The 144,179-nt window shown below is 45.6% G+C and overlaps 2 protein-coding genes across 2 annotated transcripts; both read right to left on the bottom strand.

Annotated features, from left to right (window-relative positions):
- Positions 1-41,197: 41,197 nt before the first annotated feature.
- LOC142571032 (uncharacterized) lies at positions 41,198-47,435 on the bottom strand. The gene is made up of 2 exons (XM_075679335.1): positions 47,310-47,435; positions 41,198-42,573 (listed from the first exon to the last, which is right to left on the bottom strand). The coding sequence occupies exons 1-2, from the start codon at positions 47,361-47,363 to the stop codon at positions 42,271-42,273; spliced, it is 357 nt and encodes a 118-aa protein (XP_075535450.1). The 5' UTR covers positions 47,364-47,435; the 3' UTR covers positions 41,198-42,270.
- A 10,550-nt stretch (positions 47,436-57,985) lies between these two features.
- Positions 57,986-99,845, bottom strand: LOC142572645 (nose resistant to fluoxetine protein 6-like). The gene is made up of 12 exons (XM_075681952.1): positions 99,335-99,845; positions 93,579-93,790; positions 90,924-91,035; positions 88,898-88,982; positions 79,697-79,785; positions 78,478-78,657; positions 73,824-73,917; positions 73,495-73,581; positions 70,849-70,947; positions 64,967-65,132; positions 62,951-63,033; positions 57,986-58,235 (listed from the first exon to the last, which is right to left on the bottom strand). Exons 1-12 carry the CDS (start codon positions 99,843-99,845, stop codon positions 57,986-57,988), a joined length of 1,968 nt encoding a protein of 655 aa, XP_075538067.1.
- Positions 99,846-144,179: the final 44,334 nt, after the last annotated feature.

Here is a 144,179-nt window from a genome sequence, read left to right as displayed (position 1 = left end):
AAGAACTGTTAGTGGAGTCTTTGTTAAAGGAATACGTGTGAAAAATAAAAAAAAAATTTATGTGATAGCGCATACATGTGTTGCTCGATTTCTTTGCCTCAATCTATCCAAAAGGTGAAACAGCTTATTTGCTGCGCTCACATTTCGCATTAGGAAGTAACGTAATCGTCGGTAATTTTTTTTCAATTTTCTTTAATTCCATGCAGCTAATTGCGCTAGGGAAAACAAAATAATGTACTGTAATTTTGCGTGGACAGTGTGCAGTTGGTGGAATTTAAAGTCGTAACCAATAATTACATGAGCCTTGCCTTGCCCAACGAGAAAGTGGCCTGTTAAGAAACGGCCCTCCGAATTATACCTGTATTTATACACAGGTGAATGGAATGTTTTATTTGAGTAAAAAACACAATAACAATACAACAGATCATATTTTTTGCACATCACATTATTTTTTATTGTGATAACAAAAGCTGTAGCAGTGCAGTGACAGCTCCTAGTGAACACATTGCTAGCAAGTGGTAGCAGATGTATCTCGCATATTTTTGTTGCGAACATTTCAGCTCTGTAGACGGTTCATTATGTAAGTGTTGGATCGCTGTATGTCGGTCTGGCTGCGCAAGCGCCAAACCAGCTGAATAATATTTCTTTGAAAATATAAATAAAGAGAGTATGAGCTTATTACAGTAAAACAAATCGCACTCTAGAACATGAAGGTGTCAAACGAATTTGATTAGTACGAAAAGTAAAACAAAGAAAACGAATACAGTACCTGAGCTTCTTTTCATGCGCCTTAACATCATTGTATATATATTACCAAACCCTTGTCTTATGCAGGAACCAGGCTGCGAACACAAGCACGCAGAGCAACTGCCTTTCCATGTGTGCTGTGCGTGATGCGCTTGTATTGGTGCGCAAGTGAAGAGCTCCAGTTAATGTGTCCTGCTGCACTACAATAGTTGTCGCACTGTTCCGGCAAAGACATCTATCCTACCGCATCTGACATCCCATCAGCTCAAACATCCTCATTAAAAGCAGTTTGACTGCATGCATTTGCCTTCATCGACACGTTGTAGCTGAAGTGATTGTATTTTTTATCCAGGTTCTTTTCCTTCAGTCATATTTATTAAAATAGTTTGTACCCCTTAATAATTTCTGGTCAATCCAAGTGCCATTATTTTTTCTAAAACAGCTTAACATTAGGCTCGTCTTTTTGTACTTTCATAGTAGGCAAATACAGCGTGAACTCTGATCTTGCAAACAGAAGCAGTAGTATGGCTCACAGATATATTCTCGAGTAAAACTTCACCTGTATTCTAGACAGAAACCTGTCGGGTGTAGGCACCCGACGGTGTGTAATGGTAAACCCTCGCAGAATATATGCTGTTTCTGCTCTCGTTCTAGCTTCAGCTTAAGATTCATTATGAGGGTCGCAACAATGAATTTCTTCCATTGGATAGGGATGACAGCTGGTTTCCATGGGGCTTATAGAACTTCACCAATTCACCGAGGAACAAAACGCAGGGTACTAGCGTATCTTGTAGGATCCCAAATCAGGCCAAATGATGATGTAGACTGTCACAATGACGATCCTGAAAAATACAGTATAGAGTGCACCACTGCCGTTAATTCAGACAAGCTGCGATTAACCATAACATTATGAAAATTTTTTAATGTACGCGAGCTGATGCTAAAGTATCTTCAGCATAATAAAGTGCTGGCTACAAATGCTACGAAACTTTTGCACCACAAATTGTGGGCAGTAAGAACCTCACATCACAATCGCAACGCATCATGGGCAACTGATGACTTCGCACATCACAATCATGAGCATGCGGTCTCCAAAACAAGTTTATATGATAGTTGAACAGGAATAAAATATGCATTCCATTTTATTATGGTATAGCTGTTTCCTGTTTGTGGTTCGAAATAACAGTGTCCATTTCGCCATTTTGTCAATGTAAGGAGACGTAACACCAATATTATTTCAAAGTTGATGAAAATAAGCGCCGAGTAATTACCGGGTAGGTTAGTCAAGTACTTATTCAACCTAGGTTCTTTCAGGGAAGCGGGCTAGTGCAATTCCAACGGGGCATGCAGGCACCGTATCTATCGACGCTTTCAGGTCTGCCACAAGCCTTGCGGTGCAGCACAGGCATTGATTTTAACATCAACTGGTCCTTCCAAAGTCCACATCCTGCACCAGAATGGCAAAAATTTTATGTACACTGGGCATTCGCGCTCTAAGTAAAATCAGTGTACTTAAGCGACGTAAATGAAAAGACATAGCACAACTAAAAAAAATGTGGCCACAGCGTGAACTTAAAGCACAGTTTATAGAACATGCATCAGATGCTACCACATAGCACATTGAAAAAGGTATGGAGTAAAAACACTAATGCTGGTGATGAACTACTGACAAGTGAATTTTCAAAAGATTAAAACATTACGTAGCGTGCATGTGAAGTGAGGAAGCACTGGAAATACAGGCACCAGTGCTGGTTCATTCACTATGTGTGCTACAATTTCAACAAACCGACTAACCACCATGGTTTCTAAAACAAAGTACAGGACTCAAAAACGTTTTTCTTCAGCCTGCTGGTGCTACGCACACAACCATATGCATTCTGCCTCATGTATACTACAACGGCTTTTCCTCAATGCTGAAGGATTTCTTACGCGATACTGGAATGATCGTTGGACATAGCCGCCGATCGGTACATTCTGCGTTTATCTTTAAAAAAAAAGCCGAACTAATAACAGACTGTCGTGCCAAACCTTCCGCAAGAACCGATTAGTAAAAAAAATGTTTTGCGCAAGCTTATGCTGCCTCAAATATGCTTCAGGTGCTAATGCACCTAGCATGAACAACAGTCATGCTTGAGCACATTGGAAACGTTCTATCGACAGCGCCGCAGCAACGTCGCGAAAACCGCATCAACATAAGGTTCTTCTATGCAAACATGGTTCACTCACCCGTATTTTCTGTCCTCTTTTGCTTTCAGCAACCTTTCAGCACCAATCGGTCTTGAATCTTGAAGCTAAACATAGCTGCCCATCGGCCGTTCCATCTGTGGCCTCCTTCGAAGTCAATCTGGCTCGGGCACCATACACACAAAAAAAATCACCCGTAATAACCTCGATTAGCAACCGCAACGTGAACCGCCAATGAAGCACTATGAAACAAAGAGCAGCGGACATATTCCGGCGCTAATTTTCTTAATTTTCAGCCATGCGCCATGCTCTCAGCTGTTGTGGTGCGATTGTTGCCAGGCCTCAAACACAGCTCCCGCTTGATCTATCAGTCGAATGCTCACAGTGGCAGCGTTGCCGAGCTAAAGTTGTGCATTGCGCCATGTAGTCATTTGATTAGGAAGACAAATTAACGGAAACACGTATTTGTCTTAAATATTTGTAGTTTTGATAAGCACATTTAGCACACTAAGAAAAAAAAGAGTACCTCTTACTCTTTTCGAAGAGTCTGTACTCGCCACGCATACGAGACGCTTTGTGGGAGACACCCGAACTCTCTTTCGGCGAGAGTCCCAAGGCTATCTGTGCTCGATACAAAGTGGTTACGTGACTCCACACACAATAGTCATGCACACTCTGTTGTAGTAGTCTCCTAACCCTTTCAAAAGTTTTACACGTCTAGTGCTGAGGGAGTCCGTTAACTATTCTACATGAGTCAGACGACTCAAGATGAAGGGTCACATGACCACTGCTGAAGGATTCGGGTAACTATTCTTGATGAGTCTGATGACTCCAGCAGTGTGTGTCAAGTTACCCTTAGTGCGTGGTGCAGGACTCTTGCAAATAGAGTAAAATAACTAATCCATGTAAGTTGTTTGACTCTCGGATGGCAGTGTCGAGCTGCTTTTCAAAATGTGTCACCAACTTTTGCTGTAAGTACACACAACTACGGCTAGCCCTCAAGATGACTACTATGAAACGACAACATATAAGAAAGAATCTATATCAAACTTGCCAAAAAGGACATGGCAGGTTAGCAACAAAAAGTTAATATTTCATCACCCTTCATTATTGTCTTCTGGAAAATTCAAATGTATCAGTCAGCACAGAATCACCATGAAAGCAAGACAGTTCTCATTGCTATTAAACTGTAATCAATAGACAACCAAGCAAAACAGTCTTAAATAAACATCCAATATGTAGACTGCAGGTGCATATGCATGACACTGCAATGCCACTCAGAAGCCTAATGACACCCCAAAATATGTAACTCATATAGAAGTTCAATTCACCACTGCACAAGTCTCTTATAGTATGTCAAAAGATTTATAAGTTAAACCTATTTCACTGTTCTCCGAGACGTCTTTTTATTTAGAACTTACGATTTAACATCCTAAGCAAGTAAGCTACACATAACAAATAAAAAATCCTGCACTTATGTACAAAGGAGACCCAGATAATGAAGTGCAATAAAAACAATATTCCAACTTAGATTACATAATCTATGCGTTATACTATGCTTGCTAAGAATAACTGGTTGGCAATTGATAATCCAGCTGTCTTATCTTACCTTATGGTACTCTTGTTGGCACTTTTCCCACACAACTTGTGCGTGTTAACGTCAGTTGAAAATTGATCTGAAAAATACCACATTAAAAAGTTCTGCATCAATTTTATTCTGTCATACAACATGCAACAGTGTATAAAAACTTCATAACTGACAATATTACAAAAAGAAATACAGCAACATTTATACTAATGTTTTATTTATGTTGACAAACATACTTTTCCAAGACGAAGTATAATAGCTGACACACACAATTTCACAAATTGCAATAACCACCAATACAAAGCTTGCCATAATGCAAACACGCTGACAAAATATGTAGCACAGGTAGCTGTATTTTGTTACGGCAAAGATAGCACATGAATGATGAGGACAAGGGAGGAAGCAGAACACATAAACAAACTATACCCAGCTGCATGCACGCAGCTGTAACAATACACAATGTGCACCAAGATCCAAAAGAAACAAAGAGGAAGATGTGAGGAAGGCTTCTTTTCCTCATCACAAGTCACTCTGTAAAATCAGATTATGCACTGCCTGTAATCTACCCTCAGCACATACATAAATAAGTTACATTAGGTGCCACATTTACAAATCACTCATACAATGTTCTTGTGATTGTCCTTATTCTCATTTTTAACTTGGAAAGCATGACTGATTACGTAAAGCCTCTCTACGGCTTGGCACATATACAGAAAGAAGTTGGAGTTGGAGTTTGTTTCACCACAGTGATTCAATGTTTACATATTCATACATGAGGCAAAGATACAATGTGTGGTGTGGAATGCGGGAAAAAAGTTGCGACATAAACGCAGCTTGACTGGCCCCACATCCCAGCAATACAAGGCAGAAAAGTGTTTCTATAAACACTGAAGGTCATGGAAGGATGACTGACACATACATCTTCTATCTCTTTTTTCTTTGTTTTTATGATTATCTACCACAGTAGTCTTTTGTAGAGTGAAACACATCCAGATAATACACTGTGGGCAACCAAGTGTGAATAACTGTTGTTGATTTCTACCTTTCTCTGGTGTCCCGCTAAGGTAAGGTTGGCGCAAGAAATTGTCTTCCGAATGTAACCGTTCCAACAAAACAAAACAGGAGCAGATGATAAGCCACATTAATGGCGCGTGAAATAAAACATCTGTGCTTAACTTACCACTGCCATTCCAATCTGGCGTGATTTTTTGCTTTGTTTGTAGTCTAGCACAGGTGCTACGCAGTTCACTTGGCGCCCAAAGCAAGTCTCACACCATAGCAGGATGCCAATTTTTTTTCAAATTCTAAGCGGAACTGTGATTATGGGGGACAATTGCAAACTGATAGTTTTGCTTTGTGTCTTCATTATGTTGTTGACTTTTAACTTTGGCCACTTCACTACATTTCTACAGGTGCAGACAGGCCAATGCACCAATGCTAGGTTACGAAAACACCAGAGCAGTTTAGAAAGCAAGAACAGATATTAATTAATTTGGGTTCCCACTGTGCATTGCATGGATATGTTTCAATGAACGATAAAACTACTTGGTAGATAAACATATGAAAGAGAATTAAGCTCGAAGCCTACCATATCAGTAACTGGGAATTTTATGTGTAAATGAACTTTTGTGATTCCCAGTGATGAAGAAACAGCTTTTACAGTATGTACCAAGGCAACCAAGTCACTCTTTCTCACAAAGGAAACAAAATAAAAATAAGCAAGATTACAAGAAGTTCTAACTTGCAACCTAAAGTGAGACACCTCACGTGACTGATTTATGCATTTACTGAGCATAAATTACATCTGGCGCATAATCTGCTTATACACGATGGCAAACAATGAGTTACTGTTGCTTTCTATCTGGGGCATTTGGCTCTTCTGAACACTTGCACAATGTACGGCACAGCTGCGTGGATGTAACTGGGCACAGCTGTTGGTCAGCATCAATCTGGTTTTATGGTCCTGTGCTATTATCGTTGTAATTTATAATTAGCAAATAGCCTAAGTATTGGGATGATCAGCTGCATTTTAAACAAAACATACCGACAGACTTGCTTGTTTTTCGCTAACAAAGAGATGGGTACATTATTTCATATTTCAAGAAACAGCTGTGGAACAGAACAAATGCTAAGAGAGAAAAACTACAATGACCAGTACGTTTTTATTAAATGCCATGTACTAGCTCTTTCTGCAATGAATCCCATTATTACCAATAATTGACGCGGCCTAATTGTCCTTAATTTGCTCAGTTATAACCGTGCGGCTGCTATTGATTTCTGTCGAGTGCAGGTTGCTCTGATGTAAGGTAGAACTTCAAAGCCACCCATGTTACTGAATGATCTAGTGCACCTGAAGCTGCCAGAACTCCGGTATTTCCTCCGCAAGTTTTTGCGACTGTGTGCCGCTGTCACCAAATGCGAGCGTAGTCATTTGGCGGAGATTTAGCCACACATTTTCTAGAAATATCGTTCGCCGCTCTATCACGACATGGAGAAACACCGTGGTTGGTCCTTAGTAAAATTTTCTATTTATTGCGAATTTTGGGATAGCGATTATATGGACACAACCGCCAAAATATATATGTCGGTGTTACCGTGAGCTTACGTATAAGTCAAGGGCCATAAGATCCTATCCTGCGCCGTTGCCTGTGCGCGTTAAAGGAAGTGTACGAGGGTGAGCGGAGATGTATAGTGCCTGGATAGGCGTCCCACGTATCTGTAGGTGGTCACGTGATAAAACGCGCGCAAGTCGGGGAAAGCAGGCGCTGGTTTAGCACGCTTCTCCTCTGGCCGTTGCTCTAGCCCGTTCTGGCGCCACTCTCGCTCGGTCTTGGAGATCATTTCCGATGGGTGCAAAGCTGGGGTGCGCTTAGATAGCGCCATTTCAAGTTTCGGAGAGGCTTTGAAGGACGAGGCAGCAGAAGCGTTCTGTCCGTATACTGTGCATTCCGCGCACGTTAAATAACCCGAGCTGCTTAAAATAAATCTGCAGTTTTCCATTGCCGTGCGCCTCATAACAAGATCTTGATTTTGGAACCTAAGTCCTCAAAATTTAATTTTACGTAGCGGAATTACATTTACAATCGACACTGTTGAGTGCGCCTACTGAACTTGTTATCGCGTTGCTGTGCTCTCTTTAGTAGTCAATGCTTCTTTTAGAGTTACTTATGGTCAGAATCCAGTGTGACAAATCCGGGTCTTCCTTAGCATAGGAGACCAGCTATCGCTTAAGCGTGTGAGATACTAACAGACATGGTCAAGGAAAATCGATATTTAGAGTTCGATGTAATTGCAGAACATGACAAGGACGAAAGAATGATACACCGCATTGCAACTAGGACAGGAACCCGAGGGCCTGCCTAAAACAGAAAACGTTATCTGGTATTTCTTCTCCTGCATTTTAATCTTCCTTTCGCCAGACTCATCTCGAATATAACAGGAGTCGCGATCGTCTACGATGACTCTTCGCCTGCTGTTGAGAGTCAAACGACCCTTACACAAGTGTTCACTCTTGTTTTGTGACTCTACCCGCGCAAAAAATGGGTCTTCGGAAGAAAAAAGATAGTCAAGTTGCCGTGACTTACTTTTTGCTTTCTTTCTTCTTAGAGTGAGGAATAGTCTCGATATCAGACGTTTTTCTCAGTCGGTGCACTTCACTCGAGTCAAGGGCGCATTTTCAAGGCGTTCCTTGGCGGAGGAAACGTGGAGTAGCGTTCATGAAACGCAACGGCGCCTTCAGTGACGGAAGCCCCATCGCCTCGACTTGGCTAAGTCGAGGAGAAGCGTTGAGTGAAGGCGTGTTTAAGAATACGGGGGATTGTCTCTTTTCCGTAAGTAAGAAGGAGCGGACATGGATTGCGCATAACTATGGAATGGTCTTCTCCAGTGTTGCCAAATTTTTCGCATCTATCGTCAGGATGTTCTTGCGAGCGTTGATCCTGATCTCGTTGGTTTGCCCAGGGGCTAAACTGTCAAAATATTCAATTAGAAATTGCCCGCTGAGGGACTTCATGCTGCGTGACGTCGAGAACAGCACGTATAGTTACTACTGCCGGTAATTCGAAATGATTAGTTCCTAAAATTCATAAAATTTTGTCCTCCTCCGGATGTTTCTCCAGGCTCACTAGTTCTCTCGCTCGGACACTTATTAAGCATCATAATTTGTTGTGGTGACATCCCGTATGTACTATATTCTGCTTCTCGGGACAAAGAGCACTTTGTAGCAAAATTTTATTTGGCTGCGTTTGCACCAAGCTCAGCAAGTCTTCGCTGAATGCACCAAAAGAATATGCGGAGTAGAGTAGTGTGAGCACATTCATTTTAGGTATGACGTCTGTAACTTTGCTAACGACCGTCATCTGTCAGATGTCGGCCCCGACCGACAGGGCCGACATCTTACGCGCCGACCTACTCTACACTAAAAGATTGGTCTGAATCATGTGTCAGAGAAGTGAAGTTGAAGGGCTGACGTAAATTGGGGGTGCGCAAAAACAATTCGTTGTCTTTCGTCAAATGGAGTTTACTTCTGGGCATTGTTACTTCGAAGTTCTGAAAGATAGCGATGTGTGCGTTGTAATATTGACAATCAGAAGAACGAGACGAAAATGCCCACCGCACCAGGATATAAAAAATTTAAAGAATAAATAACACATTGAATGTACAACGCGTGAAACTTGTTGTTGCTAATGAGAAACGCAACCTTGGGACGCAGCAATGAGTGCTCGCATCTCGTCGTGCAATGCCCCCGCACGGTTCAGACACTGCTGCCAGCACTTAACGCGTTGCACTGACCACAGCAATCGTGTTACTTGCATCGGCGCGAGCATTTTATGGAAACGTCGACAGAAAACAAGAAAATAAAAAGTTTGCCAATGTCCTCTGCTATATCTCATCTGAAGGTGCCTGTTCACAGCAGCTCGACGTCGCGGAAATTTACCGCGCGGGTCATCGGCTTCGGTGTAGAATGCGCTGAGTACAGGCCACTGAAGCACACAGGGAGGGGAGGGGGGGGGGGGCATACACGCATATGCTAACTGCTTTCGATAGGATCACATACATGAATATTGAGAGAAATATCTGATGCCGCTTTACGCCGGCTCGCTGTTCATCGTGAAAATACCCCAAATGGTCCTCATGTTTATTTTACGAATTGCTTAATTTGCCCTGTTTTGTTAGAAGTAACTCTAGGCTTGCCCATTTTCGACGACACATGCCATGAATACAGACTTCTTTCACTCTCAGATGCGCTTCTTCGCGTGATGTGGACTAAATTCAAAATTACGTTTGTTTGTTAAGAGTAACGTACGCCATCTGCATGTAGATCACGAAGTCAGCATCTCATGTAGAAATGGCAATGCAGAAGCAGATGGCCAGGTGTTTCCGTTTTTTGCTTCTTCCCCAGAAGGCTTATATTAAAGCATAACTACGGAAATAGGATGCATGCAGCAGTGATGCGTTTGGATGTGGCTGTCTGTAATGGCATGTTGTGTAATATACAGGGTGTTTTTTTTTAGCTGTACCAATTTTTTAATTGTTATTAAATTAAGTTAATCAACAAGCGTAAGACAGCTGACATAAGGAAGTATAATATGGATAGAATTGAACATGCTCTCAGGAACGGAGGAAGCCTAAAAGCAGTGAAGAAGAAACTAGGAATTGGCAAGAATAAGGCGTATGCGTTAACAGACAAAGCCGGCAATATCATTACTAATATGGATGAGATAGTTCAAGTGGCTGAGGAGCTTTATAGAGATTTATACAGTACCAGTGGCACCCAAGATGATAATGGAAGAGAGAATAGTGTAGAGGAACTTGAAATCCCACAAGTAACGCCGGAAGAAGTAAAGAAAGCCTTTGGAGCTATGCAAAGGGGGAAGGCACCTGTGGAGGATCAAATAACAGCAGATTTGTGTAAGGACGGTGGGCAGAAAGACGGGGGCTCGCCAAATGTCCGTCTTCCTCGCATAGGTGTGCTGGGTGACGAGTGGGTGTGCTGGCGGCGGCGGCGGTGGACGACGGAATTGCGGCGTTACAGGGCCTTGGCGCGGTCGCGGATAGGGGCTTTGACGGCGTGCGACGGCGGCGTAGGTCATCGCTTCTGGCTGGGGCTGCGGTAATTCAGGTTGCACCTCAGCAACTCCCAGCGATGGCTGAACCTCATCTTTCACGATGTCAGCGATCGAAGTTACTTGAGGCTGTGACGAAGGCAAGACCTTGTGCAGTTCTTCGAGCACAATGGCTCTGATGGTCTCTTGGAGATCAACGGAGCCCAGCGCTTGGATGGCGCACTGAGGCGTGAGCCCTTGGCGGTTATATTGCCTAGCGCGCATTTCTAAAGTTTTCTCAATTGTCGTAGCCTCTGTCAGGAACTCAGCTACGGTCTTTGGTGGGTTTCAGATTAGTCCGGCGAAAATTTCTTGCTTTACGCCGTGCGTCGAAAAACGTACTTTTTTCTCTTCAGACATGTCCGGGTCGGCGTGCCGGAAAAGACGGGTCATCTCTTCTGTGAAGATGTCGATGGTCTCATTGGGTAGTTGGCCTCGGGTTTCCAGAAGAACTTCGGCCTTTTCTTTTCGGACAACGCTCGTGAACGTGTTCAGGAAGTTACTGCGGAACAGGTCCCATGTTGCAAGGGTTGACTCCCGGTTCTCGAACCAAGTCCACGTGGCATCTTCCAAGGAGAAGTACACATGTCGTAGCTTATCCTCAGATGTCCGGTTGCTAAAGGTCGCGATCCTTTCGAAGGTTTCGTACCAGGTTTCCGGATTCTCTGACGTAGCTCCATGGAAGGTAGGGGGCTCTCTCGGTTGTTGAAGTACGACGGGTGATACTGGGGCTGCCATTGTGATTGTCTTGGCCATAATCTTTTTGGTCTTCTCAGGTAGAAGTTCGTGCTCCGGGGGCAGCTGTTGTAGACCACGGCTTGCTCGATGGTCCGGGACAACGTTGGGGCTCTCTTTGCGGTCCGGGCTTGGATCACGGCTTGTTGGGGGTGTCCGGTACATGGACGAAAAGCACCTCCACCAGATGTCACGTGGTAGTGACGTCAAAGAACACAGTAGCAATACTGTGAAAGACAAAACTAGCTTTTATTGGGCGGACCTGTGCCCACAAAGACAGGCTACACTTAAAGCACAACGATAGCGGCGAACATTGTCGGCGATCGTCGAAAATCGGATCAGCCGGTCAAGCGCGTCGGCTTTTATAGATCAGTCGTCGATTGTTCCAGATTAACCACTGGGACCCGCATGTCTTCCACAAAGTTCTACACTATTCGCGTGGCGCATGCATGCAATCAGATTACAGAAGTTGCGGTGAAAGACAGTGGACGGAACCATCGATAACATTCCAGAAACTTCTTTTACATGCAGGCGCGTCTTGCGCTGTGCGATAACATTTGTTAGGCGGCGAAACGTGGTCGCCCGATAAAGATAAGTACACGTGTCAATACGTTTTAAAACCAACACCTATCTGCGTTACATTGGCGACATAACTATAATATGGGAACATGGCACAATCGCAATAATCGACCTAATTAGCCATTTCAACCGCTGTCACCCGAGTAATATATTTGCCGATCATCACTCTCCTAGTCAAACCAACTTCCTCGGCCCGATGGTCTTCATAGAAAATATAAAACGGAGAATGACACTTTACCGAAAGCCTACGGATGGCCAGCAATATTTAGACTGCAACAGTCATCACCGCCACACTGCAAGCAAGAAATTTTCGTCGGACAACGGAAATGAATAAGGAGAATCTGCAGTGAAGACCACGATTATACCCACCGCCTAAATAACCTTAAAGAAAAGCATCCGAAAGAAAATATCCAAAAATTCCTGTCGACAGAGCTTATGATGTCGCGTCAAGATTAGAGCGGCAGTCGGAATCAGCTAACACCCCACACCAGAATGTGAGGTGGCACCAGCCTTTATAACAAAATATTCTACTTCCCTCCCAAAACAGAAAGACATCCTACCAAAATACTACCCAATATTATCAAGTAACGAGCGTCTGAGAAAAGCGTTCCCAGTAGCACCAAGGATGACCTATCGCCACAACAAATGTTAAAGACATGTCAATGCACACAAAAGTCCACTAACCTCATTCCCCCTTAATTAAAGCATGTTGCCAACCCAGGTGCAAAACCTGCAGGTACCTTCAAAGTGACATTAAATATAAAAGCTCCGCAAATAGTCATACACACGAAGTGAAAACTAGCTTTACTTGCACTAGTTCCGATTTGAATCATATGCTTGAATGTTCCTTCTGCAAGAAAGAATATATCGGTGATACGGGGCAATCAATAAACGCTAGGTTAAACGGACAACGCGCGGGCACAGCTAAAAAGCTTCCCAAAGCCGTCGCCCAGCATATGAACCAACCAGGTCATAACTTTGATTAACTTCAACTGTGCATCCTATAGTCAAATTTCCATTCTGCGCGAGGCAGAAAATACAGAGAATCATAACTCATCCAAGTTCACGACATTGCAACCAAGAGGCTTGAACGTTTCAAAGGGAGCTTCAGAATCTATTTGCTATGCTAAACTTCCAGCAATAGGTAACAGCCCTTGGTGATTTTTAATTGGATTGCTTAGCGGTTTTTCTCCTCCCTTTCTCTTTTTCTTCTATTTATATATTTATTCCATTTCAGTAATGCTTTCCTTTTCACGAGCGCCATTTTCCGCCGCTTCTTTTATTCTCTCTTTCAGAGGGACGATAGCTCACTGACGTCCAGCGGAGCATATGATAGTCCCCTTTCCCCCTCAGACGCACTCCGTCCGGGCCCCTCCCGCGGAAAAACACACGGCCGCCTGACACATGGCGCAACCTCACATTCCTCCATCGACGTTAAATCGCACACCTGTCTTTTCATTTCTACACCCTCGCCGCTAACACACCCTCGGTCGTTGCCTCGGGCACCTGCGTTACCCCATCTTCTCTTTAGAAGAACCCTATACCGAGGAAAGCGTATGTCGCCTTGAAGAAGACAACTCCACTTGTTGAAAAGTTGGCTCCCGCATTAACCTTGTTCTCATTTTGCTCATCGTCTTGAATTTCGATCTCCCATCTTCCTCGGGTTTTCCCTGGATGTTATTAAATAACACAAACAGGTCTTCCACTGAAGGCCGCGTAAAACTGTGTCTATCATGCGTTCAACTGTTGCAGGAGCATTACATAAACTGAAGGGCATTACGTTGAACTCGTGAAGTCCGTCTGGTGTTGCAAGGGTTGTCTTGTCCTTGACCGCCTCGTGCATGGGTATGTGCCAATACCTGGATTGAAGGTCTAGACTTGAGAAACTTTCAGTGCCCTGGAGCGAGTCAATGGCGTCGTCGATTTTAGGCATTGGACATATGTCTTTGCCGTGATGATATTAAGTGCTCGATAATCGGCGCTAAACCATGCAGAGCCGTCTTTCTTAAGGGCGAGCACAGGAGACGAGCAAAAACTGGACGATGGCCGAATGATGTCTCTCTTGAGTATCTCATCAACGTTGTCCGCATTGATTTTGCGTTTAGCGTAGGGCACGTGGTATGCGCGGCGTCGTACAATTGAACTGCCTTCGGTTTCGATGCGATGCACTGCGACGGAAGCGCGCCCCAGAAGATTGCAGTGAACGTCAAATAAAGCGCTTTGCTTTTGCAGTAGGGCAAATATGTACAGGAATTCTGGACATTCTCCTTCGAAACTTCATGGCATTGCGCAATTGTAACGCAATGGGAAATTTCTTTTTGAATTATATTTTAGAAAATAGGCCGAGGGTCAAAAATGTTTCAACTGACTACAACAAGAGTATAGTACCTTCTAACATATGCATTATGGCACTTAGTCGGAACATTGGTGGTGTGTTAAAGCAGGTCATAGAGGGGACGTGAAGTCACACGACAGGATGAAGTCGTTATGCACCCTTCCGGAAGAGGACACATTGACTTCAAGAAGCGCCAAAATTAAACCGTACAGTGATTTATTACAGTTGGCATTCAAACGGTAATGGTAGAGGGAGTGTTATGCAGTCTGTTTGCACCCGCAGGTTTTTGAGAGGCAGCCGAGACAGTAGAGAGTGATTATGCGTGTGCATGTCTTGAGCGTGCATGTGTATGGTTGTATGCGCGTGTGCACTCTGTGTATGTGTGTGCGTGCGTGTGCCTCCGTAGCTGCGTTTGCATGCGCGTGAGTGCGCGCATGCGTGTGCGATTGTTCGCGGAGTGTGTGCATGCCGGCGTGTGCGTGTGTGCGAGTGTACGCGTGCTTGCAGTGCATGCGTGGGCACGTGTGAACGTGTACGTGTGCCAATCTGTGCGTTCGTGATTCAGCATGCACGCGTGCGAAAAAATGTGTGTGTGTGTGTGTGTGTGTGTGTGTGTGTGTGTGTGTGTGTGTGTGTGTGTGTGTGTGTGTGTGTGTGTGTGTGTGTGTGTGTGTGTGTGTGTGTGTGTGCGAGGGAGAGAGTGCGCGCGTGTGTGCGTGCGAGGGAGAGTGTGCGTTTGTGTGGAGGGAGACAGAGAGTGTTTCTGTGCGGGCGAAAGAGCGAGAGTGTGTGCAAGGGAATGAGAGTGTGATGTGCGTACGAGCGGAGAGAGAGTGTGCGTGCGAGAGAGAGAGAGAGTCTGTGCGCGTTCGAGTGCCTCCGTGGTGAGTATTTCCATGCGCGCGAGTGCGTGTATGCGTGTGTGAGCATTCGCGGCGTCTGTGCATGCCTGCGTTTTCGCGTGCGCACACGTGTAGGCACGTGTTAGTGTATGTGTGCTTGCGGTGCATGCATGGGCGCGTGTGAATGTGTACTTGTTTGTGTGCGCATGGTTACCTGTGTGGGCGTATTGTGTGTGTATGTGAGTGTGAGGGACAGACAGACAGACAGACAGACAAAGAACTTTACTAAGGGTCCTGAGGAACAGCGTTAGGGTAGATCCCTTTTCAGGGAGTCCCCGTAGCCGTCGCGGGCCGCACCCACGAGAGAGAATTCGTCTACGTGTGTGTGCATGTGAAGTAGAGAGAGTGTGTATGTAAGAGTGATAGAGTGTGTGTGTGTGCGTGCGAGAAAGAGTGTGTGTGTGTGCGCGCGCATGCGAGGTAGAGAGTGTCTGTTCGTGCGAGCGAATGTCTGTGTGTGTGTGTTTGTGTGTGTGTGTGTGCGGGGGTGTGTGTGCTTGTGGGTGTGAATGAACATTTTTATGCTTACGCCTACTCTTGGAAATAAACGCAATATGGAGATCATTAAAACCCATATTTAAATCCACGAGACAAGAACGAATGACACTGCATTTGTAGCATTACTCTTTCGCAAAGTGAAAGGGACAAAAAAAAAAGAAAGTGCCTGTGACGTCAGTATCGCCGCCCTAGATCGGCACGGCCGCAAGAAGTTGCTCAGCGGTTCACCTTCGTTATCTTGCTTCCGTCGGCGGCAGCGCAATGTCTTCAGGACAATGACGCGCTAAATCTGCACCATCATTGAATCGCGTACCGTTCCTGTGACCAAGCAAGCTTTCGGTAGCGCACTTTCGCTGCTACATTGACATTTCAACTTTAAACGTCTTGCCTTCGGAAAAACAATGTGAATTAATATCGACAGTCGTCTGGCCGCAAGGAACATACTGACGGAGCCGTATTATCGATGACAATATCTCAAAAGGCTGGAAGCGGTCAGGCCAATGTTAGCCACGATCTTATACCGATCCTAATTCAAAATGTTACCCACGATATTAATTGCAAAATATTTGTTGTTAGCTTTTACAGGAGCATGTTGAATAAATATATATTCGCCCAGCTACACAATCTTGAAGATGGGCTCCAAACTACTCATTTGCTTTAGCCGCCCAAGATCAATTATTTAAAAGCTAATTAACATAACTTCGCGATTTACGCACACAACAGCTCAACTTGCTCCGTATCCGGAGGTTACCATCTGAACACTCGAATGATAATAATGTCAGGAAGATTCACAGCCGTCTATTTCTTAAAATTTGGTGCCGTTAAAGAATACCGCCTTTATATTAATGGTGCAGTAGGCTTCTGATAAAGCAGGTGCGTATGCTTCGACAGGTTTTCTTGACGCAATTCAAGTTGATGAACATAGAATGCATGTGCCCAACCGTGCACAATGTACTCTTTACAATGTACTCGCCTACATTATGCAAGAAACAATTCATCGCCACGCTACATCACAAGAGGTGTGCCGGAACATTTTCTGTGCTCCCGGTTATATTTCCCAGCATTCCTGGCATCAGGCTTGGTTACCTGGCGTCATTAGGATTGAAAGGAACTCATACCTAGTGGCCGAAGCAGGTAGACTACTTCGGCCACTGGGTCGGCGTAAGGTGATAGATAGATAGATAGATAGATAGATAGATAGATAGATAGATAGATAGATAGATAGATAGATAGATAGATAGATAGATAGATAGATAGATAGATAGATAGATAGATAGATAGATAGATAGATAGATAGATAGATAGATAGATAGATAGATAGATAGATAGATAGATAGGCTCGAAATGGCTGAAGTATAGGCAAATAATGCTATTCACCTTGATAACAGCTGTCGGGGGAAAGCACTGGATAATCTTCGCAGTAATTCGGAACAGATAGGGCAGTGCGGACCCGATTAGATTTTGGTTGGGACGGAAAATATCGAAATTTTAGGATGACACCTTTGCGGCAAATAGATTGATTGCATAACGTGAATTATAATAAATTATTTGGTTTTACGAGCAAAAACCACAGTAAAATTATGAAGCACATCGTAGTGGGGGGCTTCGGATTAATTTTTGCCACGTTGGGGTTCTTTCAACTTTCACACAATGCACAGCACCTCCACAAGCGTTCCTGCATTTCACCGCCACCGAAATGCGGCCACCTCAGCCGGCAATTCCACCTCACGCCCTCGGGCTTAGAAGCCCAACGCCAAAGTCACTGCGTTAGGGTGGCGACACTGGCAGGTATGAAAACCTGCCTCCCCAAGCTTGTCGGGATGCGTGATCTCTTCATAGTGCCACTTTCGTCGGGGGTGCTGGGCGACTGGAGAACAGGGACTTAGGGCTTGATTTATCCTACGTGAGTAATTGACAAATGGCGCAACAGAGTCCCCGGACTGATGTAAGATGACGACAGTGTGCCACTAGCGGACGATGAAAGAGATTTACAGACACTTGCGAATATTTGTGGCAACGCAGCGACACATCTAGACCTTAAGATTAGCACAGAGAAATCGAGAATTTGGATCTTTAATGAAAAGACGGGTAATTAGGTGGTGTTAAGTCAACAGCAAGTAATGCCCATAGTGAATGTACACGCCTGTGCGTATATACAAGGTGTCCCGCGAAACTTGAGCCAAACAAAAGAATATATGCAAATGACACGTAGCTTAACATACTCAAAGTAATGTTTGCGATCGCTTGGAGATACTAAGATTATTTGTTATTCCGGCTGATAAAAAATTATTCTTAAATATGTATAATTATTTAGTGAATTAATTAAATTTATTCATTCATTGTCAATTTTTTATTGTCCCTTCACTGCTCAATTTATTGTCTTCAAAATATTATTCATGGAGTTGTAGGGAAGGATAACAAAGGCTGTACTCCCATGGAAAATAACTTTAGCGGATTTCTGTGGTTCGAATTCGCAGAAAAAGGGTATGCTGTATATTTGCAACAACGTGCAAATAAAAAAAAATTTGAAGGTGAAATATATGCTTCGTGCGATTCATACTTAGATGTTTATTTGCACGTGACAATCATTGGTGCACCTATGATTTAGTGTGGGACAAAAAGAAGCGATTGTACTTGCTTGTACACCACCGGTGGTTCCCACACTTCGTACAGTACGTCATGCAGATTCCCGTGCAGCCAGGAAGCAATGCGGTGTTTTTGCTTTATTGTCAAAATTGAGAACATAGAAGCACAGACGTAAGGCTGTGCCCGTGGCGACGCGACACGGCAGTGTGCGGACACACCGCATCCTTCTGAAAAAAAATCGACCAGAAAACATTCTGCACACATATTGAATCGCAAGGGATTTAACTCGTGGTTGTCGTCACTCCCGGAAAGGTCGCTGCCTTCACTATCAAGACGAATTACTCGGCCACAAAAGCGTTTGGGAGCCATTTCACTTTTCGGAAGAAAATGAACCATGTGCACGTTGATGCATTTGCTCAACATAGCAACGTCCCGTCGCCAGGAACAAACTATTCCGAGATAACAATGTCTTTTTTTTTTAATCTTCAGAGTGAGGAAGACGTGGAGCTTAGCATGTAAACTTTCTTTGCGCTTTGTCTTATGGAGAAATACATCTGGGCAAAACTTATCCGTATCACTGGTCGCGGGCGCGCACAGCCTCCGCCACGTTTGTTTTGGTAGAAGATGCGAAGGATGAGCACAGATGGCAGCACAAAGCGGCTCGTTTTTTAGACGAATGTTGCGGAAATGCGACAGTGTGTCTAAGCATGTCTAAGCGGACTTTGCTTCTGTGTTTAATGCCGTTCATCGGAATGTTGCGTAAATGAAACAAGGTGTAGTGAAGGGTTAATTATTTTATTAGATTCTCAAATATTGTGATTAGATTAACTGTATTAATTAGCCAATTGCAGAGCAACATGAAAAACTCGCGATACAGCTTTCTCTTGCTCAGTACGTGCGACATAAAAGAGTTTTTGCGAGCGTTAAAGAAGCGCGCAAATACACGCAAAATTGCTGCGCGACTGGCTGCTCGAGGCACTTCGCGTGTATTCATGGGCTTCTTTTTTTATTATTTTTTTGGAGCAAATCAAGTTCATGAGATTGAACGAATGAGCCCAACCGTGCACTTCTGCTTTTGCAATGGATTTTTCTACATCATACAACAAGCACCTCAGCGCTACAGTATATTGCACAAGATGGGCGAGAAGATTGTGTGCGCTTCCTATTAGACTTGTGAGCGTTGGTGGCATCAGGCTTCCTTTCTTGGCGTCATTAAGAATAAAAACAGCTGCCTGGCGGAAAACCATGGATCATTTTTGTAGTACATTGTACGACATGGAGCAGCACGGACATGTGCGTTAGAACGAAATGTACTGAAGTTTTAGGATGAGTGCTTCGCGGCATATGTTCTGGCTGTTTAATGTTAAGATCTAAAGAAGAAAATTCCGCCATTTTATGACAATTATGGCTGAAATACGTACAGTCACGTGAAATACGAGCCCCGACACAGTGGCCGTGATGGAACTGGTCGCTGGACACAGGGATGCAATGACACATAAAATGCTGGTTGAATAAATATCAGTAATCTAAAAGTGTTTATCTCTTGAAGTTTTGATTTGCCAGCACCTTTGTGAAGCCTTGGGGGCCCCTTATATTACGCGCTATATGTTTCACCTAATGTTAGAAGTAACTGTACATATTTCTTTCTTCTTTTTGGGGGGTGAGCTTTTTTAAGCATCTAAGCACCGTGCCAAAGTTATCGCTTGGCTCAAGGCGCCCCTGCGTGTATTTCGAATATCCTGAATGTTGTTACCAATTCAATAGGAAAAACGCGTTATCTAATCAGATTGCGAGCGTGAAGCGAATACTCGCGTACATTTTCGATCAGATTAGAGCGACCGCGATTGCGCTGCAGTGTGCAAGCGTTCAAGTCTGATGAGCCAATGTTTTGATCCCTAGATAAGATTCCGAATAAGGATGACTTTGCGCGCAGCCATCCTTGTGCTTTTAGTTTTTTTTTTCTTCAACGCAAGTTCGCCTGGTGATGAGTTGGATTCGAGACACCATCTTCGAACGGCGTTGTTCTTCACATCACTACAAGGTTGTAGTATAAACGTGCTACATTTTTATTGAGTGAATACTGGTAAATAGACTGTGACTCTTGTTGCGTGTGCGTTAACGCTTTTAACGAAATAATTTACTATTCTCAATTGGCCTTTTCGTCTAGGAGGTCGCAAAAGAAACAGCCCGGACATTAACAGGAAGTCTCAAAAATAAAGAAAACTTTCATACTTATTAGTAAGATTTCACCTGATGACAAGAAAGAAAATTTCAATAAAACTATCCTTATGATAATTAGAATCCTATCTGGTTCGGGGTGGCATTTACAAAAATCTACTTGTTCCGCATTAGAATGGGGAATGAGTCTTGTAGAACTACAGAAACGATTGAACACTTCTTTTGTCTATGTCCTCAGTACGACGTCGAGCGTGAAGCTCTCCGGACAGCATTGAAGCGGCTGAACTTGAGACCATTTTCGGAAATGCAGATCCTCGGACCACGACCGTACGCGTCGCTGGCACAGAATGCCATGAAAGCGTTGTTGTAATACCTCAAGTTGATAGGTCTTGGCGACTGCTTGTACACTCGGTGCGATCCTTCAAATGTGTGCGAAACTTGCCTATCCCTATCTCCTCTGTCTCTCTGCCTTCATCGCCGTACCACTTCCCCCGTGTAGGGTAGCAAGCCGTACGTGCCTCTTGTTAACCTCCCTGCCCTCTCCTCTCTTCTAGTTCTCTCCCTCTCTCTATGAGCTGGAAAACGTTTCATCCGAGTTGCCCCAATGCAAGCTGCATGATACCGACCCGACGGTGGTTCCTATCATGAGTCCTTGACTTCTGTCCAGCCGTCGAGCAAAGGGTTATTCCAAATGTTTCATATTTCAGGAAGGCGTGTTACCCTCCTGCCTTTCACTCCGGTCCAGAACGACTCAAAAGACGTAAGGATCGTCTTTTGAGTAAGGCGTAAGAAGTAAGGATGGACGACGATATCTCAGCAACCTTCGGTTTGACGATGACATTGTTCTATTTAGCAATATTGCACATGAGTTACAACAAATGATTGAGTACCTTACCAGTTAGAGTGCAAGAGGGACGTTGAAGATTAATATGCAGAAGACAAAGATAATGGTAAATAGCCGGGCAAAGGAACATTAGTTCAGGATCGCCAGTCAGCCGCTAGACTCTGTGAAGGAGTACAATTACCTAAGTCAATTGATCACAGGGAACCAGGATCATGAGAAGGAAATCCATAGAAGAATAAAGACGGGTTGGATAGCATATGGCAGACATTGTCAGCACCTGACTCGAAGTTTGCCATTATCATTGGAAAGGAAGGTGTACAATCAGTGCATTTTACCAGTGCTGACATATGGGGCAGGGGCTTGGAGACTGACAAAGAAGCTTGAGAACAAGTTAAGGACCGCGCAAAGAGCGATGGAATGAAGATTGCTAGGCATAACGTTAAAAGACAGAAATAGAGCGGTTTGGATCAGAGAGCAAACGGGTGTAGACGATATTCAAATTGACATCAAGAGAAAAAAGTGGAGCTGGGCAGGTCATGTAAGGAGCCGTTTAGATAAGGTATGATAAGGGATAAGGTATAAGCAGTCGTATCTACGACTGCTTGGTAAGTGTAACAGCAACGAAAAAAGAACTTGGTGTTATCCCTTTACTTGAACGACAAAGCAGGTTACGACTGAAGCTGTTTTATTCGACCTTCCATAACATACGGAAGTATGCTCATGAGAAGGCCCCGCATTATGTTTGCTCGCATAAAGGCCATTCACTTCAACTTAGATCCTATATTTCCATGTCTGATCACTTTGAATGTTCTCTTTTTCAAAGAACTATTATTGCTTGGTATTTATTCACTTCCTGCGGATATAGTGTACCGCAATAATGTTGATGTTTGACGCACATAATAATGTCTTATTGGCGGTGTGGTTCATGTATGAATAAAAACATAAATTTCAAGTAATACGTGACACGTGCAGAAATCTATATTGTTTAGTCTTCATTTCCATGACCCATCCGTTACACCAATTAGATACAGCGTCAACGTCAGAGAGAACTCGATAATACATTGGCCATTCTTTTATTTCTATATGGAAAACTCAATCAGTGAAGAGCTGAACAGCTGAACGCTGAATAATTATTACCTAATCACCCTGTGGCGTCGAGCTTACAAAATTCGAGCCTAACTTACTTGAGCCGCCATTCAAACCATGAAAATTGAAAAATTCGTAAGAATTCAGAAGACTTCGGAATTTAAGGCGGTGGTTAGCACTTACCAGCTTTCGCCTTTACTGTTCTTAGAGCCATGCTCCATTTTTTGAAACAATGAGTTGATAAAAGATACTTTAAATATTGATGAATTATAAGTACAATAGCGGTACAATTGGCAGATGCTGCATGATGACACCAGGATAGCGATAGAAATTACCAGTTGTTTCACCACAGCACTAACTCAGCATTCTCTGGCTCAATTATGAGCTCTGCATATAATTAGTTAATACTGCTTTTTTCCCTATTTTCATACATAATACGACGCACATAGTAGGGATCCACATTTTCCTTGGTCAACTAAACTAGGCAACTACACCGTATTTTTTTATTTTTTTAGAAATGGCGCAGGTTACGTCAGATTTGCGTCCAAAGTTTAATTCGTTTTGGTTATTTATGGCTTTACGTAAGCGTTATAATAATATTTTAGGGCGCCTTTCCAGAACGAGACGTGACACTGCCTTTCATTCTGGGGGAAATGGGGATCAAGCATAAATAACATGTGTGCCAAGGTTTAAGTGTGTTAATATTACAGGCAATAAAATTCCTGCTGCAACTGTTCGACAGAGTCACCTTCACTGGAAATTTTGCTGGATCCTTTAAGGTCGCACACAGGCTGTGTGTTTTTGAGATTGTCATGTTATGTGTTGAAAATATTTCAGCTTAGTATTAGGAGTAATTAGATAAGAACAGGACATCTGTAAGACAACCTGTAACGTAGCGCTGTGGAAGTTTCTAGTAGACACGGCAGTAGCATCTACTAAATTATTTAATCTAACCATTATAGAATTTCAGAAGTAAGAATTTAGGGATTTTTAGCCAATCAGGCGCCCTTCTTAGTAGCACCCATGCTTTCTCCCTTTCTTTGCTCTCTTCCTTCCCAAGCTTTCTTAAAGAAACACATCCTACCAACAAATATATTGTTACACTGCTCTGCAGGACGCTGAGGAAGATGAGCGCGAGCTTGCGGCTCAAGAACATGCCTGAGTAACTAGCCTGCTCTAGACTTTGTCAGTTACTATAAGTTACTGCGCATAGTGTAAATACCATTTCGCGTCTTGCTTCTTCTCTCCACAACATATTCTCTGGAAGTGCGGGGTACTGCTGTGCACGACGACGCTCCGAAGCGGACGTAGGCTGGTCACTAACAACCCGACGACCGATGGAGCCGGTGCGAGGCTAACCACCACGTGGACAGACGCAACCACCAACACAACGCCGACAGTCATCTTGTCGCATTCCCGAGACCGAGGAACGTTTTCCGGGACCGACAATCTTGATGTCGATGAGCGGCTCCAAATGTACGAGCGCGTCAGCACCCATAACAGGTGGTACCAAACTGTTATGCTCGCTAACATAATTTTCTACCTGAAAGGAGCGCCATGGGTCTGGTTTCGAAGTGACAAGGAAGAACTCACGAGCTGTAAGCAAAAGCTCATCGAGTTGTTCGGAAAACCTCTTGGCCGGCAGCGAGCTGCGCAAAAGGAACTTGGGGTCTCGCTTCCAGGCGTCGACCGAATCATATGTGTCATACATCCAGGAGATTCTCGCCCTTTACCGCAAGGTTGGAGAGAGGATGTCAGAAGAAGACAAACTGAACCACGTACTGAAGGGCATAGCGGACGACGCTTTTAATCTTCTCATACATAACAATTTTTCCGCCATAGCCGACGTCATTAATGAATGTCAACGCTTCGAAAAAGCAAAAAGTCGTCGCATCGCACACCTTTGAAATACGGCTGCTAGGTCATCGAGCGAGGACCTACCCTCTGCGCATCAGCCGTCAACGTCCGATAACCTCGTCCGCATCGTCCGCCGGAAGATCGGAGCCGCGGCACCGGTTGGCTTTCAGACCTCTTCGAACGATTCTCGACCGACGATTTATCTTATGCAGTCTGTCGTGCGCGATGAGTTGGCGAACCTTGGAATTCAGTCTACCTATTTCGTCAACCGATCAGACACCTACATTTTCCTACAATCCCTTCTTAGACAGGGCCGTCCTTGGCATAGATGAAATAATCCGATATTTCTGCACAAGCGCTACAACTTTTTTATTGAAGATTTTTTCGCTAGAGTTACAATTTAAAAAGTTAATTATTCAATGTTTGTTAATTACCCAGCTTGGTGGATTGCAAAATATCATTACATGCTTCATATAGCTCAGAACAATACAGCGCCAATTCGACACGCGTAACGCCTATCATTTTCTTCTTTTTTTCATACTTGGCCCAAGTTAGCTGAAACACTCTGTATTTCCGAAAAAAGTTTGTGAGTTAGAACTGAGGTGTCTCTCTTGCACGCAGCACCCTTGGATTAAACTTGCGTAGAAGTTCCCTAATGCCATGAAGATTGTGTATTAGGCCTCTCACATTCCAATACGTTATCCGTGTAGCAATATTGGTATGCTTTGTGGTGTGTGGCAAGAGAAATAAATTAAGTGAGCTCATGAGGCCTTTCTAGGCCACGTAATACGCGATTTTCCTTTCTTGCCGGCGCACTCCACGGAGCGACGCCGTTCCTTCGGCATCTCGAGACGACAGAGTAGTGCTGCTTGCATACATCGCCTCTTCTGAGGCGCCGGATGATGCCCGCTCGGCGGGCACACTAGGGGGTTTTTCAGGCCTGTCTGCACGAAGAGTGGCCCTGTCGCCGGCAGGCCCGGAGGTCTGCTGGACCTTTATGGCAAAGGGCGGAACAGCACTTTCTGCTGCTGCCAAGGGGGCTGGTGGCGTAACCGCCGTCACACTCCGTGTGACTCGGGCGACCTCCGAAAGATGTGGCGCTCTGCCCCGGCGCGTCACTACCCTGTCAGGCGGATTAGACTGATTGTGAGTAGAAAAGTGCTTGCGCGCTACTGGAAAGCAAACGTTTAGTTTGACATTAAGTTCAATTATTTCGTTTTCTTTCTTCCATGAAGGACACGATCGCTAATAGGCGGGGTGGTCTCCGTCACCGTTAGCACAGTGGTCTTTAGGTGCACATTTTGCACAAGTAGCTTGCCCCCGGCATCTTTAAGGCCCCTGCCCAAAACGCTGACACTTGAAGCATCAACGCGGATTGCGAATGTACGGTCGTACGCGAAGTTTACAATATCCGTTCTCTATTGAATCGGGGAGGTCGCTTGCTCCAAACGCAATTATTACATGCTTGGCTAGAATTTCCTTTTCGTCGTGGCGTAACTTAATTCGTTGCATCTTTACCACGTTTTGGTCTTTCCATCTCTACAACTCGTTTTCACTTAGTTCAAGTAGGTGGTCATCAGGAATGGCACCGCCCACAATGCAATTGACCTGTGCATGGGGGCCGACAGAGACAGGAATGTCACCAAACGCAACAAGTTTTGACAGTTTGTTGTACTGAATATTGTCACACACTTCCAGAAGAAGGCCACCACTCCCCATCTCAGTTACTTTATAACCGGAGCGCATTACTCGTGTCATTTCGCGACAACAAATGGTGATATCGTACGAACAGTATTGCTTTCATGGTGACTATGTATTTCATGGTACTTGGGAAATGTGTCTGGGTTTCATGAAGAAGTTTAATGTTTCATCGGTGCGCCCCCTCTTAAGGGAGCGATGAGGGAGTGCGGGGAAACTTGAAGCCATATATAGCATTACTGTATTTGGTAGGAATGCCCGCCGCCCACCTTGGAGCCCAACCGAAGTGCGCGGCGGGCTGAAGAAGGGAAACCGACGGGCTCGATTTTGTTTGTCAGGACCACATAAAGCCGACAGACAATGAAGCTAAGGAAATAATCGGGGAAATTAACTGTAGTTGAAATTTTAATGCGGAAAATAACGAAGGGAAGTCGAGTCTCTCGGTTCCCTGTTTTTCTCACTTTTGTTCATTGCGGGGTCTCGAATCTGGCAGCCTTGAAGTCATTAGGTAGCATGCGAGAGCTTATTAGCCACGTGCCGACGCTCCTAAGATCACGTGTTACGTGGCACCATCCGGCAAAAAAGGATGTTCCACATCCGCCCACCATGGCTCTGATTGGCGTTGGCTAACACTCCTAGGGCTACATCTAGCAAGCATAAATACCCAAGTTAGTGGACGAATTGATAACCGTCACCATAGCACAAATGCTAGTACAACGCACGCGTAATGCGGAGGTTGTGGGTTCGGCCCCCACCAGCGACAAGTGATCTTGTCCTCCGCTTTCGTTCCCCCCCCTCTTTCTTTCTTCACTATTTCCCGCATTCCAATTTCAACCACAGTTAAATTTCCCCATGCTTTCCTTAGCTTCATTGTCTGTTGGCTTTATGTGTTGATCCTTCTAAGTATTTTAACGGCATGTGACTATATTGCATGTGCAATAAGTTTAGGGATCATACTTGTTAACGATATGGGTCGAAAGCTTAGTGTGACGATTGATCGCCGGATACAAATATAACCAGCGCGAGAGTTGACACGGACCACAAAAAGAAGCGACAACGACCCTCGCGCTGGTTATATCATAATATAATACCAACTAGCCCGGACTTGCACTTTGGCTATCCGTCAGCTATTAGGAACAAAACTAGAATATAACAATTGCATGAATATTATGATTAATGCGCCAGAAGTCCTGCTGAATGCTTAACTACTTTAGTAGCGTGGTTTCAGCTGGAATATTCTAATTCAGGCAAAGAGCTTATCTTAAAGGTTCAAATATTCAGGCGATGACAGCGAGATTTTTTATGTAGGAGACCTATCAGAAATCGACGACTCGAATTTAGCACTGTGAGCTGGTTTTGTCGAGTGTAGAGGCTTGTTGCACCGATTCCGATAATCATTTAAACCGCTCCATTGACAAACGATACCGAACACTGTCTCAACACGAGTATTTTTATATCTTGTTTTACTTGAGTATAAGTAATGTAGAAACTGCAACTTATGGTCCCGCATATATTACACTAGATGCCATTATACATATCCGCATCCAAAGGCCTCACTGCTGCATGCTATTTCCGTAGTTACGCTTTAAAATCGGCCTTGTGGGCAAGAACAAAAACAGAAACATCTGGCAATCTGCTCCTGCATTACTACTGCAACACGAGATGCCGACTTCGCGATCTACATGCCGACAGCGTATGTCACTCTCAACGGACAAATATAATTTTGCATTTATTCCACATCACACGAAGGAACGTATCTGGGCTTGAAAAAAAGTCGGTATTGATGGCAAGTGTCGTCGAGAATGGGCAAGCCCAGAGTTACTTCTGATAAAACTGGCAAAATAAGAAATTCATAAAAATATAAATAACTGCGCTTTCGCTAGTTTCACAACCAACATCGAGCCCCCCCGGCGTACAGCGGCATCAAATAGTTATCCGCATATTCAAGTGTGTGATCGCATTGAAAGCAGTTAGCATATTCGTGTCTGCCTGTGTGCTTCAGTAGCCTGCACTCAACACATTCTACACCGAAGCCGATGACCCGCGCGGTAAATTCCCGTGACGTCAGGCTCCTGTGAAACGGCACGTTCAGATGCGATATACCCGAGGACGTTGGCCAACTGTTTATTTTCTTGTTTTCTGTCGACGTCTCCATGAAATGCTCGCGCCGATGCAAGTAAAACGATTGCTCTGGTCAGTGAAACGTGCTAAGTGCTGGCAGCAGTGTCTGAACCGTGCGGGGGCATTCGACGGCGAGAAGCGAACACTCATTGCTGCGTCCCAAGGCTGCGTTTCTCATTAGCAACAACAAGTTTCACGCGTTGTACATTCAAGGAGTTATTTATTCTTTAAATTTTTTTATATCCTGGTGCGGTGGGCATTTTCGTCTCGTTCTTCTGACTGTCAATATTACAACGCACACATCGTCGTCTTTCAGTACTACGAAATTCAGAACTTCGTAGTCGTCTATTACCTTACTAGATAATGAATAGCAGTATTTTTAGAGATGATCAGGGTTTTTCTGCATGTGTGGTAAGCAGTTATTCCACCCCTTCCTTTCCCCCCTTGTCCTCCCCTCTCCGATTGTACTGAACTTCCCGCCATCTAATCAATGAACTTGGTTGTTAGTGTGAACTCTGTACTGTCCCTTCTTTTTTTACTTTCACGTTTTACACGTTGAAAAAGAATATGTTTCAGCAACCAGGGCGCAAACAGCCATCATTTTGTAATATTACAGGCTGATCTTAACAACACGACCTAGCGATCGGTTTGGAATATACACCCGTGAGCAAAAGTATACGGACCAGGGATCGCGCGATAAAACTAATTTTCTCCTTTCTCTGTGAATGCAGCTTGAAATTAAAGATTGCAATCCAAACATGGCATTACGAATTTCCTAGTGCACTCGTCAGTTTCGATTTATCCGTCTTAATTACGAAGAAATTCTATTCTTTCGGTGACCTGTGGTCCGTATACTTTTGCTCACGGCTGCACATGTACTACCTTCATATAAATATTGCAGGGACCATTTAAGGTCACGGTCACAGCGACACGTAAAAAGGAGGCATTCGACCTTGAGACGAAGCATTACGCCTAAACCAAGTCCTGTTTTCGTCCAGTCGCTTTCATAAGTAAGAAGACGTGCGCGCTCGAAGAGTCGCACTCAGTTTTCCGTTTTCACTACGATCTAGAGATAAATGTGTGCGGGTGGACCTTCAGCACCGGCATAAATACGAGTGTATACGTTTGTAAAGCTCTGTGGATTTTCCTAACCATGTACAGGCTGCGCAAACACCAGGCAGGTAAAAGAAAAAAATAAGCGAAAGGAGATGTTACGCTCAATGCTGTTAGTGTCGCACTCGTTAGCTGAATCCTCGTTAATGTAGTAGACGCGTGTTGGTTGTCGGTGCGTAGGCGCCCCAGGCCGATTGCTTGACGCAACGTATAAGCAGGCAACTAGGCTTCTGCCTGTTGAAATTTTAGTCTCAAACATGAGCGCCTACCATAATTAAAACGGTTTAGCTGAATCTTTGAGGCGGAGTATTTGCCCTTACGACTAACCTCTTGGGTTGACTGTGTCAAGAACAGAGCTGTGCATGGCCTGACGCGTAGAGCACGATCTTTCGGACCTTTTGCTACCGCGAAGACTTTGATATAGACTCACACTTTCGCTGCTCGTTACATAAGCTCCGTTCTCACAAGGCAATGGAGTATGGAAAAACACCTGCCTGTTGGTTGCCTCTTTACTATCGGACGCTTCTGTTACTTGAACAAAGCTCTGCGCAAACTTCATCCGCAAATATTCGCTTGGAATCGAAAGTTTTCACTGAAGTAGAGCGTAGCAGTTCGAGCCAGCCACGGTAGCGCAAATCAGGGCGACGTTCGAGACAACAGATGAATTGTTGTAGTCAAAGAAATTAACTGCAGTTCGCAAACACAGATGGACTTCTATCGCAACGAGCGTCAAGACAATGGTAACTATGGAGGAAACTGCCGTTAAGGAGGACCAGACCACTGCAAGGATCAGCTCCTCCAATTCGACAGAGTCAACGGTCTTCAAGTTTGCGCAGTTGACGTTCTCTACATCAAGCACAACGACCAACTTGAGCGGTTATCACCAAGCCATTGTTCGAGCACGTCATATAGTCCAAAGAAGCTATGGCTGCCATCCTGATACTTCGGGTGTATGGCGTCTTCAGCGGAGAAGTGCTGGGACACAGCTGTTCCTTTTATTTCCTATTTCAACTTTCGCAATTTGCCTCTAGCTTCACTTGAATTGTTTAAGCTCCAGTGCGATTTTACAGATCAGCAATACCAAGCGTCAGCAAATCATATCGCGTCGGCCAATCGTAGTTCTTCAGGCGTAGCGTCGGCACCGGCACAAAATTATATGCAGTATATCACGCACTATTTCGTGCAGTATCAGTTATAACAAACATTCGCAGAAACCTACGCTGTAATTTACTACCGATAAGAACGCAGCATTTATTGCGGATGTTGAGCGCCCCATTCGTAAAATGGGGAGACGCAATTATATTGTCCACCACTTTTTCCTGCTTGACAGATGTTACTGCTTGCTTCGCTCAAATTATTTCACCTTGGTGCTGGTTTAAAGATAAACTAAAGAACGTGGCGTCAGCACATTGTGGTCGCTAGAAGCACCAACGTACTCACTATGCGCTGTATTATCCCTTCTAGTATCATCGGCGGAGTGGATTTTAAACATGAGGTTCGTGTAAGAGCTATGGATATTTCAATTATCCAGAAACAATGAGGAAAGGATACTCCTAATAAGCATCTGCAAACCTTTATGGGTTTGAATGCAAAGTGCCGGGTACGTACATCAGGGACATCGAAAACATGAAAGGTCAACTCCAAAATTTTATGCCGTGTGCTACAGAGGTGCTTGTATTTGATCTCGGAAAAGGCTGACTTCGCATTCTGAACAACCGATGGCGTCAAGTTACGCTTCATAAACGTCGTCACGCAATGTCTAGGGCGATTACAAAAATATTCTCCAATGGAAGCCTAGTAACAGAGGCAAGTGAAATCATTTCACTGTATCAAATGTATTACAACGATTTGTTTTGTGCTCCTTCCGATGATAATGATGTCGAGCTCAAAGCTGGTTTTGTTTCTCTGGTAAACTTTTTACAGGAAGATGGCTGTGCAGCTATTAGTGGCCCCATAACGATACAGGAAATTCAGCTAGCTATTGATCATCTGCTTCTTCGAGAACGCTTGGCCCTGTTGCAATGGCGCGTGAACTCGACAAAGCTTTCAAAACAATTCACTGCCCCATATCGCTGGATATCTTTTCTTATTTTGATCTGAATGCTTTTCCATGGACATTTTGCAAAAACCAGAGTTTTAGTCCAGAAAACTCCTGGCAGTGCCAAACTTCGTTCTGATGAGTTCTACAGGTGAATAACGCTGTCAAACGTCAATTAGAAAATATTTGCAAAAGTTTTAAGCAATCGGTTGCAATCGCTGATGACAGTTCTCACTTGTTCTCATCACACGTGTGGAATTAGGGGCCACGACATATCAACCAATAAGCATAACGTTCGCGAGGTTCTTCATTACTTCAGTTGTCTTCAAAACAGCTTGCGATGATTCTGGTAGACCTTGCAAAAGCCTTTTTTTAGTGTCATTCATTCATTTACTTTTTCTCTTCTGGAACACGCCAACATTACATTCATTGTGCTTAAAGGCATAAGACTTTGTTATAACCGGTATTCGACTCGTTTAATTCTGAACAGCTTTCTCTCAGAACACGTGTCTATTTACTTTTCTCTGAAACAAGGCTCTCTTATATCCCCACTGCTTGTTGACCTTTATGTGGAACCGCTGTGCATGAGCATAATACGCTGAAGTTGCGTCGATGGCTTCAATATATTAGGCTATATAGTCAAGTGGTTAACTTACGAAGATGATCTCGCATTCTTCTGCACGGGTAAACGCAGTGTTTAAAAAGTTGTGTTTACGGTAGAGAAATTCTGTATTTTATCAGGAACGATTCTGTCCTTCGGAACAGGGAGCATATCCCCGTCCGTCGGCAGAATACTTGGTACTGATCACCTCACTCCACACTACATCATTTGGTTCCTGGCCCACATGGGACCGTTGGAGGGGCCGCTCCATGACCTCAACGGGACCGCACACGAGGCCGCACGAGACCTAACTCACCGTTCCAGCCTGGACTCCCTCTAGGCAGGATCGGAGAGCGAGCGCGACCTCCTCGTCACTTACAACGATCTCACCCAGCATAATAGGTTAGTCAAGAGAACTACGCCGCTACCGCACAAAGCACTCAATAAAGCACAAGAAGTCACGTATAGGCGGCTTTAGACGGGCACCTACCCATGCTCGGCCTTCCTGCACAAAATCTTTCCGGACGCGTGCCCTCACAATGCGTGTCGCTACTGTAAGGATATAGCTTGTGGGGACCCCTTTTGGACCCCTGTCTCCTGTTAACGCGCGACTTGGGCTATTCGCCGGCGCGAACGCTGGGGACACGCAGTTTCAAGCCTTATTTTGGATAGCGCACATTCCCCGCGGCCGCTGGCGCCGGCGCGACGTGGAGCCTGCTGCTTGCGCGCGCGGCTGACACTACGCCGTGCGCCGCGCGTAGGAACAGTGCCTGACGAGCGGGCACCTCTCGCCCTCTCTTCGGCTTCTCTCTCCTTCAGCATCGGAGGTACTCGAGCGCTTTCGCCCGACAGTTTGACTTTTCGGTGCTCTTGGCTGTCGGACGGGTGGACCCACTTGATCCCGCGCCCCTCTGAGCAAGGCGGCCCCTTTCTGTGTGGCGAACCTGCTCGGAAGAGCCAGCGTGCCGGAGCAGACTTCCCGAGAGCTTTCACGCGTAGTCTGCGACTGCCACCCCAGTGCCGTACTCCTGTATTGTACGCGCTTTTTGTGCATAACAGGGAATAAACCCCCATTCGTTGGTGCCACGGCTGGAGTCGTCTCTACGCATTGCCGGTGAGTCAGCGAACCCGCCGCGGCGCCCCTTTGCGTGCGCTGCGGAGTGGGGACGAGCTATGTGTCTCATTAGACCTTAGCTGGCCGGTCCGGGCACGTTAGCCTGAAGCCCCACATATCTGCTCTTAATCTCAGGGTAGTGGGTTCGAGCCCCACGTTGGGCGCCAGATATGTGGGGCTTCAGGCTAACGTGCCCGGACTCGGCTAGCTAAGGTCTAAGGAGACACGTAGCTCGTCCCCACTCCTGAGCGCACGCAAAGGGGCGCCGCGGCGGGTTCGCTGACTCACCGGCAGTGCGTAGAGACGACTCCAGCCGTGGCACCAACGAATGGGGGTTTATTCCCTGTTATGTACAAAATGCGGATACAATACAGGAATACGGCACTGGGGTGGCAGTCGCAGACTACGGGTGAAAGCTCCCGGGAAGTCTGCTCCGCCACGCTGGCTCTTCCGAGCAGGTTCGCCACACAGAAAGGGGCCGCACGTCCGACAGCCAAGAGCACCGAAAAGTCAAACTGTCGGGCGAAAGTGCCCGCGTACCTCCGATGCTGAAGGAGAGAGAAGCCGAAGACAGGGCGAGAGGGGCCCGCTCGTCAGGCACTGTTCCTACGCGCGGCGCAATGCGAGCCGCGCGCGCAAGCAGCAGGCTCCGCGTGGCGCCGGCGCCAGCGGCCGCGGGGAATGTGCGCTATCCAAAATAAGGCTTGGAACTGCGTGTCCCCAGCGATCACGCGGGCGAATGGCCCAAGTCGCGCGTCAACAGGAGACAGGCGTCCAAAAGCGGTCCCCACAAGCTAGCCTTGACCACATTAGAATCACTGGAAAAAATTTCAGAGTACCACATTCGTTTTCCCCGCGCCGCCGACGCGTTCATTGGACCAACCGTACCACGTGACTTTGGGGTGCCATATACCTTCCAAGCGCCGGGCGGGCCTGCTGAGTTAGAGCCCAGGCAGCGCAGGTTCCCTACGTTTTTTGTGTTCCGATTGTCGTGCTCGCATTTGACTGCAAGGAAATCATGCCTGGCTGCTGCGCCTTCGGATGCAGCAACCAAACGGAGTCTGGAAAGACTTTTTTTTAGATTCCGACGGGGAAAAATGACCGATAGCGTCGTTCTGCGTGGTTAAACAAAATCGGCCGGGAGAACTTCAAGCCTACAAAAAACAACCGCGTCTGGGAGGTATAAGTACACCTTGCTTGTGCTTTTCGGCACTGTTTTGAAAGATATTTAAGCGAAGTGCACGTGGTGTTAGCGATGCTACGAAAATAGGAGTTCATTGCGAGGATCGTTCGCGTCTTGCAGGCTTGAGGCGGGTACACGTTTACGCCTTTGTTGCTCAACACACGCGGTTATTCCGTGCTCGTGGCACGCGAAGGCACATTTGTCGCGCGAGAATTCCGCGTCCTCACGTGCACATGATTTCTCCGCCCACGTGAGCGCGCTCTCGCCTCGAGTCACTCCACCCATATGACACTTGTTTTTCGCAGATCGTGACGGTCGCAGTCAATGAAAACAGGCTCAATACGAGGCCCATGATACTTCCTTTTTTCCACTTATCCTTTTCTCATTTACACATACGCATTTCGAGCTTGAAACCAAAGGCCAGGTGATATTCGCAACACATGCTCCAAATTTTGAGCTTGTAAGCCGAGCACATGCAATGAACTGAAGTCAGCATACATATCATGTTTTATTTTGAAATGCTACGGTGCATACCCAAATAATCTTGCGCTTGATGCATAACGAGAAATACAAGACAACAGAACACCCAGTAGCTTTAGTTTCACTCTGTCACTACGCATGTTACATAAACCACTCTAAAAGCCCAATAATTTTATACATCGCCTATGTAACTTAGAAAAAAAAAGTGCTGCGTCACCAGCGGGCGTTCCTGCTTTTTTTCTTTTACACAGGCAGCAAATCTTGGCAGTCGAAGAAAACAGTCATAAATAAGTTGAGAAGAGTAGCCGCTCATGGGAACCAATTGACAGCCACGTTCATAAATCGCAATGTAACAAACTCTAGCTTATTATCAGTGTACAGAAGTACATATACGTTGCTGTAATTACGCAAATGACTCATATTGGCCTCCCACAAAATTTAGTGCGCAAAATGGTAATCGAAGTTGGTTTTTACGCCTGCTGTGCACAGATCGTCTTACGATCACGGCCAAACACCGGTGCGCACACGGCAGTCGCAGTGTGTCGTGCATGTACGGCGGACGAAGTCGCCCGGCAGAATCGAGGACGCGCGGTATCCGTTTACAAACTAAATTAAGTGTATCCGATTTAGCTTGTGAAATTATACAATGGCGTGCCTGTGACACTGTCAGGTGTTAGTTTCGTCCTGCTTGGAAACATTCAGTAGAACCCGATGGCGGTCCACGATGTTCATGACCAAAAGCACAAGCTTGCCTCATTCCGGCTCAAAGTGACGAAATGTTTCCTTCGTAGCTTGCTCCGCGGAAGAGGAAAAAAACGCGTGCATAAGCTCCCGATTGAGGATTATTCGAAAAGGATTGTTGAAGTACGAAAATGTCTATGGGTTTCTACACAGGAGGAAAGGTCAAAGGGAGCAAAAGGTAAACTACTATATGACAAAATGAAAGTCAATAATGTCCTTTATGCGTGGAATGGAATCACTAAAGAGCGCTATGAGTGTCAAGCACGCCCTCAGGATTACCCTGCTTGAATTTTGGAAAGCGATTCCTTCAGGATACGGAATGTGAATGCAAGAAGCATACTAAATAAGGTCGAGGATATCGAAGCTATGATTTTAGAGCATGATCCGGATATTATAATGATTACTGAGACATGGCTTCATAGAGGTATATTAGATAGCGAGGTAACTCCAAAGTCTTATGCAATGGTAAGGAAGGACCGGGATGGTAGAGGTGGTGGAGTTGCGTTAATGATTCGCGATAACATTGACTTTATTATACTTCCTGTCCCCGCTGATATAGAGGCAGTTTGGATTAAGATAATTTGTAAGAATCGTTCAGTCCACATAGGCGGTATATATAGGCCACCAAATTCACCAGTCCAGGTTCTTTCTTCTCTCCGGCACTTTATGGAGTGCAATATGCAACAAGGAGACAATATTATACTCTTGGGTGATTTCAACTTACCTGGAATAAACTGGAATGCTTACTCTCCTGGAGATTCAGAAATTTTGAATTGCAATGAGCTTTTTGAGCTTGTTTTTTGTTTTGGTTTAAACCAAGTGGTGACCTACTATACTAGAATCAGTGCTCGTTGTTTGTCTATCCTTGATCTTGTTTTCGTGTCTAATCACCTGTTGCCTTTACTAATAGACTGTGAGACCAGTGATGGCATCTCTGACCATAAACTTGTAGTACTGTCTTTGACCCTTTCCGCCAATACTGTAAACCATCCCCGCAAAAATGTCGTGTTAAACTTTGCTAGAGCTGATGATGTTGGGGTTCTAGAATTGCTAGAGGACTCTTATGAGAGATTCTCTGAACTTTATGTGCATAATCAGGGTCCTGATTGTCTCTGGGAGTACTTTGCTAATTTGGTCGTGTCTTCTATAAAACTGTATATACCTAATCGTTTAAAGAAAACTAGCAATAGAAGCCCTTGGATAACAAGAGAAATAATACACTTAAAGAGGCTAATAAAACGAAAACGTAAGAATTGTGGAAAGAATCCTAGCACTCAGACTCGATCCACCATTCAATGTCTTGGAAGGAATCTTAAGACACTTGTGAAAGAATCCAAACAAAGGTTCTTTGGCATCACAATTCCAAAATTTCTAAAAGAAGCACCGGGTAAATTTTGGAGATATATTAATCCATCATCGAATGTTCGCTCAACGACACAATCTAATGAGCATCCTTCTTCCGAGAGTTTCAATGATTATTTTGCATCTGTGTTCACAGAAGACAACGGGATTATGCCGAGTATTGAAACTCCATCTGACAGGCTGCCTATTGCTGACGTTGAAATTTCTGAACAAGGTGTGCTCAACCTTTTGCTTCGTTTGAACATAAAGAAAAACCCTGGACCCGATGGCATCCCTAACGAGTTTCTTTATCGCTATGCCGAATGGAATTCTAAACATCTTTCATTAATTTTGCGGTCTTCACTTCATAGCGGTTTTTTACCAAAGGTATGGAAGCAAGCTAAAGTGATTCCTGTCCTCAAAAGCGGCGGCGCTGATAATTTAGCAAATTATCGCCCTATATCAATCACTAGTACCTGTTGAAAGATGCTTGAACATATCGTCTCGAAACATCTGTTAACTTATATTAATGAATATAATTTGTTATCTATCCACCAACATGGCTTTCGTCAAGGCCTATCCACAACATCTCAGCTCATCGAATTAGCCCATGATCTTTCAGAAACTATTAACTCTCGGGGACAGACGGATATGATCTTCATGGACTTTGTCAAGGCATTTGATAAAGTGTCTCACCATAAACTACTAAGAAAAAATTGATGTTATGTTCAAAAATGCTGCTATTACTCAATGGTTCTCATCCTATTTTCTTTCTCGCGAGCAATATGTCGAAATTAGTGGTACAAGGTCTCAGATTTCATGTGTTAAGTCGGGAGTTCCCCAAGGCAGTGTTTTGGGCCCCCTTTTATTCCTCTTATTTATAAATGACCTCCCGAATGAAATAGACGTTTCCATCAGGCTCCTTTGCAGATGACTGCATTATATACAATAAAATTGATGCGGTAGGAGACCAGGCTAAATTACAAGCAAATTTACAGAAAATAAAGAAATGGTGTGATGAGTGGCAAATGGTGCTAAATCCGTTAAAAACTGTAGTTATGACAGTCTCTAGAAAGTTAAATTTCTTAAACTACTCTTATTTTATTAATAATCATGAACTGATAAGAGTTGATCAGCATAAGTATCTTGGCATGGTTTTCACAAGTGGTCTTCGCTGGAACCACCATATAGATTACGTGTGTGCCAAGGCCAGCAAGTCACTCTGGTGTCTGAGGCGCAATTTGCCATTCGCAACTCAACAAACAAAACTTCTAGCCTATAAAACATTAATTAGACCTATAATTGAATATGCTAAGGTTGTCTGCGACCCTTACACTGCTATAAATATATCAAAAATTGAACGAATACAGCGTCTGGCAGTCAGATTTATTTTCAATAAATATCGGCGGACGGACTCCCCTTCTCAACTTTGTGTACAGGCAGACCTACCGACATTACAGGCAAGATCTCAATATGAAAGACTTAAATATATTTACCTAATAATTCATCATCATGTTCATATTAGGCATACAGACTTTTTTGAAATTCTTTCTGGTGAAACCACTAGACATCGTCATTCAATGTTTATTCGTCCCCCTGTTATACATACCGATTGTTTCAAGTATAGCTTTTTTCAAAGAGCTATCAAAGAATGGAACTCCCTGTCGGAAGAAGCCGTTTCATCCTCATCAATTGATTTCTTCGCAAAACACATTGGAAATATCCTAGTTTGTAAATGATGTACTTAACTTTGTGTCCTTGTTATCTTCAGCGGTTTACGCTGTTACCTCTTGGTGTTATTAATTTTAATCTATTGTCCCTTTTTGTGTTTCAATGTACAATTTTCCATGTGCAAAATATGTGATTTATAATTGTTCGTATTCCTCTCCTGCTATAGCCCTGTGTAAGGGCTGGCAGTATCTGTAAATAAATAAATAAATAGATAGCAGCGCTAAGCTGCTGCCCACAATCGGAGCACAATTCCAGCAGTAAACACGATCGGCGTGCAAAACAACCACCGGCTGCATTACGTCGCACAAAATAACATTTTATTATCGTTCTTAGCCACTATTATATCCGGGCACAAAGTATCTGTACTTTAGTAAACACTCAACCCGATGTGTCACCGAATATCAAGCTCTTCCAATGCGGTGGCCTTCCCGCGACGCAGCCGGCTTGGAAGGTATATGGCGGTGGCCGCTCAGTGTTGCCAGTCAAATCCCCGACCTTTGCGGTACTCTGAAATTTTTTCCAGTGACTCTAGACCACATGCTCCGGGGTTGCCCCCTGGCGCCGGGGGCCAGGAACACCAAGGAAGAGTGGGACCGAGCTCTACGCAGCTGGGACCTTGAAGCATAGCTCTGGGCTGTCCATCGGGCCCTCGACGCGGCGGAGGGGCATGGCCTCTCTTTCCCGACGTGGGAGCGGTCCGCTGCGCACTAATCGCGTGCACCGGCTGACCTCAAGAAAGTTATTCATCCGTCCATCCATCAGGAGCTCGAATGATTCCTCTGAAAGGAAGGCTTATGGGTTGGCTCGTGGTGTTATATGCCAAAGTGCCTAGGCGTGCCTCTAGATGTGTATAGCGTAAGTGCACATTACTGGAAAGAGCGAGTCCCAGAACTGCAACATCAAGCTCAGACATTTCTTCAACGCCGCCTCTCAGTTTTTGGGTAAGCTCAAGCTTGCAGTGCATCTTTAGCAACAAAACTTTGATCTGAATTGTAGGTTTTTCACTATGAAGGGCATAACGCACAACGATCTCATCGAATTTTCGCGATCTTTATATATTCCTCCGTTTTTTTAATCAATGACACGTGATAACCTGTTCAGGCCGGTTAGTGCTAGCGTACTAGTATGGTTGCTCCTCTATCTACGGCCAATGGTTTCTCGCTTCTCCTTTTTTTCGCAACCGCTCGCATTTCATAATTCGGTCAGTCTTGCAGCTAACATTTCGTAATGTCTTACGTGATTTAGTTGTTTCTTCCGAGCTTTCTTCACGCTCGTGTTTGTGGTGGTTTAATGCATAAAGTTTACTTCGCGGTCTTTTCCTTCGAGCCTGGTTTTCCTTTGAGTTGAGTACTTGCACACAGTGTTGCGCAAGACTCTATACAAAGATTTATTTTCCACCTTTTTTCCGCCCCCATATTAATGGTCATTATGTATTCGTCTTTCAGGTCACAATTTATTAGAAGGAGATCGCCAAATGTATGTTTCTTCTAACTGAACAACATTCTTTCATAAAATCCACTCTGAAACCTTGCCGGTGAAAACATGGTTGCAAAGAAAAGGTATCTCCATTTATATTAACTGCCGTCTATGTAATGTCCTGGATGCATTTGAACATTGTTTATAAGCTGCACAGACGCCATCCGCTTTTGAGATATGCTTCAGCGAACTCTCAAAAAAGACTTCAACATTAATCCACACGCTGTGACAAGCCTGTTTCCACCTTCTTTCAATAATGAACTAGTTGATATGTCTTTCGTGATGGGGATGCGTAGCTTGTGGAAAACGCGCAAGCATGGGTAGCAACGCAGAAGCAATTATATCTTTATTTGCTCTAATGGATATCCATCTTTGACGGGGATACGCCCACGTATCGAAACATAGGTCAGCCTTTTAGACGCACGTTATCCCTGTTTGAAACTTTTATACCACAGTGTTCGATTCCATCTGTCGGCCCCACTCATGCTTTTGGGATATCCACCTAAAACACATTTATGATGAATCCAGGGAAAAGACGGGGAATGCGGGAGATGGAAATTCAAGACGATGAGCACCGTCTTCACCTTGTTCACGTTTTGCTCATCATTTATGATGAATGTGGCATTACACCAAATTGGTACCTCATATTGGTGAGGTGTTTAAACTTGCCGGTTTTCTAGTAGAAAGTATTATTTTGAAGAAATTCCTGGAAACGCGAAGAGCGTCTGTTGTGATGACTCTTGAAGCTGTGCAATAGTATCTGCTTACTGCCACTAGTTCACCTATGTGGGGTTTGCATCATTGCGCCGTATCGTCCGTAAGTATGATAGCACTAGTTTGTTTATGACGTGTTGATTCATGACACTGTGTGCACTGTAATACATACCATAAAAGAAGAATAAGTCGACAGAGTACGTGGTCGAGGGGAAAAAACTTGCGGATGTCTATCGGTGGGTCCGCTGTTAGAATCCGTCTGAACTACAATATTTTGTTTACTTAGTTCTTGCATAAACATCTCGGAAGTCACTTGGCTATTACTTCTGATGACATCCAGAAAAATAGGGCAGTGGTAGAATAAAATATACGGCTGTTAACAGAAAACGTAGTTTGCCTTACGGCAAAACACCCATTGGGGGAAACGGTGCAATTGCGAAAAATCACCTATGTTTATGGGTTTGATAGCTCGCTCAAGAACCTCTTTCTGTGGGTGTAAGCGGGTCAGTTATAGACAAAAAACAGCGTTATGAGTACAATTTCTCTTACTTTCCTGGGTATTTTACAAACTTCAAGCAAGGATTCTTCTGAAACGTGTACCATTCACCAACGTCTACGTGTAGTTTTCGCCAAAAATCTGGCGAAATAGTTTATTTTCATATTGAGTATTCACAGAGATGAGGAGGACATGTACAATAAATGAGTGCGCATGGTGGCTGTAAAGATGTATACTTTGTAGAATCAAGATAAGCCCCATGTTGAAATACAGTGCTTTCATTGCAATCACTTGCACGCACTTTCTTCGTAAGCGTGACGCAGGCCCGGGCTTCCACCATAGCCTCTGTCGCCTAGACTACGCGTTAGCGCAGAACCGATCCACTCTAGCACAATTTTTTTTCTTTCACAGTCATGTCTGTGCGGCAGTGAGTAAAAGGCGGTTCATCTGAGGACTTCAGAATTTTTCACTTCAGGAAACTTTTTATTTTGAACACCCGCTTAATTTTGAACTGTTCTAATGCATCCCGTTATCCCTAAATGGGACATAGTATTCCGCGGTTCAACAGCAATAAACAACCTGCACGTTTGAGCAGGCAGTGTCAAGTGCTTGCACAAATTGAGCCCAGACTACGTATTTAATGTGAGCACAGCCTTAGCCATGCGCGTAGGCATCCTGTCAGCATGACGTAGTCACAGTGAGCGAAACATTCCTTCTGGTGTTAGTAACAGAACTGGAGCTGCATGTACAGTGACTGCATAATACCTGCATTCCTAGCAGACTTAAACCTCACTTGGGACCAGAAGAGTATGTGAAAACACTTCGAGTGCTGATGATTCCCCCTGATATATCGCACGTATGCAGTAGGAGTGACGCGTGTATGGAGTGAATAGGATGACTGTGTGGTATAATATCTGTAGATCTCAATGAAAACCTAGTTTACTCTTCTTTCGTCACGGCTCCCCAGAGAGGTCTAAGCACGTTGGAAGGCTATTTACACAGCGTATTCATCCTTCTTGTAAAATGTTCAACATGTGCACAATGAGATGGGGACACATTCCTTCGCGAGTTTCCTTTTTCTGAGATGGCTTGCCCCACCCAGCCCGGTAGGCGCAGGTAGGGCGGCTGTACACAAACGCCTCAGTAAAACGTGGCGCTTTGCAAGCAGTGAAGAAGGGAGCATGCTCGGAGCCGACGCCGTTATAAACGGCAACACTCGTTACTGCTGCTTCCGACGAAGCCGACTCCTGGTTCCACCGAATTTCCGTCGAGGCATTTCTTGGACGTGTTATGCTCTACGAGGCCGACAGGTATGCTCTTGGCAATGCTGTTGACCCCGTTCTTCTGTATTTCACTTTGAACTTCGTTTGACCGCGAGCCTTGTTTTTGTCGCTGAGGCATGAAGACAAACTTCTCGAGTGTCGCCGTTGGCCCTTCGCAGGAGATAAAGAGGAAGTAGCTCAAGATGTAACTCCAAATCACGACGGAGAAGCACTGGGACACCTGCGTGGTAATCGTACGGCAAGTTGGAACAAGATCTCCTTGTCGTTGCATGCAGCAATTTTTCTCAAGCCGTATTCACAAAGCACTTCATAAGCTATAGGCAATGGAGTACTTGTTATTACAGGCAAGAGTAAATCGCCATAACAGATGCATTATTAGCAACGCTGGTCCTCCAGTCATACACTATTTATATGAACAAAAAAACCTTTGTGAACTTGGCTTCTTCTTGATTTAGAAGTTCACATTGGCGCCCAAGAAAGCTTAGTTGCAATAAAATATCAGTCATTTTTAATATTCGTCAAGTGTTTCTCGCAAGGCAAAGTATTGTCTGCATCTGTTTGGCGAGATTTTTTAGCAAGACCTATATGAATGGCAGAACATGGAACATGCCATTCACAATAACCTCCCCTCCCTCCTTCCCGCCCTTCTCTGTCACCAGAGGAGGAAGCCTCCTAAGCAAATCGAAGGCTGCTCTAGAGGCGTTGTCGTTCAGAAATCACCCACAGAAGCTAAAGAAAGGGACGTTAGTAAGTGCTATGATGTTTATTTAGAACTACATTAGGGATAAATAGGTTCAACCTCTCACTATTTAATAAGCCGTTGCTGCATTTTGCTACATGTTGCTACATATTTTCTCTGAAACCGAGTTTACAAAGAACGTATGCTTTGTGAGCAGTGGTTCTCATTGACGGCTGTCCTCATCATAATCTAGTTTGTGTAGGCGCATTTTATTTTGAACCATACTTGCACGCGACCGGCTTTTTGAGTGGGAAATGGGAACAAGGGAAATTTTCTTCTTCCATTCGAGGCAGGTATTTGTGGTGCCGTGGCACAGAACCCATTCCCGTCTGCACCATAATAACAACCTTGCAGTACGCATCACTCTATGTCCTTGCTGTTCACTGGTATTGCACCCATGATCAAAGCGTTTAAATTTAAGCTTTTATTTTTTTAACGGAAGTTGCAATGGCGCCCAGTCGCGTAAACGAATAAATACAATGACTTCTTCTCTGAAGAAAAGAGAAGAAACCAGAAGGTTCGAAATGCGAAACACGTTTTGATCCCCATGCGCGAATATTTTTTTGACGATTTGCGTACGTTTTGCGCAACTGTGCCATGATCTCCCACCGACGAGCCTTCGCCAAACTCTAGATTTCAAAAAACGCTGCTACATCTTCACAAAACGCATTTACAGCTATAATACTTGGCCAGGCGGAGCAAATATGGAGACATGAATATCACAGCGCAGAAAACAATTCCTACTTAACATTCAGACTCCCGAATATTGTACATAACACTTCTATACAAACTTTAAGGTGATTATAGCCTGCGACAAATTCAATTGCCAAGCTATACTGCTACACTAAGACTAAAAGAAACAGGCGCTACTAAAAGCTCGCTCTGCCATTTCTACTATATTTTCAGCACTTGCGACATATAAGGGAGGTGAATGACATTATTTGAAAGGAATTGCGGTAGACATCTACATAGAAGCAATGAGTGCTACGTATAATTAGTGCTATGGGCTTTAAAGAAATAATGGCATAATATGTTTTCCTGGCTTTTATTTCCTTATTGGAGACCCAGTAATTACCCTAAGGAGCCTCAATTCTGCCTGAGCGCAACAAATGCTTATTTACCGCAATGGTATTGCAGGAGACGCTCGGGCGGAGCAGTGGCCCGGCTTGACAGCCAGGCTAAACCCGCCTGTTGCTACAACCCAGCATGCTCACCACTACCACGTAATCGTTTACTGCGACCAGTTCAAAACGCGCCCCAATTGCAGCGCGGCCACGTACGTGAAGCACGATGCTATTCTCGTCACCGAAACCTGATGGGGAGTGGTACTGATGCTCGGAATAGTTGGCACATAGTTAGTCTTGATGCAATGGCGCGAAAGAGAGGAGGACAAGAAAGCACATAAAATGTACACCGCAAGCGCCAACTTTCAACTAAGTTTATCCCGAAAACGGCCCCCACATATGCTCAATATTCACCCGACAGCGTCAACTTTGCGATAATAATTGACACGGTGGTTGCTACACATGCAAAAGACGCCACCAAAAATAAATATTTAAACATTTTCTTTTAAGAAGTCTAGTTCGCTTTGCGATAAGTGAATTGATGGAGCCCTACCAAACATTTGTCCTTCGTTTTTGATAAAAAATGCCTCCATGATATTACATGCTAACTTGTCCATCTCGCCTTTTAAGAAAGTCGCGCGGTCTCGATCTGTGTTGCAGCCACATATTTTGCAATATCTAAGTGAATATTGCAATTTTCGCGCGCATTCAAGTTGTGTGCTCTTGCGCTTGCCCTGTCGTTGAAATAACGACGGTATTGACCTATGAATACCCTACCAAAGCTTAGTGATGAAATCCTATACACTACATTTTAAATGCATTTTGTACACCTAGTCGCATGTTGCTTAACGCATTCCTGTCTTTTCCCATCTTTATTTGCCGATGTGATCGCTGATAGTTTAACAGAAGATGAAAACAATGTTGACTTTGTAACCATATCGGATGCCAGTTTCTTTAGGAATGTGAGCATTACAGAGGATACAAAGTAATCGTTCAAGCACAGTATTACCAAATGACCTAATCGATTACAAGTAAATAATTATGTATAATTGATTACATATGAGTCTGCAAACCGGTCACGCTCCACCCCCCTTGGTAATATGTCTGTTAAAAAAATTAAATTGTGTGGTTTTACGTGCCAAAACCACCTTCTGATTATGCGGCAAGCTGTAGTGGAGGACTCCAGAAATTTCGGCCACCTGGGGTTCCTTTACCGTTCACCTAAATCTAGTAAGCACATGGGTGTTCTCGCATTTCGCCCCCATCGAAATGCGGCCACCGTGGACGGGATTCAATCCCGCGGCCTCGTGCTCAGCATCCCAACACCATAGCCACTGAGCGACCACAGCGGTTAATGTGTGTGTTAGTATGGGGCCAGCCCAACCCACAGCCTCCCCCCTCGCTCTACCAGTCCCTTCTCAAGTGCGGTCCGCCTCCCCCCACCCTCAAAAAAAAAAAGAAAAATTCTGCCTACGCTACTGCTTTGAAGCCATGGCCTTCGACCTCTGCCCCGCCCTGACTGGCGCACGTTTGAGCTGCTTGCGATACCTCGTGACGATCAGGTTTCGGGGACATAAATAGCCTCCTGCTTCACTTGGCGCACGTGCGCATGTTTGGAACGGGTCACATAAAAGGGTTCTGTAATTATTTGTGGCACTCTTGAGAAATATTGCCAACTCCATGATTGTGGAGTTGACAGTGACCTATAAAAATAAAAAGAAAATAAAAAGGAATACGCCACATAAAATATTCGTGTCGGTACTCAGTTAAGTGTACAACAGCACGGTCAATGTTGTTTGGGTGGCGTCGATACGTATGTGGCGAGGCCCTATAAAATTACACATCTGAAGCTGGCCGCAACTGCACATTCCAAGCAGCGTTGAAATATGGATTTGGGGCCTGAATAAGACAAAGAAAAAAAGCAGAAACACTGACGATGACACGACATACTATTTTGTAGTGTCCATGAAGCAATCAGGCCATGGAGCATAGCAGACCTCCAGGCTGCGGCGGCCGCATTTCGATGGGTGGCGGAATGCGACAACACCCATGTCCCGTGCATTGGTTGCACATTAAGGATCCCTTGGTGGTGAAAATTAATCCGTAGCCTCCTCTGCGGGGTGCCTCATAAGCAAATCGTCGCTTTGGCACCTAAAACCCTACAATTCATTCATCCATTGATATGGCAGTCCTGGGGCGGCTTGCAAGAACACTTAATAATGAAAATAATAACGAATTTAAGAACGCGTTCTTGCGTGGACTAGGCCTTCTCTATGGAACATTTAAGAACGCGTTCTCAAATTCGTTATTATTTTCGTTGTTAGGCGCTCGTGCAAGCCGCCACTGGTATTCGCAAAAACGTTATTACGCTAGAACTGTTCGTAAGAGCCGATGCAAACGGTTGTGATGTCAGGCATAATTAGCGAAGGCAACCGGCCATTGACAAACAGTACTTACGTACAAAAGGCATTGCGAATTCGAAAAGCTGATGCGCTCTATGCCCTTATTCGCAAACACCTCTTACGCTAGTGTTATCGCAAGAGAAAAAATTCAACCAATCCTATGTTGCACATATCATTAGCGAAAACGGCCGACCTATGGCATAAATAATTCATGAACTAAAGGCTTTGTGAATTTGGCTCCAGGAACGAATACTATCACATCCGTTTGTCTTCGTTCTTTCTATTTTGTTTAGGAAATTACCTATGCGTAACAAATCAGACTGGTGCGCCATGCACTCGTTACGAAACGGAGAGCAGAGCTAGAAGTGGTGCGAGCTAAAGCTCTCACGCAAAAATTCCTCATGGGAGCGAATTCCATCCAATCGTCACGCTAGACATAATGAAGGAAATATACGTTCATTCAGGCTGCATAATTATGCCATATGCCTTTGTGTAAAAATTTTTTTAAAGATAAAATGTGAACGCAATCTAAATATGGGACTCAAGGACAGTAAGCAGCAGGAACCAAATTGACGAAGCTTTTGGTTTGTAAGTGCTGTCTCCAATTAACCAGCCGTCTCATAAAATGAAACGTGAAGTTACCACGATGTATGGAGTTTGCTGTTAGAGAACACGTGCATGCGCACGTGCGCGCGTGCTCAGGTGTGCCCAAGTTTTTTTTTATTTCAGGGGTACGCTTGCTGAAACTCACCAGCGTGAAGTGTGAAAAGAAGATGCGCTCTCTGGAGGTGTAGTAGATGAGCATAAAAATGGGGGAGTGGACGAGGTACACGCCGAATGACAACCGACTCAGAGGCACGAACGCACCCCAGGACAAGAAGCGGTTGACAAATCCTTCGTTGGTGTCGTGAGAAAAAGAGAGAAAGAGTTGCACAGCAAAATTAGAAAATGCAATTGCGTCACTTCCTGCTACACAGGCGCATGTCTTTTACTTGATACGCATTACGAGGAGGTTACATCTCGAATGACCGGTGAAGATTAGAGCTATAACTTTATAATCGACACTGGCAGATAACTTGTATGTGCAAAACAGTTGCGATGCTTACTTCAGAAATGACTCACTGTTGTAGCAGAGCTTCCATTATATACTACCTTGTTTCCATTAGTAAGAGACAAGCAGAAACTATAATCGTTTACTGACGATTCTGCAAGCAATACATCGTATATTCTTTTCTTATCTCAACTTTTACTTTCTGGCCATGGCTTCGAAAGCATTGAATATAGATTGTTCAGAAGCAATGTCAGCTAATCAGTTTAGCCGATAATCTTTCCGAATAAGAGGAGCAAATTTCTTGTTTTCCTCGAAAGGAAAGCAATTGACGTCTATTCTAAGCCTATGAAAAATGCTGCGGAGCCGTGAGGTCCTGCAGATATTTTTTTCTTAGAGTTGTGTCTACGTCTAAAGAAGCGTTCACGCAAATTACAACTACACCTGAAAGAATGACCAGAATTTTTTTCATGTGTATATGTAGTCTCACCTCCTCTGCCAGTGGCGCAAGTGAAGACGAACCAGGCGAGGCAAATGGACCACAGGATGCGGTCAGTGAAGGCAACGAACAAACGTCTGGTTTCTGTCGGCCGTTGGGTGCTTCGGTACCACTCGATTTTCATGAACATGCAGTACAGGCCACAGAACAGGGAGATGCACCAAAGCGAAGCTTGCAAAATCTGGTAGAAATTTAAAAAAATTAAAAAAAAAACGCGCAGGCGTCTGCAAGTTGTCAAAAATATAACAAAAAGGACCCATACCCAAGATAACCACATTAAGTTCAGAATAAGTGAATGTTGAGCTTGTCGCTCTAGAATTTCGAACATGTATGCGCAAAGTTGTGGACAGACACAAAGAAAACATATACACACAAAAAAACAACTCGTTCGTCTTTCTTTTTTGTTTCTGTCCGTCCGCGACTCTTCGCTAAGTTGCAATAGTTATGCCGTATTAAGTGTGTAAATCGCATACTGTAATCGCATACCTTGCCCGGTGAACTATGCACGTTTTCATGTACACAACAAAATTTTAGAACACCGGTACTCAGCAAATCCGCTAAGCCAGCAATGTGTTCCTTTAAAGGCATCATGCACTGAATGAGACAGAGAGAAAGATAGAGAGAGAGAGAGAGAGAGAGAGAGAGAGAGAGAGAGAGAGAGAGAGAGAGAGAGAGAGAGAGAGAGAGAGAGAGGGCTCTTTATTAGAAAAACAGAGAATTTTGCCGGCGCGTACATAACCGCTGGCATGCCACACTGTATAGGGATGGGGAATGGGATTAAAAGATTCCAGAAGAGAGTGGGAGAAAAAGAGGATAAAAATAAATATGAAATGTCCGAGTGGACCTGATACTAATATTTACGGGTGACATGGCGGGTAAATTTAGGCTTTTGTATAAGAAGTGTGCAATTTTTAAAGCTTTCCTATTAGACCAATTTCTGTCAAGTATTTGAACAATAAATCCAAAACCCGTCGCTGTTTTGAAGGGCCGGGCACTGGACCTAAGATGCTCGGTAACGTTAACGGTTCGTGGCAAATTATGTCGATTTGGTGCTAAAAAAATTGTCTCTCATCGCGGTACGCGGGGCATTCTAGTAATATGTGCTCAATTGTCTCTAAGTTGCGACAGTTATCACAGTATGGGTTAGTGGTAAGTCCTATGCGGTACAGATAATTGTTCGTGTATGCCATGTTCAGTCGAAGACTATGGTACAATGTCTCGAAGTGTCGAGGAAGTGGTCGTGGAATTTTCGGTCTCATTTCTGGGTCAATGTAACGCAAGAAGTTATCTTGGTGAAGCGGCAGATTCAAGATGCGGTCTTTTCCTTGATAGGCATATTTTTTTGCCATGTTTGAAGCGTCGGCTTTTCTAAAAAAATGTTCTTTTGAACTTGCGGTATTGGAGTCCATTTCTGGAAGCTTCGTCCGCTCTTTCATTTCCCGGAATGCCGGCATGGCCAGGTATTCACTGGAACTTTATGCAATGCCCAGCAATCTTAGCCCTGTGGTGAAGATAAGCAATGTCAAATGCTGCTGGTTGATTATTGCATCGCTTATGCCTGTTCCACATATTTTGTAGGGCTGCTTTTGAATCAGTGAAAATCACCTATGTCTTTGGCGGCTGCTGTCGAAGTACATACACAAGGGCCTCCTTAATGCCATATAGCTCCGCTGAAGTAGATGATGTCGCTCGCTCAAGACGAAACGAGAATCGTTGCCCTGTAGAGGGAACAAAAAGTCCGCACGATGAACGATGTGGAGTTGTAGAGCCATCTGTGAAAATGTGCGTTGCGGCTGCGTATTCTTTGTGTATATATTCCAAAGCTATCTGATAAGTCGCTGCTTGAGGCATTTTCTTTTTCGCACTGATTCGAGGTATATATGGCACGATTTCCAGTGGGGACAGTGTCCATGGTCAAATGTTTCGCGGCATAATTTGTGACGCCTGAGCAGGAATCGAAATAGATATGCTTCCGACGGCCTGCCCAAAGCTAGATGTTGCACGGGTTCTGGAAATACCCTTTAAAAAAATTGGCTGAAGGCTTAACTTGGTTAAGCCTGGAAGATTGCGAAAGCAATACCCTTGGCTGCGCCTTGGTTCGGCTGATGGTGTGGACATGGTTGCCCTTTGTTAAACTTATGGCTATACATCATCCGACATAGCGCAAGGCAGCGCGCCGACCACTGCGAGGAGCCGAGGAGTAGCCCAATTTATCCTCCTAGCGCGACGTCACACCAGTGAGCGCCCTCTCTTCGCCTCCACCATCAATGCCGCGAGCTGGGGCCCCGTCTCTCGGTCTGGCGTGACGTCAAACGGTCACGTGACGCGCAGCTGTGTAAGGAGGCGCCACGACCACCGATGGGCCGAAAGTGCGAGCAGTATTGCTTTCGCAATAAAAGTGAGTCTTCGTATGAATGACGTGGCGGAGGGGTATACGAAGTGTCTCCTGCGAAGGTAGCACTTCCAGAGGCAAACATCCAGCTTCTGCTACAGTTCCTGAGCGGGACGACCTCGTCGGAAGGCCCAGACATACGCGAAGGCAATTGTTTCGTGCTGCCTCGAGAATTCTCTTGCTTGTGGGAGACATTTTGTGCAGGATCGGGAGGTAATATCGTAGTGTTCCGTCGACGTAGGCCTTATGAAGAAGCATCATTGATCGACAGTTGCTGCCCCACTGTGATCCGGCTAAAAATCGGAATACGTGCGACGCCGAGGAAATCTTCTCACTCAGTTTTTTTCACTTGGGGCGACCATGTGAGGTTCCTATCGATCGTCACTCCAAGAAACATTTGCGTCTTGACGTATGGAAGGGCACGACCACCCAACACTAGTGAGTATTTTTCCACACACCTCCGCGTGAAAGCCATGGCAACGCTTTTGTCGGGGGACAATTTCAGACCCCTTGGGTTTAGGTAGGCTGATATATTTGCTAGCGCTCTCTGGAGACGTTGTTGGGTGGTACTGCGGGAACGCGCCGCACTCCAAATGCAGATGTCCGCATACAGTGTGATTTTGACGACAGGGGGCACGTTTCTTCTCAGATAGATGAGGACTAAATTAAATAATACCGGGCTTAACACAGATCCTTGTGGCACTCCCTTCTCGACGGAATAAAGCGTCGTGGGGCCATCCGGGGTACACATGAAAAGTTGGCGTCCTTGAAGATAGTCTTCCATCCATGCGTAAAGCCGTCCTCCAAGACCAAGGGTTTCCAAAGCGTCAAGTATTGCTTTATGATACACCGAATCATATGCTGCCTTAATGTCTAAAAATAATGCAGTAGGTATGTTTCCAGAAACCAATTCCTCTTCAATTGATGAGACCAAGGCAATGACATTATCAATTGCGGACCTATTTTGCCGGACGCCATTCATTTCCTCCGGGTAAACTATTGCAGTTTCCAGGAACCAATTTAGTCGTTTGTAGATCATTTTTTTGAATAGCTACCTTACACAGCCAAGCAGAGATATGGGTCTGAAGGAGGCGTAATTTGTTGGCTGCTTCGTTGGCTTCAATATAAGAATGACTTTCGCAAGCTTCCATTCCGTAGGAACTTCCCCAGTTACTCCCCCCCCCCCCCATGAGGCGTTGTAGTACTCCAGAAGGCGTAGGCGAGATGTGTGGCATAGATTTGCGAGCGCTTCATAACTCACGCCGCCATGGCCAGGTGATGATCGCTTGTTTACGTCGCCGATTGCTGCCGTGAGCTCTTCGATGGTGAATGGTAATTCTATGTCAGGAAGGGTAACTCGAGGTGGACTAGGCTGATGACTTGCAATTTGCCGCAAAGGTTGTGCTCCGTTGGAAAGTAGCATGCAGTACTGCTCTGCCACCTCTTTCAGGGATGCGCGCTCATGTAATGAGAGGGCGATAAAAGGATAAAGCTGTTGCGGCTCTTTGCGAATGCCTCTGATGACTCGCCAGATTTTTCTCAGCCGTTGTCGTATGTCCAGTGTCCGACAAAAGTCCCTCCACCTTTTTCGGTCCTGTTTGGTGAGGTAACGTCGTATATGTCTTTGTGCCCGTCGACAAGTTCTGAGGTCTTCGATAATCTTAGTACGTAGAGCCTTTGTTTCGGCACGCCTTCGAATGGCAGATATCCTTTCAAATTCCTCGTCGTTAGTAGGCACATTACAATGGTTAGTGGAAGAGCGGGTACTTTGTTTGAGGCAATGAGCTATTGTCGGTATTGTTTCTGTATTCGTAGTCGAGGCTGTGATTCCTTTGTCTACGGCTGCTGTGTAAGCTTCCCAGTCCACCGACTTCAGTTTTACTTTTTGGGCGACGTCCGAAAATGAAGGGCAGAGATTAGGATCGGGTGGTGATCACTACCTCGAGTCTCGAAATCTGTACACCATCCGAACATAGGGGCCACTTGACTAAATACGAATGTGACGTCAATGCAGCTAACAGTCTTCGGATTTTTCAGGTATGTTCTGCTGCCATCGTTCAAAGGCTCTATATTGTATTTTGCAAGAAGCTTCGCTAGCTTGGCACCCCGAGCACATGTATGTGAACTGCCCCAGATCTCGTTATGTGCGTTGAAATCTCCACAAATAATATGTGGAGACTGAGTGTTTGTCAACAAGTTTTCCAATCTTGTCACGTCGAAAGGTGATCCTAGTTCCAAGTAGACGCCGATCAGGGTAAACACTTTGGATGCAATCACTGTGGTTGCGCAAATATATTCGTTCTTGTAATGTTGTGCTACGTCAATCACAGAGGCAGGTACGTCGTTGCGAAATCCAACGAGCAGTCGGCTAATTCCATTTTGTCGCCTTGAATAATGAAAATAATAACCCTTTATCCTAAACTGCTCGTCGACGCGAGACTCGGAAATGACCATAAAAGGGAATCGGTACACTCGCGCAAGATGCTTAAAGTCCGCTAACGTCGAGCGCAAGCCGCAAGCGTTCCACTGGAATATAGTACATGTGCGGAAGTGTTTGTTGGTGGACACCGCTTGTGAGACGATTGTTGGCGAAGCCATCCTTGCTACTGCGAAGAATCACGGCTTTGCGCCGTGAAAGAAGACGACACCAGCGGTTCCAAAGCCAGGACGGCCTCTACCTCAAGGATGCTCTTAAACGACGGGCTGGCACGGAGAATAGCCTTGATTGCGGCGAACATCATGGGGATCAGCATACTTGATATCTCATTTGCAGTGCTACCATCTAACAACTTTTCTTGGTTCTTCCTGTTCTGCTGCGACCTTGAGGACACTTGTTGCTGTCGTGGGCTTGAGGTTATATCACTTGAGGGCTTTGATGGACTCTTTGCAGTTGAAGGCCTTTGCTGGTTTTCTTTCACGACTGAGGCGTAGGACTTTTTCAAAGCCGTGTCGCTGCGCTGCACCGTGTCGTGTTGTTTTTGGTTTGGAGATGTATACATCACATCCGGATTCGGTGGTGGTTCTCGTCGTTTCCGCACTTTTCCTTGGATTTGCTCCATCGTCCGTGCAAGAGTGGCTGATTTCTTTTTAGGACACCCTCCGTATGACGCAGCATGCTCAGCTCCACAGTTTGCACACCGAGGCTGGGAACGTGACGTACACTCCTTATGCGTATGTGAACCAGCGCATATCTTGCAGCGGATGGGGCCTTTACAATATTTCGCTATATGTACATGTCTTTGACATGGACATATAGCGAAATATTGTAAAATTGTAATATTGAAATATTGTAAATATTCAAGCATTTGAATATTTGCCAGGGAAACGCAGCGCAGTCTGGCAGCGTTTTCTTGGAAATATTTCCAGGGCATGCGTAGATTCCATGGATAAACAAAGTTTTCAGTTATCACGGCCCTTAGTTTGCCGACCTGCATTAGTAAAGTTAACCTAGTTCTACCACGTCGGACGGGTCAGTAAACCATTCCTTTGGCACTGAGGGAACCTTGATTTTCAAATAAAAAAACTTGTAGTGCGCTCACGCTAATTCTAAAGTGCTCATCACGGTTCCGTGCAGGTTATTACCAATAGGCTGCGTTCTAACGCCTAACTAGGATGGCTTCTTTGTGTGTGGCTTGAGCGAGACCAGACGATGCTCAGCGCTGCGGCCGACGAAGTTCATCCGCGGCGCTGGCACGCGCCCTTCCTTGCACGCAGTAAAAATATGTGCAGATATATTATTGGGGATTGCTATTATATGGACACTCCGTGCGAATTTCCGCCTATGCCATGAGGTTCCGTATAAGGTCCAGCTGCGATAAGACCGTGGCCGCGCGCAGTGTACTGTAGGGGCGAGGGAAGGTATGCGAGGGTGAGCCAAGAAGAATAGTAGCTTGGTGCGGCGGCGCGTTCTAGCGCGCGCATGCGAGGAAGGCGGGAAGGGTGCGCTCCGACTTCTCGCGCGCGCGCGAAGAGGGGAGCGGGGAGATGGGCGTTCGCTAGGAGGGGGAGGGGCCGGGTAGCACGCGTCTCCGCTTCTATAATCCCGGCCGCGGCTGCGCATGGTGTGGCTTAGCGCGGCCGCGCGCGTTTTATCTTGGCTGTAATCTGCGGTAGGTTCGAAGGGTAGCCGACCCGAGATAGCCGATTGATTCGTGTGCGCTCTGTCCTCGCGCCTCTGGTTTGTGTACAAGCGACAGGCAGCGCGAAGGGCAATTGACTCACCGCCGCTGCCGCTCTTCATCACGTCAGCCTTCTGACAGCGGGTGTGTGTATTTATCGAGTGAGCTGTGTTCATGTTTGCTCGCGCGCGAGTGCCGACGGGCTTACTAATTTAGTTAGTGAGCGAACGTTTGCAGCAGTTTAAACAGCCAATAAAGCTACTAGCATTTAATTACTACTAATAATAAATTACTTCTACTACTACCAATAGTAACAATAACTATAATATAATAATAATAATTTGCTATCGAAATCAATGCTTCGCCTTTTTTGTGCAACTGCACCTTTCACATAAGGTTCGAGGAAATGTAAGAAAAGGGTAGTGTACAATCCTAGTCGCATTAAAATAAAAAGCCCTGTTCTGCAACAGCTACCTTTGCAGCTGCTGAAAGCGCAAGAACTGCGCTCTACTGTTGCTAACCATGACGCGGTACAGGAAAATGTGGAGTGGAAGTTCGCGTTGTTATCCTAGGCGCAAGCTATGAGCGTGGCACGCGCAAAATTTCTTGGCACATGCGCTGTAAAAATTGACCATGCGTCCACAAATTAAGACAACAGTTCGTGCGAGTGAAACATCATTTCGAAGATGCTACGTATTCCCGGGGTAATCTGCAAGTTACCGTAGCGGGATATCGATGCTTTCTGTGTTGGTAAAAATATAACTTTAAAAAAGAATTCAACAGCACCTGAACAACGTCGCAAAATGCCATGCCAGCTCTAACGCCTAAGGGGAGCATTACATAACCACTAGCATTAATGAATGTTTTTTGGTAATCACGAAAGAAAAGCGTGGATCTTCGTACCTGCTCTAAGGGTCAGCAGGCATACAATCGACAACACGCACAATAAATTGGGCGCGGTGTAATTTTACAGGGATGTGCGTGACCTAATGCATAAATTATCGGACTCTCTCCCACTGCCCTTTATTGTGAACAAGGCACAAGTAGGCATGGGCTTCGAAAAGTCAATTATATGTTTATTTATTTAAAGCTAGGCTAGTGCTCGTATTATTTTGATCATACGGTCCTTGATCAGCAAGGTACAGAGCGGAATGGGCATCGAAAGAAAATTAGGAGTATTGTTATTTCCCAGTCAAATATATTCAACGTTGTTTTCTCCCGATATTCCTCTTATTTCATTTCAACAGTACAAGAATTATATTCTACATTCGATTAGATAGAGTTAATAATAGCCCACATTTACAAAAATTTCTTACAATGCACTTGTTTAGAAGTACTATTTCCAGCCAATACTGATGCTGATTATTAGCGAAGGCAGCTGGCCAACGGTGTTGGGCTCTTTCGAATGGCAAGATTTGTAACTTTGGACTTTTCTGTTTTTTTTTCTTTTGGATATTTACAAACGATTCCATTCTAAAATCTTACTGTTAACCTAAAAGACCTTCAAGAAGAGAAAAGAAACACTAATGCCTGCGGATTACAGAATGCTAGGGCTACACGGTTAACGCTATACATTGCATTCCTAATATTCGCAAGTTGGTGCTCTACAACGTTCAGTGATTTAGTTGACCCTTAACTGCGCAGAAGCGAGTTTTTCAGCCATTCGGGCTAGCACAACCTCGGCCAACGCCCCTTCCCACAACATCACAACATCTCTTGCCACACACATATTCAAGAGTTCCGGGCTAAGACATCGCAGGGTGTCGATTTCTGATTGTTGCGAACCATATGCCAGCTGTGACGTAGACAAGCGTACCTTAGAAATCTTCGTCTTGCCGTACCTCTGTACGCAAATCAAGGTGATGCAACCGGAGAAGTAGCATACTCCGTGGTAGAATGGAAGCAAGTAGTAGTTGTTCAGCGTGTCTATGACGGTGCTGTAAAAGAGATGGAAGCAACTATTGTGACTCCAGCATAAGTAACGCTATTCCGAGAAAATAGACCCCAACACGTGTCGGCTATCCTAGAAACATCAGTAAACTCCAGCGACGAAGAAATGTAAACAAAAGATAAGGTAGAAAAAAAAAGAAAGACAGAAGGCCTAGAACGTCACGCATATCATAGTCTGTGCATAGACAGAGTGCATGACATGTCTGCCGCACAAGGATACGGCCCTGTGTTTTACTCAGCATATTTTGGCCGCTCACCCGCACTGTCAGCACGTGCAATGCTATGTCCGTAAATGAGAGGAAAAAATAAAGAAAACAAATCAAACTTATACAGCGCTTGGAAGAAATTCAAATTACTACCGGGGTCGTATTATCTAATCATTGCTTTCATTCTTTATTATTTTTCTCTTTTGTCGCTTGCTGGCAGAACGCCACGCCTATACGTTATCGCACATGCTTATCCGCCACTCGTAGCAATGGGGGATAAATAAAAGGAATAGAATTGCCGCAAAATTATTCGTACGTAATGCGGCACCAGATCACACATATATGGATGTAGATGAATAAAAAAGAAGCATCAAAGCGGACACGTAGGCACGACACGAAAACAGCCATTTTATACGCTTAATAATTGACATGGATCTTACCGTGCGAAACCTGCACCTTGGTCACTAAAGGCTCAATGCCGGAGCTCCTCGTTAAGATGGACTACTTTGAGTTGCTTCACGCGCACTACCCTCTCACTTAGTGCACGAGCTTGCCTTGCGTTTGATCTGTAGTCAAACTGCGATGGGCGAGGCCAGGAAACCAAATTCACTAAGCTATTCATGCAAAAGTGCATTTTGCTAATGGCTGCCAGCCTTCGCAAATGTTGTGTGCAGCATTAGGGTTGGCTAGAATTCGCCCTTACTGATAATTTTAACGTAAAAGCTATCTGTGAATACGGGTCTACTTCTCTGAGCCTTTCTCGCTGAGCTTCATAGGCAGGATATTTTGACAGGAGTGTCATAAAATTACAATTACAATCAATTACAATTTAATTGCTTTGTTGTCACGGCACGCATACCTCCTGCAATTCATATTCGGTATTTATTTATTTATTTATTTATTTTCACAGTTGGAGAAACCGGCTATTGTAGGTGTAAGTTCAATGGACTTTGGCTCTTGCGCAGGTAGTCAGTCGACCACTCAGACATTCATCGTTCACGTCTTATGTGACGCCTTCCATTCGTCTTTGTGGGAGCCAGCGGGTGCGATGGTTGCGCTAAACCGGCTGTGCAAGCCTACGACTCCTGCTATTCCCTCCTTGCCCCCCCAGCTCATTCTTCGCTTTCTCTCTAGCCGTGCTGCGTGGCCACCCCCTCCCGCGCGATACACGGAAAGCACTATCTGTAACTGCAACGTTTTTATCGCCTTTTTGCCTATAATATTACTTCGGTCACACAAAAGTTCATCTCCGGCGCGATGAAAGGATAGCGCCATGCCCACGGAAACGCTGAGAAGGCCTCATCTGCGGGTTGCACGCAGTCCGAACAGAGACCCGTATACCTGAACGTATCTGCCACGGCTACAACGAAGGGCCTCAGGTTGGTGCCGTATATCTGCCACGCAGAGATGGAGCAAGACACGAGGGAGAGCAGTGCGAATGTCGCCGCGGTCAGCCATTTCCTTCTGTAAAGACAAACATACAAAACAATGCGTCAAAGTTTTTTTTTAGAACATTAAGCCAACCACCCCCCCCCCCCTCAAAAAAGAGAAAATATGCTGCAGAAATTCTGAGAATTGTCTACTAGTGCGTAAACATTTTTTCGTCCGGCTGCTACGTCGGTTTTGCTTACTTATTTAGATAGCTTATGCATATATACCCATCGCTATAATCTATTATTACAATATTATAGCGATTACATGGGTTGACTTCACCAATTATGCATTTATTTTGCAGATATACCGTATCAACTGAGCCAAAACGGCGTCACAACCGGTATTTTTTTTTCCACACCACGGCGTTTTTTTATTTCCTCTTTCATTTTTTTTATTTTTTATTTGTCACGACCTTGACGTGGCGACGGCGACGTCACTATTTTTCTTCTTTTTGAGGCTAGCAGTCATCCAGTAGTACACTATTATCACATCTGCATATCAGCTGTTCAATCATTTTTTTATATTCCGCAATGCCAAGATAGCCTTGTTTCCACGCACACCAGCAACGCGGGAACGTAAGCTTTCAAGGAGGCGTGACGAGAACGGTTACCTCTTTTATTCCTTTATTCTTTAATTTTCCATTCCATCCTTATCGATTCTAAAACTAACAGTACATATAAATTTACACTACTCTAACAATTGTGCTTTTGTTTTGCAGATGAAGTGTACGACCCTTTTCGCGTAAGTGACAAATTTTGCTGGGGTACTCACCAAATAATGATTACGCATTAATAAAGTTCGTATCCGCAATACATTTCGTTTACTGGGAGTCAGTTGAGCGAAGAACTAGTAGTTGCAATGGCATTGCAATAACTGCGCTGGTAATTGCACGCAGATACTATCGGTATTATATTGAAATGCGAACAGACATGAAACGAGTAGGATGCCTTGATGCAGTTACAGATTCGCAAACATTTGTAGCAGTGACTTACGTTAGGCTCAAAGGGGGCCATTAGCGTTCAAAGTCGACCACGGGTCAGCATATGACAGTGTCTAAAATAGCACCGCCGGCCCAGTATATGACACTTTTCGAAAGCTAGCTATATTGCGGGATTACTTTGCAAGACTACGCACGAGTTCCTCGCCCATGCCCTTGAAGTCAGCGCTTGAAAACCACGCCGCAAAGCCGAGTACATCGATGCGACAAAGCCTTGTGAGAGTATTCTGAGTCTGCAGCCGAACTAGAAGTTAGCACTGAATCCGTAGAAACCGAACTGCAGTATTCAGCTAGGTCGAAGGCATTTTTGCATTCTGTATGCAAAACGTTACTGCTTAAAACGAATAAACTGCGAAAATTCTTCGATATCGTAAGTGACTGGCACAGACGAGGGGGCGAATGTCTGTTAAATATATGTTTACGCAACCAATTCAAAACGTCTTTCTGTGATTTACTATGTGTTGACACCTGCCCATTTGCTGACGCGAGTAACTTTACGTATGCGGTTGCAACTCAAGCCTCCAACCTACAGCGAAATATGCTCAAAGTGGCCTGTCTCATCGCATCTGTCTTTTCACTGTAGCGCCAATCTTTCCAATGCCTTTCAACTGCCTGAAAAGTCTAGCCCTCAACGGAGCACGTGCCAAATGTCACTTCTAGTTGAGTTGCCGGAATTGCGTCAAGCTGCATAACAAGGTCTCACTATTCCACAAGTTCAAAAAGCTGCCATGGTTAAACAAGCTACGGCAATAAATACCCCGCTATGAATACCATAATAGAAAGAAATTCATTTAATAGAAAGAAAGTCATCGTGAGGCAGAACTCGCCTCACGATGACTGTAGAGAATATGCGATTATTATTGGAGCAGTGAAGCTACACATCGTATTTCTGAAGTCCCGTTTATGCAAGATATGTAGGGGTTTTTCTTAGACTTCCTTGGTGTCATCCTACTTTGCTATGGAACTAGCCTGCCAAGGTCGCTCATGAGCATGGTAGCATGACAATGACTGTATAACGCCGATGCACTGTCGACGATGGAATAACGAAGGTGGCATGACGACGACGGTACGACGACAATGGGATGACGTTACTAATGTGATGACGATGGTAAAATAACACCGTGACGATGAGGGCATCACCACAATGATATAACGACGACTGTGCGGCGAAGATGGCATGACGACAGCGGCAAGACGAGAGCGGTATGACTAAGAATGACGGCAATGTAACATGAGAGTTGCAATGGGGGCTTGTTGGTAACTCATCTTGAATAGGCGTACGGTAGCGCGATTAAAAAAACAGGACAGAAGAAGACACACAGGGACACACACAGCGCTATAAGCGCTGTCTGTGTCCCTGGGTGTCTTCCTTTGTGTGGTCTTTTAATCGCGCTACCGTACACCTATTCACAGTGTAACAACCACGATGGCACCCCTATGGTGGTATGCCAACAAATAAATAACGATAGATGTATGACAACTACGAAATTACGAGTATGGCATGACAACGGTATGGCGACAATCTCATGACTACGAGTGTGTGAAGAAAATGGCGTTATGAAGAATTTATCCAGAAACCTGTATGACAATGACGTGGTGACGACGACGGCTTGAAAGACAAATGACGAAGCTGAAGTGCTGACGAAGGCAGGACCACAATGGCATGACGATTATGGTATCAAAACACATGCACAATAGTGGATGTCAGGCCACCACGCAATCACGACGATGGCATAACAACAGCAGAATCACGATGAAATGACGATAGCATGATTACAATAGAGTGACAAAAAAGGATTGCTGTCACTGAAAAGGCGAAGGCGGTGGGATCTTGCTGAAGTTATGACGATGGCAGAACAACAGCATGACGGGGACGGCATAACCGCCGTGGTATGACAACGAATGTGCGACTAATATGGCGGGACGACCATAGCATTATGAGAGTCGCACGACGAAGTTAGAATGACGAGAATGGAAAGACCGTGACATCACGATGACAACGGTATGACAACATAGGCATAAAGACAGCTGTATCACGACGATTCAATCATGGCAATGAAACGACAATGGTATGAGGACAATGGGAAGACAATAAGAGTATGACGACAATGGCGGGACGACGACGGCATGACAAAAGTCGCTTGACGAGACTGACGGGCGACAATGGAACGACCAGGATGGAACTACTACGGTAGAGTGCCAACGAATGCATGACGACAGTATAACGACGATGGTATGACAAGAGTGGATGACAAAGCTGGAATGCCGACGATGCAACGGCCGCAATGGCGTCACAACCACGAGCACATGCCTAGCTGCCTAAGCTGGTAGCCAACTTGAGCCAGTAGGTCGGTGTTAGAGGATAGATAGATAGATAGATAGATAGATAGATAGATAGATAGATAGATAGATAGATAGATAGATAGATAGATAGATAGATAGATAGATAGATAGATAGATAGATAGATAGATAGATAGATAGATAGATAGATAGATAGATAGATAGATAGATAGATAGATAGATAGATAGATAGATAGATAGATAGATAGATAGATAGATAGATAGATAGATAGATAGATAGATAGATAGATAGATAGATAGATAGATAGATAGATAGATAGATAGATAGATAGATAGATAGATAGATAGATAGATAGATAGATAGATAGATAGATAGATAGATAGATAGATAGATAGATAGATAGATAGATAGATAGATAGATAGATAGATAGATAGATAGATAGATAGATAGATAGATAGATAGATAGATAGATAGATAGACAGACAGACAGACAGACAGACAGACAGACAGACAGACAGACAGACAGACAGACAGACAGACAGACAGACAGACAGACAGACAGACAGACAGACAGACAGACAGACAGACAGACAGACAGACAGACAGACAGACAGACAGACAGACAGACAGACAGACAGACAGACAGACAGACAGACAGACAGACAGACAGACAGACAGACAGACAGACAGACAGACAGACAGACAGACAGACAGACAGACAGACAGACAGACAGACAGACAGACAGACAGACAGACAGACAGACAGACAGACAGACAGACAGACAGACAGACAGACAGACAGACAGACAGAGACAGACAGACAGACAGACAGACAGACAGAGACAGACAGACAGACAGACAGACAGACAGACAGACAGACAGACAGACAGATAGATAGATAGATAGTTGATATGCTAAAGATGCCTTATGTGGGCAAACAATGCTAATCGCCTTAAATAAAAGGAACTGCCACTGTGGAATGGTTAGAGTGCCTACTCAAGGAAAATTTTACGGCCTTTCGGCTTTATCTTGTCCGTAAACAATAATCGTCATCTAGCTTGCGTGGATTTACGTTGTTTAATGCTCTCCGCTTCTCAGATTTCGAAGAGGCGCTGAACTGTTCAAGAGATGGTGAATATCCCAGTGACAACGAAAACGTTACGTGATGGCAAGGCTTTACAGGAACGGGCGTCCATGTTTTTTTTTTCTTACTCCGAAGGAATACAAAGAATACTGCTCTGTTATTATATCGTAACTATCATGTAACATGCAAAACATTGCCTTTAAAAACAACATCCTGGAAGTGCATTTAGCTCTTCTGTGAAGAACTAAATACTCAACCAGGACGTCAGCACACCACACCAGGCATTTCATTTTACGATATAAGAAAACCAGTTGCACATTCTCCATCTTAAATATGAAGAAATAGACAGAAAAAACTTACGGCCTAAACGTCTGGATCACGACGAGGGAAATCAGAAAGAACTGAAAGTCTGCGGCAAGGTACCACACCTGCACCAAGATTGTCTGCAACGAATAGAAACGAGAAATGAAGCGAGAACAGCAGCTCCAGAATGTGACGTCACATAGATCTGGTAGCGCTGCGGGTGTTTCGGCATCAGCCCAAGAGGTACCCGTGTACTCTACGAGTGGCATGCTTACATGACGTCGAACCGGTGAGTACAATACACTTGCGACCAACTCTTTAGGAATGTGCTTTCTCAAAAGGCTAAATGAGTAATTCAAGGCAATTTCAATGCGAAACTTTATTAGTATTGATTCTCTTCCGGCTGCGTAGTCGCAATCGGAGCATTCATAGTTTGGTTAGTAACAACTTTATTTATAGTCCTGCAGAGCTTTCGCCGACGGGGCCTTAGGTCTTGCACGTGGGGACGTCTAGGTGTAATAATAAAAGATTACGCGTCCTTTGGTGGGTTCGCAGCCCGGGTCTGCCAGCGCAGTGCCCCGATGCTCCATCCATTAGAGCCCAGACGTACGCACTGTTCGATAGAAGGACAACCTTACCCGTCCTTTTACTCGTGCAAAGTAGCACCTTGAGACACTATAGGCACGTGCGCCGCCTCGGATAGCAAAAATTTACTCACAAAAAAAGGAGAGCAAGCCAGTTTCTCCCATCTTTTCCTCCTTGACAGCTAGTACTTTGAGACGACCGCAGATTGCGTATGGACCCAGTTCGGCCCATACGCAACAGCCAGCAGCTGTTGCTTTTACTTCAGCGGCGCGTTGCACGTGCCAGTGTTTTCTCACCCTGTCTATGCTGAATGTGTCGTGCTTTGTTTTCTAGGTTGGCGTCAAAGAGGTTCGTGTTTTCCAGGTTGGCGTGACCCACGTTGGCGTGAAAGAGGTTCATCGAAGAGTGGCGCATACCCTGTGTCACGTACTCAGAGACCCTAGTAAATCCTACATTTGGTTTCGAATATGGTTCCCTCTGCCCAGCAGCCTTAGGCTCGACCCATTAGACCATGGTCTGCCTTGTGGAGGCGAGAAAAGGGTTGGAGACATTGAAACATTCCGCAAAGTGCGTATCGTAAAAATGGTAATCGCAGTGAAAAGTGTATAGGCAGCACGTATAGTATAAGGGACGATTCTATAAGGACATAAATCCGGCTACAAGAAGTGTGCGGGTAATTTAAAGACTATCTAAATTCATTATCCAAACGACAGTCCCTTTTTTTAGGAGTCTATAACGCTCGCGCTGGTAATTCTGAACAGTGTATCCGAAGGGAGCAGTTTATATTTGTTTTGATTATAATCCACCTTTGTTTCTCGGTATCATAGCGTGCGAATGCCATTTTTTACATTTACGGCACCTGTATGATGGCATTAGGATAATAATAATAATATTTGGGGTTTTACGTGCCAAAACCACTTTCTGATTATGAGTCACGCCGTAGTGGAGGACTCCGGAAATTTTGACCACCTGGGGTTCTTTAACGTGCACCTAAATCTAAGTACACGGGTGTTTTCGCATTTCGCCCCCATCGAAATGCGGCCGCCGTGGCCGGGATTCGATCCCGCGACCTCGTGCTCAGCAGCCCAACACCATAGCCACTGAGCAACCACGGCGGGTGATGGCATTAGGAAACAAATGCCTTGTAAGACATAAGATTGTTTGATGTCATGTAGCTGTCTGAAGAGAGCTGCAGGACATCAAATCGACATCATGTAATTATCGTTATGGGTTGAGCTAGTGAAATTCCACGCTGACCATCAGAATCATGCGAAAATTACTGTTTATTCTTTTGAGCTTATCTTTCCCAACGTTATCTTCTATATTATGCTAGCAGCGTCGGCCGTTAGATTTACTGCTTTGATGCAGGCTGTGGCCTCTACTGTCAACGACCGAAGGGTCCCATGAATACTCTGTCCCTCTTAATGCATTTTTTGTCCCAAGCTCCGCCACCAGAACCGAAAAGAGAAAGGATATCTTCACACTCACTATTTCTTGGTCTCCCCTCCAGTTACGCATATGAAACAGGAAGTCCCACCAGTGCTTCCGAATTTCAGCATAGAATTTGTTGTATAATTCCTTAGAGTTGGGCCCCGATGCGATGAGTGGCAGCAGGTGCATGCACATGATGACGAAGAAAAGTGGGACAGTCGTCCTGCGAGGCAAAGAAAAGCGTGCTTGTTCCAAAAGCCCCCGTTTCAAATCTTATACTCATTATTGCACTTGCGAAGTTACTTGCATTAATCTTCCTTTTATATGCTATATCATAAGCGGTGTACAAGGTTTTTTTCTGTTTTTTTATGCCGTTACTGTAAGGATAGCAACTGTTCTGGTCCCGCACGCTCTCGTAGGACGTTCGCAAGTCACCAATACAGCGCGCTTTGAGTATTCATTTTATTTATTTCTGAAAGTGCCCAACAACAGCGTTACGCCTTATGATTTGTGCACTTGTGTTACACAAAGGACGGAAAACAGAAAACAAAACAGAAAACCTGAACGAGAAATAGTAAAAGATGCAAGAAAAATTGAGTGAAATTAGAAATAGAAGTCACATAAAGAGCAAATGCAAGAGCCAACAAAATCAAGGTCACAACGCAAGGTATTTTGCTGTGTTGCAGGAATTGTTATAGCGTTAGAGGTGCAAGCTGAATTCACGTATAAAATGCTCGGGTCACGCAAATTTTGGCGAGGCACGCGGAACATTACAGCCGACAGTAACCGCGGACAGGAGAAGTTGTTGCGAATTAGTTTACACAAGAATAAGTAACCACGATATTTCCGCTTTATTTCCAAGGGTCCAACATTAAATATTCGCGGTACACGCTTGTAGGCAAAACGCGGTACACGCTTATAGGCATAGGACGCCACATGGCGTCCCAGATATCGACCGTACAGGATACGAATGAAACGTCACCGAACACATATATTTTTTGTCACATTAGTCAAATTAATAAATTTACATACAACAGAACTAAACTCTAACTTCTCACCGACAGAAGAAGAGTACAAAAGAACAATGCAGTTGACATTCGCCAAACGTTTTTGTTATGCTTGATATGAGGCCTAACTTACTGTAGGATGCATTGGCAATGCTTGAAACATGTTATCGAAAGGAAACAACAGGTCTCCTACCTGGATTAATGCGCAAAAAGATGGAAGCACACCACTACGCGACAGAATGCACATCTTCCTGTAATAATTCGGATTCCTAGCTGATTCTATTTCACGGTAAAGTTTATTATCTTCAGCGTACAAAAGGAGATGAGAATGCCGCAAACATTCTTAAAGATTATTAACAAAGATATCGAAAAATAATAGGCCTAAGGTAGACCCTCGCGGAATACTGAAAGTTGATTCATAAGTCAAAGAGTACTTAGCACCAACGCGAACGTAATTTAACGGAGTGTACAAGTAGCTTTTATCAGTGTGTACAGGCTGGGGCTAATGAAGTAACTCAAGAGTTTATGGATAAGAAGGCTATGAGAAACAACATCGAATGTTTTTGGCAGGTCGAAGTATAGTATGTCTGTTTGCAACAGCGGGCCCCGCAGCATCAAGAAAAGAAATAAGCATTGTTTCCACAGACCTACCAAGGACAAAACCATGTTGGCATATGCTAGTCTTACGCTAAAAAAACGAAAGATGTATAAACAGCTATTTCAAACACTTTTTCAAACGGAGACAAGAGGAACACGGGGCGATAATTTTTATTTCGCTGATGGTGACACTTTTAGTAACGGGCAGAACTACTTTATTCTTCCAACAAGAACAAAAGACACTTTTATGCAAAGCAAGAATAAAAGTAGAAGGGCCATTGATGACAAACGTGCTATTCGGTCGTAAGCAAGTGAATGCTTTGCTTTGAACTTACTTACAGCCTCAGCGATATTGTGTTCTGAAATAAATGAAATGTTTAAATGGTCACTGCACCTATACTGCCAATCACCAGAGCTGGGAGCATGCGCTGGATTCAAGAAAACCGAAGCAAATTTTTCAGCGAATGCATTGGTCATATTGCCCCAGTTTCTAGGAATGTGACGCCAAGGATGATTTATGACAATAATCTCAGACCGTTCACTGTGGGCCTGCCCTGCAATCATCCCCACAGACAAAACAAGAAAAATGGAAACTACAACGGGGCAATGGGGGACGGTACTGCTCAGCTCGGACGCCGAGCTTCAGTCCCGGGCTGTCTGGATGCCCGGGGCTGCCGCCACGGAGCAGGGGCTCCTGGGCGATGGCTGAGGGGAGAGAGAAGGGACTCCCAACCTTCCCCATCCCTGAACCCATCCTGGGCAATCAATAATGTTGTGCTCTCTCTCTCTCTCCCAGCCCACTCAGAACTGTACTTTCCTACATAGGTGCAGAAACGTTTGGGATCGCATTTTACGCGCTCTTCGACAAACTCTAGAAATCGCCTCTAGAAAATTTGCGATTTTGAGCAGAACGTGCCATTGATCAACAGGAACTAAACTGCTAACAGCAACAGAAACATCATAAACACAGAAATTAGCCAGAATGAGATCTAAAACATTTCCAGCGTTATTTTGAACCGTGTTAAACTGCGTTAATCCAAGTAATTCGATAAAGAAGAACAGCGCATCACAGCGAGGGGATGATAAAGATATGTATTTCGGCAGTTAAGAATCCCAAAAGATACACGGAACATTGGAATCGCCAGCTACCAGGACATTATATTTTGCAGCATCAATAACCTCAACTAGGTATTCATATGCTCAGAATACTGTGCGTTACTTGTGTTAGGAGAAAAGTAGGCTGCACAGAGCAGCAAATTTTTGCCGCACTTAACAGCAATATCAGCCTACAACATTTCTAGTACAGCTTCAAGGTCCGCACGCCTTATGACGCTAAGATTGTTCCGCACGGCATTTAGCACACCACCGCCGTATTTAACACGCGCATCATACACGCGGTCACATCTATGAACTGCGTATTCCGGTACGAAGTAATTCTTAGACAGTGAGTCTTTGCAAAGCCAAGTTTCAGTAAAGCAAATACCATGGTATGTGCAGGGTAGCACGCTCTCATAGAAATAGAAGGACTTCGTGTGTAGACCACGAACCTTTTGCTGAAAAATGGAACACTTCATTAACGAGGTTGGAAAAGAAATTACATGATTTTATCACTAGTGTCCCTGGATGCATTGTGTCAGCCGTTAAATGACCTGAACATGCAACCCTTCGGTCAAATGTTTTCTGAGTTGATTTTTTGGAATACATTCGCGTTTATTGTGATCCGGAAGGAAACGTAACTTTCACCCTTCGCTTTGGGATTTTGGCACTTGACATCACTTAACTTTTTAGAGCACAGCTCATAGGCGCCCGTTCCTGGGCTTTGAGTCGCCGTAATTCGGCGTAACCGCATGAACTAGCAGCGAATGATGAAAAAGCGAACGCGAAGCGGGCGATGAAAGACGGCGATAGCGAAGAGAGCTAGGAGGAAAGCAGACGATGAGGGTACAGCGGAAAGAGGCGAACTCGGAGAAGGAGGGTATGGTGAAAGCATGAGAAGAAAAGCCTAGTGCCGCGCAAGACGGGCTCTGCAGCGACGACCGCTACTAGACGGCGCCATAGTAGCGCTATATCGTCTGTTCGCCGATGGCATGCGGCGAGCGCGTCTACCGGTACCATATATTGAAACAAAGCGCTGCATGAGCGGAGGTCTCTCTGCGGCGGCTGCTGTGACTCTGGCCCAGGCGTCACCCACGCACTGCCTCTAGCGATCTTCCGATTAGCGAGGCAGTGGCGCAACACTTCGCTCTGTTTGCAATGTGCCGCAAGATACAGATTGTCCACGCCAGCCAATATATCGCGAAATGAAAACACGTATAGAGCTGCGCTCAAATTCATATTAGGGAGTCTCGTAATCGTCGGCGAATTGTTTAGCGTAGCACAGATTTCCTTGAAAGTCATCGAAGGGGCCAAGCGCGACACGAAAAGTGAGAGCTTTCCCGGCACAGAAACCAGCATACTGGAAGTACTTGCACCGAGCGACGGCTTTGACGGCGTCTTCCGTCGGAAATGAAATTATTGTAGGCCTGTACGCGGCATTTGCTTCCCGCGATGGCCCACCCATCGGAGCTGGTTTTGATTTGACGCTGGGCTGTTCTTCACGTATCGACGCCAAGCCGGTGGAGAGGATCGGTTGTCTTGCGACGTGTGACCAAAGGCATGTCGATGTTCCAGTCGCCGCCTGAGGTGATTGCTGGGGGGTGTTCTGAGAAAACCGCTGAGGTTGTCCCAGGTTAGGTCGCCGATATTGTTGTGATGTGTGGCCTTCAGTGGCCGTAGCGGAATGATGACTCCGCTGTCTCTGAGACCCTTGCGCGGCTTGCTGCTTTAATGCCAACGAATACAATGGTTCTTTTAGTTTTTGTGTAGTTGCTGTAACTGGCGATTATTCACTGGGCTCACTGCACCAATATTCGCAAGGGGCTCCTTTTATCGTGGTTGCTTCCCATCAATTAATTCATGTTTACATAGCATGGATGCGGCCAATCACATCCCTACTAATATTAAGTCATCTCTTTTATTGCAGTTTTTAAACACAATATGAAAATAATACTGTTGGCAGAACCATCTTTTCATTTGTCATAAATACATTTTCATAATTATTACATTTTCTTTACATTACTTTTATTATTGTATCATTAGGGTTCATTTTTCTGTAAAACACTTTGTATTTTTCTTTGTTAGTAATATGCAGATCAGCCAAATTTTTCGCTACACATTACTAGATATTCCTCCTTATGATTATTTATTGTGATAGTACCGTATAACGCTGTTTTTATACATATGTAATTGTTTTCTATTCAATATAACTTGTTCCCTACGAATTGTATTTCTTGACGCGTTTTTTTTAGTTCTTTTTTGTTCGCCCTCTACTTACTTGTCTAATACGCTTATGTACCCACTAATGATAAAAAGTCCCCCTGGCAGTTTCTCCCTCTGGGACCTCCTGATGCTGTATATAATATGTAAGCCCGTTTCTTGTACATGCAATAACAATAAACTTCAACTTGAACTTGTTCTGTGGACATCCTGAGAAAGAAGGCGTATGATTACCCGCACAATTTGCACATTTAGGCTGTCTCACAGACTTGCATTCAACATGCTCATGGTTCTCGGAGCAGACTTTACACCGACGTGTCCCACGACAGTTTTTTGCCAGGCATCCAAACCTCTGGCGTTTATAACACCTCAAGCCAGGACCAATGTATTGCACCGGGAGGCTGGTAAAGCCTAAGTGGATACTCTGAGAAACTGCCTTGCCATATTTAAAGTGAAGGATTACACTGTGCATAGAGCGCGATTCAATTGTGCTATCCTCCAGACTGTAGTATCATTCTTGTCGGCGGTCTCATATTGCTCTAAAATCTTTCAAACACTCGAGCGGTTGCCCTTCAGTGTACTGAAGTGGCACGTGAGGAATCTTTTTGACATTTTGAGTGTACGAAGCTCTATGTAGGGCTTAACACTTAGTCCTGCCACTTCGTGCAATGAAAGCAATTTTTTCGCAGATGCCACTGAGGTAACACTCACTGAAAAACTGCCGTCTCTGTTAACTCGGAACGTTTGAACTTTTTCCTTTTCCGCCGAGGCGATTTCTGATGAAGCATGATTTGGATTCATTTGCCAAAAATTGCGTCCTTGTTCTGATGGTCGGAACACCACTAGGATTCCTTCACTTTTTTTCTTTTTATAGGTCACGAATTTGAAAGGTTCTTCATCACACTCAGTGGCTTCATAATCGCTTCGGTCATAGTTTGAAGCATTGTCCTTCTCCTCATTGGGTGTCTCATCAAGATGAGGTCTCTTACTCTTGCCTTGACTGGGTTCCACCATGGTCACCGGAGGCGGGCCGTCAGTGCCTTGATGTTCAGGGACTTGCCGTGCCGGTTTGATGATGTCATGCAAATGGTCTTTGTTGCCAGAATCTTGGACGCGTTCCTGCGATGCACTAATGTGCCTCATAACACGCTGGGGGTCATATGGCTCGTGCCCCTGTTCCCGGCTGCCGACCGTCGTAGCGGTTGTAGACACTCCGAGGGAAAAGGCAAACAGTTTCGTACCTAGCTTCAATGGGCTCGTAGGTCGCTGCACTTCGTCTCCCTGAATTCCAGAGCGATGAAGTCCAGGCACAATGTGAACAAACTAGTTAAAACTGAAATTGGCGCAAGCTCTTGGATCAGTTGTTGGGACAGGACAGAAAGAACATTTTCCGCCCAGTGGTGAACCATTTCCCTCAAAATGGGTTGACCTTGCTGCAGTCATACGAGGGAGGTTTTGTTGTTTACCGCACTCATTTCTTCAATGAAAAAAACCTTCAAAGCAACAGAAAAACATTTTAGGCCTGCATCGATGAAATCTGCCCAAGCAGAAAAGAACGCAGGGGTATTGCTAGAGAAGTGCAACCAAGAATGGTGGGCGAAGGCAGCGGAAAAGTGCGGTAACGACCGGCTTCAGGTCTTCTTCACGGCGAAGACCCGTAAGGTGGTCTGCCCACTCAGAGTTATTGTGACAGAAGGCGGATCCTGGCAAAAAAACAATGAGCAGCTCCCTTAAGCGCCATCTGAACACCTTGAAGCCAGCGGAACCGTTCGCTCCTCTGAAGTTCAGCAGACTTCTTAGAAGTGTTAAAGGATGGCCTACCTGGAGCCAGGACTTCCTTTGCTTTGAACATAGAGAACCCTTATTACTCAAATGCCCACGATGAAGTGTTTGTAGTGGTACGCGAATTGATAGAACTCAGTGGGGTGTCCTCTTTCAAAACCAAGTAGGCATGAGTAATGGAGCGTTTCTTGAGCTGCTGTCCTCTTATTTGGAGTCTACCCTGGTAGAGTGTAAAGGTCGCCTATCTTTTACAAAACAAAGCGATTTGTACTGGGTCTAGCGTTGCGTCGGTGCTATGCAGTATTTTTTCGCAATCATGGAGTGAGATGTTCTCTTGTTTTCTTGTGCGCGCGTAACACCACGCTTGTTAAATCATTTAGTACGCTTATGCTTACAAGTTTATATACCCTGTAAAACTACTATCCTTACTTCGTATATAGCTGTCCACTGATTTGCTATCGCAATCGATGCTTCGCCTTTCAAGCGAAACTACGACTTTTTTTTCCTCTGGCAGTGGTGTTGGATGTAGTTTCTCTCTGGTTAGACGTCTTGTCACCTTTATTCATCCCGGAACACCCGCCCTGGTAGCTCAGTGGCTGTGGAGTTGCGCTGCATGCCGAGCTTCAGGTCGCGGGTATGATTCCCAGCCACCGCTGCCGCATTCTGATCGGAGCGAACTGCAAAACACTCGTGTATCATGCATTAGGTGCGCGTTAAAGACCACCAGGTTGTCTTAATTCAAAGTGCGCTACTAAGGCGTGCCTCATAATCAACTCGGTCTTTGTTTTGGCACGTTAAACCACGGAATATAATATTTCTTTTCCTCACGCGACTCAAGAGAACTCGGTTGGCCGAAATTAATGAACGCCGCTCAAGAACTATTTAAAACATGAACGGAACATGCCGATTGTAAAGAACGTGGACTCTGTGACTTGGATGTGACCATTCTATAGCAGTGTTATTCGTTCTCGCGTTTCAATAGTGGGCAGAGCGGCGCTCAGGCCACGTGTTTACAGAAATCAGTCAGTGGCGAACGGTGGATGATAAAGAAGAATGGAATGGAGGGGAATGGAATCATCACATTATACCGGCCCTGGTTGAAACGTACGACACGGCGACAACTGAATGCGGACAAAGAAAGTGCATCGCGCAGCTATTCAGGCAAGCACCGATACACTTGAACTGGCGTCAACAAAGTGCCGATTTTTCAGAAAAGGAGTGCTTCCAACACCCAAGTAGTACAGTTACTCATGGGAAACATATTATGCACCGAGTGAACTGACATAACGTTTAATATAATAAATTTTAATTGTCAATAAAAGCCTCCTTATTTAACACCACGTCCGTTTGGTTCCTTGTTTGTGTATTTATTTATTTATTTATTTATTTGTGTTGGGCAGCAAAATCAACACGAGAATGCCTGCGCAGGGGCTTTTCTCCCTTCGGTCACCTTGTGAAGGGAAATGACAGTGAATGGGATACCGCAGTACTGCACATTTTGGCTGCATTGCAAGATCCAGCCTGAGACACGTCGTTTGATCACTGCTGATCGATTTGCCACGTTTCAAACGCGATAGCTCTCATTTTTCTCTTCTAGGTAGTCCAGCTAAAGTAGAAGCGCAGCTAAAGTTCCCATTATCGTCCTTGAACTGCGATCACTGTCCTTTTCCCGGCTCTCAGAACTATAGTACTGAGTGGGTCGCAGTCGACTTGCAGCTCTCATTATTTCACGATATTTCGACGTGGCCGCGTGACAGGTTTATTTCCGTATCAAGAAAGAACAAATGAGATATCGCGACCTTTTATTAATAATCAGGTCACCCTGATTGTGATAAAAAGCAGTGGTTTTAAGATATAGACGTAATGCTTTTTTCTTCAACTCACCTAATGAATCGTCTGATGATTGCCACCAAGGTTACAACAACACGATTCCTAGTTTGCTTCATGAGGGCATAGTATAGCAAAAATCCACTGAAAAAAAAAACACAGAAAAGAAAGTATGAAAACATCGGTTAACTTATCTAGAGTGTAAACGATAGCCACCGAAATTTTGGTGAAGACTGTTTGGCACAGTCTGCGCTTAGACAGAGGCTATACATCTATGAAATATTAGTATTAATCTTTGGTAATACTTCAAAACTCATTAAATACGCCTTGGAAGTCCGTGCTTGAGAATTTTTTGCCCTTGTCGGAAGGAAGCTTCTAAAACTTACCTCAAGAAAAAGAATGTGTCCACAGCCAAGAAACCTGCTATTGCGATCAAACTCTCCCAATGCTCGAAGTAGTGCAGAGCATTAACCAGTCTCGCTGAAACAGAAACCACGATAATATTAATATGTGGAACATGTCTGTGATTAGCGTAAGTTCAACTAAAATAAAATAATTTTTTTATATATACAGTAAGCATGTTTGGAAGCCCGGAAAAAAAAACCATTATGGAATTTTGACTAGGGCGATTCGCTCACTGCTGCTGCCGCGATTCCTCACTGCAGTGTTATGACAGCGAATGTCCGCAGTCATTGAGTGAGATATGTTCATGTTTCCTTGTGCGCGCGTGACAGCATGCTTGTTAAATCAGTTGATACGCTTATGCTTACAAGTTTATACCGCCGATAAAGCTACTATCCTTATTTTGTCCTCTAATTCGCTATCGCAATCAATGCTCCTCTTTTCGGGCGAAACTGCAATTTCTTTGTTTAATCTGTCACTGGTTTCGGATGAAGTTTCTCTCTGAATAGACGTCTTGTGACCTTTCTTTATAGCTTTTAAACATGTTCAAAAACTTGGTCTTTCATGCATGCAAAAAATAACGCACAAAGTAAACAGGAAAGGTAGGCTTTCTAAAAAACAACACCAACATACGAATACTAAACACTAATGACACTACACAACATCATATAATGCACAACGCAAACACATAGTATAAAACTTATATCTCATAGGTCAAAAGATATTTTATCAAATTAGAGAAAGTCCTTCAACCTTTATTAGTTGCATAGTAAATTCGGCAAGTGGTATCGCAACATCGCACAAGCAAGTTGAAGGGAACAATTTAGGTGTCGGAGAAATGTATCGCTCTCAGTTCTATGTGAAGCATTCCTTATTGCTCGAGAAACGATGACAATAAACACGCGTTAGAGAACACACTAATGACAATAAACTAAGGCTTAAAATTAACTGATGTAAGTAGCAATGGAAGTACATAATAAACGGGGCAGTGTACTTGTCAACAATGTAAGAGGTGGCCTCTCTTTATATTCGCTCTCCTAATAGACATGCTTGCATGTGTGCATAACCTTATCGTATGCAGACTGCATATACATGGGGAAAAATGTGACAACCCCAAATGGTATTTTAAGAATTTTGTTCTCTAGCGAAAAATACAGGTCTTTGAATTACATGAAACAGGGGCCCTATAACGTAAAACTAATCCAATATGTTTTTATTCCAATCTCCTGACGTCAAATTTGTGTGACCGCCAACGCAAGCATCGGGTGGTCACCTGCAGGGTTGTCTCAATAGACCAATCAAACGCTCTCCTCGTTCATAGGAGGTCACTTTTATTTGCTTGAAAAACGAATAACATTGCCTACACTGAGCGGCTTGTGTTCTCTAATTGGCTCACAAGAGGCGAGGAGTACACTCAAGTGGAGAGAGATTCGATGGGGCTGAGCCACTGCACTGAACATTGTTAACCGTATGAAGAGGGTGGTGCCGATGCCTGTGATTGGTCCGCTTTCCCTTACGTAGCTTACAGTGGCTCGTCGACAATCTCGGCGGCATGAAACAGAAGCTTAAGAATGAGGCTAAAACGGATCCTCAGCAAAGAAGAGTTGGCAGAATGCGGTCGTCATCATCATCAGCAGCAGCAGCAGCAGCAGCAGCAGCAGCAGCCTGGTTACGCCCGCTGCAGGGCAAAGGCCTCTCCCATACTTCTCCAACAACCCCGGTCATGTACTAATTGTGGCCATATCGTCCCTGCAAACTTCTTAATCTCATTCGCCCACCTAACTTTCTGCCGCCCCCTGCTACGCTTCCCTTCCCTTGGAATCCAGTCCGTAACCCTTAATGACCATCGGTTATCTTCCCTCCTCATTACATGTTCTGCCCATGCCCCCCCCCCATTTCTTTTTCTTGATTTCAACTAAGATGTCATTATCTCGCGTTTGTTCCCTCACCCAATCTACTCTTTTCTTATCCCTTAACGTTACACCCATCATTCTTCTTTCCATAGCTCATTGAGTCGTCCTCAATTTAAGTAGAACCCTTTTCGTAAGCGTACAGGTTTCTGCCCCGTAGGTGAGCACTGGTTAGACACAGTTATTATACACTTTTCTCTTGAGGGCTAATGGCAACCTGCTGTTCATAATTTGAGAATGCCTGCCAAACGCACCCCATCCCATTCTTATTCTTCTGGTTATTTCCGTCTCATGATCCGGATCCGCCGTCACTATTTGCCCTAAGTAGATGTATTCCCTTACCACTTCCAGTGCCTCGCTACCTATTGTCAATTTCTGTTCTCTTCCGAGACTGTTGAACATTACTTTAGTTTTCGAGCCGAAAGTGCTCGAAAACGTTACACGGCCACGCAACAAGTTTTATTACACGAGAATAAACTCATGTTCTCATGCAGTGCCTGAGCGATCGGCGGCAGCCATCTTTTATTCCTTTCGGAACGAGGCAGCCTGCGGCTATTCAGAAGAAAATTCAGTTTTGTTCGCTATATTGATGTACCTTTGACGTGTACGTGTCACTTTGACGCGGCTAGTTTTCGCGGTTTTGTGACGTCGCGTGGCAGGCAGGTGAAGTGGGGGTGGTCCGAAAACGTTTTTCACCAATCGTGGCGAGCTGATTGCAGAATTGGAATAGAAAAGTTCGGGATAGCTTTACGTTATAATGTCCAAGGATTTATTTTTTTCTTGGCTTGCTGGTGATGAAGGTGAGCTTGTGGAGGCGGCTTGACGACGATTCTAATGTCAATATGGAGAGCGATTGTCATCAGCGTAACGCATTGAACGGACAGACGGACGGAGATAGCAACCCCACTTTAGAACTCTTAACTGCTGTCACTATAAAAGAGCAATTTAAGAAATGGAAGACCACAAAGAACCTAAGGCCTGTCGCTGTTGTGAAAGGCAGGGCTAAGATTTCACGTAACGTTACAGGAACATCAGTTGCCATGCTCATTTGTCGGCCAAAACAATATCTCTGGTCACGATACGCAGAGACACTAACTAATTAACGTTTCACGCTCTCTAAACTACCACAGTTATCACAGTAGTACAAATCAATGGTTCCCTCTATGCAACATAGATAACTGTTCGTGAATGATAAATTGGGTGCCCCCGGGCCTTGGAAGTATAACTACAAATAAATAAATTCAGGCGAAGTCGACGGTATAGCTTATGCTATAGCGAAGCGGCTAGTGCGGTTATAGAAAGGCTCGAAAACGTTGTATGCGCGTTTTCCCTGAGTGCCAAAAGAACGACCTCATAGACCAAATTTATACCTGGAGGAAATCACAAGCAGGTCAGTGTTTATTTGAAGGCAAATGTGGAAGTGTGTGCGGTAATTGGTTCAATAATTACTCCTACATTCGTTTTCTGCTTGTTAAGAGACGTTTGATGAAACGCTCGCAAAAATTCTCGGAGACCCAAAGGTGGCAGTAATGTTACATTTGAAAAATATGGGGGCCGTGTTATTGCTAATTTAGACTCGCTATTTCAGAGGTGTAGATTAATTGAGGCTTTCAAAACACTTATTGAATGGTCGTTTTCTTCCTCGATAGCACTTTAAAACAAAATTAGACCCTTTGGCTCGTATCTTGCCACACAACAATAATCGTCCGCATTTCCTTTCTTTAACGCTGCGAGCCCGGTACTTCCCAGTAAATGAACGGCATGCGCGTTATCAGCATGACATAACATGCCCGACAGGAAAGTAGCGGGCGCGGCGTTTTCAAGAAAGGAAACGCAAGTAAAGCAGATGACGATTATTGTTGTGTGGCAGATATACGCGCCAAAGGGTGTACCTTTGTCTAAGAGTAAGGGGTGTTATATGAAGCGCGTACATAGTTAATCTGATTTTCCATTACTAAACATGACATCGATAATTAAGTACCTAGGTGATGTGAGCTATGTCGATGGTGCCAGCGTGTAGAGTTTTGCCTGCTGTCCTCTGAGTAGTGACAGGAGTACCGAATTCATATTTCGTCTAAAAGAGCGGAATGTTATGCCTGATGTTTCGTGCAATACTTAAAGTGTTCGGATTCATTTTGGTGTCCTACAAGCGTTATAAGCTCGTTTTGACCAGGTGTCCTAAGAGAACACAATGTGTCTGAGAGTTTGCTCTTGTACGAAGTAGAGTCAATGTACTGAGTCATATGCGGGCAAAGCTTTATAGTGTGCGCTTTATTTACAGGCCCTTAAAATTCACAGTGTAACTTGTCAAAAGAAAAAGCTGCACTGGAAAATGCGCTGTATTTCTTCGAGGCTGCAGAAATCTTCTGCGCATTATTTTCACATTCCTTCGTTCTTTCGTTAAGTATCCCCTCGAATATTTTGACCCTCTTCGCTCGGCATAAGCCCAGTAGAATGTTAGCGGTGATATGTATTCCAGCAAATATGTCCTCCTTTATACGAACAGCTTCTCTGAAATGCCATCTGGGTCAGGCAAATAAGTGCAGTAAAGGGCTGAAAAAAGTGTGACAGAAAGGGCGACACAAGTTTATTGTCGTAGAAAGCCATCCACGATTTGTGACGGGCTAGTGCCGTTGCGCTTATTATTATACGTTCTGTTTGAAACTTTCAATTAGCTGGCATTATGAACTCAAGTGCAAATAAATAATAGAGTCAACAGACGGCTTACTTATGTTGTCGGCGATTGTTCCGTAGGAATGTCCGAGGCAAACCCAGAAGATGCTCAGGAAGCGGATGCCATGTATAAAACGCAATGAGTTTCCATCAGAATTCTGGTTGTTGCTGACGTCCACGATGATCCTCGTGTTTGTTATGAGAGAAAATGCTACGAGGCACTTGTATCGAGTGGCTGTATAGAAAAAAAAATCACCAAACATAATTATAAGGGGCAGCCTAGAATTAGGCGCAGTAAACAGAAATTGTTGTGCCCTTAATGTTGTTGATTTAATTAAACTTTTTTTCTTCTTCTTTTTTTGTGAGTCCTTGCGGCAGGTAAACATGACGATAGCTGTGACAGATTATCCCAAGACTGCCTGAAATATACTTTATTAGGTATCGCTGTCAGACTTTCATGTCTTATATTTCCGCGCGCTGGACGGTGAGAATCACTACAGAGTTTTCAACTGCGACACCTGTCATCGCAGGTGTAGTTTAAACTCGCTGTTGCGTAGAATAAAATTTTTTGACACTGATAAGGGTAAGGCAGTTAACCACGACAGAAAGCCGCACCTTTAGGAGAGCTCCTCTTTGGGTTTACCATGGGCCGGCTGCTGCACCGCTGAACAGGTCTAGAGAACACGTGCATGAGACTAGCGTAAGGCATAATAAAACGGATTGGAACCATGAACCAATCATCTCAAGTAGCCGTACGAGGAGCTGGTATAGCTGATGAAAAAGTTTTCCCTGGTGCTTACCGGCCTTTATCAGTGATCTGGTGCAGCTACGTGAACAAGAGCCAAGAGAAAAAAAATTTGCCTTTGTCAAGGCACTGAATCATGACCATCTGGAATCAGGTTAGAAAGCAACGCTATAGCGTGCATTCGTCAATACTTCGTAGCACAAGGTTGTTGATTAACCAGAGAAGTTTCGCACGAGAGCGCGAGCTTACACGAGAAAAGTACGGTTGCTCTGTTATATGATGCAATCCTACCTCATTCGTCGGCACAACTTCAAGTTTACAGCACGAGATCATCTCTTTGATCAGTTGCTAATCACCGTCTACAGAAGTGGCATCACAACTCCGAGCGATAGCGATAACTCCGCGTCGTAGGCACAAGTTCCGACGAATCCTAAGAGCCGACACAATCAGCTGGACATGCTGGTCAATGAGAAACGAATGAAAACCTACTGTGCTCGACAGCAGCAATATACGCGTTCTTTCTACGTACAGTTCTTGCGCTCCTTGTCCCAGTTTCTTGTGAGCAGCTCGAAGCTTGTCGCAGCTACAATGACGGTCGCGATGACCGCCAAGATGGCTCTGAAAACATATAAAGAACAGCACTAATATAGTCAAGTGTTCGACGAAAACTCGTCTGACGAGGGAACATACTATTGCAAAAAACGTACACTCGTCAAGGATACAGGCTGTGAAAAGGAACCTGTTACATTAACAACAGTTAATCTTCTCAAATGCTGAAAAGAGAGGAACGCAATTCATTCAAGCCCCGCCGTGAATGAATTCTGGGATTTTACGCGCCAAAACCACGGTATGGTAATGAGGCACGCCATAATGGGGCACTCCGGGTTAATTTTGACCGCCTGGGAGTTCTTTAACGTGCACCCAATGCACTGTACAGGCGCCCAAATCTTTAACTGGTGTGCGCGAGCGGCGACTTTTCCGTGCGTCAGCGCCGTATGACGGGGCGCGGCTGCAAAGAGTCTGAGGCTAAGCGCATGCGGACAAAGCGCGCTCAGCTGGGCCCATCGTCTGCTAAGCTGTTTCCAGCCTCGCCCCGTCATACGGCGCCGACGCAAGGAAAAGTCGCCGCTCGCGCACACCAGTTAAAGATTTGGGCGCCTGTACATGAGGGTTTTTGCATTTCGCCCCGAATGAAATGCGAACTTCGAGCTCAGCATCGCAACATCGTAGCCGCAAGCCACTGCGACGGGTCCGTGAAACGGCGTATAGGAGCGAAGTGCGCGGTGGTACCAGTGGGCGCGGGACCATCACTGTCAACATGTCTCACGCTTCGCGCTTTTGCGCATTACAGGTGTTCCTGCCGCTTTTCCTGCTGTCAACCACACCCTTGCCTCCTGGTGAACCCGAATGCCTGTCCAGCCCTATGCCATTGACGCCGCACTGCTATCAACCGCACTACGCCTACCGTACTGCTCCGCTCGTCATCTCCGTCTTTGCGCATCATCCAAGTTCACGATGACGTCACCAACCACAGTTCATATAAGAAGCCGCCAGTCCGACAGTTTCTTCAGTGGGCGCGGGACCATCACTTTCAACATGTCTCACGCTTCGCGCTTTTGCGCTTTACAGGTGTTCCTGCCGTTTTTCCTGCTGTCAACCACACCCTTGCCTCCTGGTGAACCCGAATGCCTGTCCAGCCCTATGCCATTGACGCCGCACTGCTATCAACCGCACTACGCCTACCGTACTGCTCCGCTCGTCATCTCCGTCTTTGCGCATCATCCAAGTTCACGATGACGTCACCAACCACAGTTCATATAAGAAGCCGCCAGTCCGACAGTTTGTTCAGTGAGCGCGGGACCATCACTTTCAACATGTCTCACGCTTCGCGCTTTTGCGCACTACAGGTGTGTAACGTTTTTTCCATGTACGCCAGATAGAGCGGTGACCGTTTCCTATTATTGTTCCCGCGCCCACGAGTGCTCCGTGATATTGCTGTTGATTGTTTTTCAATGGTTTTTTTTACTACTATGCTCTGGAGATATTGAGTCGAACCCAGGACCCCCGACTCGTTCACAGTCCTTGGCTGAACTACAGTCCTTGCCTGATGAGCCAGGCGAACAGATGAAAGTCATATTTCATATTCTAAAAGGTCTTCGGGCTCGATCCATGCAATCGGCAAAAAACCAGTCCGATATGGTCACTGAAATTAGAGCCATCAAAGCCAGTCAAAAAATATTTAAATCAAAATTGGCGCTATCGAAAAAAGACTAGATGACCTAGAAGATAAAACGAACTCACTTGACCAAATTGATCACGAAATAGCCACCATCCAGACCTCAGTACAGTCGCTGTCAATCAATTCTGCTTCTTTGCAATCATGGAAGACCGAACTTGAAGATCAATCACGACGCTGCTACCTCATTTTTTATGGATTAGATGACCACCGGGAATCGTGGGCTGAGTCGGAAGAAAAAATTAAAGTAGTTTTGGCTGACGCACTTGACACTCTTCCGGATTCAGCCATTGAACGCGCTCATCGCCTAGGTCAATATTCGCCAGGAAAACAACGTCCGATCATTGTAAAATTTACTAACCTTAAGATAAAAGAGATAGTCCTCTCTGCGCGAAAAAAGCTGAAGGACAAAAACGTCATAGTTAATGAAGATTACTCACCTGCTACACGTCACGCTCGAAAGAAATTCACAGAGTTTGCCAAAAGTGAATACGACGGAGGTCCGTATAAGCTCCGATATAACAAATTACTAATGAATAAGAAATACTACATGTATGATCCCGAATCTAACTGCGTTAACGAGCATACGCAGCAACCGCCGTTAGATAATCATCCTACTAACTCTGTTAAACAGCACGCGCAGAAACCGCCCCCAGCTGATAATCCCACCAATTCGGCTCACGACAGTCCGTAGGGATGCGCGAGGGGATGTGGACGTTCTTTTTCGCAGATATCCGTTCTTTTTACTAACATCCGCAGTATCATCAGCAGACGTGACTGCCTTAACTCCGCCATCGACAGCTGCAGCGCTGATATCATAGTGCTAACTGAAACCTGGTTGCGTCCTGAAATTCGAGAGCACGAACTTTTTCTTATTGCGAATAATTTCTCTATCTATCGCTGCGATCGCATTACGCGACAAGGAGGAGGCGTACTGCTCGCTATCACAAAAAAAATCTCGTTTCACAGTGCATCCACATCAACACCCCTTTAGAAACTGTCTGGGCATGCGTCGCCCTAAATCATAAAAAGTTATTATTGTGGTCTGTTATCGGCCCCCTACCTGTACACAGAACTTCTTAAATGAATTACACGATGTTATTAACATCGTTTCATCCCGTTAACCAAACTGCCCATTACTTTTGCTTGGTGATTTTAATATGCCAAACATAACCTGGTCTCCCACTGTCCCTGCGATACACCCACTTTCACGCTTGCTAAAGAATTTTTAGAAATGTGCTCAGTTTCTTCTCTCGAACAGCTTGTGACTGAACCGACTAGACTCTGCTGCTAATACCCTTGACCTCGTTCTCGCCTCACAGCCCGACCTAGTTTCCAACATCACTCACGTTCCAGGAATGAGCGACCACTCTTTACTCTTTTTTCACTTAAATCTCGCACAACCTAAACATGTCAAAAGAACTGTAACCATCCGTAATTACGCGATTAATAGAGAATTATAGAGAAATAGCATTTCGACAGCCGTACAGCAGAAACTAACTGGGCAATATTCGTAGAAAAAGTTACCTAACCAACAAGTACATTCCCATTCACATCGTAACTAGCAAGCCAGAAGCTCCCTGGTGTAATGTTCATATAAGACGCTTATCAAATGAAGAGTCGATTGTACAGGTCGGCAAAATTTTCCTCGATTGCAGCTCGTTGGAGTGCCTACCGATTGGCTTCAAGCGAATATGTATCAGCGCTAAGAAACGCCAGAAACAATTTTTTATGTCGCACGCTGCCGTCCATGTTAACAAATGATACTAAGAAATTCTAGCGCGTTATTAACCAAAAAGATGGTGACACCATAACTCTTGTAGATAACTCTAGGAATGCCATACCCTGTGATCATATCTCGTCCGTCCTCAATGAAACATTTACCCAAAACTTTTCTGTAACCTGCAATGTTTCCCCCCCCCCCCCACTGCACCTTGTTATGATTACCAGGCTATGTTTCCAGTTACAATTGAACCACGTGGCGTCGAAAACGGGATTAAATCATTGCGTCTCTCCTCCGCTCCTGGCCATGACCTAATTTCTGTGAAATTTTTGCAGAGCACTGTTGTTTATTCATCTATTTTACTAGCAAAACGTTTTCAACAATCGCTTGACACAGTATACCTGCACCTTGATTGGAAAGTCGGTAAGGTGATTCCACTTTATAAATCAGGTGACAAGCATTCTCCTCTCAATTATCGGCCTATTTCACTAACCAGTATCCCATGCAAGATATTAGAACATATCCTATATTCACAGCTTGCTAACTTTCTTGAGTCAAACTCATTTTTTTCAAGTTCGCAGCATGGCTTTCGAAAAAACATTCTTGTGAAACGCAGCTGGCTTCTTTAATACATAAGCTACACCTAATTCTTGATACTCGTTCAATGGCAGATCGCATTTTCTTAGACTATTCCAAAGCTTTCTGTGACACACTTTATAAAGTGCTACTTCACAAACTACAGCCCATGAACATTGACCCCAAAATTCTTGCTTGGATTGAGTGTTTCCTTGAAAACCGTTCGCTAATAATCTTAACTCTCACTCAAACCCTGTCCATTCCGGCGTCTCACAAGGCCGTCCTCGGGCCTCTTCTTTTTCTAATCTACATCAACGATTTTCCTTCTTTTTCCTCTCATATCCATTTATTTGCGGATGACTGCGTAATCTTCAGAGAAATAACAAGCAGTGATGATGTAACCGCTCTTCAGTCCGACCTGAACGCTATTTCATTGTGGTGTAAAACATGGCTAATGGAATTTAACATCACAAAATGTAAATCTCTTCGCGTATCCAGAACTTGCAACAGTATCCCCACTTATTCCTTAGATCATGTCCTCTTAGAATCGGTAGGCTCATACAAGTACCTTGGTGCACACATCACTTCCACTCTCACTTGGTCTGTACATATCACATACATAATTAACAATGCTAATCGTATGCTTGGTTACATCCACCGCAACTTTTCTAAAGCACCCTCATCCCTCTAACAGCTGTTGTACAAAACGTTAATACGTCTGAAGCTAGAGTACGCCGCATCCATCTGGGGCCTTCATCATGAAAACCTAATACAGTCACTAGAAATGGTCCAACATAACTCGGTTCGCTTCATTCTTTCCAACTATAACAGGACCGCTAGCATATCTTCAACGAAATCAAGCCTTAATCTACCATCCCTAGCCTCAAGTCGAAAAGTGTTTCGTATCTCTCTGTTCCATAAGATGTTTCATCATCCACACTTGCGTAGCGAATTAATCCCTCTCCCACGTCACCTATCATCGCGATTAGATCATGCCTACAATGTCTGTGTCCCATTTTGTAGAACTAACGCTTTCTTTCAGTCATTTATACCTCGTACAGCAGCAGAGTGGAATCACCTTCCCGCACTGAAAGCCACCATCAAAGATTACCAGCTTTTCAAGAATGCCTTAGCTCATATTGTATGAGTAGAGACACCTGTTACCTTCTTATTGCAGTACTCCTATTCCTTGTATCACATTTCCTATTTTTCTTGTTTTGTATGCTTGTAACCACTCCCCTCTCCAATGCCAATGGCCCTGAGGGTACATGAAATAAATAAATAAATACACTGCGGAAACAAACAAGGCCCTTGTAAGGATTTTCACAGGCCACGGTGTTCAAATCGCCCGCGTCCCTTCCCGAAAACTTGGCCAACCAGTGGTTCGTCCAAAAGACTCTTTGGAGGGGAGTGACAGCCCTGCAGTAATCTACAACATACTATGTAAAGAGTGTGACGTGTCGTACATCGGCGAGAGGCGGAAGCTTTAAAGGTCGTTTGAGCAACACAAGAATGATGCCGCCTCTACACAGCCGCAAACGCCTTGGCGGAACATCACGAACTAACCGGACAGACCATTGACTGAGACTCGGCAGCCATCCTTTCAACCGAGAAACATTTATGGGTTCGTTTGCTTTTAGAGTCTTACGGCATTCAATCAACTAGACGCACGAGAAACAGGTAATCATCTCGAGATAAACACCCGCATGCTGCGCCACCTCACCCATAAATAGTCACACGCACATGCTTGTATCTTCTTTGTGATCAAGGGGTCCGAAACGTCATTTTATTATTATTTTTCTTTTACCCTTGGCGAGTGTACGTTTTTCGCACCAAAGAACAGCGCTCAGGGAAAGCAATTTGCTACAAAGAAAAAAAGAAAAACGTCGGTACCGTTTAGTACGTAAATAGTTATTGAGGGCTGCGAGTTCGTTGACACTTCCTCAGACCTAAAGAATTAAAGCCGAAAGAGGAAATATGCGTCTTCTATTTCCCTTATCTGTACATCTATGTCACCAAAATTTAGGCGACGCACTTCAGTAGGCGCAGTAAATCTTTTTTTTTTCTTCGATAAATGATCGCATCTTGATGGGGTCACGTCGTCAGTCTTAGATAGGAAACCACCGCATCCAAACAACTATTCATAATTCATTCGTTTATTAGCGAACAATAGGTTATTTTCCACGACTGTATTGTAATTCGCCAGGCTGAAGAGAAACAAAAGACAAGAACGCGTGTTTGCTCTTGCGCGATTTCGTGTGCTTTAGTCACACTTGTGTGGTTTAGTATGTGTGTGTGTGTGTATGTGTGTGTGTGTGTGTGTGTGTGCGTGTGTATGTACGTGTGTGTGTGTGTGTATGTACGTGTGTGTGTGTGTGTGTGTATGTACGTATGTGTGTGTGTATATGTGTGTGTGTATGTGTGTGTGTGTATGTGTGTGTGTATGTGTATGTATGTATGTATGTAATGACTGGGATCAGCGGTAACGGATCGCACATTACAATATGGTGAAACATTCTGACAGATCAATGTGAAGAAAATCCCTTAATTTACTTACTTCTCTTTACTAAAAATAAACCTTCTACCTATGGTGGTCAGAGATGAAGTCTCACAAAAAAAGGAAGATCACGTTTACTTTTCGAGAATAAAAGTGACGATGCGCTCCCCGCAACCATCAACAAAAACTCTTTCCTTTTCCTATCTCCTTGTCGTCGTTGCAGATTGGCGTTGCAACATGTAATTATGTGGCGCATGCATCTTTATCTCCGACTTGCATGTAAATGAGCGTGACTCTCCTGCTCAAGAAAAAAGAAGTACCAACGTTGGATTTTGTCTTCATTAACGTATTTACCTGCATCCTGGGCTAGTGCGTATACACAAATTGCCAAGAACTTTTGACAGACAGGAAATGGCTGTTGGAGGGGCACCTGAAAGGGTTCCCAAAATAATGTTACTCCCGCTATCCTTCGTTAGAACGTACTTATGCGCCACGTGTTCCATTGTCAAGATAACTTCTTTCGTACTGCAGACAAAATTAATACAAGCATTCGATGATTTACTTGCACTTGCTGAAGCGTTACGGAAGAAATGAAGATTCAGTAAAGGCAGCATGCATTTACATGAAATGACCGCACCATGTGAGTTTAATGTTATAGATCTGGAGACAAACTCGGTAGCATACGGCGTCCTTTCAATGACGACAGTGGAATTAAAAAAACATTAGGGGTGTGTGAAAAGTAGCCTTTGTTACCGAATCAAATACGAATAGAACAGTATATAGGAGAAGCGAATTGAATCGAATATGAATCGTATGTAATGCCAGTATTAAATCGAACAGATTGGAATGCCGAATATTTTTCACATAGTTGGCGAATGATGTGCAGCCATCTTACTAGTTTCCTCGAACAATATTCACATCCTGGTATACACATAAGAAAGTTTCTTTCAGTACACTTCCAGTACTCTGCATAGCAGCTTGCTCGCAAACTTAAAATAGCGCCGTTCCAAAACATGCGCGGTCATAGATTATCCCAAATGTTTACCTTGGCCATATAAAATAGGTGCTAAACCACGGCGGACGCGCAGTGGCTATGGCGTTGCGGTGCTCAGATCTAGGTCATGGGTTCGACCCCACCATGGCGGCCACATTTCGATAAAGGCGCAGGGCACGAACTCGCGTGCTCGTGTGCATAGATTTAGGTGGGCGATTAATAAAATCCCCGTTGGTCAAAACAATGTGAAGTCCTCTGCAACGGTGTGCCTCATAATCGTGTCTTGAATTGGGCCCGTAAAACACGAGAATTTAGTTGTTTTTTTTTTCATCTGGTGTATTCCTTCGCGATTAAACAAGAAATGCGTGTCGTCTGCGGCGATGGCATAACGAAAAAAGAAAGCCGACACTTTTTGTTGAGTTTGAAGTGTCGCGGCAGATGTTGCCACTATTAAAGAAGGTTGGTTTAGGTACTATCATGAACCAAGATTTAATAAATACGCAAATGGCACGTAAATGGGACGAACCAAGGGAATGTTGTTTGCCGTCACTTGGAGATACTCTGATTATTTTTTTCAGTCCACCTAATTACATAATAAGTCCTAATTATTTATTCTTCTGAAATATTATTATTAGAGGAAGAGTGTAAATGAGAAAATTGTAGAGCAACGTAAAAAGCTCCCGACACACTTTTCTGTTGCTCAATGCGTGCTGCATAAAAGCGTTTTTTCCTAGCGTGAGAGAAGCTCGGGACTACACGCAAAGTGCCGCGAGCGGCCAGTCACGCAGCAACCTTGCGTGTATTCACGGGCTTCTTTCACGGTCGGAAAAACACTTTTATGCAGCACGTATCAAGCAACAGAAAGCTGTATCGGGAGTTTTTCGCGATCCTTTATAAGTTTACAATTGACACTTTTAATCTAGTAATATTATTGGAGAATTAATTAACACTGATTATGTAATTACGCGGAATGCAAAACGTAATCTGAGTGTCTCCAAGCGACGGCAAACATTACCTTGGTTCTGTCTAGCTACGTGCCATTTGCATATTCTTTAAATCTCGTTGCATGACACTTGCGACACCCTGTAGAAAGTGTGCTGCAGTATGACGTATTCTTATTTAATCCGATGCTGCAATGTAACGTATTCTTATTTAATGCGTTGAGAGAACAAAGGTGCTACATTTATAAATAATAGCAAACAATACTAACTGCCCAATGTCTAAGTAGCATTTTATTGTGAACGATGTTGTTTAGACAGAAATGTCTGGCTGTCTGAGCATGCTCTAGTACGCTACAGCCCTTGTGAGTGGGCTGAAAGTTGTGATATTTTTGCTTTAATTTCATTGCGGCTCGTGTACAGTCTACGACATAAATTACTCAAAAAATATTCGAAAAAGTACTCCGATTTTCGAATTGCGACCATTCGATTCGAGGACCAAATCGAGTAGTGAATGTGTTATTAAAGGACCGAATCGCATAAGAGAGTATTTGATACGTTATTGCACATTTTACTATATTCACTCACCCCTAAAATATTTGAAGGCAAAGACTGTGGAACGCTCCAACGAAGTGTATTTTAGACCTCATTTATATTCCTACAGTACTTTTGGTCCTCAATGCCGCACGCATTATAATTTTTTTCCATCTTGAATGCACACCTCGCCCACAAAAGGTTCACTGCAATATAATTGCGGCACACTCACATAATCCATGCCTGAGTGTTGTCTATCCCCTCGTCCACGCTTGTCACGCAGTTCTTGACGTTGATTGTCGCAAAGCTTCCCAGCACTGAAATAAAAAGTCGCGTTCATTTGGCAACTTGTGCTATTCAGTTCACTTCATTACCTTTTTAAACATACATTTAGGCGCCATTATATATCAAAATACCACATTGTATCAATGATGTACTTGCATCTCGTCCTCGGAATTTTATTGAACAGCAAAGGCTTATAGAGAAAACACCTCATTTCTTGCTGTGACCAAACAATATTGCTCCTTGCAAGGATCAGGACGCGTAGTTGCAAAAACCTCTTAGGCTAAAATTGTTCATAAAGGAAAAGTTCAGCCAGTCTCAGTGCTGGAGTGACCGTTAGCAAAGGTGGCTAGCCAATAGGTAATAGCACTTACGAACGAAAAGCTTTGTGTAGTGGTTCCACGAGCATGTTCCGATTGCCGCTTTGCGCCACTCCCGATTCGACGCATAGTCACTTTAACAGCAGGGTGAGGCAGACCGCTTTATTTGCGCTGTATGCCGAAGCTTCACTTTACGCTACCCTATACACCACAGGCGGGGGGGGGGGGGGGGGTTGAACCACGAGCTACTCATGGCGGTGCCGCATGCGTGATCAGGCAACTTGAGTAAATAATAATTTGACCCCAGTGGTTTCAGTCTACATGACCATATTGCAATGTAGAAAGTCGTACCTAGACCTTTGCGATGATTCCCTTCAAGTTCCCAAAATAAACGTGCGCCATGAAGCTTGTTAACTGAGAAGTTAATAATGTAATAAATTTGTTTAAGGAATGAATTCCGATTTTTTTTGCACATGGTGTCCGCCTGGGCAATAATTATTCACTAGCCACATAATCCAAAGAAATTTTGTAAGCCGTTTTTTTTGCAGTATTCGAAGTGAGAAAAAACACTGTGTGTTGTCGATGCTGCCTGAAGTAACGCCAATAAAAGCCAATGGCAAGTGTTTTTCAGAATAGTATTTACCTGAGCTAGTTGGTTCAAAGCTAAGGCGAGTTTAAACAGCTCAAATGAAAAAAAAACTTAAGATGTCCTTGTCTTTCCTGTTTATCCCTGTGCTGTTTCAGTTCAGCTGTTCAAACTCGTTTGAGTGTTGGTCATCTGCGGTGACATGACTCAACAGACGCCGATTTCTCAACAACCTGACGGTGGCGTCATCTGTGACAGCGCAGCGTGTCTCGTGGTGTTTTGCCCTAACGGTGATAGATGGCGCCACTATTTCGTTTCAGTGAAATCGCGAGATATGTTTGTTTGACCATGGCCTAGGCAGTCTTCCTTTATTATCGAGAAACAATACGAACGAGACCGCCAAGATAGTGCCCGAACATTACTGCTGAAAGGAGATAAAGCGCAGCGAAAATCTACAAAATCGTTTACTTCACATGAAGGGAACAAATTGATTATAACCCGCCGTGGTTGCTCAGTGGCTATGGTGTTTGGCTGCTGAGCACGAGGTCGCGGGATGGAATCCCGGCCATGGCGGCCGCATTTCGATGGGGGCGAAATGCGAAAACACCCGTGTACTTAGATTTAGGCTCACGTTAAAGAACCCCAGGTGCTGAAAATTTCTGGTGTCCTCCACTACGGCGTGCCTCATAATCAGAAAGTGGTTTTGGCACGTAAAATCCCAATTTTTTTTAACTGGTTATAAAAGACTACCCGTTCGGCTTACAACGGGCAGGCCTGGACGGGCCAGATGCCGCCATGTCAGGTGATGTAATTTTTGTTAGATTGGTTCGACGGAAGCCTGCCGGTAACCTCGACAAAAGCCGTTTATGCGGTAAAAATATTGCACTAGAATTTCTAGTAAGAGAAAATTCCAGCAAATTCTGATGCGGGACATATTATTTGTGAAGGCGGCTAGCCAATGGCGGAGTTACCCTAAGAACGAAAATCTTTGTGAATTTTGGCCCCGTAAACAAAATGTCGCAGAGGAATAGTAAAGCAATCTCTAAAGCACAGCGCTTCCCAAAACTCACAGGAGTGGGCGATGTTGGTGATGTCTTGCTCGCTGCACGAGTCGATGACACAGACGCCGAGGCGAAGGCCGGTCAACTTCTTATCTGTCAGATAGCCCTTGAAATGTTCGACCTAGGATAAAAAAATAAGACGTCTTGTTAATCGAAAATAAATAATTTACCGGTTTACAGTGTCTCGGTCACAAGCATTCGAACAAAATATATATACAAAGCCAAGCAATAATGGTCAGCTCCGTTCCACCCCAGCTCCTAGCAAGAAAGGCTTAACTTTTTTTTTACCTGCAATGTTGCTTTGCTCCAAGTGTGCAGACAATTCAAGGTAATGTTCAGTGCACAACAAGCGAGTAAGTCGCATTCATTTATTGTATACGAGCTTTATTTTAGGCAATGTGGGTAGTTTCGTGTGTCAAAGTGACACTTGTGGAATGTTACATTTTCTCGAATTTATCAACCCTGCGTTTCCTGCAACGAAAAATGTACAAAGCAAATAAAATTAAGGTAAAAATAAACAAGTCCCGGTTGCTTCTATTGTACAAAAAGTTGGCGCATGTGGGTAGAAACAGTGGTTAAATGTCATTCCACAATTCATTACCAAAAGAAAACTTCGAAAAATCATACCCTAGTGGGTGGGTTGGGTGTGTAAACACCATTTTTATACCGTTACTCTCTGAGAATTTCGAAAACGGCTGCCTTCATTAGCACAACACATTTATTTTACTCTTTCATTAAATTTAGAGTGCTAAAAGGGGGATTTGTGCGAAACACACATATTACAGAATTTGAGGATTCTCGGGCACTCAACAGTTCAGGCAAGTATAGAGGGCCTTAGGTATATATTTCTCAGCGGTTTGCCCCAAACCATTGTTCGAGCATGTCATATGGTCCCGTAGACTATAAATGTCCACATGCTGCTTCACGTACGCGGCGTCCCTGGTGGCGAAGCGTACAGCCTCTGCATACACGTTTTCGCCGACAAGTTTAAGTATGGCCAACCTGTCATTCTCCTCCGCGCTTCTCTCTCCCTCATTCCCTCAGCTTACGGCGTCAAGCCGAACTTACGCAGTCCCAGCTTCTGGTTTTAGGCGGAAGCGATGTCACTGCCGCACAGAGGTGCGAGCGTGCAACAAGCGAAAATTCAGGGACCGAAAATCCCGGATGTGGAACAACCGGAAGTGGAAACCCCCGAAGGGCAGCTGGTATGAGCGATGAATTAAGGAACAGCGGCGCACCTCGAAGGTTGGCGCGACTTAGCAAAAGCAGCGGCGCCGCGCGAATGGAGGTGCTTTAGTGAAGTGGAGAGTGGTCGAGAGGTTACACTTCCGGCTGACCATTTGTACGTCCACAGTTCGAATTAGAGTGTACTAGACTATGGATTCTAGTACTCTAGTTCCAATTCAGGCTGGGTTGCTTTATGTTCACGGAAAACACTTCGGGATTACTTCGGCGGACGCCCGAAAGACTAAGGTAGCGATAGCATAAACATATCACTGTAAAAATAAAACGCAGTGTGCATTTCGGCGAGACACACATTGGGGGAAAGGGTGCTATTCCAAAAAAAGTCACCCTTTCAAATGGGTGTATTATTTCGCCTAAACACTCTTTTATATGGATCTATGAGCGTGAGTTATAAGACATGAGAAAACACCCTTAAGGGTGCAATTGTCCTTACTCTGTTGTTTGCCATACCCTTATCTGACACGTCATAAGAAGCCAACAAACACTGATAACAAGGACAACATAGGGAAAATTACTTGTGATTAATAAATGAAATAAAGAAACGACAAATTAATGGAAATGAAAGTGGATGAAAAACAACTTGCCGCAAGTGGGGAACGATCCCACTAGCTTTGCTGGATCGTTCCCCACGTATAAAACCATACTTTCGAGTATAAAACCACACTTGAAATATATTGTCCTTTGCATCTCTTATTGCTCAGTCTGGAAAAAATAAGCTTTTTCTTTACGCATGGAGTGCAGCACGGCATAATGTAAACGAATAAGTGCGTGGAGGCCTGCTTCTAATATAAACTGCACAAGTGCCTCTTGCAACCGAATGTCCATGATTAACCGCACGTAGTCTTTAGCCTGGTCTATCCGTAAACACCGGCGCTTCTAAGTGCTCTCTCTAGTGTAGCTGCTGACCCAGGACACGGCTACTGCAGAACGCCTACGCAGGCTCTTTAGCACGAAATAAGAAACAAATTACTTATCTAACGCGACAAGGGGTCTTCCTGTCATTGCTAGGAAATAATTAAAAGGGACCCAGATTTACTTTCCGCAGGTGATATTAGTGGCTGGACAGTGTTGTAGAACGTCCAATTTCTCGAAGTGGCTATATATAGTTTAGATGAAATTAAGGCTCTTAGTACACATTTACACTAGAGTTCTTGGTAGCCAACGGGACATTCATTATGATATACTTTCCTGCCACTTATGTCCTATTTCACAGTCTCTTTCAGATGTAAGGAATTATTAGTTCCTAAAAACAAGTTCAGCATACCGTCTCATATTTCTGACGGTTGTACATACATCATATTGTTAGCTGCTGCTTACTCTCCTCCCCCCAACCCACCCAAAAAAAAAGGAGCACTCCAGCAAAACATGGCAGGAAACGAGGCAGAGACCGAGAGACAAATTATAAGAAAGCCGACTGACCCGTTCGTGAGAGAATGCCAAGGCTGGTAGGATCTCGTCGATGAAAGAAACGTCGTCTCCGAGCTGCACATGCATGTTGCAGAACTGACCCCGGACTTTCTCGAAGCCGTTGTCGTCGCGTACCACAGTCTCGATGCATTCGTCGTAGGCACCCACTTCGGCCATGTTGACCTGGAGGAAGCCCGTTGGATACTTTGCCGTTGCGTCAATCACTGCGCCAAATTGCGGCCGTAGATGCACAAAAGAAAATGAATGTCTGTAACTCTGGTATATACAGGTTGTGTTCCACATAACTTGAGCCAAAATTTAAAAATGTTGGCAGTAGCCTAGAGTTTTTTTTCCCTCAGCTAACGGATTAGTTATGTTTAATTAATCAACTTTTTAAGTATTGGCTGCAGACCCCAAGTGTGATACGCATAGTTGTCCTCTCAATAAAATGTTTCCAACATGATATATCTCACGTGGTCCTTTTTTCCGCGTTTCAAAGAAAGCCCGCGAAATATGAACAAAATACCACGTGACGGGGCGCTTGCGCACTGTTATTGTGCTGCTCTCAAGCGTGCGATGGATGAACAAGGTCAGCTGCAGCGAGACTGGCCCACGACAGGACATTTGCACCGTCATGCGATAAGAGCCGCTTGCCCAGATGCCTACATCAGGCATAACGCCCTGTCGCGGCACGTGCCAGACTACTATAAATAAGCATTGTCGCCCGCCTACGTTCTCGGCCGTTGGAATGTCCTGCAGGTGCTCCTACTGATCATTTCCGCTACTGAGAACATTAACCCTTTATTCATGAGTGTTGCCTACGGGCAACACATAAAAAAAGTTCATTATTTTTTCATTGGTATGCGGTTTTACGTGCCAAAACCACGATTTCTTTATGAGGCACGCCGTAGCGGGCGACTCCGGAATAATTCGAACCACCTGGAGTTCTTTAACGCGCGCCTAATTTAAGTACGGTAGTGTTTTCGTATTTCGCTCCCACTGAATTGCGGCCTCCGTGGCCAGGATTTGTTACCACGACCTCATACTTAGCAGCCCAACATCATAGCCACTGAGCAAGCACGGCGGGTCATACCAAAAAAGAATGCTTTTCTTGCCGAGTTTCAGTAATGAGTGCGAAGTTTCTCGCTAAATGTCTTCGGTCAACACTGAATGGCAGGCAGAAAGCGTCATTTGTGGGTTTAGAGCAGGAACACTGGACGAGGAGGAAGAAGCTTGTCACGCGACTCACTGTCTTCTGAAAGCAAAGCCACCGCAGACAGGCCGATTCAACATATCCAGCAGCAGTGGTGCCACACATGTGATGTAAAGGCAATGAAATGCGCATCTATGGTTCACATATGATGAGAGCTTTCTATGCAAATTGAAAACAAAGCCCTATGTGTATTGGGGTGAACCCTACTTCCAGTTTCCTAGCTGGGGTTTCCCCCCCCCCTATTGCAGAAAAAATATTCTCGCAAAATATTTGTTTTTCTTTTTGTTAATTATGTACATTCTTGATGTGTTTTGCATATTTAGGTAGAAAATAAACATTTTTCTTGCTATTTATATGTCTTGTCATTAAAGGGTTAACCTGCATGGTGTGAATCGATATGCGAGCCGTAATAAAGTACGGGTTCTTTTCATTCGGTTCTATACGTTTCTTGCCATGTACGACTTACAACCCGCCGAGCGCATTGTCAATGTAGACGTAGTGCCGCTCGGTCGCCTCAAGAAGCGCAAAAAGCAAAATTGAAACTATAGCATCGTAACGTTATCTCGGCCTCCCTTTACGTTGAATTAATACTTAATGTAGGTCTGGGAAGCGATGAAGGTCGGCAACAACTATCATCCACTGCTCATTTACACTTAAACTGCATTAAATGCAGGAAACACTTGGTATGTACTTACTTAGCTTACGCGTGTTATGTTTTTTTAATTAATTTCATCACTGCAAACTTATTTAGAACTGTCTTGCAGCATCTGTCTGGGTACATGGATCCCGTCAAGCTGCTTTATGGCAAGATTTTGTGCGTGTTCCCTGCATTTTATTTCGATAGCAACTATATGGACACTCCAGGCGCATTTATGCCATCGTCGTCGCCGTCGCAGTGAGGTTCCGTAAGAGTGAAAGCATGTGCGGGTGAGCCGGCGAATGTGCTTCAATCTCGCATGCGCGACAGAGGAACGCAGCGCGGATGCTTGCCCTCTCCTTTGGTGCGCGAGGCAGGGATTGAGGCGAAAGAGGAGGAGCGTTCTTGGGCGGCTGCTACGGTGCCTCGTTGTCCTCCTCGCCCGCCGTTTCGTACAGAGTGGAGGCAACCGCGGCGTCTACTACGGCGTTGGGCACGCGAATCGCGGACGCCGTAGTAGACGCTGTTACGATCGGCCTGCAGGGGTACTGCTCTGCAAAGTTATCTCAGCCCGCTGCAGGCGCTTCGATCGACCCGCGGTGGTGGCGTCCTTCAGAGAACCGGCGAAGACGACAGCGCTAACCGACCATGAACTCCCTTCGGAGAACGTTAATACACTATGCGTCTTCTTCGCAGAGTCGGCAACGGCGACAGGGCTGCCCACGTTTGGCGGCCCACGTATTGTTTGTTGATTTGCCGTGGCCTTCATGATCTCTCTGCAGCAAGAAGAGCTACTCTAACAAAAGGGTGCTTTGCGGTACGTTTTCCTAGGGCCCCAGGATTCGTCAGTCTGCTGACGCTCGTGGCGACTACCGGAGAAAGTCAGCTCTGGAATTAAGAGGCGCCGTCTGGGGTCTGGCGTGACCACCTGGCTACGAGGATCCGCTCAACTCGGGTTCTGGGAATCCAAAGTGTGTACGTGTGTGTGTGAGCCCTCCCCCTCAAAGGCGGGTCGACTACGCCCCAACGGCTGTGGACGGTCCGATTGGACGAAGTCTGGACAGCAGTATTCCCTCCCCTAGGGATCTAGGCTGGACAGAGGCTTTCTAAGCAGCAGTTTGTCGGCTGCTAGAGGGTGCTCGTGCTCGACAAGCGGTGTGCTTAGTTTTTGGAGCTTCGTGGTCGTGTGCTGTATGCTTCGTCTTGCGTGCTCCATTTGGGAGTCACGCTAGACTGCCGAAATGTATCGCTTCTTTTAATGTAAATATGTAAATAAATCCTGTACTACTTGTTCTCGATGAGAGCAAGTTTCTCCCTACACCCACGTCCCAAGCGTGGGTGAGTGGGACGACGGTATGGGCCAGCTACCACATAGTTCATGCCCGACTAGAAACCTTACAACGCTTTGGCGGACTCCGTAGGGCCGCGTTGCCGGCGCTCGTGTGCCTAGAAAGCGATATGCCGCATGGCTAACGTGCGCGCCCGCGCGGGCCTCATCTTCAAAGCGATCTGCGATGTTTGCAGAGTGCGCGTAGTGCCGGTAGCTTCGTATGCGCTATGCTTTCGGCGTTTCGTTCGCGCTGAAGCGAGACATGCATGAAGGCCAATTCGCTTGCTGCTGCCGTGATTCCTTACTCGAGAATTTTCAAAACGAGTTTCCGCTCTCATCGAGCGAGACGTGTTCATGTTAACCTGTGCGCGCGTGACACCGTGCTGGGTAATTTAGTTGAAACACGTTGACGGGCTAGTTGGTCTAACTCCATGAAAGAATGTGTAAGCGCGACTGAACAAGGACGTAGTCAGAAGCAGACACACAAAGACAGCGCTGTCTCTGTGTGTCTGTTTCTTTCTACATCCTCGTTGAGTCCCGCTTACACATTCTATCATTGTTAATTTGGTCAGTAAGCGAATGTTTACTAGATTATACGGGCGATAAACTACTATCCTTGTTTCGTACAGCTATCTACTAATTTACTATCGCAATCGGTGCGTCGCCTTTCGGGCGGAACTGCGAATTTTTCTTTGTAAAGAATGAAAAAAACAAAATTAATGAATAAATGGATGAACGGGCGAACGAACTGATGAACGCAGGACCACACTGAAGAACAAATGAAGGAACGAACTTCGAACAAGAAACACCCCTATAGTTGCTGTATAGAAATGACACACTGCGACAGGCAGATGTGGTGAATGGTGAACTTAAAATGTTCACCATTTCTTGCCAGTCAAAGCCACCACGCACAAAAGTAGTACTATCGAAGCCCTGCGTTCACAAGGAAGAGTTGCCATTGGTGACCACCGTCACTACATTATACATTCGCTCATACAGTTGGCCAGTGAATCGTGATAGCGAACTTGACATTATAGTGAAGGTCGTCGACCGATGGCAAACAGTACTTACAGAACAACCGTTTCGTTGATTCCGCCCTGATCACGGACTGACAAAGCACGTCGAACGTTAGAGGCGTTGGTAAGAGCCGGAGCTGGCCAATTCTGATTAAGAAGGCCACCGGAGAATAGCCAGCAGCTGTTACGATTGAAATGCTTTGCGAATTCGGCGCAGGGCCCGTATTCGTCAAATCCTCCTTATGTGAGATTTCCTCATTGGCTGGTGCTGTGCACCCGCTACTCAATATAACATTCAGCGTGGTAAGGAAAGAGTCTTAGCAGCGATGGCCTGCTGCGAACAGCGCTTACGTAAGGCAAGTTTTGTGGGTACGTGTCCAGGATCTAAATTTACAAAACATCTCTTACGTAAAATAACTTCTTTAGGGACTAACCTTGGGGACGTGCCACTCGTGATAGCAATTGACATGCTAATGATAGCGAATGGTATTCACCTAAGAGAACTTTTGCAAATACTGATTCATGACAGAATTCATAAACGATTTCATTCGTAAAAGCTCTTTGCCGTTGACCAGCTGCCCACGCTATTGATATCGCCAACACAACTGTATGGTACTTGTTCTTGAGAACAGCTCTAGCGTAAGCACGTTCTTGTGATTGCGGGAACGAAAGAAAGCTTTGCTATTGTGAAGCCTACTTATGAATGGCTGTCACAGTGGCTGTAGTTTCGATCGCTTTCACGAATGGCCCCTTCTTGATCTCGCCAGGCGTTATTGCGCGTCGAAGGCTTCGTCATTCTTAAACCATAAACTAGGAGCCCTTGAGAAGGGTCAGAGCCTGCATTGACAAAAACGTTGTCACGCGATAAGTCCTCGTCAGATCAGGTGCCAGACACCCGTTATTTTGCACGTATTAGCTAAAGCAGCCAGCCTAAGGAACTGAAAGCTTTGTGGATTCGTCACCAGGGGCGGTATTCACAAAACTGTTATGTATACGAGTTGTATCCCAGGACTAGCCTTCGCAAGTTCTGTCACCTCGTTATTACACTGATCGTTATTGCCCTGAATCTGAACGCTGGCCAATGAGGAAACGTTCTTACGTAAGAGAAGTATTCTTTACATGGGGTTAGCATTTGAATAGCTCACATTACGTCAGACTAGTTTGTCATTTATCGGCCACCTTCGCTAACACTATGTTCATTACCGTGATTGTTCAGGCGCTTGTTCTTAAGAATAACTTTAAATCTTAGGTTGCGTGGCAAAAACTGCAACTTAGTAAGTAATTTCCCCTTCAAAAGGCGTTGTGGTTAACGTACGACGTGTTTTGAGGATGCAGGCCTTGAAACTCAATTCCCGAAGATTTTTATTTTTAGAAACAAGTGTTATTTGCTATTTCCCTGAGGTATACGCTAATATTTCTAACATCACGATTGTAGCGGAAGAACGCTCTTGTGAATACCGGGCCTGGACCCATATTTCAAAAGTGCTCTTACGCTATAAAAGCGCGATCAAAAAACAAGGTCACAGAAAACGACACGACGAGCGTAAGAAAGCCAAACTGCAGCACACTCACATCTTAAGGCCCATGGCTCGAGTGCTTGGAGGGCGCGCATAAAGTTGAACAGGCCGAAGGTGCATTCCGGAGATATATCCGCCTGGAGTAACTGCTTCGTGAAACTTGGGCCTGCGCTAGACATGAGCTGCTTGATTCCAACCCGAATGCTTTCTAGAAACTTGGACTTCTCGGGACGAGAAGTGTTAGATACTATAGCACTACTAGGAGAATCCGTGCGCTGCGTGTCCATCATAGTGCCGCTCTCGAGTGCTGTAACACTGGTCCTTGTTTCGTATTGAGAAGTCCTTTCTTGTGTATTCAGGGGTTCTGCCGACGTTAGAACAATCGAAGGGGTCACATCTTCTACACGCTGGTCTTCTTGTACTGCGTCTCCACCGGTAAACTCCTTTTGTTTGACCGTCGCCAATACCAAAGTGGACTGACCTTCTGGAGCCCCTCTAAGGTTGCGTGGCAAGAAGTGCGACTCAGCAATTCCCACTTCAAAAGGCGTTGTGGCTTCAGGTACCATTGAGAATCCTCCTTGGCCACTTGTCGTTTGCCCTGGGAGGACAGTAGCCGGCGAAGTGACGCTTGCGCATGTGGTTTGGGCGCAGTACGTAAAGAGAAGCGACGCCCAGAGAAACTGCAGTGCCAGCATTCTAACTCTCCGCAACAGTAATCCTCTGCCGAAAACCAACATTGATGCGCCCTTCACCAATGTCACTCACGCTTATAGTAACACTGGCACGGTTACAACAGTCTTCGAAGAGTGATGAATAGTGGAGGAGGCCAATAAAGTGGGAAGCAATCTATCGCTACGCTCCGAAAAGGCGAAATGAGTTCTTTCGTCAGAAAATGGTGGTCTTCAAGAGCCACACAGACCTTGTCAGGCGCTCATAGCTGTTAGGTAGCTAGTTTCAAAAGGGAATAATTTAGCGGCTGCGTACGGGGTTCGAACACCAACGTCACTATAACAAGTACACCACAGTCCGTCTGCGTCTTTGCCCGCTGCCGCTATGAGACCCGTATGGTTTTATCACAACTTATTTTTTTCAAAGGCAGCTCTTAATCCCAAGCACGAAATCTCTCCCCCTCTTTATTTTGCCTTTCTTACTTAGAGATGTAAATAGTCACATAACATAACGACCTTTGGTTCAGAGGAGGAGTGTCAGGGACCACCACACGTTTATCCTGATATTTTCTTCGTCACTGCGTGGCTCTTCAATATCTGCGATGCAATAAAATTAAAGAAGTGAGCGAATGAGGAGAAGATAAACGGCGGCGTTCGCGGCACGCACGCCATCTCCATAATGAGAGGCAGCTGATTTCGCAAGCCTTGCAAGCATTTGGTCACGTGTAGTGCATTGACGCGCGCGCGTGGAGGTGGGGCTATCGACAAGTTTCTCTCATGCGGTGTTCGGATGCAGACAGGCACGTATATTGCAGCGTAAGGCGTATGAGAAAGCAAAGGTCCTACGTGGAAAAAGAGAGGGGGTGAACGGTGGAAAGTGGGGAACGGGATCTGTTTGCAACTTCTGGTTTTCCCGTCAGCCGGGACTTCGATTCATGAAAAAAAAAAGTCTGCGGTGCGTGAGGGGTAAGCGAAGTAAACCAGCAGCCAATTTTGGCTCAGCATCCCGCAGGCATTGACCGTTGTACTGATGATGTGGCTCCCATGGCTTTGAAATATGTCCCTTAGAAAGATGTCTTTGTACCAAATTCACGGCGCGAATGCCAGAAGCAGTAGCCGCGACGTAAAAGAAGCTATTCAGGTTATGCGAGTCCCTGCTTTTCGGGACACGCGAGATGAGGCTTGTTGTCAGAAAACGTTTGGCTTATAGTTAGCGTAGCTGCTGTTCTGTTGGCATACCTGGAGAAAAGTCTTTAACATTAGCAACGCTGATGGTCAAGATGCTTCAACATAAACAAATGCAAACACAAAGGACCAGATACTCAAACACAAGTGATAATCTCAGCCTTGACTCAAGAAGTTATCTATAGGTACGCACAAACCAGAATAAGAGGAGGTTGTGACAATTTATTGGCAAAACCCTAACAAATATCAACAGTTGAATGGTAATTTATACCTTGACTCATTTTGTGGTTTTTAAATTGACAGCGCGTATGTTCGCGCTTTCACTGTTCAGAATGGGACTGCATTTCAATATCTGGTTTTTATCATGCGCATTTTTTTTTTGCCTGTAATAGTCATGTCGGGTCAGAGTACTTGCAAGAAGCTGCTAGCCTGAAAGTCTGTAATCGCTTATGCACTCCAGTTGTTACTCTGCACAACATTTTGTTAACATAGCAGTTTGAGCATGACACAAGACGAAGCACTTGCTTAGTATTTTCCAGCAGTCCTGATCACCTCGTCAATAAAACATTTGACGCCCTGTTTCGCCCTGTAATATAATACCCATCCTGCTGATATTTAAACGCTAAAAAGGAACGAGCTACTTCATAGCTTTTTCCCAAGCTGAAGGAATAATTTACGAGCACGCTTAGTTTTGGGCGCCGCCCATAGCGATTGCTCCTCGGCAAAGATGTTAAACTGATAGTGCATCCATGTTTCCTGCCTTGAGCGCAGGTCCATTGCGCATATCTGAAATGATGACCTTGTAGGAAAACAGAGATGAAAAACCCAAATGTCCGCGAATGCTGAGTCAGTCATGCGTCACAGAAGCCCGTATTCTTCGAACAACAACAAAACCAGTGAAGGCTGCCGTTACGCGAAGAATGAAAAATACAGTACGAGCAGCAACGGCCATGGCTTGTTTTCATGCGCCACCTATGTAAGTCAACTCGCCGAACACATACTCACGCGTGACGCCGGTGAAGGGAATTTCTCGGAATGCAGAGGTTATCGCCTCGCGTCAAGGGGCAAAATAAGGGGCATTGTCGAGAGCTGCGCGTGTATGAAAAACATAAATAAGTGCCTTAAGATTGTCCCCGTAAGTTCACTACGTCACGTTTTACTTAGGAACGATTGATTCTGCTTTACTCCTTAAGAGGAAGCTTTACCTCGGGCACAATTCCGACGCGACCTATTCATATACATGTAAAACGCAAAAAAGTTTTTTCTGAGATAACCCCCGGACCGATTTTAATGAAGTTCGTTGCATTTGAGAGAGAAAGCAAAATTCTAGTGATCTTTGGAAGCGGTATTTCGATTTAGGGCCTGCATTTTCTTAAAACAATTTTCAAATATTCGACCGTTTGAAAAAAATAGAAGCACGAAGTTTACGAATTCATAGCTCTGCATTAAAAACAGATATCGCGGTTCTGCAAAAGGCAACCATTAGATCATTCAAAGTGGACAAATTTGATGCGTCATTTTACATCTTACGTAAATTTGCTACGTTGGTTACAAGGGTTCTGCAAAAGCTGTATTTCCATATTACTCAATTTTTCTAGATTCATGTGTGACCTATCACTTTTGTTGGCTTTCAATGTACTAACATATGCAATTCACAGAATTGTATTATCGTTTTTCGTTGTTCAGCTACAGAGTTGTAAACTTGATAGTTTCGTTCTTTAAAAATTTTTGATTTTTGCCAATTTTTAATAAAACATTGACGACCTAAATCAATCATTCTAAACCAACAGTCACTAGATTTTAAGGTTTTCTTTTAAATGCAACAAACCTCGCCAAATTCGGTGCAATGGTTGCCGAGAAAAACGAATTCTCCTTTTACATGTATTTAGATAGGGGCACCCGAGCTAAATCTTCCTCTTAAGTCAACACCTGCGTTATGAGAAGCGACGTATGGGACGGCTTGAAATCAGCTTTAAACGCCTCAATCTTATTAACACGACCAGAAATCTCGTTTAATTAGTGGAACTGAAAACACGGGACCAAGGGAGACGGACAGCGGCGTCCTTGTCTCTCTCCCTTTGTCACGCGTTTTCGTTCACCTATTAAATCTCGTCTTAGCTATAAAGCAACTATCTCAGCTGAATAATTTTCAGTTGGCGTTTGGCTCATTTCGCTACCGTGGGAAAATGGCTACCGCGGCAGGCAATGAATCCTTCAACGTCATGCCCAGCCACGGAGTCCCGCAGCCGCTTATTCACCGCACTGGGTAGCGCCCATATATGTTGTCTTGCAGTTCCCTAGACCCGCACCACCGGAACGCTTGCCAGCGTGATGTCATTCTTTACTGCATTACTGATCACGGCGCGGAGTATATATGCATTACAGTGCTCAACCGATTTCGTCGGATTGATGTAGCAGACGTGCATATCGGTCCCGTGACAGCCATGACGCCGTGGCCGGGAGAAACATTCAAATTCTGAAGTAGGCGAGTTCGCATGGCAGACGTGCCAAGTAAAGCTTCAGCATCATACGGAATAACTGCCGTTAGAACTGTGCGGTTGGTTGCTATGTGCTTATAGCAAAATTACTGCGTAGTACACAGCTGCTCTCGATGGGAGCGGATAACTGCTCAGTGGTACGAGGACTTTAGTCGTCATCATTCTTATTATATTAACCCCCCTTATCATGAGCCGAGAAAAAGTATTGTTCTGCTAGTCTATCCCCTCAATATCAAGTAATATTCTTACATCGCAGCTAAAGAGCTCTCTTGCATGCAGCTACAAATATCATGACCTCATCGGCCCATCTGATGTGCAATTGAAAAATTAAGCTTTCCTCACATTTCTCTGCATTCGGTTATTCTCATCAACAGTCAGTGTCCTTTTCGAGTCAACATGCAGTCACAGCGGCCGCATTTAGATGGGGGGCGAAATTCGAAAACGCCCGTGTACTTAGATTTAGGTCCAAGTTATTCCGGACTTCCCCTCTATGACGTGGCTCATTATCAAATCGTGGTTTTGGCACGTAAAACCCATAATTTTTCTCTTCGGCGTCTTTGGCATATGCGAAAGATTTTCAGCAAACGCCATCGACAGAGGATAAAACTCCAAGGAATGGAGCACACCTTGTATAGTACTGGCGAGCGCCCATAAAGATGTGCGGTAAAATCCCAAGTGTCGCAATTAGGTACCGAATTGCTAATGAACCTTCATAGAACAGGCGGGCGTCATGGAAGCCGGATGCTGAATTTCTAGCGGCGTTAATGAAAACTTCTGTTCACTTGAGCGATTGGAGACTCCAGCATTAGCTTAGGATTACAATTGGAAATCCGTGTCAGCTTTCAACTGACGAGGTTGTTTGTGCATACTTTAAGTCTGTAGGAATCAGCTAGAGTTAATTTCTCTCTCCCTCTCTTTCTCTGTCTTTCTTTTCGTCTTTGTTTTTGCCCTGCTTCAGCATTTTTATTCTCCGTATACATGTCATTTTCTTAAGGGGATTGTTTGGCAATGAGCACTGTGCCTAACATTTGTGTTCCTGTTTGCCGGTGGAGCAGAGCATTGAATACTTAATGAAATATCGTTCGCATTGTCCCTGTTAGCTTTTATATCTACCGGGCGCGCAAGGTAATTTTGCAGACTGGTTGTGTATTACATTAACATTCTCATTATTGTTAATGTTGTTGGGGCCTCAGCACCTAATTTATTCTCTAGACGCCTAACTTCGTCTTCACCAGTCCCTATGTTACATACACAAATCTAAAAAAAGCAGTTGGCAACCAAGGCACACGGACAGCGCGGGGTTGTGTTACTTCGCCAGCCAATCACAGAAGCAAACACAATCGTGGTCATGCGACCTTTTCAAAATGGCGTCGTACTTCCGGAGCGTCTGCTGTTCTTGAGTCTTTTCATCGGCGGAAGCGATGAGGGGTGCAACAGGCATGGATAAAATCTACGGAGTCTGGGAATTCCCCTCTTTAAAAGTCCGCGGTACACCTCATTTCACTGCTGAGCCCAGTTTACTCATGAAACTTCACTGCCAACTGAAGTGAAACTTGGCAATAAGATGCAGCGAAGCAAGCGTTTTATTTCAGTTCAATACAGAATTAGGCTTTCACCGTTTCACTATAATAGACGAGTGAAAACGTATAAAATTGCGCGCCTACAATTTTATTTTTCTGGTTACCGCCCTTTTAGCTAACAAGGAAAGCTTGAAGTACGAACTATTTGCAGCCTCGCGGAGGAACAGTGGCTGGCAGTTATGAGAGCGGAAGCCAGGCTTCACTGCAGACTTCAGTTGGATCCGACTATAGCACATTTATTCCAGGGTATCAGCTTACAGTCTGGTACAGGAGATGAAGCCGTACGCTATCCTAATCTAGCCTTACACGCGGACCGAAGGGACTTGGAGATCGCTACCCCCTTAAATGCGACAAAATAATTTCTTTTTAGAGTGACAGAACAGTTTATAGCCAATTATTATCTGATACAAAGAGAAATAAGCGGTGTCAGTGGTCAGATGCCTTCCAGGATTTTTCTAGCAGATGGAGTCCGTGCGCAGTGAGAACACTGAAAAGCCAATTACGTCCATTGCGGATTAGCTTCAGGGGGAGAGTTAGCCGGCAAGCTTTCTGCGTACGATGCTATCAGGCGGCACTCCTAAGTAATTGATTTGCTTGCTCCCACAGGGCCTGCGCGGCCAAAGAGTTCCTGGGTGTGAAATTCAGTGGCCACGTCACCCTCCGTGCGGCGTCCTAGCTTCCTATGGTAACCGACCACGTCGCTATGTATAGTGAGTGTCAATGAGTGAGAGAACGAGGAACAGTCACACAATGCTCGAAACTCGCTAAAGGCTGCTACTGTGGAAGCTCTGCCCAACATCAACACGCACTATTTGATACGAGCATGCAGCCGTTAGAGAAGTAAAATTCAATAAAAATTTGAGGCTTTGAATGGCTTTATTGAACGGCTTTACAAAACAGTGCTAAAATAAAGATTGTAAGAAATTGAAACGAATATTTTGATTCTCGTCTGAAGTATTGTAGCTATTTGTGAAGTCATATGGCCTGAAATACCTCGCGCACCCATTAAATAAAAAAAATGTCCTGTTTTCAGGCCAAACGTATATACGCATCCATGCACTGACGTGGAACGCAGACGATAAAAAAATAAAGAAAGGAAATGTCCTTGTATAGTGCTCAGCTAGAACCAGAAAACAAGTCTATAGCAACTGCTAAACTAGACATCACGACAGCAAATCAGCCTAAACCAGTTGAGCTACACCTTATGCGAAAATAGAGCCAGTGGACAAACCGGTGTTGCTACAGGTGTAAAACTTACAAAAAAGGGGCATCAGTACGAAGTAAGCAATAATATCTACAAGGACGAACGCTATCTGCATAGTAAAATTCTTGTGTCCTACTGTGTCAGGTAGATGGAAGCTCCCGCGCGGCTCTAGTTGAGCGAAATGCCTATTCTCGACGAGTCGCGTACGCCGTATGCCTCAACGCATTAAGAACCTTCTGAGCGACACATATTCACATAGGGAAATCATTACAGTTAATTGGAGAGCAAGCACGTCGAAAGTGGGAACGCTCCATCGCAGCTGCACTATTATTGTTCATCGTTCTTCAATGAAACTCCTAATCGTTTCGTTTTCCTTTGTTAGCTCCCGACCAACGTCATGCAATTAAGTCCGGAGAAACAGGTTAAGCATGTTGGAACACTTTGGCTCACGGAAATCTATTGATTGCCTTTGTGGCTATTGGCTATTGAGGCATCGGAATGCGGCTACCATCGCAGAGAATGGATGTCGCTAACTTGTGTTCGGTCGAAATATTAAACGCACGAAGGTCGTTTGTTTACGAGGCAAGGCACAGCAAAACGGGAGCCTGCTGCGAGCTTCATTTGTCTTGAGCGATACGGGGCAGAGTGCAGCCGCGGTGGCGCTTTGTTCCCTGACGTCATTGGTTTCCGGGTGGTACACTACTCCGCGTCAGTAGTGTTGAGATGACATGCCAACAGAAATATCCAAAAAGCAGGTTTCTCGGTCTCGCATGCTAGCCAGCGCCGCCATATTCCTTCGCATGCACTAAACCATCCAACGTCCATTATTTGTACCCACTATGAACGTTCGCGTGAATAGTGAATTTGATCCTGGACTTAGGCGAAGCTTAAGTGCAACGTCAGAACATGAGGGCGTTTGCGTAACAAGGATACCACTTATTTTACTACACCTCTAACAGCGCATATAGTAAACAGGCATCAGAGTAAATTGATGTTCGCCCTGGTTGACACCAACGAAAAAGTCATACTTTGGCGATGTCGACTTTCGATTTCACGTGAAATGTGACCAGAAAACGCAACAAACAAGGCCGCTAGTTGCATAGAGAGTTGCAACTTGCGGTTGCTTGAGGTGCAGTGGTTTCAGAGCTGGATGGATTAACGAAGGTGAAGGCGTACGTGGTGCGTTTTGGCCACCCTCAGACAAACACTGAGGTATCAACGTCTCGGCGTCAGATGTACCAGTCCCAGTGGAGCCAGCGGGTTGAAATTCGCACTTACCGCGGAGGTTTGCCTCTGCTCGGTTGATTCGGGGATTTGGAGCCCCGGAACAGCTTCCTTTAGTTCCCGATGTTGTTCTTGTTGCTTAGTGAAATGGTGCAACACAATCTGGGATATCGGCCATGAATCGGGCGGGCAAAAGACTGTTATCATCAATTTATTTATTTGGGGGGGGGGGGGGAAGGGGGGATTAAGGTGAAATTAAATGAGTATCTTGTAAATGCGAATATGAATGATCCAATATTACTGTGAAATTATGTGAGCTTAAGAAGTGAAAAGAAGAATTTTAGTATGCAATTGTTTTTCTCTCGCGCAACGGGCTTCACAAACATTCCTGTGACTGTAACCAAGTAAGGTAGCTTCAAAGGAAAAATTTGGTGGAAGCGTAAAATTCAAGCCAAGGTTTTTGATGCGTTCTTCTAAAGGTCTTTTCCTTTCAATAATGAACCGACGACATGTTGAAAATAAGTATTGAAGAGATTCACCCTCATTGAATAAAGGACGCCGAGGTAATATAGCCGGACCAGACTTGTGGAGATAAATGTTCAGTTGCGGGGACTCGGAACCATAGTTTCTTAATCGTTACTTCAATTTTTATTCTTGTTCCAAGGAAAATTGAGATGCGAGAAGTCGGATGTGAGACAAGGATGATTTGGCGAAGTTATTTGTAGTAATATATTTTATGAATCGCGCAGCAGTGATGAAAGCTGACGCTGATAAAATGGTGATTAAAGGACCATCGTGCGATGGTACTGCGAGTGCATCTGTATATTCATTTAAGGCTAGACCATTTTGGCCTGGCACCCACACTAAAGAAACGATATGTGTCTTGGCAGGAGAGAATATATATGTGCTTCTAATGAATTTGACAAGTTGGGCGTGGTTAGTGGATCAGAGACAGAACAACAATCGGTTAAAATTACAGCTGACGACAGAGGTGAAGCCAACTTCTGTAAATCTAAAAGAATTGACAATAATTCCGCCTGAAAGGTAGGCGTGAAGTCAGGTAGTCGAATAGAAAAAGAACAATTTAGATATGGTGGTACAATGGCCAAACCTGCCTTCTCTTCACAGACAGAAACATATCAGTCGCGGTCTCGGTCTTTGTATGCAGGTATGTAAACTACTCTTCCAAAATACCTTTCAGATACTGATAGGGCAAATGTTCAGCATTGTTGGTAAAAATACCATCAAATTCAATTTTAGCGTCTTAAACAGAGGAATATAAGACCAACTCGCATAGGTGAACGTTTAATGGGTCCAGTTACTTTCGTACGAAAAAAACTTGAAGGCAACGTGAGCGAGACCATTGATGGGTAAATAATGAGACTGGTTCAATAATGAAAACATATTGTGACCTACTTTGTGGAGATGCATATATCTTTAGGTCTAAAGTTCGCACTGTTAGGATATCAAATGGCATGAGACGAGAAGGCAGGCGTGCTTCTTGATGTAAGATATCCTTCGCTACATATTTAGGAAGCCCAAGACATAAACGTAATGCCTCTGAATCTTATAGAACCAGAGGCTGAATTTTGCACGCACGTCGACAAGAAAAGAAAACGCAGCCGAACTCTACTATCGGGCGAACATACATGCAACAGATCATAATGAGGGCACGCCAGCGCAATCCTGAGCGATTGCTGCTAAGTCTGCGCAGCATTCCTACTGCGCATGCTCCGTTTGAGCTAATATGCTCTATATAAGGACTCAGCTAAGCTTTTCGGTTTACATGACTGCCAAATATTTAAGTGAATTCACCTCTTGGTATTCTTTTGTCCATAAAGAATCGAAATTCGCACAGAAACGCTTTCAGGGAAAACTCGGATGGCTCTTTTTCTGATATTAAGACAGAAGTTAGTGCCATCAAGCCACAATTCAAGGCTACTCATGTAGGACCGTAGCGTTTGGTACAATGTATGCATATATATCGATTCAGCAAATAGATGCGATGTCGTCGGCGTATACGTACACATGCACATCCTGTTGCAATGGAACAGTACTTAGTAAAACAATAACCAGCCATGGCGAAAGGACTCGTCCTTGGGTTGGACCTGTTGACTTTATATGTTCATGAAGACAACCCGCATTGAGAGCAGCAGTTAAATTCCCTGCTGGTTAAAAATTCATGAACCCATGCGATTTGCATTCTGAAGCGGATTTATTAGGCTTACATGCTCTACACTGTCATACACTTTGTGATATTCAAACTGAGTAGCGCACCATAGCTTTTCGGACATCGAGCTTGTTGAATTCGAATTTCTAGGTCGACATGCGCACATCGAATCGAGCCCGCACGTCTCACGCCAATTTGGCATGGGCTCAAAATCATGTTCTCTATCAGCCAATTATCTACGTGGTCATGTTCTTTCGGTGAGTTGTACTAGGTTGGATGCAAGCGATATTGGCCTAGTGTTACGTCAAACGTAACCAGCACCTTGCTTTGTTTAATAACAGGATTACTCTTGAAAAGTCTGGATTCCAGAGGAATCCACTAATTTTTAACCATGGTAAGTAATGCGTGAGGTGATATTTTCAATAAATTTTTACGCGCAAGCGTAACTGGCCAGCTCTTCATATCGGCGGTGTCTGTCTGACGTCGCGAAGCAAGCGAACAAGGAAGGCGCCTGGAGCTGAAGAGAATCGCGCGCCGGGGCAAGTGCGAAGGAGCGCGCTCAGCGCACGGCAAAGTACCGCCACCTCGAGGAATGTGTCGGTGACGTTGAGCGAAGTGGTTATGGAGAAACGAGGCGTAGCGTCGCGGAGGAGGAAAGTAGGCGGATGCGCGCTTGGTTGACCTCCTTTGGCAGTTGCTACACGTCTTCTTTGTGCTGCATGCTTACTGCGTTCGTCTCGTGGTAGCATCGTCCTCGCGCGCCGTACGCCATGCGTGCGAGTGAAGGCGTGCGACGGTGAGCCCACGATGACAGCGCAATCTCGCGTGCGCAAGGGGACGAAGCACACCCTATTCCGTAGCGCGCGTGGCACCATGGCACCGGGGGAGGGGAGGGAGCCCCGGGCCGCTGTACTTTGACAGCGCGCGGTCGCGCGGATTTTATCTTGAACGCGATCTGCTTTACGGACACAGTCTAGGGGGGCCGACGGCTCATAGCTTTGGGTGCGCCACTCACCACTCCCTTTGCGTCGAAGCGATAGACAACAAGGTCACTTTGCTCGCTGCCAACGTCTTGGCAGCAACTGTCCGCGATCATCGAGTGTGAAGTGTGCATGCTTGCATATGCGCCCTGACACCGTGCTAGGTAATTCAGATAGTAAGCGAGTAACCACGAGGCGTTCTACTCCCGCGGCTGCTGCGTGGCCGCGCCAGCCCTGTATTGAATACCATCTGTGATGCGGACAGTGTAGGCGTCAAGACGCACAGAGGGCCGATAGCGTCGTGTGCGCTATAGCACCCATACCCTTGCACGTCACCCACGTTCACGAAATAAAACATCCTTGTAAGTTCTTTATTATTGGCGTAGTAATGCCATCGGAACCTGCCGCTTAATTGGGCAGCTGGCTTGCTACGTTTGTCGGCTACGAAACTGTAACTTCTTCAGTGTCTTTACCATGAGTAGGTGTCGTAGCGAGTAGGCGGCGTGGCGCATCAAAACAGTGTCGCGTTGTTTGGGATGTGAACACAACAAACTCCGTAAAAGCAGTGAATGTTCCTCCTTCTCGCTTTCAAGCAACTTTATATGAACGTACTTGTGAGATTTTATTTTAGGAACAGATGAAGTATTGTAAAGAGGGTCCAGCAGCCAGAGTAGTCCATGGTACTCAAGGGAAAGCATACACACCGATGTTATTATGCCTGGCCAACCTTGTATACGTTGTATAGCTAATCACCAAGCGTCGGGCAAACAGGCCTCGCAGAGGTACAGATCAGTGTAACTGAAAGTCGATCTTTGAGGCAGCAAAGCAGCGAATGTGAAGTAACACAAGACACCAAGCTATTATGCGGATTTCGGACCTGCGTATGGTTTCGGTGTATGCCATCTACAAGAGGTTAATAATTAAAAACTTTGCATCTGCAGGGGGACTGGAAGACCACTGTGACGCAAACAGGCAATTATTACGATTACGGGTTCATGAAGGTTACGGGTTCCTGGTTAACTGACGGGTTTCGGTCGACAACTTATGAATACGACTCATGGCCTCCGAGAAACGAGTACGTACCCAATTGTACGCGCCGCGTTGTCCTGTCTCGGAGGCCACTTTAGAACCCGGCCTGAGATTCTGAACGACGTAGAGAGACTCGCTTGTCTCCATCACTGCCCGCTTGAAACTTGCTACAAACAGTCCAAGAACATGTGATGTCCCTTTTATTGCGCTAGCTTCATTCGCTCGTACTTCCTCTGAGACTGAGCCGTCAGCTACTGTTGGTATATTAATTCGTTCGTTACACACATACCAACTTAAACTAGATTATTGGGTAGTTTCCCAAGCCGTATGATGACATACCGATGTCAAGGGGGTGGCGTGTTGCCTGGAGGAATAATTTGGAGCAGCTCCATACAGGCAGGGAAAGGTGGCATAAGAAACAAAATAAATGCAGGAACATACGAGTCCACAGTTAACTATGGCAAATGGACCAAAATACATGTAAGCAAACTGCCATACCGGCGCTACGCGATCACAAGCCCTGGCCCTGGCGGGGCGCGAGACACACGCACATGCGCGCCGCGGTAGCTCAATTGGTGGAGCACCACATGCGAAATGCCAAGACGTGGGATCGTTCCCCACCTGCAGCAAGTTGCTGCTTCATGCACTTTGATTTCCATTAATTTTTCATTCCTTTATTTCATTTACTAAGTACGAGTAAACTCACCCATGTTACCCTTGGTATCAATGTTTGTTGGCTTCTTAGGATATGATTAATACATATCGGTCCCCCCAGTTAATCCCCTTTCTTTTCGTTTATTACATAACGAGGGTCTCGAATCCGGCAGCATTGATGCCTTCAGATAGCATGTGTGAGTTTATTGACCAGTTGGCTTCACTCAAGAAGATCATGTACTCGTGACGCCTGTGGCAGAAAGGATGTTCCACATCCGCCGCCAAGGCATGTGAGTAGTGCCGCTGGCTAACCCTCCCAGGGCTAGTTGTAGAAGTAAAACATAAATACCCAAGAAAGTGGATGAGAAAACGGCACCGCGGTAGCTTATGTGGTAAAGCATCGCACGCGTAATGCGAAGACGGCATCGTTCTCCCGCTGCGGCAAGTTGGCATTTCATCCACTTTCATTCCCATTTATTTATCATTTCTTTAATTCATTCTGTAAGTACAAGTAATTTTCCCTAAGCTGTCCTTGGCGTCAATGTTTGTTGGCTTCTTACTATATGACTTATAAACACCGGGCCCCTCGGTATATATATATATATATATATATATATATATATATATATATATATATATATATATATACATATATACACACGAGGGGCAGTCAAAGAGTAAAGGGACTTTTGGGAAAAGGTATATTCATATCCTAATGATAGAACACTGAAACATACATTATTTTTTTTTACATAACACTCCCTGCACTTCAATGCACTTTGTCCAAAATTTCACAAATTTTTTGACTCCGTCGGAAGAAAAACATTTTTGGTTGCACCTTTAACCAATTTTGCACCGCATCAATGACTTCTGCATCGGTTGCAAATCTTCTTCCCCTGAGCGCTCCCTTCAATGGTTCAAAGATATGAAAATCGCTTGGAGTGAGGTCTGGACTGTATAGTGGATGTTCCAGCAGTTCTAATCCCAACTCCTTTATTGTTTCGTCCATCCGTTTGACAGAATGTGGCCGAGTGTTATCTTGCTGCAGGATGACACCTTTTCGCAGTTTTCCACGGCGTTTGGATCTCATTGCCGGTTTCAGTTTAGTTCGCAACACATCACAATAGTTCTCACTGTTCACACTTTCGGCTCTTGGGAGGAAATGAACGGCTACCACAACTTCCACGTCCCAGAATAGTGTTAGCATAATGTTACCAGCCTATGGTTGACGTTTCAATTTGTTAACTTCTTGTGATGATGAGTGTTTCCAAACCATGTTCGCAGCCTTACTTTCCCGTTCGTGATGATGTAACCAAGTTTCATCTACAGTAACAATTTTCTGTAAAAATCCATCTCCCTGGCGACGATAACAAGCCAAATGTTCACGAGAGATGTCCAACCTTTGGGCCTTATGCTGCTCTGAGAATTCTTTCGGGACCCACCTTGCACACATTTTCCGAAAATTTAACCTGTCGTGTAAGATGGAATACGCTGAACCATGACTGATATGGATAGTATTGGTGATTTCGTCCACTGCGGTTCGTCTGTTTTCCCTTACCATACCCTCAATGACTTTCAAGTTGTCATCAGTCGTTTACGTCGATGACCTGCCCGATCTTTCCTCGTCACATAAAGAAATTCTTCCCTGTTTGTAACGCTCTATCTATTTATAGATCTTGCTTCGCGATAAACAGCTGTCACCATACTGCGCTTGCATTCGACGAAGAATTTCCGCAGGTTTAACACATTCTGCAAATAAAAAGCGAATCACTGCCATCATTTCCTCCTTGGTACAAATCGGCAATGGAGCTGCCGTGTTTAACGGTCTGTTACACTCTAACGACCGACGTGGGGATAAGAGTGACACGTTCCATAGAAGTGTTGCAGACGAGACTAATTCAGCGCTGGATACTAGCAGTGTTACCAAACCCTAGTGCGAGAACCTGCAACTTTACACACATACACACACACATTATATATATATATATATATATATATATATATATATATATATATATATATATATATATATATATATATATATATGCCTCATGCCTCAAGATACCGCAAACCAGCTGACCCTTCTCTCTCTCCCTCTCTCTCTCTCTCTCTCTCTCTCTCTCTCTCTATATATATATATATATATATATATATATATATATATATATATATATATATATATATATATATATATATATATATATATATATATATATATCTAGAGAGAGAGAGAGAGAGGGTGAGCTGGTTTGCGGTATCTTCTCCCCCGGCCCCTCAAGAAGTAGGTTGTGTTGCCCCTGATCTGAGCATTAGTACTTAAAACCTATGTCACTATACTCTACCATTACTTGCACTTGCAATGACTCCAGTGTCATAATTCTGTTCCCTGCTTTTCTTCCATCACTACTCTAATCGTATCTTACTTATCTAGACTGCTGACCAGTAAATCCTTCTATCTTCTTTCAATCCCAATGCTTCTGAAAAGTGGACACTGACTACGGGTATCGCTAGGCGAATATCTAGGCATTCCATTAGGATTTGCTGAGTCGTTTTCGGGCTTTTCTTTCGCGTACCTACATGCCTCATCTTGTGGCGCATATTTGCTCTGGTGTTTCATTGTCCTCGCGCAGGTACCTCGGCCCTCAACTAGCAAAGTACTCCCCTTTCCGTCCTCTTCAGATTATCGCTCCTGATTTCTTTCGTGTCATTTAAGTTTCCATGGTCTCTTTGTTTCCGTCCACTGCACCCAATTTACCGGCTCTATTTCTCTCACTTTCTTTTTTGTGACTCCTGGTTGTTTATCTACGTGTTAAATTGCCCTGTACTTTGTTGCCAGCTTTCTGAACATCTTCCATTCCGTGTCCATGATATTGAGATACAGATATTTGGGAACTTTAGCCGACCATTTCTTTTCATCCATGTTTCTTAGTCGTTCTTCAAAAATAATCTTGCTCTTCGTTTCTCTGACTTTAAGAGAAGCCCAACCCATGTCACCTTGCACTGCGTCATTTGTGGTTTTACCGTCGGCCGCCAAACCCAGTTGGCCTAACGCCTTCTAGTTATTCTCCAACCTCGGTAATATTTCCGGTTTATAGCCCATAAATGTATTTGCGAACATTAGCGCTGCCACCCTTACACTTCTCCAAATTCACCATAACGCCTCGAGCTTACTGTAGCGCCAAATTTCTCTATGTTTTGTTATTGCTGCATTTTGCTTCCCTTTCATATTTGGTTTATCTTGGTTGATGCTTGAGTACGCATTTCCTTCGTCTGCGTGGAAATATAGCACAATCTGTTGGACAACCTCTCTCTGGAGGATGCTCTCATTTGGCTGTGCCTCCAGGGAAACAATTATACATCCCCACATTGGATCTACTTAACACAGACGAGGGACTATAACGATGCCCTCTGCAAGATTTGTAAACGAAAAGATACGCTCGACCATATAATATGGGAGTGTGCTGGCTCCCCAGGGGCCAAGGAAAACATTGACAGTAGAGAAGCCCTTGCTCCAGAGCGAGGCTGAAGACGACCAGCGTCGGGCGATCCGCCTGGCCGTTGAGGCCGTGAAGACTCACCGTCCTCAACGCGCGGGGACTGCTTCGTCCTCCTCCCCTACCTACGTGTAGGTTAAGAGGCGGGCACCCCAGCTCGGTGGAACAATAAAGTTTTCAATCAATCAATCAATCAATCAACCGAAACATCTCCTCAGCCGGCGGTCACGTACGGTGCTGGGCGGCGTGAAAATTAGCAATTCGTCCGGAAGCTTACTCGTGCAGAAGAGTTATCAAAAATCTATTTCACAAAATTTGCCCATCCTCCTTGTGTGTTTCTACGAAGCAAGTGGGCAACCTTGCTTTATATGATTTGTGCTTACATGCGTATGTGTTCCTGTGTGTGTTAGGAAGATAATCACTCTCTGTAGAGCTGCCACCTTTTTGGTGTGTCGTAAAGTTTTGGCTGAATGAAACGTGCTCACACGCATTGTGCATTTTCAGTGTGAGTACTGTGTAATATAGGAAATGGAGTAAAGTATGGACAGCATGAAGCAGGAAGATTGTCTGCAACCGAGTTAGGGATCAATGGCGGTTTAAAAACGTAAATATTATGCTCCTGCTGTTTTATATTTTCCACTTCAGTTATCTTGCTGTAACATTTCAGTCACGTGGTCATATTTATAATTGAAAAGAATTACTTTCCTTCTATGCTATGAGAGCTTCCTTGGTTGCAAAAATTGTTTTGTGAACCTGATGCAACATTGTAGAAATTAAGCATCTGCTAAGTCTGTTTCTGCGCCTTAAATTCGGTGATCGACGGCGATTTCCCCCTTGATTTGTTAAAGCGAAGCCCCCTTTGCCTCTTCCTTCATTTTTTCCATTGCTGCTGCTTCTGGGGTTAAGACTCTACCCCTACGGCGTGCCTCGTAATCCGATTGCGTTTTCCGCGCGTACAGCCCCATAATTCACTTAAATTTAATACTACTGCCACGATTCGATGTGTCGTGTGAGGCAATTGCAATACTAACCTTCTCGGAGGTTGAGAACAACAGCGCACAACGACGCCGGAGTGTGTTCTGTGTACTACGCAGACAAACAGCAGTGGTGCATGCAAGCTAACGTTTATTATCTACTCACAACTCGCGTATTGCACTGAACGATGAGGAAATTAAGTATTCGCCGTGAACATGGCCGCAAGTTATCGTCACTCACAGCAAACAGCACAGAAAGCTTCGCTTGCATCGATTCCCGCAGTGCGTGGGATCCGCATATTTTGTTCTAGTTTTTATTCCCCTCTCATTGTTACTTTCAATTGAAATGAATGTAAAGTAAACATATTTAGTCATCTTACAGTGGTTGCAGCTACTAGTTTTTTTTACGGTATTTAAAAAAAATGACAGGAGATCAGAAGTAATGGAATGGCTCGCATCCTTGGAATGCTGCACTCCCTTTATTTTTGCCTCTCTGTCTATTTCTTTCTTTCCTCGTTTCTTTCTTTCTTTGCATGAAAGCAGTCATCGAATGCTTAAGAGTTATGAGACGAGGTTGAAAAATAAATATGCTTGAAGTGATGGCTGATGACATCACTGTGCACTGAATGAGGTGCTAAATGTTTAAACCACCTCTCACCCCTTCGCGCAGCCAAACTGTCTTCGAAATCTTCTATATAGATATTTACCATTTTTCATCGTTCGCACCGGAATCTAGAAAGCCAGAGACCATATGGGACCTGAAATACAGGAGGTTCCCCATCGTCTGTCGGTATGGGCTATAAGCGTTAAGCATTTAGTGACGAACAAAGGCGATGTATCAAAAATTTCATAAGTTAGAATTTTGATTCCAGATACACACCGCTTTTAGTCAGGTGAAGCAAGGCCTTCGTCCCGCAGGGAGAGCAATGATGATCATTCTGTTTTTAAATTTCACGGAGCAGCCGCTGCTTCCTTGAAAATTATCCAAAAAGTTGAGCCGGAACACTGGCGCACTTAATCAGTCCCCAACTGCACCATCAAGATAATGCCTATTTAGTCACTGGAATGTGAATTCCAAGTTTTACAAAAGCGATTACTTAATTCTGAGAAAGAGAGAGAGACAAATGTGTTTCATAAACATTTGAATATGGTATGGTGCCGTTGTATTCTTGGTGTCGTCCGGAGGCAGAGAGAAGAGGATCTGGAAAGTAGCCGGGATGGAAAAGCGGGCAGGAATGGTCCGATGGATTGTCATGCAATCGCCAGGTGATTTTGTGTAATGGATCTATTCCACTATGCCTCCGCCGCTGCGTCTTTGGGAGTAGTGCGTGCTATAGTGACTGCATTGTCAGGATTCGTTTCTTGTGTGACTACTGTTTTTCTCACTGCCATTGCAGGTGATTTGACGTCGCTGGTATTTCCACGTCGCATCCCGGATCTTAGTGATTGAGCACGTGTTAGGTCGAGCCTAGGTGCTCAGAATTTCACTCGAGCTGAACACTCATAAGTTTCACGGAACCAATTCAGGTGATGCGCAGAAAGAATTTTCTTTGACTTCTGACGTGACTTCTTTTTCCTTGAGGTTATTTTTTTGTAAAATAGTCTGTAATATTTTACTAAAGGGTTCAGAAAGTTTATGGGAACATGGCCTTACGGCCCGCTTTTCTCGGCGCACTAAGAGGGTCACTTTATTCTACTTGTGTAATATATGGTCATCGTGAAGTGTAAGCGGCATTTGCCTCTTCATGTAGCCCATTTGCTTTGTTTTCTCTTACAAGAACAAGTTTCGTAGTGTTCTATATGTCGAAATTGATGGCAACTAAACTTGCCGCTCTCCTAGCCATCAATAAATATGTCGCAGAAGAACCACCAAGAAAATAGACCATATTTCGTGGTTCTAAATCAGCTTTCCCGAGCCTTTTGTCAAGCCTAGATCACGAATCGACGGCCATTTAAGGATGGAGATGCTGGAGGTTCCCCATTGTGCTCTGATTATGGACTAATAGATCGTTTTACAGTGGTTGTTGTGATGGCAGTAGCCCTTGCCAGTGGGTAACAGTGGTCTTACACCAGTGCCTGGTTATGTCCTCGCTTACAGTGCCGCCTGGTCCACTCACGATGATGTCCAGACAATTCCAGCACCTCTGTATAGAGTTACTGCTACCAGAGAAGTCGCCTCTCAGGTTGGTAACGCCGCACTGAGGGAAAATTCCCCCACTTCTCTCGAACTACGACCTGCCTATCCCCGATTTTCTAGGACTGGTAGGTACCACAAGGCCTCCCCCGCTGCTATGCAAGATTTTTGTGTCGCTTTCACCTGGGAGTAGCATTCACCGAGGTCTTTTCATTCCTCATTGGAATGGGTAAACACCTTCTTGCGACATTTACGAGAGTCAGGAGTATATCGAGCATCTCATTTGCATCTGTCCCAGCTACGCCGGCCAGCGCATTGTACAGCATGAAGTCGCGGGATCGATGCCCGGCCTGGGTTGCCTCGTTTCATCATCATCATCAGCAGCAGCAGCCTGGTTAAGCCCACTGCAGGGCAAAGGCAACTTCTCCAACTACTCCGGTCATGTACAAATTGTGGCCATGTCGTCCCTGCGAACTTCTTAATTTCATCCGCCCACCTAACTTCCTGCCGCCGCCTGCTACGCTTCCCTTCCCTTGGAATCTAGTCCGTAACCCTTAATGACCATCGGTTATCTTCCCTCCTCATTACATGTCCTGCCCATGCCCATTTCTTTTTCTTGATCTGAACTAAGATGTCATTAACTAGAGTTTGTTCCCACACCCAATAGTCTCTTATCCCTTAACGTTACACCCATCATTCTTCTTTCCGTAGCTCGTTGCGTCGTCCTCAATTTAAGTAGAACCCTTTTCGTAAGCCTCCAGGTTTCTGCCCCGTACGTGAGTACTGGTAAGACACAGCTGTTATACACTTTTCTCTTGAGAGATAATGGCAACCTGCTGTTCATGATCTGAGAATGCCTGCCAAACGCACCCCCAGCCCATTCTTATTCTTCTGATTATTTCTGTGTCATGATCCGGATCCGCCGTCACTACCTGCCCTAAGTAGATGTATTCCCTTGTCATTTCCAGTGCCTCGCTACCTATCGTAAACTGCTGTTCTCTTCCGAGACTGGTAAACATCACTTTAGTTTTTTGCAGATTAATTTTTAGACCCACCCTGCTGCTTTGCCTCTCCAGGCCAGTGAGCATCCATTGCAGTTGGTCCCCTGAGTTACAACGCAAGGCAATATCATCAGCGAATCGCAAGTTACTAAGGTAATATCCATTAACTCTTATCCCCAATTCTTCCCAATCCAGGTCTCTGAATACCTCCTGCAAACACGCTGTGAATAGCATTGCAGAGATCGTATCTCCCTGCCTGACGCCTTTCTTTATTGCGATTTTGTCGCTTTATTTATGGAGGACTATGGTGGCTGTGGAGCCGCTATAGATATCTTTCAGTATTTTTACATGCGGCTCGTCAACACCCTGATTCCGTAATGCCTCCATGACTGCTGAGGTTTCGACTGAATCAAACGCTTTCTCGTAATCAATGAAAGCTATATATAAGGGTTGGTTATATTCCGCACATTTCACTATCACCTGATTGATAGTGTGAATATGGTCTATTGTTGAGTAGCCTTTACGGGATCCTGCCTGGTCCTTTGGTTGACAGACGTCTAAGGTGTTCCTGACCCTATTTGCGATTACCTTAGTAAATACTTTGTAGTCAACGGACAGTAAGCTGATCGGTCTATAATTTTTCAAATCTTTGGCGTCCCCTTCCTCATGGATTAGGATTATGTTAGCGTTCTTCCAAGATTCCGGTACGCTCGAGGTCATGAGGCATCGCGTATGCAGAATGGCCAGTTTTTCTAGAACAATATGTCCACCATCCTTCAACGAATCTGCTGTTACCTGATCCTCCCCAGCTGCCTTCCCCCTTTGCATAGCTCCCAAATCTTTCTTTACTCCTTCCGGCGTTACTTGTGGGATTTCAAATTCCTCTAGACTGTTCTCTCTTCCATTATCGTCGTGGGTGCACTGGTACTTTGTAAATCTCTATAGAACTCCTCAGCCATTGAACTATCTCATTCATATTAGTAATGATATTGCCGACTTTGTCTCTTAACGCATACATCTGAGTCTTGCCCATTCCTAGTTTCTTCTTCCTGCTTTTAGGCTTCCTCCGTTCTTGAGAGCATGTTCAGTTCTATTAATATTGTAGTTCCTTATGTCAGCTGTCTTAGGCTTGTTGATTAACTTTGAAAGTTCTGCCAGTTCTGTTCTAGCTGTAGGGTTAGAGGCTGTAGGTTAGAGCTGTAGGTTAGAGTTAGATCAGAACTTTCGTCTTCTGCGATAGCTTAGAGGTATCCTGTCTAACCAAATTACCACCGACCTCTGTTGCACACTCCTTAATGATGCCCATAAGATTGTCGTTCATTGCTTCAACACTAAGGTCCTTTAAGGCCTAGTTTAGATGAGGACAAAATGCAACAACGGTCGCGTGCGTATACCTGGGTGCACGCTGAAGAGCCCGCGATGGTCAAAGTTAATCCTGCGTCACTGACTACGGTGTCTATCGTAAATCCCAGTGCAGTATCTAGGCGACAAACCTCACACTTCTTTTTAGGCCACCTGGATCGACGATCATTGTCGGTGACAAAGGTCATTGGAGCATGTTCAGTTACATGTGTCGTAATCTCATGAAGCGACGTCTGCGTTGCAGCAGTTCGTAAAGTCGGCATACCTCAGGGACTGACCGTAGCCTCGATGAGCAGCTCAGGATAAGTGCCCCATCAGTGTTCTGTACCCTTTCTTTTTCTCTTAAACCCCTTCCCCCTGGGGCAGAGAAGCAAACTGCACGCCAGTTTGGTTGGCCTCCCTGCTTCTCGTTCTCCTTTTTCTCTCCCTATAAACATTTTACTGCGTTTCTACGGCGAAAGGCGTTCTGAAATCCAGAACAACATCAATGTCCAAGTTTCTGGGACAATCGCCGCAGCCATCGCCGCCGCAAAAGACTATACGAGTACTACAGCAGTTTTTCAAGTGCTTCGGTACGAGTTACCGTCTATACAGACTTGCTCCGCATCCTATTTCGTACGTGCGCGCAGAATTCGCTCTGTTGCTGTATTATTCATTGTATCGCCCATTTTCGTATGTTCCGTTGTTGTGCCCGGCGGTCCTTCAGAGCGGGGAATGCCACCCTAGTGACATACAGTTGTCACGCCTCATGCTCCGATCTTTACACCTGTCAGTGGCCCGAATTCGCCTGTCCGCACCGGAGTTTAGTGATGTGCGTGCGTTTCCGACCAAGCTCCCTTCGGAGGAAAAGGGCAACCGACCTACTGACGCCATCGGTATCCCGACGCACTCGGTGTTCCGACGCCGGAATCGCTCTCCCGACGCCGGGATTGGGCTCCTGACGCCATGTGTCTTCTTACACCGGATTGGGGGAGGCGACTGGGCAGTGATGACGAAGGGCATAAAAGCGGATCCAGATGGCTGGAGAGGGAAGGACTCTCGTAAACACTGTGACACTCGGACATGCTAACACGCTCCCGTAGTATGCTCCGATATTTGGAGACAAAACTCAACCATGTATTTTTTTATATATACTCCTTTTTTTTTACCCGCCGTGGTTGCTCAGTGGCTATGATGTTGGGCTGCTGAGCACAAGGTCGCGGGATCGAATCCCCGCCACGGCGGCCGCATTTCGATGGGGGCGAAATGCGAAAACACCCGTGTGCTTAGATTTAGGTGCACGTTAAAGAACCCCAGGTGGTCAAAATTTCCGGAGTCCTCCACTACGGCGTGCCTCATAATCAGAAAGTGCTTCTGGCACGTAAAACCCCAAATATTATAATCCTTTTTTTTTTCATTCTCTTAAACGTCGGTCGCCACCCTTTCTGCCGGCCCCTGGCACCGCGCCATCAATGAAAAATTCGTTGGCCGCACGGACCACCGACTTGTTACGTTTCGCCTACGACGCGCGGTAAAGCCGGCGAGGATACAACAGACGCCAGGGCTTCGTTCAAAGCGGCAGACATTTTGGCCCGTTCAGCGCCGCCGCTACGCCTCCCTGCCAAGCGCGTCCAGGCATGTTCCGATGCCACGTGTCTTCATGTGCGTGTGTGAGTGTAGTGCATATTGGTGCCCACGCTTGTCGAAGCGCGGCAGCCGGGGAGAGGAGCTCCCAACAACTGTGAAGCAAGGGGGTCCGAGCGGCGCCGACACGACGGCTGCTCCTCCTTCTCTTCCCATTGTGCCCACGCTTGTCGAAGCGCGGCAGCCGGGGAGAGGAGCTCCCAACAACTGTGAAGCAAGGGGGTCAGAGCGGCGCCGACACGACGGCTGCTCCTCCTTCTCTTCCCATTGTGCCCACGCTTGTCGAAGCGCGGCAGCCGGGGAGAGGAGCTCCCAACAACTGTGAAGCAAGGGGGGGTCCGAGTGGCGCCGACACGACGCTGCGCCACCTTATCCCATTGTGCCCGAGCGGCACCGTCCCGTGCTCGTCTATAGAGGGGTTCCTTCTTGCCCTCAACTGCGAGAGTATAAAAGCAGCTGCCCCCGGACGCCAAAAGAGGGCTCCGATTTCTTCTGTTGAGTAAAGTGCACTCCCGTCTCTCTACTTCGGTCAACCTGACCGCCAACTCTTTGCGATGTTAGAATAAACAAGTTGTTTTGTTGTTACCAGTCGACTCATGCGTTGCCGGGACCTTCGGATGCTTCCAGTTGTACCCCAGGCCGCCAGGCCAACGCTACCCTTGGGGCTTGCGACCCAGGTGCAACCACGGCGTCAGCGCCGAGTTCCCAACAACTCGTGCCATCGGTGCGATTACAACAACTGTCTGCCAGCGGTGAGATCGCGACAACGGCGGCCAGCAGCGAAGATATGCAGTTGACTGTATGCTGAGCAGCTCAACAACGATCCGGGAGCAGTGCAACGAGCCCTGTGTGATGACTGGTTGCCTGCAGCGGAACGACTGCGCTGAATTCTTGACTGCGAGGTTTGGTGAGTGCGGGACTTTCTTCTTCTGAGCTTTGCCAGGCTTTTGTTAGTGTCAGAAACAGAGCTGGTAATTGTGGTTGTCGTTGCTGCCGGGTTAGTTTGCGGCAAGACAATAATAGGCAGTAGAGAAAGCAGCATTCAGAGCAGCCATGGATTTGAAGTAGTTGCGCAAACCGAAATTGCTGGAGCTTGCAAGAGAGTTGGGTCTGGATGTCTCGGACAAACTCAGAAAACCAGAACTGCTAAAGGCTATTCTTGAGTTAGAGGCTGAGGATGACGAGCTGTCGGAATGCCTTGAGACTATTGAGGAGAGGTCAAAAAGACAGGAGCGCGAACTTAAAGAGCAGAAAGAAAAAGAAGAGCGTGAACGTAAAGAACAGAAAGAGAAAGAAGAGCGTGAACGTAAAGAAGAGCGTCAACACGCTTTGGAAATGAAGCGTCTCGAGATAGAGATCGAACGCGCTCGTAATGGAAGTCAGGCACACGGTGCAGGAGAACGCGTATTGTTCAAAATGACTGACCTGATGCGGCCGTTTAAGCTTGGAGAGGACATTGGTTTGTTCCTGGTTAACTTTGAGCGAACGTGCGAGAAGCAGGAGTTCTCTCGGGAAACGTGGCCACAGCGCTTGCTCACTTTGTTACCCGGCGAGGCGGCCGACGTAGTCGCTCGCTTGGATAGAGAGGAGGCAGAGGATTTCGACAAAGTGAAATCGAGTCTGCTAAAAAAGTACAGGCTGTCAGCGGAGGCGTTCCGTCGGAAGTTTCGGGAAGATGAGAAAGGCAGAAGTGAGTCATACACAGAGTTTGCGTACAGGCTTATGTCAAACATGCAGGAGTGGCTCAAAGAAGAGAAAGCGTTTGGTGACCACGAGAAAGTTCTGCAGTGCTTCGGGCTAGAACAGTTTTATAGTCGGTTACCGGAGAACGTGCGGTACTGGGTCTTGGATAGGCCAGACGTTTGTACGGTGGCTAAAGCCGCTGAGCTAGCCGAGGAGTTTGTGACGCGTCGGGCTCGCGGAGCTAAGGACGGTCAAAAGTTTGAGAGGCCGAAGTTCACACCCATGAGATTAAAGGGGGACACGCGTAGTGCGGATGCGAGTGAAAGCAGTCCGACCAAACGTAAGGAGACGGCGGCAGCCGAAGCCGAACGCAGAAAGCGGTTCGAGATGAGGCAAGCGCGCGTGTGTTACACGTGCCAGAAGCCGGGTCACTTTTCGGCGCAGTGTCCGGACAGAAAGCGGTTCGAGATGAGGCAAGCGCGCGTGTGTTATACGTGCCAGAAGCCGGGTCACTTTTCGGCGCAGTGTCCGGAAACAAACCCAAAAGTTGTGTTTTTGTCAATATGCAGCACTGACGAGAACATGAAGCTTCTCGAGCCTTACATGCGAGACCTCCTCGTGAACGGGAAAGAGTGCCGAGTGCTTCGCGATTCCGCAGCTACAATGGATGTAGTTCACCCGTCTTACGTAGAACCCCATATGTTCACGGGCGAGTGCGCATGGATCAAGCAAGCCGTGGAAGCTCATAGCGTGTGTCTGCCCGTAGCAAAAGTGCTTATTGAAGGACCATTCGGAGCGCTTGAGACGGAGGCCGCAGTGTCATCTATGCTGCCCTCCCAGTACCCGTACGTATTTTCGAACAGGTCCGATCACCTCCTGCGCTGGAGCCTCGCTTTGCAACAATATTCCTTTGAGGTGCGTTACAAAAAGGGGAGTCTCAACGGTAACGCCGATGGCTTAAGTCGAAGCCCCTAACGTATGAATCAGCCTCAAAATTGTTTGTTACTGATGTTTTTCTTCCTGAGGCAGGATTTTTAACATATTGTTTTTGTGTAGTGTTTCAAAGTGATGATATGCTTTCTAGTGCAATTTTCCAATTTGTGGACGCGTTCTAAGTGCTGCTAGACTACTGTAAGGAACTAGGCAGTGGTATAAAAGGGGAAAGAGCCTGGCAGGGCTTAGTGAGGGTTGTGCCGTGCTTGCTGACTAAGCGGTTGAGTTTCAGCGTAGTTCTAACGCGTGCCGGGAACAAGAACAAAAATGTGAACTCTCCCGAAGTCACTTTGCAGTGTCCCGTGCGAACCTGAACGAGAGAACGAGGCCTTCTCTGTGCGCTGCGCTCAAGAAACGTCGAGGGACGCCCGACTTCGGTTATGAGCATCATCGAGCGACATCCCTCCGGACAGCGGATGCAGTCCCCTGTCCATCGGGATCTCCTTCCCCGGCGGGGCGGTCTGTTACGTTTCGCCTACGACGCGCGGTAAAGCCGGCGAGGATACAACAGACGCCAGGGCTTCGTTCAAAGCGGCAGACATTTTGGCCCGTTCGGCGCCGCCGCTACGCCTCCCTGCCAAGCGCGTCCAGGCATGTTCCGATGCCACGTGTCTTCATGTGCGTGTGTGAGTGTATGTGCATATTGGTGCCCACGCTTGTCGAAGCGCGGCAGCCGGGGAGAGGAGCTCCCAACAACTGTGAAGCAAGGGGGTCCGAGCGGCGCCGACACGACGGCTGCTCCTCCTTCTCTTCCCATTGTGCCCACGCTTGTCGAAGCGCGGCAGCCGGGGAGAGGAGCTCCCAACAACTGTGAAGCAAGGGGGGGTCCGAGTGGCGCCGACACGACGCTGCGCCACCTTATCCCATTGTTCCCGAGCGGCACCGTCACGTGCTCGTCTATAGAGGGGTTCCTTCTTGCCCTCAACTGCGAGAGTATAAAAGCAGCTGCCCCCGGACGCCAAAAGAGGGCTCCGATTTCTTCTGTTGAGTAAAGTGCACTCCCGTCTCTCTACTTCGGTCAACCTGACCGCCAACTCTTTGCGATGTTAGAATAAACAAGTTGTTTTGTTGTTACCAGTCGACTCATGCTTTGCCGGGACCTTCGGATGCTTCCAGTTGTACCCCAGGCCGCCAGGCCAACGCTACCCTTGGGGCTTGCGACCCAGGTGCAACAACGGGCGTCAGCGCCGAGTTCCCAACAACTCGTGCCATCGGTGCGATTACAACAGACTTCACAAGAGTGGTGGCAGCTTATAGGATCGGTTGGCGTTGGCTACATCGGTGTGGTGAGTGCTGCGTGTTTGCTCCCCTTTTCGCCAGTCTCATTATCGCAGACAGTCTGTTATGGTGTTCGGTGTTATCAGTGATTCTGTCCCGTAGACAAAGAATTGAGAGTCTCGCGGGATAAATTACTAGTGGGGAAGAAACATAGGGTGCACGGTGAGCATGGAGAAGTTGAAAATTTAATAACTCCTTAAAATTAATGAGCAGATGCGCATTTCGGTTGGCCCTGCGAATGGCAAAAGGAAGCAATAACAGCTTTGGCAGAAGGAGGAGAGGAGTGGGGAAGAGGCCAGTGAGGCCAGGAAAATTAGTTTGTAAGGAAGAAGTGCTGAGAGTCTCTGCAGTTTCCTGATGGTAGCGATAAGGAAAGGCTAGCTAGTTCAAGTTCAAGTTCATTTATTTACCACATATATGGAGTTTCACATAAGTGGTTTGAACAAGGGAAAAAAGCTGCATATAGAACAGCTTGACTAGCCCCACGTCCCCGGTTCACTAAGGCAGCATGGCAATAAAAGAAAAATACATTTCAACGTCGGTGTCTAATGAGAAAACATGATATGCACAGAAGACATATTTTACAAAAGGTGAGATTTAACTGAACATATTTAACACAGCAGCGCCTAATGTTTGCTCTTCCTGTCGCCAGAACTCTATCTAGTACAAGAAAGCAGATGCTAGGAGAGTAGGGGTGTTTTCTGGTGGGCACCGTTTTGGAAATTCACCTTCTTTCAATAAGGAATTTCAGTTTTAAGGCCGAATTTTTAAGACAATCGGGATCGCTTTGGAGAAATTCGAAGTGCAGGACCTCCTTCTAGTTTGCGGGGAGAGGGGCATTTGCTCCGGTTCCGCAAAAAGAAAAGGTGCAGTTCTCGACGTCATGAACCTAGAAGATGCGACGATCGAGGAGGCTGACGAAATTTGGGAAACTATCATTGAAAGAAAACGAAAAGTAGGGGCAACGATGGCATTCGCCATGGAGAAATTCGAAATGCAGGACCTACGTCTAATTTTCGACGAATCAGGCATTTCCGTCGGCTCCGCAAAAGCGAAAGCAGCAGTTCAAGACGTCATGAAAGCAGAATTGATGGTCGAGGAGGCTGACGAAGCTTGGGAAACCATTATTGGAAGAAAACAGAAAGCAGAGGAATGCGAAAGGCGCTAGCGTGAAGCAGTAGAGAGGCGCAGGCGAGAAACAGAGGGGTGTGAGAGGCGTGAGCGTGAAGCAGTAGAGAGGCGGTAGCGAAAGCAGAGGAGTGCGAGAGGCCCGAGCAGGAGGCAGCGCAACGGCACGCTCTTAGGATGGAACAGCTTGAACACAAAAGTGAGATACTTAGATGGCAGATAGCACGACTCCAGCTGCGCACTTTAGAGGCAGACGACGATATAGTTAATTTCCTCCCTGATTTCGACATTGTCTGTTAAAAAGAGGGTGTCAGACGGGACTTGTGGACCGAGAGATTACCAGCGCTAATCCCGTTAAGTATCGCTAAGTGCTTAATGAACTGCTTATCCGAGGAGAAAGCGTGAGACTACGATAGGGCTAAGAAGGCTTTGTAGGGTTAAGAAGGCTTCGCTCTGGAATTTCGCGCCAACCTCGGAGGCCAAGAAGAGAGAGGGGCGGAATTCGCAGAGGATAGCTGCACGCGACAAAGTTCCGCAGTTTGCCGTGACAATTAGAGAGAAGCGACAAAGCGCGATATGGTGCCGGGAAGCAAAAGGGTAGCAAGTCTGCCCATAGGAATGTTAAATCGGAGACTTCATATTCCCCCGGCACGCATCAGGATAAAGAGAGCGACGCACCTCAAGCCGAGCAAATCGGCACGAAGACGGCAATTTCGGCCAGCCTGCAAGAACAAGTCAGCTGTGGCTCTTCGAATGGGTCGGAGCTAACGCTGACGGAACGAGGAAGACCGTTCTCCGATATGGGAGCTTTCAGGGCAAAGACACGGGAAGAGACTCGGAGACTGATAGGCGTGTCCTCGATTGAGCAGCGGTCAGAGGACTATGGAAAGATTCCCGATGCAGCTGCGTGCGTGACGAGTCAGACGTGTTAGTAGCCAGAAGCGAGGAGATAGCGGTAGAGAGCGGCGAATTTCCCGCACAAGAATCGGAGGGCCGGTTAGGCGAAGTATGTGCGGAGGCGGCAAGTTTGGCCGGCCTGCCATAAAGGTCACCTATGGCTGTTCGGATAGGTGAGAACAGATGGCAAAGAGAAGGCGTAGGCACAAGAGGAGAAAGGCGGACGCGGTCGAGGCATCTAGAATCAAACATGTCAAGCGCCAAGGCAACAAAGGCAAATGCGCGAAAGTCAGGATCCAGCTGAATACTGTGAAAAAGCGAAGGACAGTAACTCACAAGCTTGGGCGTTTGCAGAGATCGGGGATAGGCATGACGCACGTCGCGAGAAAGAGAGTTTCGCGAAGATTCGGCTCTAGTAACCGTCGCTTAAACGCATTGAGGGCGTCTCGTTGTAAGCACAGGGACAAAGGGAAGCGTCCTGTAGGGTACAATAAGAGCTGATCACTCGCGAGGGCAAAGAAAGTCAACTGCCCAGAACATAAGGGGAAAATGGGCACGCGGGTCTTGGAACGTACCCCTCTCCTAGTACTGGGAAGCTCTTGTTCTAAAGTCGTAACTACGAGGTTTGTCAGGAAAATTAACAAGTTTTGCCTTCTTCGCGACCGCACTTTGCGAGAACCCCGGAATCCGCGACCCTCTCGATCGCGTATGAAAGGATTTGTTAAGGCCTCAAAAAGAAAACAGGAAGAAGCATTGTAAATTATTTTGTTCTTTTGTATTCATTTTGTAGGAGATTAGTTGCGCGCTGAACGTTTGACAATGCCTAAGGAATGTCACAATCATTTTTTTTAGGTTATTAGCATTTTCGGCTGAGGTTACTTCCGTAGTTTGAAGTGGAAGGTTTACGTGACGACACTTGTAGAACTGCAAGGCAAACGGGTTCAGTGTTGCATACAGGTTGGAAGGTCACGAGCAAGTTGCGCAAGTTGATAAGTTATGCTTTAGCGGGAGTTCATCGCGAGTCGTATTTGATTTGGCAAGAGTGCTTTTGGAGACACGTCTTGTAGGTTGCGCTCATGAGCTTTAACTTTGATGACATTATTGTTTTGGAACGTTCAAGTTTGAGGAACTTTTGTTAGACAGAAGGCATCATTGGGCTCTTCTGCTCGTGGTATCGCCGATTTTTTTAGTTAATTTGTTTACTTCCATGAAAACGTGACAGCTGAACGCTGGAGAAGGGAAAGCGTCAGTGTTTTAGTTTCTTTTCTTACACAGAGATGAAGGCTGAAGATAAAGAGCCTCAATGTAAGCTTTATTGCGACTTCTTTTGGATAATCCGCACAATTTATTTTGAAGTTTTGTTATTATTGGTCGGATTTAGTAATTTATTCTAATCACGCTGCGTCATATTAGCATCATTTAAAAGTGCGCTAGAAGAAAATTGGAACAAGTGAGGCTTTCTGAGCCAATTTAGGAACGTGATAAGGTTTTCAGATATATTTCCCTTTTGTGGATTTCGCAATTTGGCGTTATGTAATGATCATGTAGCTATCTGGTGCTAAGTGTTACGGACATGAAGTAATCAAGGCCAGTTCTCCCTTCGCCTTCCTGTCCTGAAGAAGCTCTAATTCCTGATTACTTAGCTTGATAACGTAAACCCTTTTGTGTCCATTTGAGGGGACATATAATTGGAAGTTTCTGGGTACCTTTGAAGATCAACGTGAACCTTGCGTTTCAGGGTTTTCTTTTCGGTAAGGGGTTGTTAGATTTTTTTTTTTTTGAATTCGTACAGTCTGGCGATGAGAGTGGCGCGCACGTGGAGCTTGACGCATTTTGTGTAGGTCGCTCCTTGCAGCTTGTCCCCTTGCGATTATGCAGTCCAGTCGGAGCCCACCTACTAGAGGTCTTGGGCCAGAGATCGTCATTCGCAGAAGCAGCGGCCCATGGCTTCGAACAATGCAGGCTTCAAGCCGGCCGAGCTGCATCGAACAACTCGACCTCCGGATGCACCACCTGGTGGCGGGGATGCTGTTGTGCCCGGCGGTCCTTCAAAGCGGGGAATACCACCCCAGCGACATACAGTTGTCACGCCTCATGCTACGATTCTTCACACCTGTCAGCAGCCCCAATTGGCCTGTCCATGAAGGAGATGAGTGATGTGCGTGCATTTCCGACCAAGCTCCCTTCGGAGGAAAAAGGCAACCGACCTTGTGACGTAATCGGCCTCGCAACGCCCTCGTTGTCCCGACGCCGGAATCAGTCGCCAGGATTGGTCTCCTGACGCCATCTGTCTCCTGACACCGGATTGTGGGAGGTGACTGTGCAGTGACGACGCAGACCATAAAAGCGGATCCAGACGGCTGGAGAGGGGAGGACGCTCGGAAACAGTGTGACACTCGGACATGCTAACACGTTGCCATAGTGTGCTGCGACAGTTGGAGCCATACTGTAAAACTCAACCATGTACTTTTTTAAATATAATCTTTTTTTTTCATTCTCTTAAACGTCGCTCGGAACTTTTTTTCCCGGCACTCGGCACGGCACCATCAATGGAAACTCTGTTGGACACACGAACCCCCGACTTCACCACACCGTACAGGGTAGCGAGCCAGAGGCATGTGCGTTTGGTGGTTGACCCTCTTCCTACCTCTCTGCCTCTTCTTATTTGACATTGTTTGTTTCTTGTTTCCTTTACTTCTACAACAGTGCGATAATTTCATTGCTGCGACGTGAATTTACCGCGACAAAAAAAAAATCGCGTCAGAACCCATTTCGTGATGACTGTAGATGTTAATGCGATTAGCGATGAAGAATGTGGCGGCACGCTGTGTTGCCGCCGCAGAGAGGTGCCATGTATGAGGCTTGCATGTAAGCTCTGCGGACGCGCTTGCAGCCGGGCTTATCTCTTGCGCTTCCCTCCAGACATGCTGCGTCATTCTGCGGCACTGCCGCGAAGTCCGCGGTTGGTGCTTGTGTGCATATACAATCATACATGCTTGTCAGAATATATATGACGCGGATTTCATTCCTCCCAGCACCCGATACACTTTAATTGTTATTTTTTTTTCATTCAGGAGCGGCACATTCGAAGTGGCACATATTTGCCCGAGTTGCCATCAAAGTAAGTGCCATCGGCCCACGTATGGGGACTGCTTAACGCCTGCTTCACCTCCGCCCGGGTCGGCCCGGTATTGCACTATCTCTGGGATCGGACCACGTGTTTTGCTTACCACGCCAACGATGACAAGAAAATTTCCTTGGACGATAGAGGTATACAGCTTTGGTGTAAAAAGGTAGTTAACAAGAAAAAATGGAAAAAAGGAAGGGAATGCGCGTGTTGATGCAGTGACCAGTAAGCTTCAAAAGCACTCTGATTTCTTAAACGAAATTTTCGCTCTGCTAACCAGTCTACTAAACTTTTACCATACGCAACTTTAGTTGGCACGAAAATATAATCTGCAGCCCTCATTTGGAATCCTAGTCAGCTATACGTCGCTAATGAACTTGAGGCCGTCCATAATAAAGCGGCCTGTTTTACCTCTGAAAAATATTCACTCTTCCCTAGTGTGGCTGATATGAAAAGCTAATTGAAACTGGCTGCACTCGAGAAGCGAAGGCTTACTGTGCAATACTCTCCCACTTTCGCACGCTTTATTCCAGCAATTATCCGTCTTCAGAATCCGATATAAAATTATCCCATCTCATTTTTCCATGCTTGGATCACGATTTTAAAGTAGTTCTCGCTACTTGTACTTTTCATCGGATGGTTCTTGAAGTCGCCAGAAGGGAGTGGGGCAAGCACGCGGGGCACATGCCCCCTTTCCTCTCGAATTTATGCGGATCGCGATTTCCGGCACAACGTTACGTGCCACAATACTCGCCTGCCCAGCCACCCTGTTCAAGTGCGCGCCACCTCCGCAGAAAAAGAATTCCTGGCTATGCCACTGCAAGAGGTACTTGCGCGTTACCAACAAAAGTGGGCATTCTTTGCTTATTCCACAACGCAAAGTAACGTGCGCCGCATTCAAACATTTGTATTGAAGCTTACGTTTGTGAATAGGGTGCCAGAAACTACTCCTTTCGTAGAAAAATAAGGCTGTCGGCACCTACTCTCACTGGAGCTGTTGCGCATGTTGCCCAGTGCAGTAGACATACTGTCTATTGTGATATAAACATTTGAAAGCTGAAAAAATATAGTTCTCTTGGCTTTTGCTAAACGCACATTGATTAAAAAAATTAGATTATGAGGTTTTTTTCGTGCCGAAACCACGATCCGCTTATGAGGCACGCCGTAGTCGGGAGGTCCGGAAATTTATACCACCTGGGGTTCTTAACACCAGGTGACCCACCTGGACCACCTAAATACACGGGTGTTTTCGCATGTCGCCCCCATGGAAATGCGGCCGCCGTGGCTGGGATTCGATCCCGCGACCTCGTGCTTAGCAGCCCAAGACCACAACCACTAAGCAACCACGGCAGGTGTTTGATGAAAAACTAAAGCAACAAAGGAAAAAAAATTAGTGGAAGAACGGTACATTTTTTAGGGCGAATTTGATCCGCATATCTCCAAACTGGTGTCCTTCTGGAAATTCGTTCCAAGTGGATACGCCTTGCAAACTAAGCTGCTACAATTCGTAATTGCAATATATGCCATAATGATATAATTAATATGTTAATTCGTAATTTTTTGAATTAGTTGGACACGTGTTTCAATTTCGCTTGCAAAGATTATCCGCTTCTCTGGATAATCCTGCCCGGACTGGAATTACGTTATTTCTAACAAACAATTTTGAAAGAGTCCGTAAACTTGAATGATCGCCCCTTACATACTTTGAGGCTTGGTTACACGACATTAAAAAATTCAATGCAGCGCCATATAATTCTTCTTGCAATGTCTGGAGAATGTCAGGGTCTAACAGGGACTATTCTTACAAACATATGCTACAGTACCTTGCATTGTGTGCACGGTGAAGAACCCCAGGAGATCAAACTTAATACGGTGTTCCCCCCTACAGCGAGCCTCATTATCAGATCGTGGCTCTGGCACGTAATACATCCCCCCTTTTGCTTACCTTTTTTTTTTCTAGCTAGCCGGCTTCGCGTTTTTGACCGATCTAAAAGTTTGTATTTTTTTTTCTTTTTGTTCTGCCAAATGCGCCTTTCACTTCCAGCGCAAAGTAATTAAGCAACTATTGTGATACTTCGCAGCTCGCCTGCTCAAACGAAATGAAAACATTTGGAGGACGCTACCCCTTTAAGAGTGGAACGCCTTGGCATTCAAAGGTCCCTGACTGCTTCTCACGCTTCCCGGCAACTGGAGCGTATGTAACCGTAATGTTTACCGCGGAAACGCTCACGGCGAACGCTATGCACGAAGCCGGACTTTGCTACGCATGCGGCCTCTTGCGTAGGCCGCGATGCGATGCGATGCGATGCCTGCGGGCACAAATGGCGGACGCCGTGGCCGGTCAATGAAGTGTAGAAATGCTGGAAAAGGGGTTTGTTTGCGTTTTCTCGTACATTAAGATTACGATCCGACGATATCATGTCTGTAGGTTGTGTGTAAGTCGTACTTTACAATTTTTCTACGTATTTTAGCTTGAGAAATACAGTTAGTTCAGTAACTCACTTGCGCGACATGGGCCTGGGAAGGTAGGAAACCTTTCTGCTGAAACGACGTCCGACGCTGAACGCCGCACACCGACGAGGGACACCGACGCCGGATTTTCTGCGACATGATGGGGTTAAGCCTATCACGTTTTTATTATCGGGTAGGCTGTTTTAGGGTCGCAACTGCAGTAGGGTACGTGAAATGTCTTGTACGTCCTACAGAAGACGTATGCGCGCTAGGGTACTCGAATAACGTAGAAAAATGGACAAGTTACATTTATTCACGCATTTTCATACTTATGCAGAGTGTTTGAGCTAACTTGGGCCGAGTATTAAAAATAAAACAGAGGCGCTACGCCTGTCAAATTGACGCAGTATTGTTCTGAGCCATATGAAGCACGTCATGATACATTTTCCAGTCCGCACAGCTGGGTAATTCACAAAGATTGCTTAAGTAAATTTTTAAGTATAACTCTAGCGAAAAATCCTCAACACAAAAGTTGTAGCGCTCGTTCAGAGACATCGCATTATTTCATCTATGCTAAGATAACTGCCCTGTTTAATTTTTTTTGCAGCCTTTCTTTAAAGTACCCAAAATTTTTAAAAATACCATTTGACTACCGACTAAAGCGCCGCGCTTTTAGTGCCCTCTTAAGTTGAACGAATTAGCAAGAGCTACGGCACGTACAGAGATCGATTGAACAAGCTGTCGTTGACTGCGATGGACGATACGTGACAAAATGGCACGTACCGTTTTGAGAAAAAATATCTTCAACGAAAATACGGCCGCTACATGCGAATGCTATATAGGACCGGAGGCAGCATGGATTTTATCTCTGTCCTTCATCACACTATTAGCCTCGTCCCATCCTTCGTGTTTCCTTATTCTTCCAAACACAAAAAAATGACTGGGCTGCGTCAAATGCTGCTGCCGGTCCCATATCGCATTCGCACGTGGCAGCGGCTTTTTCGTTGAGGAATTTTTTCCTTGAACCGGTACGCCCCTTTTGTCATTTAACGTCCATCGCAGTCATCGAGAGCCTGTTCAATCGACCTCAGTGCGCGAAGCAGCCTTTGATAATTCGTTCTACTTACATTTGAGGGCACTAAAAGTGCGGCTGTTTTAAGATTCCTAGATAAAACAAGTTCTCAAGGTAGCGCCACTCCTTTCCTGCTAGTTTCCTTCTCTCCGAACTGCTCTGGAGTGCACCCAAGAAGCGTCAAAACTAATGAGGGTGGGCATAAAATGGGAAACGTTTGGTGCGAGTTATCAAGCAGAATAGAAATATGTATGTTTTCATGGAATTAAACCACGTGTAATAAGCAGTCGTTTAGTTCAAAGTATAAGGTACCATATAAGAAGCATAATGCGGGTTGTCCAATTAGCAGCGTTGTGCATGTTTCATATTTTACACCACTAGCCATGGCACCTCCTATGCCTCCCTCGCATGCGCCCCACTTCGATCCAAAATCATGCTTGTTACTTGCTCTCCATTCCGACGCCAAAAAATAAAAAAATGAAATCAGCCATTGCTTAGCTTCACTTCCTGCAGAGGGCAGGATATTAGGTATGATTTCTCGTTATTGAGATCTGGGGCGCTATAACGTAAAACTATTCCAAACTTTTCTATTCCAATTCTGTAGTCAGCCCTCCGCGATTGCCCAAAAACTTTTTTGGACAACCCCCGCTCCACCTGTCTGTCACATGACGTCACGAAAACCGCGATACCTCTCCATCTGATGTGACATGTCCACATTGATTATGCATGAATTGACCCCCCCCCCCCAAAAAAAAAGAAAAATAGTTATTTCTGATTCGACGTCTTTTCGCCATTCGTCCCCAGCTATTGGTCAAACGTTTTCGGGCTGCACCCACTTCACCTGCCAGTCACGCGACGTCACAAAACCGCAAAAACTCACCGCGTCTACGTGACGTGTACGCATTACAGATGCATTAATATGCCTAACAAAACTCAATTTTCTTCTGAATAGCCGCAGGCTGCCCCGTTCCGAGAGGAATAAAAGATGGCTGCCGCCGATCGCTCAGGCGCTGGCTGCTCGCACCTGCCGGAGAGCATGGGTTTATTTGCGTATAATAAAACTTCTTGCGTGGCATGTAACGTTTTTGAGCACTTTCGGCACGTTTACGACCTCATTCTGCCAACTATTCTTTGCTGAGGATCCGTTTTAGCGTCATTCTTAAGCTTCCGTTGCATGCCGCCGCGATTTTCGACCAGCCACCGCAAGCTAAATAAGGGAAACCGGACCAATCGCAGACGCCGGCACCACCTTCTTCATCCGGTTACCGACTTTCCGTGCAGTGGCTCGGCCATATCAAATCCATCTCCACTTCAGCGTACTCCTCGCCTCTTGTCAGCCATTTAGATAAGACAAGCCGCTCAGTGTAGGCAATGCTATTCGTTTTTAAAGCACACAAAGGTAACTTCCTATGAACGAGGAAAGCGTTTGGTTGGCCTCTTCAGACAACCCTGCGTGTGACCGCCAGCTGCTTGCGTCGGCGGTTGCACAAATTTGACGTCAGGAGATTGGAATAAAAATATATTGGAATAGTTTTACGTTATAGGGCCCCAGCTGTTTATTTTGACACTGTTAGGCCAACACGGTCGATGCCGAGGTATAAGAGATGCTTAAATTTAACCTAGCAGATGGCATCACAGCCTCAGCGCTGATGATGCGTTGACCATGGGAAATGCTTTAAAAGCCTGACAGTTCATTGCATTATTAAGGCGAAAGCCTTTGTAGGCTCATGGTGAAGTTTGTGTCAGCAGACCTGACCGCCGGAGTGTCCGCCGAACCGTCATTACACCATATGAAGACAGCATAAAGACAGATTAAAGAATGAAAAATAATTGACAGTGACATTTAGTGAATGATAACCTTATAATAGAGATTTTTTAGAGGTTAATAAAGACTAGTAATTATTAGTAATGACTAATAATGACTGCTAATGACTTGTAATGACTGCTAATGACTCCGAAATGACCAATATGTCTAACGACGGTTTGTAATCACCACAGTTGATTAGGAATGACTAGAAAGGGCTAGTAATGAGTAGTAATACTAAAATACCCGCCGTGGTTGCTCAGTGGCTATGGTGTTGGGCTGCTGAGCACGAAGTTGCGGGATCGAATCCCGGCCGCGGCGGCCGCATTTCGATGGGGGTGAAAACACCTGTGTACTTAGATTTAGGTGCACGTTAAAGAAACCCAGGTGCTCGAAATTTCCGGAGTCCTCCACTACGGCGTGCCTCATAATCAGAAAGTGGTTTTGGCACGTAAAACCCCATAATTTAATTTTCAGTAATACTAAAATGACTACTAATGACTTGTAATGACTAGTAGTGACTACGAAATGATGACTATGCCTAACGATTACTTGTAATGACCACAATTGATTACAAATGACTAAAAATGCTTACTAGTGAGCAGTAATGAGTAATAATAAGTGAAATTACTTGTAATGACTACGAAATGACCAATATGTCTAGCGACGAATTGTAACTACTAAAATTGATTAGGAATGACTAACAATGCTTAGTAATGAAGATTAATGACTAATAATAACTGAAATGACTTGCAATGACTACTGATGACTACGATATGACCAACATGTCTAATGACGGCTTGTAATGACCACAATTGATTAGTAATGACTAAAATGCTTAGTAGTGAGGAGTAACGACTAATAATGACGGAAATTACTTGTAATTACTATTAATGACTACGAAATGGCCAAAATGTCTAACGACGGCTTGTAATGACCACAATTGATTACAAACGACTAAAAATGCCTAGCAGTGAGCAGTAATGACTAAATGAAGGAAGAGAAAGAGAAGAAGCAAAGAGAAAGAGGCGAATGATAAGAGGAGGAAGAGTAGGCTTTCGCCTTTCACCTCTTAAGAGAGATCTTAAGAGACCCTGTATTTTTTATTTTCTACTCCGCCCTTGTACAGTACGCGATGACGGTAAGAAGCAAACGCCAACTAGACGCCGAGCAGACGACGTGGCGTGGGTGAGCATATTGAGAAGGACATTTGCCCCTTTTGTCGGATAAGCAAACAAACCTGAAGGAAGTGCTCAGAAAAAGTGTACTGCAAATCAAGTGAAGCCCGAGCATTCAAGTAAACGCGGCCTATACAGCGCCGAAACATTTGTTGTGATGCACCACCGACGCCGGTATCCGGCTGCGTGTTCCCACCGACGACCTACTCATCCAGCTGCTTCGGGGCTTCAAGAACGCAGCTATAGCGCGCGACGGCGTAATACGTGTGGCATATCGCCTCCGTCGATTTTCGGCTGGAGTCACGGCTCAATCATTTGCATCCCAACAATACCGACGTCAATCGGCGCAGCAGACCATCTGGACCACGGGGATACTAATGTTCAATAGGTGGGCCCATTTTTGAAGATTTTACCACCGAATTACACTCGACTACGTGGACGACGCCGTAAGGCCAAACAGCGACGCCGACGCCCGGCGGCGTGGAACCGGCCTTCCGAGGTAAAATGGCGGCTCCCTCTTCATTCCTGAGGGATTACGATCCCGACGCCATGGACTGGATGACGGTTTCAACATAATAAGACCAAAACTCCGCTCTTATTCCGAAATTTCGGCACCAATCTCTCAATGAAGCGGTCGCGCGTCGCTCGCTCGTTCAAGCCAAGACGGTGGCGTCCATCGCCGCCCCGGCCTCCGGCACACCGGCCGGCAAGACGCAGCCTCCTGCCTCGCGCTCTGCGGGAAGCAAAGGCAAGGCCCTTACCAACTGGAAGCCTCACCCATTTCCAAAAGCGGTCCCTGACGACTTCCTGGTCGTGCTCAAGCCACACGAACATGCGTCGCTGCACCAAGCCTTTACGGAAAACCGCTACGGTGCCGCTATTACGGCACACCTCGGGCCTGAGGTGGTAAGGTCTGTTAAGGTTCTGCCGTCCCGTGAACAAAACCTGATATTGATCCACACCTCGAACCCGGCGGCTGCAGATCGGCTCCTCGGAGACTTCTCAATCAACACCGAGGGTGGGGCGATTCCGCTCCACGGATACCTTAGACAAGACGGAGGCGATGTCTGCCACAGCGTCTTCGTCGTCAGCAACTCTGACACCACTGAATCGCTTCGGCAGCAGGTGTAATGGAGAGCAGGCACCATCGTCGAGGTGAGGAAATTCGGCTCCTCTATCAAAGCTCGGGTAAATTTCGCCGGGAGGGAGAAACCGCGTTTTGTGCACTATGAGAACTAGCTCATCCCAGTGCAAACCTACTACCGGACTATCCCGGCCTGCGGCCTATTTGGGGCTATCGGCCACCGAGCGTATGCTTGTCCCAACACGCAGCAGAACACGTGCGGACACTGCGAGCAACAAGCCCCGCTTGTGGAGGGGGTGCGGGCCGCTCACGAGTGTGTTCCGCGGGGCTGTTTGTGGCGCTGGAGATGCCACAAACTCGCGGGAGTGTGCGGCAAAATTCCGCACATACAAGATGGCCGCCCCGAAGGGCGGGACAAAAGGAAAATGGCGGTCAAGAAGAAGAGCCGCCATCTTGGCCTCCCCGGTGACTCCCCGAGCCGGGACGACAGCAACACCAGCAACACCGAGAAGCCGGCGCCAGCTACCGGAGGAGCCGGCAAGCGACCGCCGACGCAGCCGCCACTACACGGCGGCACTGGAAAGCTATCGACGTCGCCACGACGCGGCGAGGCCAGGGCCTGGGCCAAAGCCGTTATACACGGAACGCAGGTGAGTGGTGCGGGCAGGGCTGTCTCCTCCTCCCCTACCTCTTCCCTCCCTGCGGCACGCTGTGCCGAGCAAGCCAAGCTCTCAAGGGCCAAATTGAGATGCTGCTCGAGAAAATTGCGCTCATGGAATCGCAGTGAAAACAGTCTACTACTCCCCCATCTACTCCCGCAACCGAGGCTATGGAGAGTGAGCTCGCGGCACCGAAGGCAGCACTGAGCGCGGAAGCTGCACTTGAGGCCTGTCTAGAAGGCCGCATGAATGCCCGTTTCAATGCCCTAGAAAGTAAAATTTCTGCGGCCAATCACCTCCGCCATCACCAAAATAACTGAAAACATACCGACAATCGTCGCACAGCATATCGCGCAATCCTGGCATGGCGTCCGACGAACCGGTGGTCTTATCAAAGACGTGTCTGGCCGCTCTCCAAAAACGTCGCGCCGCACCATTGAAACTGAAGTAAAAGACCATGACAACTCCTCGCTCTCCGGAATGGAGGATGCTCCGCTCCCTGCGAGTGCTGACTCCGGAGCAGCGTCCCTGCAATCGCTTTTTCACTTCAATGACCATGGCAGACAGCCCTCCATTTAGGTGCTCCCCCCTTACCAATTCGGCCACCTGCATCCAAATTACCCAATGGAACTGCCGGGGATTCCACTCCCGCGCCAAGCGGGCGGATCTCCGGCTTTTCCTGTCAACATACGCTTCACTCCCTCCGGTGGTCGCCCTCCAGGAGCCAGGGAGTGGCGCCACCCTTACAAATTATACCACGTTCCAGCAGGACCCCTCTTCCTGTATCTGCGCGCACAAAGATTATACAGCCAACCAGGTTGATTTGGAACTCAATACTAAATATTCCTATGTGATGGTCACCCTTCTTCCGCTTAAGAAACGAAACGCACCATTACATATACTCAACATTTAGTGTTCTCCCAAGCTCGAAAATGTAACCTTCGCAGCCCTCTTCAGTCGCACCTTGAAGGCCGCGGGCAAGGACCCCTGGAGATCGTGGGCGATTTCAACGCTCAAAGCACACTCTGGGGGTACATGTCGGAAGACAAGCGCGGGCGCAAGCTAGCGGAACTTGCGTCCACGCTGGGCCTGACTCTTCACACCGACCCTGCACATCCAGCGCGGGTGGGCAACTCCGTGACTCCGTGTCCGGACCTTACCTTCACCAAAAACATTAGACACGCAGAATGGGCCAATACCGAGGAAACCCTCGGCAGTGACCACTGCATACTCAACACAACCGTCAGAAGCAAACCATTGGCAAGATTCCAGGCCCAAGCCCGCCTACCCGACTGGACAATGTTCCGGCAAAACTGCACTAATTCGGCCACTATCCACGAACAAGGTTACCACGCGTGGTCACAAGAATTGGTTACACACCTTCGTTCGACGGAAACTCAAGTTCAACTATCAGAAGCCACGCCGGAGGTGGACAGCCACCTCCTGCACCTATGGGAGGCACGGCACAGCCTCGTCCATAGGTGGTGCCACCAAAAACACAATCGGAAGCTCAAAATTCGCATCGCCGAGCTCACCCAACGAGCGGCAGAGTACGCGGCCCAGCTCGCCGACTCGAATTGGGTGGACCGATGCAACACGGCCGCTGACAAATGTCTATCCAGAGCACCTGGCGTCTCTTTCACGCCTCGATCGATCCGACTCAAACCAGAGCCGAGACACAAAAACATATCCAATGGGCTGTCCATAGCTTCTACGGAGACATATCAAAATTAGCATGCAAACTACGCGATCAATGCTTCTGTATACAACAGGACCCCCGAGGGCCAGCGTACTCATATGCAGGTTCCGAGAACGCGGAGCTGGACCAACTGTTCCGGCTCCACCACCTAAAGCCAACCCTCACTAAAATGAAGCAAGGAACGGCGCCGGGAAGAGACAAAATAACAGTGAAATTACTTGCCAACCTTCCCGATCCGGCCTACGAGGCGCTCCTCGCATACATAAACTCAATCTGGCTCGGTGAGGCACCCCTCCCAATCGAATGGAAGACCGCCCTGGTCACTTTCATTCCGAAAGCCGGCAAAGCCATAACCACAGACACCCTCCGCCCCATCTCCCTCACGTCTTGTGCGGGAAAGCTTATGGAGACTATGGTGCGAGATAGGCTGTCCGAGGTTCTAGAAAACCAAAACGTTTTCGCAGACACCATGTTCGGGTTTCGCCCGCACCGGTCCGGGCAAGATGCCCTGCTTCAACTAGACCGCGAAATTCTAAATCCCGTCGAATACGCCCTCAATGACAAGGCAGTACTCGCCTTCGATTTGAAGGGGGCTTTCGACAATGTCACGCACGACATAATTCTGACGCACCTCTCTCAAACCAACTGTGGACACAACACGTTTCAATACGTTAGGCAATTTCTCTCCGACCGGCAATGTGCATCCGGATACAAGATGAAGAACACGGCCTCTACCAATTAGGCACCAGAGGTACCCGGCAGGCATGGTCCTGTCACCCTTACTATACAATTTGACAATGCTGAAACTCCTGGCTCAGCTGGGGAATGTAGAAGGCATACAGCACGCGCAATATGCCGACGACATCGCCTTCTGGGCTAAGCACGGATCGGTAGGAGACATTGAAGCCAACCTGCAGCAAGCGGAGGAGATCGTGGATGCCTACGCGCGCCGCTGCGGCCTTCAATGTTCCCCGGCCAAATCGCAATTTGTGCACATTCGGCCCTCGTCGAAGTGCACTACCACAATCGAACTGTCCCTACCAAATGGACTCATCACAGAACACGATGAGATCGGAGTACTGTGTCTCTTTATTCATAAACATCGCCGAGTCGGCACAACACTGGTCAAACTGCGCAAAATAGGGGACCAGGTGGCCGCATGGTTCACCAGGTTTCCAATAAACGCGGGGGGTAATGGTGCAAAAATGCCTTGCGGCTGGTGCACGCATTCATAACCAGTTGAGTGTTGTACTCGACTCCTTACGCCCACCTTCGCAGGTTTGACAAGAACGTACTGGAGGTGATTCTCCGTAAAATTTACGAGCGTGCTCTCGACCTCCCGGTCAACTCATCCAACCAGTGCCTCCTCGGCCTGGAAATGGTCAACACTTTCGCGGAACTTGACGAACCACTACACAAGACTCTCAAAGACGCCGTCGGGTCACCTCATTCTTGCCCGACTACACATCCACCATCCAACACTGACGGAAGAGCGCGTGCGCATCCCGGAAATCTGAAGGTACGCCCTGCACGCGCGCCCTGTTCCGGCCAACATGACACGAAACAACGATAGTGGCCGGCGCCTCGCGTGGGCGGAAACATTGGCCCGTCACTATGGGAACAAGCACGGAGTATTTTACATGTACGCCTCCTGCCCGCACCATGGGAGTTGGTATACGGCCGCAGTCGGCCACCAAAACACCGCGGTAAATGGCCTTACGTTCAAAGCACAAGACATAACACATGCGGAAGAGGTGGCCATCGCGCTCGCCTCCGCAGATCAGGGGCCCTATAACGTAAAACTATTCCAATATGTTTTTATTCCACTCTCCTGACGTCAAATTTGCGTAAGCGCGGACGAAACATCGGGCGGTCACCCCCAGGGTTGTCTGAACAGACCAATGAAACGCTCTACTCGTTCATGGAAGGTCACTTTTGTTTCCTTGAAAAACGAATAACATTGCCTACACTGAGCGCCTTGTCTTATCTAATTGGCTGACAAGAGGCGAGGAGCACGCTCAAGTGGCGAGGGATGCGATGGGGCCGAGCCACTGCACTCAAAATCGA

This window comes from Dermacentor variabilis, chromosome 1 (genome assembly GCF_050947875.1).
Source record: "Dermacentor variabilis isolate Ectoservices chromosome 1, ASM5094787v1, whole genome shotgun sequence".
Taxonomy (NCBI): Eukaryota; Metazoa; Arthropoda; class Arachnida; order Ixodida; family Ixodidae; genus Dermacentor; species Dermacentor variabilis.
The sequence above is the reverse complement of the archived record's forward strand: the minus strand, read 5'-3'. Positions and strand labels throughout refer to the sequence as shown.

Excerpts from the sequence above, each read along its gene's own strand:
- LOC142572645 (XM_075681952.1), bottom strand. The coding sequence starts at position 99,845 with ATGGTACCTGAAGCCACAACGCCTTTTGAAGTGGGAATTGCTGAGTCG. Across the intron at positions 93,791-99,334 it reads CGAGCCATGGGCCTTAAGAT|TGATTGACGCAACGGCAAAG; the intron begins GTGAGTGTGCTG and ends AATTTGGCGCAG. Across the intron at positions 73,582-73,823 it reads GACACATTCTTTTTCTTGAG|TGGATTTTTGCTATACTATG; the intron begins GTAAGTTTTAGA and ends TTTTTTTTTCAG.
- LOC142571032 (XM_075679335.1), bottom strand. The coding sequence starts at position 47,363 with ATGCTCATCTACTACACCTCCAGAGAGCGCATCTTCTTTTCACACTTC. Across the intron at positions 42,574-47,309 it reads TCTTTTCACACTTCACGCTG|GTGTCCCAGTGCTTCTCCGT; the intron begins GTGAGTTTCAGC and ends ATTACCACGCAG.